Below are 116,062 nucleotides of genomic sequence, written 5' to 3' on the forward strand. Positions count from 1 at the left end.
CCGAGTACAGAGGCAGGATCACTTCCCTAGTCCTGCTCACCACACCATTCCTGATACAAGCCAGGATGCCATTGGCCTTCTTGGCCACCTGGGCACACTGCTGGCTCATATTCAGCCGACTGTCCATCAGTACACCAAGGTCCCTTTCCATCAAGCATATCTCCAGCCACATCTCCCCAAGCCTGTAGGGTTGCCTGGGGTTGTGACCAAAATGCAGGACTTGACACTTGGCCCTATTAAAACTCATGCCGTTAACCTTGGCCCACTGATCCAGTCTATCCAGGTCCCTCTGTAGCGCCCTTCTCCCCTCTGGCAGCTCAGCACTCACTCCCAACTTGGTATCTGCAAACTTACTGAGGGTACACTCAATCCCCTCATCAAAATCATCAATGAAGATTTTAAACAGAAGTGGCCTCAGCACCAAGCCCTGGTAGACACCGCTTGTGACCAGTCGCCAACTGGATTCAGCTCCGTTGACCACAACTCTTTAGGCCCAGCCATCCAGCCAGTGCTTCACCCAGCGGGGAATACGCCCATCCAGACCACGGGCAGCCAGCTTCTCCATGAGAACGCTGAGAGGGACAGTGTCAAAGGCCTTACTGAAGTCTGGGTAGATCACATCGACCTCCCTACCCTCATCTGCTAAGCGGGTCACCTTGTCATAGAATGAAATCAGGTCTGTCAGACAGAATCTATCATTCATAAACCCATGCTGACAGGGCCTGATCCCCTGGTTGACCTTTAATTGGTCCACGATGGCTCCTGAGATTATCCATTCCATAACCTTCCCGGGCACCAAGGTGAGACTGATAGGTCTGTAGCTACCAGGATCGTCTTTCCGGCCCATTTTGAAGATGGGCGTCACATTTGCCAGCCTCCAATCTGCCGGGACATCCCCGGTTAGCCAGGACTGTGGAGAGATGATGGAGAGTGGCTTGGCAACGTCTGCCAACTCCCTCAGCACGCTGGGGTGCAACTCATCTGGCCCCATGGACTTGTGAGCATCCAGCTTTCAGAGCAGGTCCAAAACTATCTCATCATGGATTGTGTAGGGCTTTTTCTGTTCCCCATCCCTATCTGCCAGCACAGGGGGCTCTGTTCCCACAGAGTAACAAGTTTTACTATTAAAGACTGAGGCAAAGAAAGCATTAAGTATCTCAACCTTATCCTGATCCTTGGTGGCCAAGTTGCCCTCAGCATCCAACAAGAGATGGAGATTCTCCCTAGCCTTCCTCTTGCTGTTGATGTATTTATAAAAACATTTATTGTTTTCCTTTACCTTAGTGGCCAAGTTCAGTTCTAGCTGTACTTTGGCTTTTCTAATTTTCTCCCTGCACAGCTTTATTACATACCTGTCATCATCATAAGTAGCTTGCCCACTCTTCTAGAGACCATAAACTCCTTTTGTTCTTGAGATCCAGCCAAAGGTCTCTTCAGCCAGCCCAGCCTCTTTGCCCATCTTTGCTCATCTTCCGTGACCTGGGAATGGTCAGCTCCTGCACCTTTAAAACAATTTCCTTCAAGTATTTCCAGCCTTCCTGGGCTCCCACGCTTTCCAAAACTGCCTCCCAAGGGACCCTCTCAACCATAGTCCTGAAGAGGTTAAAGTCCACCCTCCAGAAGTCCAAGGTGGCAGTTCTGCTGACTTCCCTCCGTGGTTCGACAAGGATTGAGAAATCTAGCATCTCGTGATCACTTTGATCCAGATGGCCTCCAGCTTTACATCCTCCACCAGACCTTCTCTGTTACTAAACAGCAGATCCAGGATTTTGCTTCCCCTTATCGGCTCTCTCACCAGCTCTGTCAGGAAGTTATCTCCCACACACTAGGAACCTCCAGGACTGTTCCGCTGTACTATAATTCCAGCAGATGTCTGGGAAGTAGAAGTCCCCCAAAAGAACAAGGGGGAGTGACTTTGAGACCTCACCCAACTGTTTATAAAGCATCTCGTCCACCTCTTCATCCTGGTTGGGTTGCCCGTAGCAGACTCCCACATTAACATCAGCCTTATTGACCTTCACTTTTATTCTGATCCATAAGCTCTCAACCCTATCATCACCGTCATTAATTTCCACACATTCACATTCTTTTTTAACATAGAGAGCTACACGTCCGCCTTTCCTACCTAGCTTGTCTTTTCTGTCAAGTTGGTAGCCATCGATCACAGCACTCCAGCTGTGCGAGTTGTTCTACCACGTCTCTGTGATGGCAACTATATCATAGCTTTCTGAACACACAGTGGTCTCCAGCTCCTCGTTGATTACCCATGCTGTGTGCATTAGTAGAAAGGCACCTGAGCTTGGCCTTCTTATGAGTGGCAGTAACCCTAATACCCTCGTGACCACACTCAGGTGTTTTCACAGCCACCAACCTCACACCAGCTCTTGTGCTCTTCTTACAAACGGGTGAGTTGTCCTCCTCCTTCACTAAGGCACAAGACCGTGGGGTCTTATAAGCATATCCCTCTCCTACAAGCACAGGGACGTAATGTACAGGCTCTGTATTGGTGCCCCTAGCTACACTCCCACCCCCTTTCAGACTTAGTTTAAAGCTCTCTGAATGAACCTACCCAACTCCCGTCTTAAGACCCCTTTCCACCGGTGGGAGAAACTACTCCTATCATTTGCTAGCTGGCCAGTTCTCATGCAAACAGAACAGAGGTCAAAAAACCCAAACTCCTGATAGGCACACCAAGCTTGGAGCCAGGTATTAATCCATTGGCCCATTAAGTCCCACATTATTCCCTCTAGCTGGAGGGATAGAGAACACAACTTATGCACCCAAACCCTTTACCTGTTGCCCCAAGGCTCTGAAATCCTTTTTCAGAGTCCTAAGGGAAGTACAGTCTATATCGTCACTACCAACCTGAAACAACAGGTGATAGTAATCAATGGGCCGCACGAGGGAAGGAAGTTTCATCTTCACATCCTTAACCTGCACTCCTGGGAGGCAGCAGACCTCCCTGTGTAGAGGATCTGGTCTACATATGGGCCCTTCTGCTTCCTTCAGCAGAGAGTCACCAATGACAATGAGCCATCATTTTTTCCTAGTTGATGAAGTTCTAATGCTAGGCAAAGACTGGTTAGACTTGGGGAGCACCACCAACTGGGGAGAACCATCATCACCACCACTGTCGAGTCGATCCTTAGGGAAGCTTGGAGGCAGTCCACCCACCTCATCCTCAGCCACCTTACTGCAGTTTAAAGGCCTCTGATCTATTGCATAGAGGCACCTGAGGAACTGAGGTAGGTCGGGATGGGGCTTGCCTGTGTCACTGAGCTTGGACCAGCTGCCATTGCTCCTCTCCTTTCAAGTTGGCTCTCTCAGCATGGCCATGGCAAGGGGGAGGGTCCACTACAGTTTGGGGAGTACAGTCTCTGTGCCTTTCTTCACAGAGAGTCACACCACCAGTCAACCTCACACTCACACTCTGATGGTTCTTAATCTCTGTACCTCCTCCCTAAGCTCCACCAGGCTGAGCAGCTCGTCCACCTGCTCACACCTCAGGCAGGTGGCATCCTTTCCATCCTCCCCTGGCAGCAACAGTCTCTGGCACTCCATGCAGCCAGAGACCTGAACTGCCACATTTCTGGGCATGCCTTCTGGGTTGCCAGTCTTCTTGAGGCCAGCTCACCCATGTTTGAACTGGTGGTCTCGGGGACTGTTGGTAGGAGAGCTGGGCTCCTGAACAAACACTGGAGTGTCCTGCAACAAGACCCACCTTCCACACCTACTGCTGCAGTGTTGTGGGCAGTGGTCACACTCAGACTACCCTCCCTGTTATCAGTAGATGGTCACACCCTTTCTTCACCTGACCTGTTATGGGGGCAGAAGCTTGCTTCCACCCTCCCAGGGGCAGCTTTAAGCCTTGCAGATAAGGGTCAAGGCCAAGCTCAAAAGATAAGAGGGGGCAGTGCCAGCTCCGAACTTCTTCACTTTCGTTCTTTATTGCTAGGTTGCAGCTCTTCCAAGTATGCTCCACCTTTCTGCATGATGACGCCAAAGAAAAACTCTGCTCCTGGACGTACAAAAGCGGATGCAAAGTGCAGTGACAAAACAAATATGACACTGGCACCTCTAGATGCCAGTACACCCCTCTCCAATGGCAAGTCGTACTTAAAGAGCCAGGCATTAGAGAAAGTTGGCATGCAGAGAGTTCCATGGAGAGGTTTGCCCTTTCCAGAAGCTGGAAGGACCTGAATCGCTTTTCCCAACATGTTCTTTACATGTACTACAGGGACCTTATCTCCCTCTACAGTAGGTAGAGAGCTGGATTCAGCAGGACCGTTGCGATTGATGGATCCTCGAGTGTTGACCAACCAGGTGCTTCTGCCAAATGCTTCTCCCAGTGCTTAAATGTTCCGCCACCCATCGCTTTCAACACTGTTTTTAACAACCCATTTCGTCTTTCAATTCTACCAGAAGCTGGTGCATGATAGGGGAAATGATAAATCCACTCGATGGAATCCTTGATCTTTGGCCCAAGTATTTACAAGAGAATTTTTGAAATGAGTCCCATTTGAAATGAGTCCATTATCTGACTCAATTCTTTCTGGAGTGCCATGCAGCCATAGAACCTGTTGGTCAAAACATAATATAAGAGAGGGCAGGGCCAGCTCCACCCCTGCTGGCTCAGCAGCCTGCCCACAAGCTGCCAGCCCCCCAGGACAGTGTTTTTCTAGCTTTGAAAAGCCCTAAAAAGAGCTTTTTGGTCGGTCTTTTTGCTCTAGGTCCCTTACCCAGTGCATCTTACCTGCCCTGAAGCTGGTCCCCACAGCAATGACCGTTTCACACAGTAGGAGCGTGTTTAAACTGGGTGTTATGTTCCCTGCCTGTATTTGTAGCTGCTCTGTAGTGAACAGTGAGCTTGGACAGAAGTGTGCGGTCTTTGGGGATTAGAGTGTTCAGCTGTCCTCTTTTACACAGCACCTTAGTCTAGTGTTGTATGGTTTGCCAAGTATTGTAGTCAGTGCCTGTGTCACATCGTGGATGTGACTGCCTTCCAGGTGCTGCCTGTGCCTCTTTCTGGAAGAAAACCATGGATAACTTCAACTTCTGTTGTCCTTTCCCGGATACATATTTTTTTCTACCGAAATCTCTGGCAATATACGTTGTCCAGCTTGGTCTGTGAGAGTTTTAAAACAAGACTGTGATACATGAAATCTAATTCCTTTAGAAAACTCAGTGTAGTTCAGAGATTTTCCTTTTGTTTCTTTGCCTGACAGCATATCCAGTGGCTTTCCTGGAATTAACAACCTAAAGAAAGGATGTGGGAGAAAATTGTTCCACAGAGATTTCTTTTTTTTTTTTTTTTTGCATGGTATATTTTCAACACTTAAAATCCCATCTTGAGGCAAAGCCAGATTTGCCATTGAGACACAAAGCTTGTTCTTGCTACCAACAGTGGCAGTCTTTATACTGGGAAATAGAATTTTAATATTTATTATTTTAATATAAATTGTTGGTTGCGTGGATGGTACCTTATAGTTGAATTAAATTTGTAAATAATTATCTTAGTAACCAAAAGAGAATTCTATTTGTCTGTATCTTAAAATAGATTTCAGTGAGAATAGATGTGTGCAATATCAGAACAGGACTCTGTTTTGGAGGTAGCTCCATGTTCAAACCAATAGAGAAAATGAACTGTTAATGTGACAGTTTTTAATATTAAGCCTAAGATGGGGGGAAGGTTTTCTTTTTCAAAAAGGAGTTCTGTTGTGCTGAAATATGCAGCAGGATCTGTTGCTGTTACGGCACTGAAACTTGACTGTGCAATTTGTTCTTGTTTCATTCTAGTGTGTTCCAACATTTCAATACTGTGTGGGTTTTTTTTTCTTTCATCTGTAATGTCTGGTTGAGAATTAATGGCAAACGAATGTCTGTTTGTTTGTTTCTGTTCATTAAAAGTCTTAAAGTCTTCAGCCTTGTACTGTTTTTTTTTAAAGAAGAGATTTACATGAGCAGCTTACCCTGCTCATGGCCTATTGCTTCTGTGTCAATGGCAAATGCGGGAGAAAGGGAAGCATATACTCCAAGTTTGTGTTTCAATGTGTATTACATTGGAAAGTGTACTTGTGGAATCGACTTTGCTTTTCCTAACTTGTTCTGCAACTCTCTTAGCAGCGTGGCATGAGGTTTGCTGGTCTTGTTCTCTGAGAGGCTTTGTTGGCAAAGTCTTCTTTCTGAGGTGCACGCTGGCACAATGCTCTTTTGTGCTTCCTGTGTTCTCCTCATCTCCGTACTGTCGTACACAGTCAGCTCTGTGTGGCAGCTCAGTGACTGGAAAGGAGGAACCAGGAGCGTTCCCCTCCCTCAGACGTGACTTGGGCCAACATCTATCTCCCTGTTCTTCATCTCACTAAGAAAGACAGCCTGTACCATTTTTAAAAAGTTAACCTGGAAATCCCACTGTTTCGTGAACTGCTCCACGTTACTGTTGGGAGTTTTCACAAGCCACGTTCTGCTTTTTCTCTCTCACTGTACTGTCCGAGCCAAAGCTGCAAACGGCGGCAGGAGGGAGAAATATGGGGGCTGCTCCCAAAGTCGTGCCTCGTGTTTTATAATGTTGGCCCATAGCGTCAGGTGGTTCAGCTGAACCTCCCCACCTCTATTCTACTGCCGTGTGGCAGATGGCAGCAGAGCGGAGCTCTGACAGAACGGTGTCTGACATGGCAGCGTGCACGAAGTAAAGGTGTGGAGTCGAGTTCCTCCACGTGGAGAAAATGGCACTCCCTGCCCCTCACTGACGCTTGCTGAACGTTTCTGGACAGCAGATGGACGTGGAAGCGGTGTGCGGTGAAAGTGAGAGACACCGGCACCGTGGGGGCGGCACGCGGCCCCTCGCTCATCCCTGGCAGAAGCGCACAGCCGGCGGCGGTGACTTCGCTGCGAAAGAGCGCGTCTCAGAGCGAATTCTCAGCTCCGTGGTATTGTGCGATCGCGAGCGACGCGGCCGCGACGGCTGAAGAGGCGCTGAAGGAAGAGGTCCAAGCCGCAGCTCTAGGCGCACAGCGGGGCCGCTAAGTCGGCGGGCACCGCCGCGGGCCCGGACCGGCCTCCGCCGGGTGTCCGCCGCTGACGGGCGGGGCGGCGAGCGGCTCCGCCCCCGCTCCCTGCGAGGGAGGTAGAGGCACGGCCGCCGCTGCCCGTCCTCCCCGCGCGGCCGCCCCGGGGCAGCGATCCCGGCGCCGGGAGGATGCGAGTGGGCGCCGCGGGCGGCGGCGAGGCGAGGGCCCGGGCGGCGTTGGGAGTTCCCGGCTCGGCCGCCGCCCCCCCGCCCCAAAAGAAGTGCAGTAGTTTGTGAGACGCAAGATGGCGGCGCGGCCGTGAGCGGAGGAGGCGGGCGGGCGGCGCGGGCTGAGGCGGTGCGGCGGCGGCAGGTACGGCCCGGCCGATCCCGGCGGCGGAGACGGGGCTCGGGGCGGCGGGAGGTGACCCGGGGGCGTGCCCGCCTGCTCTGGGGACGGGCACGGCGCTGCCCGGCGGGGCAGGGGCAGGAGTAGGAGCGGGGCAGGGCGGGCACATCCCCGGGGAAAGGGCGGCTCCAGCCCCGCGGGGGCGGGCAGGGGGAGCCGGGCCCGGCGGGGCCGCTGCCGCTCGCGGGGTGGGCGCGGTGTTCCGGCCCCGCCCGCCGCCTCCCCTTTGTCTGCCGGTGGAGCGCGCAGCCCGGAGCGTGCGGGGATGGAGCGGGCGTGTGCTGTGCGAGGAGCCCGCAGCGGGCTGCCCCTGCCCGGCCGCGAACTCGCGTGCCGCTGTCACTTTGCCTCGGGATGGAGGGGGATTCGTCGGAGTTGTCAGCTGGAAAGGAGAGCGGAGAACTTTTCATTTTCCAGCCCGAATCGGCCTGATGGGCTTCTGCTGGGTGTTTCGGGACTGCTCCTAGGATGCCCGCCCCGCTGCCCCGCTCTGCGCTGCATCTCAGCACCCGCTCCGGGAGCCGCACGTGGTGCCTGCAGCAGCCGGCGCTCGGGCAGGTGCCCGTGCTTCTGTTGTGAGCTTCGCCGTGGAGGAGTTTGCTTTGTAACTCGGGCTGAGGTTTGCTTTGTAACTGTGCGAGCTGCGGTCCAGGCCTCCCGTTGTGCGGTGGAGAACGGCGCAGCAGGGATGTCCAAGTGCACGCTTAAAGAAGCGGAGCTTGTAGTGAAAGTTGTTGGGTGAACGCAAAGATCCCGTGAAAGGCAGAAATGTGAGAGGGACTCTTGAGTACTGCGTGGTTGGCCTTTACCAGCAGCTGTGTTGTGTGTGCACACAGAGGGCTCTCGCGCACCAACACCTGTGGGTGCTGGCAGATGCCCATCTCCGCTCTGGGAAGGAGCTGCGTGCTGCACATGGTAGGGCTGCCCTCAGTGCTCAGCTCTGACCCAGCGCAAACACGTACAGAACCCATTTTTTCCTGCTGTTTGCTGTGCCAAGGTGATCTACCACTGACTTCAGGCAAGGGCTTCGTGTAACTTTGCTTGGTTGAGAAGCCCTGTGCTGTTGTCTTTTTGCAGCATCCCTGCATGAAGGGAAGGACTGTCCCTGATGCGTTTCGTTGACCTGGAGCTCTCCTATGAGAGGTGCTTCCCTGCTCTCAGTGCTTCTTAGGGCTCTCCGGGTCCTCTTCTCTGGCACCTCCCTGATGTTGTGGTGTCTGGCCGTAACTGGTGTCACTGAGCACTGGTGGCTGTTATGGGAACAGACAGTATCTATCCCCATGTGCCAGCGTATCACTGTAGAGTGCTGGAGCTGCTTGTTGAGCTGCTCTGCCTTCTGCAAACTTCCCCTGAATCTGCTGAAGGATTTCAGTAGTGCCAGCTTTGCTCTATGTTGGGATCCTTTTGTTCCTGATGTACCCAAAACGCTTTTCTTGTTTCTTTGTGTTACACTTGGGCTCCTTGCCATCCTTCAGCTTTCCCCTGTTTCCCCTTCTTGTTTCCTTATGGCCTGAGGGAGAGGATTAAAATTTGCTTCAAGTTTTCATCGTGTTATTGCAAACGAAGTTACTGCTTTTTGGTTGGATGTGACTTTTGGGTTTAGAAAAGTCTTACTTCAAAGGTACATGACTCTGTTAAATCAGATGCTTTCCCCAAGTGTAAGAATTTTTCCATCCTTATGCAACTGTAACTTCTGAACCCTAAATCAGTGTAAACTGGTTTTTGTTCTGTTTGCACGTAATAAACACAATCAGGGCGTAACTGCTTGCAGCTAAGCCGTGCATAACCTTTATTTCAGTCTTCAGTTTCCATTTCTCTGTCGTATCTGAGCTCTAGTTTAGAATTCCTCTGTGCCAAATGCAGCGTTTCTATATTACGGATTTGGTTTCTCTAGTTTTAGAGATCACGAGGCTGTTGCAAAGTTGACAGAATGATCGTTTCAGCATCTGTTTAATGAGTGTAGGTCACAAATGCTAACAGTCGAGGTCATCAAAGGAGAAGAGGCTCCAGGCGTTTTTGGTCGGGTGCTGAGGGCCCGGACGTGCTGTTCCCTGCTGCACGTTAATGGCCAGCGTGCCCTGTCCGGCTGTGCTCTGGGTGTGAGGTCACTGATCTGCAACTGCCAGGATGTTTTGCCTCAGAGTGGTCAGCAGCATGCAAGCAAGTGATGCCTTTGTCACTACAGTACCGTTTCCCCTTCTCTTTTGTGTTCAGCATCTCCTCGCCAGGCAGCAATGTTGGTTCCAGTGTTCAGGTGATGTATCTGTCCCTGGGCACGTCAGTGTCAGCACCTTTGCTGAACAGATGCTCATAAGAATCCATTGTTGTGTTTTTAATTAATCACAGAATTGTAGGGATTAGAAGGGACCTCTGGAGTTCATCAAGTCCAACCCCCCTGCCAGAGCAGCTCCCTAGCCCAGGTTGTACAGGTAGGCGTCCAGGCGGGTCTTGAACATCTCCAGAGAAGGAGACTTAACTTTCTCCTGTTGTCAGATGGAGCATTCAGGATGCTTCTTTCTTCAGTCTACACCAGTGACATCATTACTTACATTGTCGGTCTCTTTATTATTAATTCTAATCTTTTGTCTGTCTTCCAGCTCATCACGTAAGGCAGTTTTTGGAGTGGTTTGTGGTTGTTTTTGTGGTGTGGGGTTTTTTTTGTTTTTCTGCTAGTTGGGGACCTTCCCAAGCGTTCAAACCACTTTGCTGCATAAACAGTTGTTTCTTTCTCTGTGGAGATGGAAGCTGCCAAAGATGATGCCTTTCCTTACCCTATTGCCAGATGGCATTTTGTAGTCCTGCCCTACGCGTGGCTTTAACTGACGGTTCTTTTCCAGTTCTGCGTCTTTCTGGGAGGCACTTCACGATGCCCACTCACAGCTTTCTCATGTCCTTCAAGAGCACAGGGACGTGAAGCATACTGCGTAGAGCAGGATTTCTTCTAACCAGCCTTGGAAGCCTGTCTGAACGGAGCAAACATCTGCTGACATCACATGTGGGGAGATGAGATGTGTGGCACTCTTGTTATCCTTCAGTGCTTTGAGATTGCAGTAACTGTTGTAAAGTTCAGTAGAACTCACTGTGGAAGAATATGTTCTTAAGGAATGAGAATGGAGATGCAGGGTGGTGTTTTTATTTTGTTGTGTTCTGGAAGGGGCAGCGTCATTCTCGAGCACCAAAACAAGGAGAACCACTGACCAGTGAACGAGCAGCGGATGTGGCTGGGTGGGAAAACGCTGGAAGGAAAAAGCATAAAGAACTTTGAAGCTGCTGCTACTTCTTGAGTGATGCTGAAGATCACAGAGTACTTAACAGTGCAAAAAAAAAATCCTGTGGAACTTTGAGCTCTGCTGTGCCTCACATGCCTAAAAGAGTTCAGTGTGTTGTACTGCCAAAGAACAGGCTTCAAACTGTGTCTGGATCCATTCAGTAAAGTCAGTTGGTATTTTAGGTCCACGTTGTGCCACCTGGCCCTCCCCTGTGGCATTTCGGAATCTGCGTCTCACCTTCCTTGTCCACTGATCCCAGCAGGGGGTGAAGGGACTGAAGCTGGTTCCCAGCAGCCCTCAGGCTGACAGCTTTGTTTCAGCAGCCGCAGACGGAGCTGTGCGATGAGGCGTGCGTAACACCAGCCCTCGCTTTTTGGCAAAGCCAGCGATGTTCTGTGCGCGGCCTGAGCGCCAAATCCAACCCACGGGCAGAAGGACAGAGTGGAGCTGTTGAACTTTCCAGTGGTTGTGGTGAAAGCTCCACGTGTCCCACTCTGAATCTTTCAGGGCATCTTAAGAGCCATGTACGTTGGGCCAGAATGAGCTGCCAGCTCGTAATCAGTGCTGTGTGTTAGGCACGCGTGGGATAGGTTTTAGGGTGTGATTTTTTTTTATAGGTGTGGGGTGTTATTGCTCTGATGTTGGCTTACCTTACAAAGGTGCTAGGTACTAAAGAGGTAAATGTGTATTAGCGGTGTCCCAGGCTGTCTTGGTAGAGATGCCTAAGCTTGATTTTCCTATAAACTGAGGTACGTTAATGTAAGCAGGTCATGATATTGATGTGATGATTGTATTTCTCCCTGTGTCATAAAGACGTGCTTCGTGTGTCAATTTGCCATTGAATTTAAAACTCCTAATGGAGCTGTGCATGAGTGTTGGGCTCCGTTTTGCTCAGTGGGACAAAACGAGATGTAGGAATGTCACAGGTTATTAAAAAGGTAAAGAGAGACACTTGGAAGGAGTCAAGCAGGAACAGTTCTTAGTACGTGGGGAGTAGAGGGCTGAGGGTTAAACCTCTGTTACAGCTGTGTGTGTCTTCAAGCAGTTGTGGTTCCTAGTTATCTTCAGAGTACTTTCAGAGTAGGAAAATGCTGCTTTTTCATGTAAAGGTCAGCTTCCATCAGCAACATCTGCAGGAGCTGTGCCGGGTGTTGTGCAGATCAGAGTCGTACAGCAGTTCAGCTCTTGGCAGCAGTTGCAAAGTGAGCTTGGATGAAGCAAGCATGAAAATTCAGGGGTTTCTGTTTCTCAGGAGTCTCAGCAAGACGAAACACATTTGTAGCTTGGGTGGTGGAATTCTCAGAGCATTCAGCACCACGTGCATCCAGCCTCATTGTGTTGGAAACTTAGGGCTCTCTCCCACGAGGTTCTTAGTGGGGATGGGGACTGAGGAAGGCACGCTGCACAAGGTCAGTGCTTGTGGCACTGGGAGGACCTGGTGCCCATCCCAGGTACCTGCTGGCATTGTAGGTCTCTGTGTATGTACAATACAAACCCACACAACTTTACTCCTACCATCTAATGAATGTTTTGCAAATTTTACTTCTTAATGTGGTTTATTTAAATTTGTTGGAGGAGGCTGTGGGTGAGCAGAGAACTAATGCTTTTGATTTTATGATCAGAAATGATTTATAATGAAAGGAGGCTTTTTTTTAATGGTTAAAAGATGATTTCAACTTCGGGTGTTTGTGGATTGTGAAATCAAACAGGTGTTTTAACATTTTAGCTTTGATTTTTGTCAGAGGTTTTTTTTGTTTGTTTGTTTGTTTTAAATTCTCTAGTTCTTGAATTCTGCCAGGGGAAAAACAGGCCCTGCTAATATTAGTTGTTTGTTTCCTTCTGAGAGAAGGAGTGTAGAGGTGTGAGAAAAGAGTAATACTGAAGTAAAACAGATTTACTCCTTCCACACATGCTGAGGAAAGGTGTGTATGTACATCCTTAGAAAAACATATATAATTTTAAATATAGAGAGGGAGAAGGTTTCTCTTGTGGTACGCACTGAAATTTGCCTTGAGAATGCTCTAAAGCTTTCCAGGACGTTCGTATTTGTGTGGCTGATGACAGAGCAAGTGACCGTACGCTGTGACCACACGCGCTTACTGACCGAGAGCAGCCAGCTCTCCCATTGCGCTTTAGGCCATGCCCGTATGGGCACGAGCTAGTTGTGAGGGCAAGGTGTCAGGCTGCCCCTTATCTATAAGACTGAGTAACCCATGTCTGGGCCTGATCCTCGTGAAGTTGCTGTGAGCGGGCTGGGGCCTGGCAGGTCACTGAGGGAGCCTGGGCCTGGCGCCCGCTGACACCAGGGCAGCTCCTCTGTGCTGTTTGGCGTGGAAAGATTCGCTCATTTCCACCCAAAGCGTTGAAATAGAAGCGGTCAGCCATTTCATTTCGAAATACCCCGCCCTCCTAAACAAATATCAAAAAGAAAATGTAGGTTTTGGCCTGTGGGTATCCCAGTCATTTCCACTGATTAAGTTGACGCTTGTAATTGGGGTCTAGACAGGCCATGTTTTGCAAAACGTTAAGCATCTTTGTTTTGTGATTTCAGTAGAGGAAGTCATAAGATTTGTATAGTCCCTTTGATATTTTATTTAACCCGATAGCTGCTTGGGAAGGCAGGAAGGGCCTCTTTAGTTTACCTTTGTCCTAGATTCAGTTTTAATATCTGATGCATAAATGAAGGGGGTGATCTTTATTCCTAATGATTCATGCTGCCTCAGAGCACCGTGGTTTTGAGTTGTGCTGCCTTTCCCACTGGGGGATGCAAACAAAAGAACAATAATTTCAGACTCCTCCTTCAGTTTCCAAGAGAACCTTAGCTGCTCAGGGATAGCTCTGAATTTTAAAAGCATTTTTCTTCCAAATTATGTATTGATTGCACATAAAATAGCAGTGCTGTAATATGCAATTTAAAACAAATGCACGATGGCGCTCATTTGCTTTTAATGCTGCTTTTTTCCAGCAGAAAACAAAAAGGGGATTCTGTTCCCATAAACCAGTCTTGCAAAACCCTTACAAACATTTATTAGTCTAGACACAAAATATTCTCACCCATCCTCAGCCTGACGATGGCAAAAAGAAACCGACAAGCTAATATTGTACTTGGCCCTCCAGAAAAATAAAAAGGAAGGGGATGCTGGGGGGTAGGGGTGGGAATCTTGCCCCAGGCCACCAAACCAGTAACGTTTTGCTGGGGCTGCCTACAACAACAGATGCGTTTGATTCCCGTGGGTTTTCCAGGCCTGCCTATTCTCTTATGCTAAACTTGGACACTCTCATAAACATTCTCTCTGAGCACCACACCCTGGTCTTATCCTGGACTCTTTTGAGTTGGTTGATTTAATAATGACACCAGACATGTTTGCCCTGACTCTCTTTTACTGTCTTTCTTTTCCTCTTCTTACCCTGGAAATGATTTAACAAAATAATTAATTCAAAACCGTTTAAAATAAGTGGAATTGGAATAATTGGTAGAAGTCAAAATGGTTTAATGTGGGAGATTTGACCTCAGTTTAAACCTGGAAGTATGGAGCACTGATCTAAATGATTCATTCTTGTTTTAAACTGCATTTGTACTTTTGCTGTCTTTCATAAATAGCACGTGCTTCTCATTGTTTGGTTTCATGATAGTTTGCAGACGTTTGCTCAGAGGGATAAATTCTATAGATACGATGTTATTTCATCAGTCCTTTAGCTCAGCATTCAGTTACTCACGTTATTAATCTTTACATTTCATCATTTTCTTAAAAAACAGTGAGTTACACATATCTTGTTTTTGAGATAACTGTTAGTTCTTGTCACTCCTACTTTATGCCAGACTGCATTGGGTTGGAAATTAAAATTTAACTGAAAATTCACCTAAGCAGTATAACATGTCTCTGATTAATTAGTTGCTGTAAATATGGAGAATACATAGGGATGCATTTATTCAAGCTTTTTAAAACCCATAAAGGAGACAAAATAGAATACTTACTTACGTTTAGGAGATGACATTGATTGTTTCTGTGATGATGCATCCATGTCTGTTCAGGTTTTAGCCCCAGTGGAGCTCATGCTCAAACTCTACCTGGAGAGCTTGCAGAGAAAATAAAATGTCCTGCTTTTCTGTTTTGAGGGAGTGGAAACTTCTGTTTTCGTTCTGAAAGCAATTCCTATCTTCACTCAGTGCAACTGTCTCCAGAGTGGATGGCTTTCTCTATGTAGTTAGTCTTTGATTGCCACTAATTCATACACAAGTATTAACCAAATTGTTTTGTTGGTTTTTTTTTACATTTTTTAATTTATTCCGTTGATTAAAAATGGATTTGTTTATAGTTAGAACAGTACTTCAGCCAGTGATCAGCACACTGAAAGGCAGGTGACTGCTTTAATGTTGATAAACCAGGTGTTACTTATGAGGGAATGTGTTCAGTGTATTCATGAAACATTAGCATAAATTAACAGTGTTTCTAATTAACTGATTTTGATTTTCCTCCTCTAAATAATAGGATGCTTAAATGTAGTACTGATTGTTCTCTTCCTGCTTGGCCCCCAACGCTATCCTTCGTGGCATGCAATTCTTCTGAGGTTTTCTCTTGCTTCCTAAGTCTGTTTTTCTTAGCACATATGGTATTTTAAATAAAATTCTTCTGTCAATTCTCATTTAAATCAGTCGGAACATTATTTTGACCCTAGGATATCTGTGCAGCTTTAAACTGCCTATATATTTTAAAACAGAGCTAATCCAATTTTGTGTTTAAACTTAATGTCAAAACCCTGTAGCTATTCACTTTGCAGTTAAATAAAACACTGCTTATACTTTTCACTTAAGTCCCGTTGTCCTAATTTTCCATGATTATACCAGAAGTGGCAGACAGACAGTGAAATAAAGTAGCCTGTGTTCTGCAGTCTGCTTTCTCTCTTCCCTGCCAGGACACCTGGGTTCCTCCTGCCAGAGCAGCTCACACCACTGACAGGATAACACTCCAGGATAACAGGAAAAGGTGCAGCCCTGTGCTACCTGTGGCAGCGTCTCCCAGATTGGAGGTGGAGATCACCAACTCTAAGCAGTTAAGAGAGGGGAAATTAAGTAATGGAAGTGAAGTTTGTGGTCAGAATGTGGGGAGAGAGCCTGGAAGGGGTGTTGGCTCCTTAAGACCCTTTGTTTCTTCCTGGTAACTTGAGTACACCATTCTCTCTCTGATTTCCCCAGGTGACCAAACTTCCAGATTCAGCTTTTTATTCAGTTCATTATCCTTGGAAGGCTCTTCATTCCCATGTCTTTTACTCTTTTTGTCACTGGCCACATTGGCAGTAAACAGTGTTTATCCACTGTGTGAGTACACAGAGTAAGATGCTATCTCCCACAGAAATCAGCAGGAGCATCTTAGTAGTACAGAACAGTGCTCAGCAGGACGATGGAGTCGGGTCACTGTTACAAATAAAAATGCTTTGCTTTTTGCAAAGGTTAGCATGGAACCCAGTGGTGTTTTATTAGGTGGTTGAGGCAGGCAGAGAGTGTTTATGCAGGCAGCTCAGTCTGGCCTCCTTGCTTTTGGTTCTAAGGTGATACATCTCCAGATCCTAGGGGGATGTCTGAGTTTCAGCTGAGATGGAATTGTTATCTTCAGAGTGTCTGGTATGATGCTGAATTTGGGTTTTAGGAAAATCCTTTTCCTTTTCTCAATCTTAGTAAATAGTTTTAGCTCAGCCCATGGGTTCTACTTTGTTTTTCTCAATTCTTCCACTGAGAAGCTCTGGGGGGGGGAAGTGAGTGAATGACTGTGTGGTGCTCAGCCACCTGCTGGGTTAAGCCAGAAAAAGGCAGAACAGAAGGCACTTCTGGACATCATCTAATCCGACCTCCTGCACAAAACAAGGTTAACTTTGAAGTTAGGTAGGGTTTTTCTGGGTCTTGCCAAGTTTTAAAAACTTCCAAGAATTGAAATGCCTTTGGAGTTCCCAGTACATCTCCAAGACCTCTGCAGCAACTGCCTGCACTCCCTAGCCAGCACCAAGATGCTGGAACAGCCGTGGCTGTGCCCAGAAGTGCTGTTCTTCAGAAGCAGACCAGGGGATTGTTGGCAGTTCATTGTGATTTTTTTATATATATATATCAGCTCCAAAATCACGTTTTTGACTTCCAAGAGGAGAAGCAAAGCATGTGACAAAATGAATAAAGGAGCTTAACTGTATGCTGCACTCTTTGATCTTCTCATAAAGTGATGGCTGAGGTGAAGTAGGAGCCTTTGAGGATGGCATGGAGTAGGACATAGGTGGGGCCAGGGCATGCAGGAGGAATAGTGAGAATGGTGCATGAGCAAAAGCTCATGGGGTCACGTGGCTCTGAGGAGTTGTAGCAGCCTTAAAGTCTTTATCTCAGCGAGTCCTGAGCTAAGTTTGTTCAGTAGCATCTCTTTTTTCAAGTGACACCCTGAGTATGTGCTTATTCCCGTTCATAGAGTGCTGGCTCCTGCAAGCTCTGGGTTCATGCTTTTATATCAAATATTCTGGGATCTGTTACAAATTAGTTAAATCCAGGATCTGTATCCTGGTGTATTCAAGTCTGTGTGTATGTATGGAGTATGTGGCAGTGCATGTTGGCATCTCCTGGTGGGTCCATTCCAAGTCCTTGTTTTTGGTTTCTTAAAGTCTTTGACATGAGAATTTCTGGCTTGTTTCTGCTTTAAGGCTGCTTTTCTTCTTTATTGCTTTTGAATTTGGGGGAAACATTCAATAGGCTGAGGAGCAAAATGAGCAGAAAGTGAAGAGGGAAGCAAGAGAGGGAAGAGAGGCAGTCTGTGTACAAACGACACTATCTTATTCTGAACAGCTCTGTGCCTCAGGGATTTGACATAGGAACTCAAAATTTGGCAAGGTTCTGGCCCTGAGGTCTGAGAAACGTATTCTGCTGTTTTCAGAGAGCGAAGGGGAAGGAGGGAGAAAAAGAAAACTTGGGCGAATTATGAGTCATAGTGCATCACCCCTTTTTGTAACCAAGGTAAAATGTACAGAATATTTTGTCACCTGCCCTTCATAGTACTTTTGTGCCTGTCTTGAACGTTTGCAGGCTGCTTTAGACCACCCACATTAAGTGAGTTCCCCTGCTCTGTGTAGATTGGTACCTTGAGCTACTGCTGCATTTGTTTCCATCAGTGCTGCTGGCCTGGTGTCGGGTGGAGAAGCACTGGGCTCCAGTAAGCCCTGAGATCTGCTCCCACTTGTTTATAGGGATAGAGAGCTCCTGAGCCTGTTAACTGCCGTTGAGATTCCATTTCACTACAGCAAAGGGAAAATAATAGCGAAAGCAAATAGCAGCTGATCTGAAATCCGGTTTCCAGTGTGATGAGGGCATGCACAGTTAGTTCCAGTTGGTGGAGGAGGGGGGGGAGGAGAGGGAGACAATCTGTGCTTAGCTGTGTCACCTCTAACAGCGTGGGGGTTCCTGTATAGCAACGAGATGATGGGAGAATGAGTCGGGCTATCTGGCGAAGGAGACCATCTGTGGGGCTGCTGAGTTCCTCTGGAGCAAGCTGAAAGGTGCCTGGGGACACGAGCTCCAGGAAGAGAAAGCAAAGTCTCATACTTCCAGTGCTCGGCGAGGGCCTGGGAAAGCTGAGGTCTCTAGAAATTCTTCAGCTGAAAGAAAAAAAAACAAATGCACATTTGAGTTGAAAGGAACATTTTGTGAAATCGTGTCTGTGCCAGATTGCTTCGTTTTGAAGAAGGAGATCCCCAGAGAACAAAACCTTTTGTTTTGATGTTTTAAGGAGAAACTTTTATAAACAGTTTCTAAAGCGAATCAATTTCAACTGTTACAGTTTTTAAAAGCGAACCTGAAGCAAACGTTTTGGGGGTTGAATTAAACGTTTAATCAACCCAAAATGCATTCTGCAATCTTTTGAGGCCAGTAATGTTATTTCCTCTTTCTGTTTTCAGCGTAACAGCACGGCAAGCAAAACAAAACAGCCGTAACTACGCAGAAAAATCAGTCTCACTCTGCTCCCATTTTGTTGGATATGACAAACGTTTATGTCAGCACTCTCAGGTCTGATGCTTTAAAGAATGATCCTGCGGAGATGTTAAAAGCACTGAGTGCTCACAGTTTGAATTAAATACCGTAGGGGGGCTAAAAATCAAGACCTGCCTATGTGAAGTTGAGCTGCCACAATGAGTGAGTAACAGAAGGTACTTGCTTGTGTGCCTGAGGAGCAGAGGCACAAACCTTGTATGTTAAAGATGCTGCTTTACCAATACACCTGTGATTGTTGAGTACGTGTCAGATTTGATCTGTAGCTCTTAACATGATCAGTCCTAAAAACTGGCTCTGGATAGAGGTGTCATAGAGCAAATAGGGAACGTGACTTTTTGTGAAGTGTACAACCTGAACATGTGTACACAGCACTTCTGTAACCTCATTTATTTTGTGCTGTATCAGCTTCTCTTGTCCGGAGGTTGAAAGGAAGGGAAGGGTAATAATTTTGGCCTGGAAATGGGTTCTTTTTCTTCAGTTTTCTGTTGTTGTCCATGTCGTTTCTTTCTCAAACTCTTATCGAAGAGGCAACAGGTTTCTGCCTGCATTTAGAAAATGCTTCTGTAAATCTTTATCCAGATCTGCTACAGAGACAACGTCTTAAGTGTTGAATTTCACTCTGGAGAATAAGTCTGTCCTAATAAAATTCTTAATGAATTGGGGTTAGTAACTGCGTTCTATTTCTGAAGAGCTGTGTCCTGAGCAATTGCCAGATCAAAGATAAAATATAAGCTCCTGGACCTTCAAAAATGTGTGCCTGCACTCATTTTATATATATATGTATGTATATATATGTATGTATGTATTTATATCAGGGAAAGTACCTTTGATGGACTAGTTTTGCTAGGAATGTCAGTTATATGTAATTTTACTCCAGATTTTGAAAGCGATGTTGCAGCGGTGTTTTGTCTTGAGAGATAAAGTGCAACTAATTGAAAGTTTTCCTATAGCTTCTTCCACTGAAGAGTCATAGAATGGTTTGTATTGGAACGGGCATTCAAGATCATCTTGTTGTAACCCCTGGTGGGAATCCTCTGGTCAGGCTGCCCAGTTGCCTGTCCGACCTGGTCTGGAATGCCTCCAGGGATAGGGCACCCACAGCTTTTCTGGGCAGTGCCTTATCACCCTTTTAGTGAAGTGTTTCTTCTTTACATCTCATCTAAATCTACTCTCTTTTAGTTTCAACCATTACCTCTTGTTGTCACAAATGCCTTTGTAAAATGCCTTTCACCGCCTCTGGAGCACGACTGGCTTTCTGGGCTGCAAGCACACATTGTCAGCTCACGTCTGTGTTTTTTGTCTGCCAGAACACCAAAAGCTGCTGTCAATCCATTCATCCTGATGTGTGGGACTCTTCTAATTCAGGTATACTGCTTTGCTCTTGGCCTTGTTTAAACTTGGATTCACAAGAGCTCATCTTTCAAGCTTGTCCTGGTCCCTTGGGATGACAGCCCTTCCTTCTGTCCCATCAGCTACGCCACCTAGTTTGCTATCATCCGCAGACTTGCTGACAATGCACTTGATCCCACTGTCTGTGTCATTAATAAAGATGTTAAACAGTGCTGGTCCCGGTATGAACCCTTGAGGACCACCATTCATCAGAGATCTCCACTTGGATATTGGGCCATTGTCTGCAGCTCTGAGGATAAAGCCATCTGGCCAAAGATTTTGGCATGATGTGAACCCTGAACAAACCAAATTGCACAACGTACTTTCAGTATTGAGAAATAAAAATGCAGACCAAACAGGAATAGAATACCTTAAAAATATTCTCTCGTGTATTTGATCCTAAAGTATTTAAGGGTCAAGCCAGAGTATCCTCTGGACCATTAGCAATGGTCTTCAAGGACTTGTGAAAGCTGAGGGGTGGTCTGCATGGGCATGAGGCAAGCAAACATAATGGCCAATCTTAAATGAGCATGAGCGGAGGAGGAAGACATGAGGAGACATCAGTTAATGAAATTCTTGTTCCCGGAAATGTACAGGGTTAATATACTGAAAAAAAAAAGCTATCTGTAAGCACCTTGGGAGCAAGAGGTGTTTGGGTTTTTTGTATGAAAAAAGGTGCATTTCTCAAAAACAAGTTACACACACCAAGCCAATTAATTTACTTTCATTCCCTCTTAAGGGAATGGGAAGTCACAAACCCTGCCAAAGGCAAAATACGTGACAGGGTCACACAGTTCCTGTAAGCAGTACAGGAGGGATGTTTTAGAGGAACTTAAGCACAAAGGTGATGCATAATTGTTTTGAGTTTCTGAGCAAGCATGAGTGTTTGTAATTCCCTGATAAAGAGCGCATGGAGCCGTATGCTGCAGGTGGTGTAATCCAGTGCAAGGGAGCAGAGGTTTCTGTGCAGTTTGTAGAGGACCTGAAAGGTTGCAAACATCTGGCTTTGCTGAGATCTTCGCGAATGCTGTCGTGGCTCTTTGTAGCTCTTATTTATACAGGAATTTAAAATCACAATGTCCCGAGGAAAAAAATTAAAAAAAAGCGTAATGAGAATCACGGAACGGTTTGGGTCGGAAGGGGACTTTAAGATCTTCGAGTTCTGCCCCTCCTGTAGGCAGGGGCAGCTCTCTCTAGGCCAGGTTGTTCAGAGCTCCATCCAGCCTTGCTTTGAGTGCTTCCAAGGATGGGAGAAGAGTATAGGAGCAGTTTCCTGCTCAGTAAACAGCAGAGGAGTGGGATAACCTGTGCATGGTGAGAGAAACCAAACTGCAACAAAAGGGTTACATTACAGACATTAAGCTGCAAGGACACAGCTGATCCAATTGCATGCGGACTTGGAGGGAGCATGAATGTTGTTTGGTAAAGGAGGAGACGGGAGAAACACTTATTGATTTGTTGGATTGGGTTCGCTTTTATTTATTATCTCAGGCTTTATCACAGGCATGCTGCAACATTGTGTGTGAGGTCACGTTGCTTACGCTCATGCTCTGGGGCAGTCTGGCATGACCCTCAGCAAGCTCCTGTGCCTGTGCAGGCAGCCCCACATCAATGGATCCTGTGTTCTGCCTTCTGGATGGGTGCTGCAAGGCATCTTAGTCACCTTCCAGACTGCAACTTCAGCCAGCTTTACTGGCTGCTCTGAGTAGCTTTTGGAAATTGGTATTTCTGGTATTTCTGAAATTGTGCTTAAGATGGCAGAAGGATTAGGTAATTCCATGCAGCTCTTCTCCAAGAGAATTGCTCAGTGTTCACTTTTGTCCGTCGTCTGCCTTTTGAGAGGAGCCCTCTGGCCCCACACAGAAGCAGTGCAGTTAATGGTGCTCTACCTCTCATCCCTGAGGACGCAGACAAATGGATCCATTTGGCTATGCTTCCTGGTTTTCTCACCGCAGAGATAAATGAGGTGGCCTGCAATGCATACTTTGTATATACATTAAAATAAATACCTTCTGCACCTGTGCTGTTTTCCAGATTGCCAGCATTAGTTTGTGGCAGAAGAGCACTCTTCAAGTCCAGTGCTATGAAATAATTAACAGTCCTGGAATGATGATTAACTAAGATTTATCTGTCAGCACTGTCAGTGCCCTTAATGCTGTGTAACCATACCCTTGGCATAAGGAGCCCATTGTGCTAGGCTGTGCACAGAAGCAGTACAGATAGATGTGGAGAATCACTTACAAATACTAGGGGAGGATTTTTGCAGAAAAACATGGTGATGCACAGGCTCAAACAGAGCTTATAGAGCAGCACTGTGTCACACCTGTGGATGGACGCTTCTTTGGCCATAAGAAAAAAATATTAAGAATTATTTATCTTCCTTCCTGTCCACAGCCTCTGCTGTACCCATAATCAAAATAAAAGATGGCGTTTGGAGTGGAAATGGTGTTATTTTTCCGCTTCTCACTTCAGTCTTCCTTTTACTCTGCTCTTCTGTTAAGATTTTGTCACGAGCAAAGATGGCTTTCTGTTTTTAACCTGTTACATGCTGTTCCTTTTATAAACCTTCTGAAACAGCTCCTTGAATCTTCCTCTTGCACTTGAGCATTGCCAATGTTTGGGAAACAGGTGATGTTCCTGTATCTAAAAATTCATGGATCTATGGGATTTTTGGCATGAGAAACCAGTAATTTTATTTTAAGAAGAAAACTGTTACACAGTTTATAACCCTTTTCAGTAGTTGGTGCATCATTTCCAGCAGACTAGTTGTGGTCCCGGTGGGATAAAGCTCACTCCCCTCTGTGCTATTTAAGAACATATTGATTCTCTGAATTGATGTAGGCCTCAGATTTAGTTTGTACTTCTGTAGTTTTTTCTTAGAAATGAACTAGGAATTCTGAGTTGAAAATACATACTTTTCTTTGGCTTCTGCCTACTGTGTCACTCTTTAATGCCTTTTCTCTGGTGAAGTTTGCACGATCAGTTTTGTCCCCATTAATGCACAAAGCCATGAAAAGAATGGAGTTAATTGCCACGTGCTAACAATCAACTTTTATTGGTCTGGGATTGGCCTTCAATTGGAGAATGAAATCTGGGGATCTGGGAAGAAAGAACTGTCATCCTTGTCTGTTGGAGTGCCTTGAGAGGGCATTGTTTTGCCTGCTTTCAAATGTGGGAGAAAAGACCCAGAGCATGCATACATGTACATACATAATGCAGTAGAAAAATATGCTAAATGTGCCTTTTCTAGGAGCCTTCACACCCTCGGGCATAGCAGACAGGACCATCGCAGAGATGTCATGCTGGGGTTGAGTTTGTGACAGGAAGGACTTGAGCTTCCATTGCAGCTGAAACTGAATGTCGTAGCCTAGACAAAGCAGTGCAAGGTTAAGACTGCCAAAATGATGTAAGGAAACAGGAGATAACCTTTTCTATACTGTTCTTTGTCTTAACGCCTTTCATTAAGTTCATGGCATAACGTTCAGCCTGTACTAAGTGAGTTGGAATTTGTCTTTCTTACCTTAGCTTTGAGGATTGCTCCCTTCTTGGAATGGATCTGCTGATTTCAGAGGTGAACACTGATTGGCATATTGAACACAGAAGGGTTGAATTAAGGTTGTGCTTTTTATCAAAATATAAGATACTCTTTAAATTGAACTAATTCTACTGTCTCTTCTTTGCTGCAGGTGGTGGATGTGGACTTTAAAACAGTGTCTCAACATTTCATCCTCAACTGTCTCTTTTTAATCTGATTGCACTACAAAAGAAAAGCTGCTAATGGGATAAATGTTGAGATGTTACAGGAATTGACTTGAAGCACCAAAAGCCATTATTATTAATCAAGAAGAGCTTGAAGCTAAGTCTGTATCTGAGCAGTCAGTATCACTTTCACCTAACAGGCATGGCAAGTAAACGAAAATCAACAACACCGTGCATGGTCTTAGCCAATGAGCAAGATCCGGATCTGGAAATGGTATCAGACTTGGAGGAAGGACCACCTGTAGTCGCACCTGCAGATAATAATCCTACAGCAGAGAGCATAACAAGCGAAGAGGATGTCCATGAGAATGTGGATTCAGACAATCAGAAAAATACAAATAAAGTAGAAGGTGGTTATGAGTGTAAATACTGTAGTTTTCAGACTCCGGATCTCAATATGTTTACTTTCCATGTGGATTCAGAACATCCCAATGTAGTATTAAATTCATCCTATGTTTGTGTAGAATGTAATTTTCTTACCAAAAGATATGATGCTCTCTCAGAACATAATTTGAAGTACCACCCTGGAGAGGAGAATTTTAAATTGACCATGGTGAAACGTAATAATCAGACAATCTTTGAACAAACAGTGAACGATCTCACTTTTGATGGGAGTTTTGTTAGAGAAGAAAACGCCGAGCAGGCTGACCCTTCGGAGGCCCCCTCCTCGGGGATCTCCATTAGCAAAACTCCTATTATGAAAATGATGAAAAACAAAACCGAGACTAAACGCATTGCTGTTTTCCACAGTGTGGTCGATGACATTCCTGGAGAAGAGAAGGGAAAGGAAAATGAGCCAAACTCTGAAGAAGTAGTAGAAAACCCACCGCCGGCAGTTTCTGAGTCCAAAGTGAGCCGCTCGGTTGTTTGCAGCGCGGCCGATGTAGCTAGTACAGTTGTGACCCCAGTGATTCAGCCTGGGGTGGCACAGGTTATAACAGCTGTTACAGCTCCGCAGAACTCAAATCTGATCCCCAAAGTCCTGATACCTGTAAACAGCATTCCAACCTATAATACTGCATTGGACAACAATCCTCTTTTGCTCAACACCTATAACAAATTCCCGTATCCAACCATGTCGGAGATCACTGTTCTTTCCACTCAGGCTAAGTACACAGAGGAACAGATTAAAATCTGGTTTTCTGCCCAACGTCTGAAACATGGTGTGAGCTGGACGCCAGAGGAAGTGGAGGAAGCAAGGAGGAAACAATTTAATGGCACGGTGCATACCGTGCCGCAGACAATTACCGTTATTCCAGCTCACATTTCCGCTGCCAGCAATGGTTTACCTTCAATTTTACAGACGTGCCAAATAGTTGGTCAGCCGGGACTTGTTCTCACTCAAGTTGCAGGTGCAAATACGTTACCTGTCACAGCCCCCATAGCTTTGACTGTAGCAGGAGTCCCAAACCAAACCCAGTTACAGAAGAGTCAGATTCATGCTGCTCAGCCTATTGCAGAAACCAAACAAGTCGCTGCTGTTCCGGCCCCTCATCCTATCAAAAATGAAACTGCACTAATGAATCCCGAATCCTTTGGCATGCGAGCAAAAAAAACAAAGGAGCAGCTGGCAGAATTGAAGGTCAGCTACCTTAAAAACCAGTTTCCTCAGGATTCAGAAATTAGTAGACTTATGAAAATAACAGGCCTGACAAAGGGAGAGATCAAAAAGTGGTTCAGCGATACACGCTACAATCAGAGAAACTCAAAGAATAACCATGGGATTCATCTCAACAGTGACTCATGTGCCACCATTGTTATTGATTCAAGTGATGAAACGAATGAGTCCCCAACAGGAGTTGCTCCACAGAACAAGTCATCATGGAGCGCGTTTCCTGACTTCACCCCACAGAAATTCAAGGAGAAGACTGCTGAGCAGTTGCAAGTCCTCCAAGCAAGTTTTCTTAATAATCCCGTCCTTACTGATGAAGAGATGAATAGGTTAAGGGCCCAAACCAAACTTACCAGGAGAGAGATTGATGCCTGGTTTACAGAAAGAAGAAAATGTAATGTCTTAAAGGAGGAGGGAGCTGAGGTGAATGAGAGCAATGCCAGCAGCTCAAAAGAAGAGGCTGGAGAGACATCTGTGGGAGATGGAGCAGCAGGATCAAAATCCGGAGGCTCTGCTTCAAGCAAAATAGGCAAAAAGTCACCAGAGCAGTTGCACATACTTAAAAGTTCCTTTGTCCGTACTCAGTGGCCATCTCCACAAGAATATAACAAGCTGGCAGAAGAAACGGGGCTCCCAAGGTCAGAAATTGTGAGTTGGTTTGGAGATACTCGCTATGCCTGGAAAAATGGGGGGTTGAAGTGGTATTATTATTACCAGAGTGCCAGTGCGAGCAGTCTGAATGGCCAAGGCTTTGCAAGGAAGAGAGGGAGAGGAAGACCCAAGGGGAGGGGAAGAGGAAGGCCTCGAGGGAGGCCTCGGGGAAGCAAGAGGTTAAATTGCTGGGACCGAGGTGTGTCTGTCATAAAATTCAAAACTGGAACAGCAATCCTGAAGGACTACTATATGAAGCACAAATTCCTTAATGAGCAAGACCTTGATGAACTTGTAGCTAAATCTCACATGGGGTATGAGCAGGTCAGAGAGTGGTTTGCAGAAAGGCAAAGAAGATTAGAACTCGGAATAGAGCTGTTTGAGGAGAACGAGGAAGAAGATGAAACGCTGGAGGATCAGGAGGATGAAGAGGAAACAGATGATAGTGATACTTGGGAACCCCCACGACATGTTAAGCGTAAACTTTCAAAATCAGATTGACGTGCAGTTTGGAATCTGGGAACCAAAAACCCATGAATTCGGTTTGATGTTACGGTGAAGAGCCAAACGATTTTTCACGGCCTTCAGCTTCTGCAAGCACCTGCTTAGCATCTTCGTTGCACCTGAAGGAACATGGGCAAGATGCTGTCTGCGCAGGCAACAGATATTTGCTTCCTTGCTAGCAGAGATGGACGTCCTCGGGCCTAGCTGAGCACGTGGGGTTATGAATTAGCACCAGTTCAGCTCCTCCTCTTCCAAGTGACCAATGGGAAGGTTCATCATTCACATGACTGCTTCTCAGTATTTAATTGCCTTATGTTATTTAATTCCAAAAAACAAACAAACCACAGACACATTTTTTGATGTTGTAGGAGAACGTTACCTGCACGCAAAGGAGGAAAATGCAAAAACCTAAGATGTCTTTTTTGCAAACATCACTTCACCTGAAAGGTTTCAAGGCCTGGGTTTATTTCTTATGGAAAGAAATCAAATCAAAAGAGAAGGGGAAAAGTGTGACAAAGGAATCAATGAACATAGGGGTGAGGATTGCTTGGTTTAAGAAAATGAGGTGATATTGGCACCTTTTGTGTATCCTCAGAGTGTTTTGGGTTTACAGAACTTGTGTTGAAATGTTTCTTGCTGATAATTACGAGCTAACTGAATGAGTTTAATGCTAGAAGATGCTTTTCGTTAAATTTAATCAGTGTATCTCATATCAGTTTAATTTAAATGCCTGGCAGACTTGATGCAGTTGATAGTAACGTACATTTTTAGCTTGTGCATTCTTTACTTTCTTGGAAAATGGTTAGAAATGGTGCCTGTTTCTAACAAACACGAATAATTTCTTGAAATCTTACACTGTATTTTAAGGTAAACACGAGGTGGAAACTGCCTAAAAGTAATTCAGCATTGCTTAGGGTTCTGTTTGAATACACAGATACAGAGATGAAAAGTGTTTTCAGGTGCTAGTAAGACAGGTTTTCAAGTTCGCGGTGGCAATGGCCTGCTTTTTAATTTTCAAACAAGATGAAGTTATATGCCTTTTAGGTGCTTAAAAATGATAAACCAGTGTTTAGCTGTTGGTTAGCGATAGCTCAGTTGGATGTTTCGTGTGCAAGTTTAGCCTAAAATTCATCCTATTGAATTGAGCTCACCAGTATGCTAGCTGTTCTTCAGGCTGATGGGTGAACACTCATTTGTAGAAGTGGTTTCATCTACCTGAACTGAACTGCAGAAGTAGTCTAATCTGATAGGGAGCTCCCGCATCTCAAGTTTAAGTGTTTACGTGTGTGTACAGTATGGCTTTATATATATATATATGTATATAAAAAGCCATTTGATGTCAAGCAATGAAGCAGTAGCATAACCAACTTAAAAATAACGGACCAAATTCATGAAAGTCAGGTTGTGCAGGTATCTGACATCATAGAAAACTGGTATTCCAAGAAGGGTAGTTTGTGTTCTGGATGCTGTCTGTCTGTGTTTTTTAGTGGTAAGCTATATTTAGATGACAAAGATGGAAGATGAGTTGGAGCTGCTGTCACCAGCATTGTCTGCTTTACATGGGCACTAACAGGAACTGTCTTAGCAACCTCTCTTTACACCTCTGCCAACATCTTCTGTGCAGGCATTTGCATCTTTTGACCTACAAGAGACAGATTAGTGTGGAGAAAATGTGCCCTGATACTTCCACGTCTCCAGTAATTACTCTTTCTTCCTTACTGTGATAACTGACTGTCCAAAGACCAAGGAAATGCTTTCAGTGGATTTTCCAAAGCAGAGGAGTTAATGTTAGATCTGTTTCTCATGTCAGATCGTGAGTGAAACCTGGGTGAAAAAAAAGAAAGGGAATAATGTCTGACAGAAAAAAAAAAAAAGCATAGTTAACGTACATGATTCACCTTCCTCCCTGGACACTTGTAGCCGCCTTTCTGCTCTGTGATTGAACGGGCTGCCTGAATTGCAAGATGGTGTTCCGCTTGAAAACCTTTTTCTGACCTTCTGAGATGGCTAGAAATACTGATGTGTGTGACACAGCTTTTTGGTTATCAGACTGTTCCTTGGCATCCAAGACTCGGGTCAGTGAAACCAAGGCACAGAGCAGGCAGCGGCGTGATGCCTTTATCTCTTGATGCTCATCGCTGTGAGGACTAGCCTAGAATCCCTCAGCTCCACTGTAGGGTGGGAGAGAAGCAGAACTCTGTTGGCAGTGTTTCTCTGGAGTGCTGTGACTCCAGGTGCAAGGTCATGTAAGAGAGATCAGGATCTGGGCTGTCCAGCATGGGCTGCTACAAGGTGGTTGGGAAGCAGGGAAAGAGACGGTGGTGTTAAATGTATGAAAAACTTAAGGCAAATCCTTAAACTTCTTGGGAATGTGCTTTTAGCAAGCAAAATCTGGAGTTGCCTTAAATCTTAAGGACAAGCCAGAATTGATTTTCTTTCCCCCCCAAAACACCCGAGAAACCTGTCTAATCATCTCCAGTTTTGTCAGCAGAGACTTATGTAGGTTATCATTACATTGAACCTCCTTTAGAAGATGGGAAAAATAAGGATCTAAGTTAATGATGTGATTAAACTGGGAAATCTTCCATTTTGGCAGTATTCTGTTAATTACACTCAGCTATAATGGTAGGCCTCAGCACATCTGATCTGAAAAACGCAGGAAGAGGAAATGCGTTGTTTATCAGACTAAATATAGTTGGACTGGATGTCTTCTTTCCGTAAAATGGTCAGAGAGGATGGCTGATGTGTACTGATCTGGATTTTCAAATGCTGTAAACATTATAGTTCCTTGTATTCCAGTGGTTTTAACAGTATTTGCAGCCTATTGAGACCCCACTGCAGAATACAAATCTGAATTAAAGGAGCTTTGGGTTGGATAATGAGAAATGCGGGGTACCCATATTTTCTCTGGGCTAGATTCACATTGTAGACCTTTCGGTTGTGCCAAGGATGAGAAGAATCTGGGTGAGTTCAGACTTGAAAACATCAGTTGTATGCACTTACTATTGCTTATAATCTGTTTTGTTTGAAAAGAACAATCCATTAATTACCAGTTTATTTCATGTTTACAGCATGTATGTATTTGCACTGTGTACTGTGGGAGAGAGGGAAACACCTTCCAGAGGCCTCCTGCATCTGAAATGACGAGAAAAGCACTGGAAAGAGCTGTCAGCGAGCTGGTGGCTGGCAGGATGGACTGCTTTGTCTGTAACTTGTGGTCGTGACTGGTTGGAGCTCAAAACTGCTGGTAACTGTGGTCAGTCTGGATTCATCTCATCTCATCTTCGGCGGCTGTGCTCCTTACCGTGGTGCCCCAAGCGTACTGCATAGTCATAGAAATAGGAATTGTTGAGGGGATACAGCACATCCTCATTCTCTTCCTGAATTGACATGAGCATCATTTCTTCTGGGGATAAAGCTGAACTTTCATCTGCTGTCTCTGCCAAGAGTACCTGATGTTACAGAGTGATGCTAGACAGTTAGTGCTGTCCCTGGAATTCAGTTAACCGAGGATGAAGGTGATCCTTTGCTAGAATTGAGAGGGAGAAGGGCTGAAAGCAAGCAAGCAGTGTCACAACTGGTGAGCCATTCACTGTCCCTTATGGTGCTTCACAGCATGTTCTGCTCTTGCTTCTGAGTACAATGAAAAGCACAGTTCTGTCCAAGGAGTGCTGAGTTCCCAGTGTCAACCTCTTAATAACCCCAAGATTGGCGTGATTTGTAAAAAGCAAGTCAGAGTTACTCCCCCTCGCTATGAGTGAACTGAGGGAGTGCTTGTATGGCATGCAAAGGGAGAATGCAGAATCTTGAAGAGACTGCCCGTTGCGTGCCCTGCAGAAATGACCTCCCTAGGACTTGATGAGCAAAACAAATGTTACTCTTGCTGTTCTGACAGAACAAGTGTTGCAGCCTCTCCTGTTTAGCATGAAGAAATCTCTGCTTTGATTTGTAAGCGAAAGAAAGGCATCTAGCACCTCGTGATTAGGATTTACTGGATTATCTCTAATACACCTTAGTAAATTGGGCCATTCCATTTTTCAGCTTTGCCCAGTAGTGGTTTTAAAACTTCCTTCTTTCCCACACCGTTATATGCAGCATTGTTTCTATCTGTAACTTTGATCCACAGGAAGGAAACTCATGCAGAATCCACACACAGCATGAAATAATTTTTCTAATGCATGATTTGCTGACTTCAGGCAAAAGCCTGTTTTTCTTCCTGCTCACCAAGGAACTGAGGCAGGCAAATACACTCCCTTTTCTGCACAGCAGAGAAAGGATTTCTGAAGCCCATGCAAAGCAGTTCACAGCACTGTGCAGTCCCAAAGGCCAAAAAGCCCCAGCATGCAGACATTATCCTCCTCCTTCTCCATTTTCCTCTGAAATGAGAGCACAGCAGTAACTCTGACAACTGGTCTCTGGCTGCTGAGTACTAAGCTGTAGTTTAAGGTCAGGAGTATTTTCCCTTTTGCACTTAATGGAGTACTGTGTATTCAAATTGGATCTCAGTGTTTGCTTCTGTAGATATGATGGTCCCAATTTGCATCCTCGGCCACCTCCTCCTCTCTGTCTATATTCATATCTCCCAAGGAGAGAAGATCATTGTTAAGATTGTGTAGTATTAAATATCCCTGCCCTTACCTGAGTACACACAAATGTAGAGCGCAGTGAAATATAGTTGCTTTCTTTGATTTAATTTATTATTTATTGGAAGATAATTCCACCTGCATTTAGTAGTAATGAAAAGCTAGTATTGATGGGAGAACAGTAAAACTGTTGAGAGGTATTCACAGTGCCTGGGATGGTCATGTAAGTGAGTTACAGATGGGAAAGGCAAGCGCAGGGCTCAGCTCCCTACCTGAGCAGTGCTGCGTTGCGCTTGCGTTCTCCATCAGGCTTTTGATATCCTGGGGATGAGTAGGTTGGTACATGGCATGACACAAACTTGTTGGGTCAAGTGGCTTAAAGTTTGTGATGTATTAAAATGAGATAGGAAATGAAAGCTGTAGCGGAAGGTGAACATTTCAGTAACTACTTGTGCGTGCTCAATAGCTTGAATTTCTGTATTGTTATCTCTCTTTTGAAAAGGGAGATTTTGAAGCAGTGGCACAGGTTAGAGACAGTATTCTCAAGTTTTACAGTCTGAGCTTTAGGGTTTTTTTCCTTCTGCAGTGAAGAGCGTCTGCATTTTTTCAGTGGATACTCATTTTAAAAATGGCGTAACGCAGTGTTTTAAAATGCTGAGTGGTAACTGAGGATCCCATAGCACTTTTCACGAATTAAGCTGGGATTTGTCTGATTGTATGTCCACGTGTGCACTTGAGCAAGATGCCGCAGTCCCTAATCAGTATAGCTGAGGAGTGCACGTCAGCAGCTCCTCCTGACTGCCTGAGGGCATCGGATGAACTGCGCCCTCAACTCACGGAGTGTTCCACGTGGCTCACAGACGCTGGAGTCAGAGCCATCGGCAGTTGTGTGAGATGCATCCTCACCTCGGAGCATGGCTGGCGGCACTGGGCCTCGTGTCCTGTTAGGCTTTCCTTGTCCTCTGCTCCCCACCAGGTGCTCGTTGGGAGGTGTGAGGCCTTGGTTTGGTTTTGGTTGTTACTCTAGAGCAGGTGGCAGCGGTGGTGGATGAAGTAATTGAGCCTCGGTTATACAGCTGTGGCATAAATACGGTCCGGGGGTTTTCTGAAGTTTTTTAGAGAGAACGTTACTGCGTGAACATTGGATGATGTGTATCTTAAAATGTGTTACAACTCGTACGATTCGCGTGTCCACTGAGCAAAGCATTTCCTGACACTTACTCAGTGCTAGGTATCGATGATGAAACTCGCTGTAAAGAATGTGCCGGAATGATGGAAGATTCAAGTTGTCTTCATTTGTGATACCAACCAACCAACCACAGGAGCTCCGCTGCGGTTTTGAAATGTTCCCCATGCCTCCAGTTCCAGCTTGCAGAAGCATTTCCAGTTTGGTGTAGTTGGTTATCTGCATGTATGCTTACAGTTTGTACAGAAATGCACTAAAAATGAGTTGCCCGACCCGGGAAGGCTTTATATTGTATAGAAAATGTGGCACTAGGTACTGCTCTTCATGTGCACAGGAGAGTTAACAGGTGTCAATCTCGTTTACAGAAATGATGGAGCTTTGCAATTTTCTATGATACATTGCAATATATTTAAATGTCCTGTTTGACATGTGAAATGAAATTAAGTTAATGCATTGTTACGTATTTGAATATGAGGAAGACGATTCACTAACGACCAGCAAGGTTTTTAGAAGGTGTCCAGTATGTAGCAGTCTGTGTGATCTGTCTGGTGTACGTGATGTTGTTAAAGGAAGCAACACTATGATTATCGTTTAGAATTAAGAGTTTCTTACGAGTGATGCAATAGCTTACAGTGTCTTTCCTTTGTAGCTGCCCAGTGTGGTGAAGGGGAAGCAAATCTTGTTCAAGATAACTGGTTAACTGTGAATGGGCCTAATCTTTCGTGAAAACCAAGAAAATATTTGGACACACACAGGACTTGAATACTGAAAAGGATTGGAACTTAGTGTTGTGCCAAAGTTAAACTACTGCAGTTGGCAGAAGTTCTGCACTGTAAATAGAAGACTGATTGAAAGACAGCTTGTAAAAAAGAAAAAAAAACAACAAAAAAAGATCAAATTTTAATACATTTTTATTCTGATACATGACAGAAACATTCTGTTTTAGACCTTTTTGGAAGAGGCTTCAGTGACCACTAGATTTTGTCCTCTTATATTTTGTTTGGCTTAATACTATATGTTCTAGTAAGATGGGCTTTATCGCCTGTGTTCTTTGATACGTGATTAAGCTTATAGCTTTGAGTGACCAAACATTTTACAGAGTAAAAGTTCTTAGAAACAGTATAATGTAACTGATATTTCTGTGTCTTATTTATCAGGCTCTGCACAAACTTGGAAGGTTGTGCTGGACTTGTACAACTTACACATGGGAACGCAGCACACTGCTTGGTGTTACAAACCGAAGCCTCTGAGGCACTACGGATTGTGTCTTCGGGTTTATTTTTGTTATTTTTTTGAGGCAAAGAGATGAATGGATGCTGCTGTAAAATATTTGTAATATTACCATTATTGCTTTCTGTAGCAATTACTGCTTTCGTTTCATCAGATAAAGAAAATAAATCAGAGGTAGAAAAATCCCAAGCGGAGCTGGTAGAAGAAAGGATCACGTGGGAACTTCTGAAAATAAACTTTGTACCAAAAAATTTGAAAACAGAAATAATGGAATAAATGTCTCCTTACTGACTGTGTGCTTTCCTAAAAGGATGTGAGCAAACCAGCACAGCGGTGCTTGCGTGACAGTGTTGCGAACATCTGAAGCGTCATTCTTCCCTTTCCACAAACATGAATGTCACCGATGCCTCGGGTGCATTGGCTTTGGGGAGGTGGGCTGGCTGAGCTCAGGCCTCATGGCGGGCAGCATAGCAGCTCGGTGCTGACTGCTCTGCTGCGTCAGCATGGCTGCGCGCATCACTGGCTCATGAAGGAGGTCGCTCCTTATGGTCATGCTGCAAGCACTTGGTGTTGGAGGAGCAGGGGCAAGCAGGGACCACCTCCCTGCTGAAGGTTGGATGTCACGCTTGGTGACTTCAGAGCCAGTTTAAAAAAGTGCGTTTTCCCCCAAGGAGACCGGGTCTGTGAGCTCTGCACCCCGCTGGCTGCCTGCAGGGCGACTCACTGGCGGCACTCCCTTGGAGGCAGCAGTGCTGCCTTCCCTCTGCCGGCCCCGCTGTGCAGTGCCCTGCTCGAGGCCTGGCTCTCGCTGGAGGAGCTGGCACCGTGCCTCCAGCCCAATCCCTGCGTGAGAAAAAGGGGAAGTGGACAGAACCATTCCCATGTTGTAGAGTGGGTTGGCCCCAAAAATCCCAGCCCCAACCGAAGCAGTGAGCTGTGCACAGGGCTGGAGGCGAGCGCCTGCCGTTGGGACAGCTTGGTGCTGGGCCAAATGGTTTACTCAGTTCAGTGAAAAAATCAGGAGGGGAAATAAAGAATGTTTGTTCTAGATTCCATCAGCTAAAGAGAGAGCTATGAAAAAGCTTTGGGCTTTTTCAGTTTAAACAGTTACCTTTTTGTTTACGGTGTTGTCAGTGACTCCAAAACGCTGCGGCTCAGTCCATATTTTGACAGGAGAGCAGCTGGCCCCGTGGCTTGCTACTCCTCTCCCAGCCTTCTCTTCTCGGCCCCTTCCATCCTCCAGTTGTTCTCATAACAATGCTGTCAACTGCTATTTTTAATAATTTGAATAGCACTTTGTGCAATGCTTTGGTTTTCTCTCTGCACCAGAAAGTCCCTTTCTGGAGTGATGTTAAATTGCTCCCCGTGGAGTTCGCTTTGCTTTGAAACGCTGCTGCTGGTGGTCTTCGGGCTGTTCGACAGTGTTTGCCAATAGTTTTGGTTGTCAGATGTCTTGTTGCACATTGAATATACGTGTTTCTACTGCGACAGTGTTGAACTATCGGTGCTGTGGCTAATTCCTTCCCTGTCTGTGTTTCCTTTCAGCCTCAGATAAAATATCTGTTTGGTAGAAGGAAAAAAAAGATAGGAAAAGGGAGAGCAACTTGTTGTCTCATCTGGCCAATGTGGGTGAAGATCTTGCTTTGCCAAAATAAAACCAAACAGGAAGAAGTATAATTGCAGCAAAGTCCGTCTTAAGGGACTAACCTGAAAGAGGCCCTACAAAATAACCTCTGGCAGTGGCACGTTCTGAATCAAAAGAGGCAGTGCAGATATTAATGTTAACTGCTCTCAGACCTTCAGTTGCTCCCCAGCAGTGCCCAGTGCTTCCAGGTGAAGTCCGTGTGCAAGCATTTCTGCGCAGGCATTGCCCCCCGCACGCACGAAGCACAGGGATGGAGTCTCACTGATGCTGTGTGACAGAAACGCTTGGCCATTTTTCTTAGCAACGCCACAAAGGCAGAAACTGCAGCACCGGTGTATGTTGTGCAGTGTTATTTGCCCCAGATTCCTTTCACTTCCAGTAATTTGAGGAAGGATGTAATAGTGGGCAAAGTCCGTTCTCGATTTCTGTGTTCTGTTTGCATGTGCTCATTTAGCAGTGCTTTCCCTCTGCTTTGCCTTGTGCTTTCTGCAGGCATTGATACTTGGACAAGGCAGGCATGAAGCAACATGAGCTGAATTTAATAGCAGTTTCCACTTGGTGCTTTCCAGCTGTGCAGAAGCAGCATGGGAAACGAGGCACTGGAGAATCGAAGAAAGCCAGATGGGTTGTTTCCATGTGGAGGCAGTTACCCCTCCATATGGACAAGGAGACTGGGACTGGAGAAGCCCACAAGCCACTTGAGGGCAGTCCTGAAGTGCTGGATCTGTGTCTTTGATGTAGTATTTTTTTCTTCTTTTTTTCTTTCCCCTCCCCCCAGTTCTATAGATTGGTTTTTCAGTTCCTGCAGGATGGCAGTATTGTAGGATGTCAGTGTAGTTTAATGGATGCTGTACAGCAGAGGGGTGCAGCAGCCAGATACGGATGCTTCAGCGATGTCCTGCAGGAGGTGCTACCCAGCGCTGTTCAGTCCTGCCCAGCCTCAAGGACTTCGTAGCTGCAGTGTTTTAGCAGGGAGGTAACGCCTTGGTCTCCTCGGCCTGGTTTAATCATAAGTTGCAATTAAACAACAAGCATAACTGTCACTGGGGGAAGTTAATGAGTTTTCAGAGGCAAACTGATAAAACTGGAAAAAAAGAAAAGGCACAGAAGGAGGCGTACACATCCTTCTGCAAGTCCGGGGTTTGATGCAGTTAGAAGAGCAGGTCGGTGATGACCCGTGTGATGGCTTCTTTATTGCGTCTGTATCCACTGGCTGTCAGATCCTTAATGCAAAGTGATCCATCCATGTGACTCCTGCCAGCTCAGGCAGTGTGCAGGCCTGCAATGGAGGATCACTGCTCTAAGACTCTCTTAGGCATCTGATCACCTTTCTTTCCAAAAAGCCTTATTCCTGTTTTCAGCAACATTCTGGTCCAAACCAAGGGCGTGCTCGTTCTGCTCAGCATTTGTCTTGCAAGATACAAAATAGTTGCAAAGCCCATTAATAGCTGAACACATCTGTGCTTAGTGCACCCTTTTGGCAATAACAACTTTATTGGGTTTTGTGAGGCCTGAGGGGCAAGAATTACGACCTAGTTCATATGGCTTACCGGCAGTTTGGAAGGCTGTGCTGTTAGGATAGGAGGTAGATCAGGCAAATGAACTGGCTTTGGGGGTTGCATCCTCTCTTATCTGTCTCAAGGTAAGGGGAATCTTCTGCCGTCTGTTACCAAGCAGCTATTTTTTTTTTTGTTTCTGTGGTGTGCAGCTCTTCATTTCTACACTCATTCTGGTTCTGTGTTTGTAGAACTGTGAGCTGGCTCAATGACTTACACAGAAGAGCAGTGCCATGGACCGCTGGCTTCTGCACTCCTCCTCGTGCTGCTCCAGTTTTAATATTCCGTCCTCTTGCTGACAGTGAGGGTATAGAGTGTCAGGGCTCTTTTTAGGGTGAGGAACCATTTCACCTCCCTCGCTTGCCTTTACTCAGTGCTCGCTTTACCTTCTTCTAGGACAGGTCTAGATTTAGCAAATGAAGCGTTGCCACATTCAGCTGGTTTATCAGGCAGCTTGAGATAGGTGGAGGTTCATCCAGATTCAACCAGCACTTCTTTAAGAATATGCTGAGGTTGAGACAAGTATCGTTTTTCTCTGGGAAAACTTTTCACCCAAACTCACCGGGGCCTTAACCACAGTTCTGCTTGTTGAATCCCTTCTCCTTGTCTCTCTTCGTTTGCACCAGAGACAGCTTCAGTATGCCCTCAGCCATGACACATTATTTGTGTTACCCTCCTGTGCCAGTCACGGACAATATCCCCTTATGTTTGGCACCAGGCGAAGAGAATGAAAGATGGTTTCTGCTGTAGAGATCTTGCAATCTCAATAAAAGGCAAGAGACAATAAGTACAGGGAGAAAAGGACACACCAAGACAATGTCAGCAAATAAAGAGCTTCTCTTCATGAACGTGTTTAGAGAAGAGCCAATGTTATGACTGTCAAAAAAGAAAAGTAATCTTTCCCCCAAGGTATGAATATTTCACAATGTCTGGAAGAACCCACTTGATGACTCAGGAACCACCCATCTTTGAGGAACGCTGCCTGTGGGCCTGACTGCTCTCTTCACTGCAGGCAGCACGCTTGCTTTGAGGAGAGAATGAGTCTCTCTCACTTCCTTCCAAGGGCAGCTCCTTTCCAGTATGCTTTATTAAAGCTATAAACGATGTCAGAGCTGCATTATTCCTTAGCCGACGTGTGTGGGTAATGCCTACCAAAATAGGGCCCTCGTTACCAGCTGGGGTTTCTTGTTTCCACTGTGTGTGCTTGATGGTCTCTTGAAACCTCTGTGGTGCGTGTTCTCCTGGAACAAGAGTGTCCAGGCTGTGGTGAAGACCCAGAGAGCCTATCACAATACAAACAAGAACATCAGGAATTAAATAAGCACTGGGGAAGGGGGGAATTCTTTTGAATTAGTTTTGCCTCAGAGTAGATGCTGAGGGGCTGAAGAAAGTTTGTCAGGATTCAGACAAGCTCCGGCTGCCATGCTGTATTTTCCTGGCTGGAAGGCTCAGGAAGGCAGCAGAATGAATTCCTGCCTGTCCTTTGAGATGCCTTTACTGTTCAGGCTTCCTCTGGGCTCACCCTCATGGCAAGGTGAAGCACACGAGCTTGCCACCTTGGTTCCACTGGTCTGGTTTTCATACACGGAGCTGGTGCTTTAGGCTAGTAGAGCAGCATGACCTCAGCTGCCTTCAGAAGATTCATCTCTGGCTTCTTTCTATCCCTGAAGCTGCCTACACACAGCAGCTGCAGCAGCACAGGCTCCCATAGGGCTCGTGTATCTCTGAGCCCCCTCAAAGCTGCTTCTTCCAGAGCTGCTGTTTTCTTCTGCATGAAGCCAAGGCTAACAGCACCATGGCAAATCATGGCATGCAAGCTCAGGAAAACGGCTTTACTTAAGTAAAGTGGGAATTTGTATTCTGGCAGCTATACTGATGACTTGGGGCTTGCAGGAGAAATTGAGCAAATCTCCAGTGCTGACAAGGCAAAGGAATTTCTTACAGTTGCACTTTTTTATATCTGTAACTAATAGGCGAGGAGCCTTGTAAATGTCTGAGGGGAGCTGGGGGAAGGGGAGAGCCAGGGAAGGAAGAAAGAAGAAAAGCAGTGTTACGCTGTGACTTATGACTCAAACCGTGCAGTCAGCTGCTAGGCCCCCTGCGTGGTGCTCAGGAATTGCTTCTCTCCTATCACTGATTCACCAGACAAAGGCATTCTCTGCATTGCAACACAGAGCCTTTGTAGACCACGTTGGTATCCTCACAGGCAGCGATGGCTGAAACCCCAAGCCCCGGAGGACTCCACAATCCAAGCTGGCAGCTAACGGGCCGCTCTTGGATTTGCCCCTGGGAAAGCCTTGCAGTTTGTGTTCTGCTTTGTGCTGGGGCCACATTTCACTTTGATTACTCATGATTCTTTTTTTCCATTTCTCTTCTTTTCAATTTGTTCTTGGTCGTCGTGCTGGGTTTCAGTGCTGTACTCAGACTGGTGTGTTGCAGCACGACCGGCAGTCCTGGAGGAGCAGGAAAGGAATGTGCGTGTCCGGTTTATGTGAGGTGAAGAGCAGATGCTCAAAGTGTTCAGACACCAGAGCTAATAACTGCGGATCTGTTCCTGTGTGCTCTGCCTGTCCTGCAGGAGCTCAGCACACCAGTCCACATGCAGAGGGAAGGCAGATGGCTTTTGTGTGCACGTAACGAGAAGCCCCAGCTGTGCTTGCCTACGGTGACACTTTAACAAAGCAACCAAAAGCATCGTGGAGCAAACTCCCAGATCTCTCCAGACTCACCTGTTCAGCCAATGCTCCAAGAGGTTTTATTTGGCATATGTCAGTTTAAAAGCTGAAGAAACCTCAATCTGATCAAATCTACCTGCCAAAGTGGGATTTATGCCAGCTGATCGCAGATTCGTGGAATCATTCAGGTTGGATGAGACCAGTAAGATCATCCCATCCAACTGCTTGGCCCATTACCACTGTGCCCACTAAGCCATGTGCCTCACATCGTGACACTACATCCCATCTCTACTAGAAGGAGACCTTTCAAATGGTCCATATAAGCAGTATGGCCTTAAAAGATGTTGTGGTAGGCACAGGTTCATCAGTCCATTTTTCGGGTTAAGGAGATGCACGTATAACTTTTCAGCTCACCTTCTCCAAACCTGCACAGTGGTCAGATGGGAGGCACTGGGTCTTCCTTGGAGGCAGGAAATAGTACTGCAGTATGCCTGAAACAGAAAGCACCTTGTGTCTGGCAATGCCACGAGGTAGGGCAGACAGCTGGAATGGCATTCATCTGCAATGGTGTCTGAGCCTGTAAGTCTTGCTGAAGCCCCAGGGTGGGTCTTTGCCCTGTACCCTTTTTCCATAACACAGCAATGCTGGGAGATCTGGGAAATCCTGTCTTCAGAAAGCCTGAGATTTCACAAGTTTCCCATTCTGCTGTGGGGAAGAAATGAAATCAAATGGAAAAGTTACTGAAATACACTTCCATGTACACTGGCATGCACAATGGACCAAGATGCTAAAATAATGACACAGATAAAAAACTCCACAGATATGGAAATAATTTATATAAGCATGGGAAACTTAGGTTTCAGTGTTTGTTACAGGTCTTACAAAGTTTACATTAAGTTGCCTGGGGACCAGCATCTTCACCAGAACTGTGGAGAATGCAATGGTCCTGTTCCAAAGGGGAGTGCAAGCTTCGCTCTCTTATCTCCTCCATCCCAAAAACACTTTGCAAATGCCAGGAACCAGGTGCAATGAGCTGTCCTAAAACACAGGATCCTTTTGCTCTTGTTTTGGTCAGAAAAAATGAAAAGAAAGTTGGTTGGAGAATGGCTGGAGGGTTGCAGCCAGAGGGTTGTGGGGAATGGCTCTATGTCCAGGTGGAGGCCAGTGACAAGTGGCACTTGCCAGGGGTTTGTCTTGGTACCAGTGCTCTTTAACATCTTTATCAGAGACACAGGTGACAGGATTGAGTGCAAATGACACCAAGCTGAGTGTGCAGTTGGTACAACAGACGGAAGGGATGCCATCCAGGCTCGGAAAGTGGACCCATGTGAACGTACTGAGGTTTGACAAGGTCAAGCGCAAGGTGTGGCACTTGGGCTGGGGCAATCCCCGATATACATACAGACTAGGAGATGAACTTACTGAGAGCAGCTCTGCTTAGAAAGATTCGAGGGTTCTGGTGGATGGAAAGCCGAACAAGAGGCAGCAGTGTAAAGCTGAGAGCATCCTGGGCTGCAACAACAGAGGGGTGGCAGCAGGGAGAGGGAGGTGACTGTCTCCTACTTGGTCTTACGAGGCTCCATCTGGAGTGCTGCATCCTGGCCTGGGCCCCCAGCATAGGAGAGATGGAGAGCTGTTGGAACAGAGGAGGGCCATGAAGATCATCAGAGGGCTGGAGCACTTCCGCAAAGATAGCCCCTGGTGGGGGTCGTTGGGACTGGGTGACCTTTGCAGCCCCTTCCACACCGTTTTATGGCTCTACGTCGGTCAGACCCCCGATGGCTCTCGGTTTCCACGCGTTACGTAGCGCCCAGCAGCGCCTCTCCCGCCCGGCGCGCCTCAGCACGGCGCACCGCCATCCCAAAATGGCGCCCACCGCCCCACCAGCCCAGCGCGCCCCACCTCGCCGCCCGCCGCCATAGGGCCGCTCCCTCACGGCGCCACCATGGCCGGCAGGGGGCGCGCTGGCGGGAGCCGCTCTGGGAAGGGAATGGAGCCGCCGCTGGGATGGGAGTTCGAGGAGGCCGTGTTCACCCAGAGCAGGGAGCGGGCAACGCGCGGCAGCGCCGGGCCGCCCTACAGCGCCAAGCGCTGCGAGCCCCGGGTGAGGAGGCGGGGCGGGGCTGGGGGAGACCCCGGGAGCGGCTCGGCGTGCGGTGGCTGCGGGGTTATGGATGCTTTACACGGGTTTCTTTGTGCCTGCAGTGGTTCTGCGCCGAGACGAGCGGCGGGGAGGACGGCGAAGCATTGACGGCCCATAAGTTCCGGGCTGAGCTGGCCTACAGGGAACGGGAGTTTGAGGTATTGTCGGGGCTTTGCTCAGAGGCGGTGGTTGGAGCTGACCCTATCCCAGCACCACCACAGAGTGCTCCCTGTGGTGCAGCTCCTGTCCCTAACCCCCAGCTGCCCCTCCCCTGACACAGCTCCATGCCGTTCCCTCGGCCCTCTCGCTGTCACACAGAGCAGGGCTCAGCACTGCCCCTCTGCTCCCTGTGAGGAGCTGCAGCTGCTCCTCTCAGCTTCTCTGCTCTGTGCTGTGTGAACTCAGCTGCTGCCTCAGATGCCTTGAGCACTAGACTAGACCCTTGACCATCTTCACAGCCCTCCTGTGGATGCTCCGTGCCCTGAAGATGCAAGGTCCTGTGGTACAGAAGTCTAGCTTGATGGCACCTTGTTTGCATCAAAACCATCCCATCCACGTGGCTTTCACTCAGCATGATCTGAGCAGGAACCACCGAGCTAGTTAAAACGGTAACAGTTAACCTCATTTTGGCAAGCTTTCCCAGCCGGATGTCATCTCCTTTCCCCACTGTGAAGCCCACATAAACTGTGCAGCTCAGCAGAAACGGCGTTTTTCACCCGGAGCTGATTCATACCAAAGTTGTACATCCGAGTGGTTCAATAGTGGTCAGAGCTGCTGCTGGCGGGCATTGAAATCCTGGTCAGACAGAGTTCAGCGTGTGGATTTGTCTGCTCTTTGGGGTTAAGTGTCGAGTCCCACAAAGGCTGTCGCATCACGGGCTGCTCTTCGCCTTTCTCACAGCTCCCCCTGGCTGTCAGGTTACAGCTGCCTGCAAGAGTGTTGACTTGGTGTGTCCTTAGCTGTCCGGCCTCTCTGTTATCTCTGGATGGCTGGTTATACTTCTGAGATGCTTTTGTGTTCCCCATTTAAGTTCCTTCCTGCAGCGCTCCTTAATTTTGTTACTTATCAGTGGTGATCTCCTGCCTCTACCATCCTAGTTCCAAGACCCTGTCTTTTGTTCTTCCAGATTTGTTTCCTGGTGAAAATCAACTTCTGTCCATGTTTCTTCTCTCATAGCTTCTTGTTTCAGGCTATAGCTTGCATTGCAGGCTCCCTGGTTTCAAAGCCACAAGGCCAGCATCTGACTGAGCTCTTCTTGCCCCACCCATTGGATGAGTGGATCTGTTTTCGATTCTGCTTTTTAACCGTATTCCTGTGCCATCGTCACCTTGTCTGTTCCTGACAGACATTTTCTAGTGTCAAATGAAGGATACTCTGAAAGAACTCACAGAATTGTGCAGAGAGAGAACTGCTGCTGGTTGCTGTGGCTGCTGACCCTCCCGAAGGGAGGTTTGCTCCCTGCTGTGCACTCTGATTCCCTTCCCTGAGGAACCAACACAGATCTGCAGGGGAACAGAGCGTCCATTGCTTCCTGGCTGGCTTCTGACAGCTGATTCATTTTGGGTCATTATGCTAGGAGCTATTTAGGGTATATTTCCTAGAGGTTCTTTTTGTTAGAACTGATTGAATTTGCAAGGAATACCTAAATTTTTATTTTGAGAGAGCACTGCTCTTTGGTCCTTTGGTCTGAGCTCTAACACGGAGGGGAAGAAATGAAGATTCCAGTCTTAGAATCACTGAATACTTAATGTAATATAATTAAATGTTAATTGGAGTCTTGGTGAGTGCCCTGAGCATTAAGATACAGCATATTGCTCAGTCTTGTCTTTTTCCTGGGCCCAATTAATATTTAATTATTTCATGCAAATTCAAAAGACCTCATGAGGAATTTATATTCCAGGAACGATGGAGACTCGCTTTCCTTGCGGTCTGCCCCGACCAGCTGCTTATTCAAATGCTCTGAGGGACAGACTTCCTTGTTCACACCTCTTGTTCCTGTCACTGAGGGGTGCATGGGTTTGAAGTGAGGCCTTTCAAATTCAGGACGAGCGCTCTGATCCTTGAATTAGCTGGGATAAACTTATTTCATGTTTGGCCTAGGCATGTGAGTGAGCTCTTACAATCCCTTCTGTGTCTGGCCTCGTGTGGGGGAGAGGTGGAGAGATGCCATGGGAATCCTTGCAGGGCTGAAGCATTAATTAGGATTGGGGCTGCTCATCGCTGTGCGGGTTGGGGTAGCTTAGAGCTCAGCTCTTGGCCTGGCCATGCTTTTCTGTGCTGCTGGCAACAGGTGCTAGCTGAGTAGGGATAAATAAAAAGTGGTCTTGGGATTGCTTTTAAATGAAAATCTCTCAGTGCTTTGATTCTCTTTTCTTTTTTGTTGACACTACCAGAAAGCTCTGTGTGAATACTCAAACTGCTTACAGCTCTTGCCTCCCAGTAATGTTGCCATGAGGCGGGACGTCCAAGAGGGCCAGGCTCGCTGTTTGTCTCGACTAGGAAGGCACAAGGAAGCTCTGGACATTGCAGAAAGAATGGTAAATCATGTCCTTTGAACATAAAAATATTACCAGTTCTTCTTCTATATGGGCCATTTTCTGCAAAAATAATCTTTGTGTGCTTAATCCTTCAGGATGTTCAGTGCTCCGAGTATTTGGTAAACAGAGGGTAACTGTCACTGTGGATATAATCACTCTTTAGAAATCAGAACACCCTGTACCACAATGAGTTCCCTGTGCAGGGAGCTGGTAGTCCTGGAAGGGACTAAATATCATGCTCTGCCAGGCAGAATTAATGTAATGTAATAGGAATTATAAGAAAGGGGATAAATGAATGCTTAAATCTTTCCACTATAAAAATGACTGTTCAGTACTTCCTTTTATTTCCATGTACTTGCTGCCAAACTCCCACCAAGGAGAGTATCTAACCACAAATGGGGCTTTTCCCATAAAAGATTCTTTTCTTCTTTTGTCAGAGAAACGGTGCTACAAACACAGATCACTTAACGTCTGTCCTCAACCTGCAGTTTGCCATTTATCGGGATCTAGAAAACATAGAAAAACAGATCGTGTGTCTGCAGCAGCTGATCTGCTTACATCCCTTCAACCCTTGGTACTGGAAGTCACTTGCTGGAGCTTACGTGGACCTTTTGCAGAGCTTGTCTCCATTATGCATTCCAGAAATGAACCTAAATTGGTCCAAAGAGGTTAGCGATGGTAGGTTCAAAATATCAGCTGGCGGAGACATTGACCTCCAGCCTCACAGATCACACGGCCAAAGGGAAGGCCCTGGGCCCAGCCCTGCTGCAGAAACCAAGAGCGAGAGTGCAGCTACCTGCAGCAGCAGCCAAGCTGTAAAAGAAATCTGCACTTCAGACAACCCTGGAAGGAAGGCCGAAGGGAAACACACAACCCCTGAGTCCTGGGAGCAGGACGTGGCGAAGGACGTTGGCCTAAAGGCTTGTGCCTCACTTGTTAGAGCAAGGTAACAAAACGTATTCTTAGAATAATGGGAGCTTCCCCCAGTCCAGAGCAATTTTAAGCATGTTATTCCTCAGCTGATTTAAAGGTTTCTCCCAGCATTGATAACACCAGCCTTGAAGAGCCCTCTCTTACTCGAGATATAAAAATGAAGTTCACCAGCGTGGTAGCTGTGAGCAGCTGACACTTGGGTAGAAAAAGCCAGTGTCACGTGCTGTTGAGAAGTAAAGCATCTTCACAGTGCAGTGACGGAGCACTGGCACAGCTGCACAGAGAGGTGGTGGTGTCTCCTTCTCTGGAGACATTCAAGACCTGTCTGGATGCCTACCTGTGCAACCTGGGCTAGGGAGCTGCTTTGGCAGGGGGGTGGACTCGATGATCTCTAGAGGTCCCTTTCAACCCCTGCAGTTCTGTGATTGTGATTTCTTAGATAATCCCATTATGCAGTTCAAATAATTATATACCAAAGGGTTTATCCTCCTCCAAATGCTCCTGTTAGAGCGTGGCTGTTTCCTGCTTTGGTATTAAAGATGCAGCAGTTGAAGTCCCCCAAAGGGAAGGGAGCCCGTCTTCCTTCTGCGAGGGCCACCTGGCTTGTTTGCCTGAAGCCTCATGCTTGAGCGAAAATGTATCATTTTAATAATACACCAATTTGCATAATGGATGAGGTTGAAAAATGAACTGTGACAGCTGAGTGACAGGGCTGCATTAAAGGGCTCTTTCCCTTCATTCCCTCTCTTGCTGAAATTTCTTGCGCACCACAAAAATCCCCTAAATATAATATTTCAAAGAGATCATTAGGACGTGTTTTCATTTAAACAGTCTTGGCTTTTTTTTCCCCTGGCCTCTCAGTGATGTGTTAGTCACTGAAGGTGCTTAGTGCTGTTTTATGAACTTCTGAATGTGTTTACAGAGAACCCCTTATAACTGCCCTCTGCGGGCAACATTTGGGAAACATCAAGGCAGCTTTTATCTGTACTTTGAAAGCGTGTGGCTTTATTTGCTGCCTGGGAGAAGTTAACAGATTGAGTACTGTATCTAATACTGAGCTACATTCTTATTAAGATAGTTAGTGCTTCTCGCCTCAGTGCTGAACCGTACAGCCTGCAGAGGTGGGCACTGCTGTGTGCAGCAATGCACCGCTGTCTCCTAAGGCCTTCATAAGGATGTGAGATACTCGGTACACCACAGCTCATGCTGAACTGTGTGATGAGTGCCTGAGGGGAAAAATGGTTGTGTTGGGGCACCAGAGATACCTGGCATCATTTCCTTATTCAGAAGTTCTTCTCTGTGTTTCTTCAGTCATCATATGCACACAGCGTAACTGTAGTAGACTGGTACAAATGTATTCAGTTTTCTCAGCTGGCAGAAGTCAAGAAGAAGAGCTGTTTTAAAGTGTCGTAGTTGGTTTTAGATTTGCTGCCTTATTATTTTGCCAGTTGTACCCCTTTTAACTGCTTTTTTTCATTCCAGGCTTTTACTTCAGCTTACTCAGCTGCAACAGTCATCCTTTGCTCTCGAGAATAACATTAAATGTCAGAAAGAAATTGATGACAAGGTGGCACAGTTTGGTTTAAATGAAAACTCCTTGCTGCAGGTGACCAAGGTAAGGGGGCATTCTCTGCGTGTGTTCAGACCCAAGCAGGCAGCCCCACACCAGATCCTGGCAGGGGTACATGGCCCGACTCATGCTTGCAGGACTGGGTGCTTGACACTCCCCTGGGCTAGTTAACCATGCCAGGAAGCAAGGTACATTAGCCAGGGCGATGTCCTGGTACTGCATTATCCAGGGCTGACAGTGACAGCCGCGTCGCGCTGCTTTGTGTCATGCAGGTGTATCTGTTCTGCTGAAATTCTCCTTACAGGAATGCTCACGGTTGTTAGGGTTCTTGCTGGACTCGTATTTGCAGATGCATCATTGCTGTGCATTTCCCAGGAAGCAGGTTTTATCTCAGAGTGAATCACTAGTATGAAATGCAAGTGGAGATGGCACTGAGGGCCACTGGACAAGATTTCAGAAAAACATTGTTTCTTTGTTCTGCTTGATGTACTGGGTTCTCCTGAACCACAAAGGAGGAGAATAGTACTGTATTTTCAGTTAACAGAAGCTAAATCCTTGCCGAGTTGGCCGGCGATGCTGTGGGCTTTCATCCATGAGAGGGCAGCAGCCTGCAGACTATCCCAGGTTTCCAAAGGGCTGCTGATGGGGAGCTGCTTTCCTTGCTTGTCCTGACGCCCCTCACCTCGGTGGGAGATCACTGTTGGTGCTCTTGGAAGTTGGGTGCAGAATGCAGAGCTGGTGGTGGGGCTTGTGCTGCTATACAAAGAGCAAAACTCCCCGTGTTCAGTCGTACCAGAAGTTGGGAGGGGCTGTGCAGCTGTGAAGTTCGGGCTCTCAGTTTTCCGTATTCGTGACAGAGTGGGACAGGCAGATGATCACAACTTGGTTGTGATTTGGAAGTGCCTCCAAGGTGGCATATGGTTCTTGTGCCAACAGCTGTTCTGTTATTAACGCCGCATTATTCGTTCCCTGTTGTTGTTCTTACTCTGTTCGCAGGTGATGGGAGCAGATCTCGTACCAGAGAAACTAAAAGAGGAATTTCAGGGCGAGGTGAAATGCATGGGCCCTTCAGCACTGTCGTCACTGGTAACCTCATCGGCCTCAGAATTTGAAATCAAATGGTTTGATATTCTCCGACGTGATTTATGCCACTTGGACAGGCACTTCTCTTCAGATGTACACCTCCCACCTTCGGCAATGTAGGGCTGTTGTTCTTGTTGTCCTGGCTTCAGAGGATTATGGAATGATGCGTTCAGAAAGTTCATCATCTTGTCTTTTTTAGCTTTTCTTATAGTGTGTATTTCAAGAAAGTAAATCTCTGCATTGGAAGTCGTAGCGTCTGAGAGCCTTTTTTCGTTCACTGATTCATTTGTATTCAAAATGATAAGAGATCCAGTACAAAATGGAGTTTTCAAGGGTAGCTGTCCACCAGAAACCTGGCAGTGTTCTTGAAGCACAGTGATTTTTTGGGGTCTGTGATGCTGCAGGAATGCAGCTCTTCCTTCCTGATGTCCACTTTGAAAACGTCTTGGTTTCAACCTGTGTTGTTGCACACGGAGCCATGGAATTAGCCATACACTTCATGAAACTTCTCAGTATTTCTTGATCAATGGAGTGATTTACAGTGATTTACTTTTGAGAGCTGGATGGCTGCGTCTTAAACACATCCATGCCGTGAAGTTGTCCTGAAGAATCATTTCATGTTTTGGGGAAAATATCTGAATAGGAAATGTTTAATTCAGAGCTGGAAGGGGGTTTCCTCTAGGCTGAATGTTTGTGCAGGCGCTGAACTCGCTATAGCCCGCTCCTCAGCGTGCTTACACATGGAAAGCCAAAACTGTCAGGGCTGTTTATATGTAGCGAAGAGTGTTCAGTCAGAGCTTATCCTTTGTGATACCCTGCAAGGAAGGAAAAACTTCTGCTGTGGAAATTGGCAGCGTTGTTCCTGCATTGTACGGATCCTTGCCTGTGCTTTTGGTTTGCTTTGTGTTCTGAAGTACTGACTTTACGTGCTTAGGGCTTGCAGGAGGCAGCAAATGTCTGCTTCCTTTTGTTTGAAACAATGTACTTCTGATGCAGAAGTGTGTTCTTGCCCCATTTGATCCCATTAAACTGTGATTCTTAAATCCTTACTGGGTTTTGTAAAAATCTGCAGTGTAAAAGTAGGAATATCTCAGATGTAATTGACTTTTCTTTACGTGACCTTTCCTCATGTTCTCTTTGGGTTTCTTTCTGCTGTACTAAGGAGTATCTCACAATAGAAACGTAGTTCACCGTACATGGACAAACTTTCAGATGCAAATGCAACTTTGAGATGCATTTTAAAGCTTTAAGATGCTTCTTAGGAAATCTGTTGCTAACACTTGTGTGGTATGTCCTCCTGCTAAGCTGGCTGTGAAATCTCTCCAGCAAAATGGAATAATGCCTTCAGCCGTGTCAAATTATCTTTGATAGTTTGGTGACTTAATGTGATTAAAGCACATCCTGGTCAGCTTGTTACGAAAGGTGATGGCTTGGCAAAGATAACGTGGGTAAGCATTAATTCATCATGCGTTACAGAACATTTGTTTTAGTCATGCATGTGTTTGCTAGGTGGAAATTCGTGTGCATATGCGTGAGTGGAGCAGTGCTGGGATGGCAAAGAAGCCCACCTGGCGGGCTGGGATGCACACAGGGCTAACTGCTGTCATCAGGCAGCACGCCTGCTTGTTTTCAGTAGCAACCTACAGGCTGTATATTAATCATGATGTTGCCATCAATAGAATGCCATACAACAAAGGCAAAGCTGAATGCCAAACATGTCAGCAAAAGGAGCTGAGTTACTGGAACAGGGATTCTCCCAGTTTCTTGTTAAACTTACAGTTGTGAGCAGCCCCAAAGCACAGAATCTGCTTTCCCACAGCTCTTCATTGGGTTCTGTAGTTACAATGCTGGAACACAGCTTTTGTGGGCCCGGGTTTGTGGGGATATTTCATCACATGATTTGGCTCCACTGTTTCCAAGGTGGAAATAGCAGAATGTGAAATGCTTGCCAAGTGTTTTCATTCCGTGACTGAGCTGTCCAAAGCACACAGTGTCATGGCCAACGCCATTTGGAGACCTTAGTGTGTGTGGTTGGTGAACGTGTGGCTGTGTGGCACCGGCAGCACAGCAGTTAACTCCCGGCACCTGGCAGGGTACGTGCAAGCAGCACTCCTTAAGAACAGGCACTGCTTTCTCAAATACTTCAATGAAGCAAAAGTGTTTTTGACTACTGCAAAGAAAACAACATGAATGTTGCTCTGAATGCGTTGCATAGTTACTGTTCCCAGTCAGCTGGGCTATGGGACGTTCCTGGGTCCCATTTGTGCTGGCTTCCTCATCTCAGCTACTTCCACTCCTCCTTTTGTGGCCCACTTCTCACTTTGGGCATGCCACCACCAACCCCAGCGTTCTGCTTCTGAGCTCAGGGCATTGTGCTTCCATCTTGTGACTGAATGCCTCAGCATCACTGCAGTGCTCCACGTGATTCTACATCTGCCTGCAACAGCTTTCTTCGTGCTTTGGCTCTTAGGGTACTCACGCTATTGGTATTAATACGTGCACCAGTACTCCGCACTGAGTTACACAGCAAATGTAGTGTTGTCAGCTGCGAGTGGGAATCTGTTCATTGTTAGCAGGGCTGGGCTTTGTCATTCTGAAGCTCACTCCTGATGCAGGCATCTGGGGCAGGGCCCTCTGACCCCAGTTCTGATACCCCTGAAAGGATCAGCGTGTGCAAGCACCGGCTCGTGAAATGTTTTGCTGTTGAGCATTTGAATCCTGCTTCTTGCTTCTGAGGTGAAAGAATGCTGGAGCTAGCAAAGCTGAGCTGCTCCCAGCGCGTGGTAGCTGTGTTTGTACAAGCCCTTCCCTCGCAGCAGGCTGATGGGAGGTGTCAGCATCCAGCCCCGACCTTCCCGACGGGTACTTTCTGCAGCTGCCTGCAAGTGCACGTTCCCTTCATCACTGAGCAATCAAACCCGTGGGAGCCTGCGAGCGTTCCTGGCATAACTCCTCACTGACATGGTAAAGTCCTGATGGTTTCCAGCAAAACTGAAACTCCATTCGTTTGACATTCGGGTTCAGCTGTCTAAATTTAAATGCAAGCTGCGTCCCCGATCTGCAGCTGAAATTGGTTCTTAACACACAACACTGCTTCGGTGCTACTTGCACATCCCTCACCTACAGACAGTGCGATTCAGCTGTGCTCTGGCTTTACAGGAACGGTTTGGGGAACAAAGCAGCTAAGGTGCACACGCGAAGAGAAGGTGAAGCAACAAAACAATTCTCAAAGGGATTTTAATGAAAGTCTTCTCTTTTATTTACCATATTTTGTTGTCATATTTTGACAATTCAATGGAATTCTCATAGGAATGAAAACTTCCCTTCTTCCCTAGGAATCACAAAATGTTATGTACACAGATTTACAACGATGCGCAAAGAGTTGAGTGTTATTTTGGTCTCCAAAACCTGATACCACGGCTCAGGATGTTCATGCCCCTCGTGCAGCTGCATCTGCCTTCCCCCTTTATAGCATAAACATTACCAGTATATTCTGACAGCTGTAGCAGCTCTTCCAAGGGTGAGAAACGTCTCACTTGCAGTTTTGCTGCTACATGTAATTTTCATAACCCACAGAAAAAGAATGCAGTTTAATTCCTTAGGCTTGCTGACCTGGGGACAAGTCAGCGCGGTGGGTCAGATGAGCAAATGTGTTTGGGTTTCTGGTTTTAGTTGGAGTCAGATGGAAGATGGAGTAAAGCAGGTTTACGCATAAATCGTACGTGCCAAGGTGACTCTGGGACACGGATGAAACCTGTTGTATTTCATGAGTTTTCTCACTGTTTTTTGCCTTTTGCTTACAGGAGCTCCCCTCCTTGTCGTGGGTTAGGTGACACAATGCTTCTCAGGCTTGCAGGCATTCTGCTTGAAGCTGCTGAGCCCCTGTAAGGCCCCTTGATTCCAGGTGCTCTGTTTCAGCACTGTTATCTCTAACTTAATGTTCTGTCAAATGACAGCTGAGAGGATTTCCAAGATCCGTGGACCTTTAAATGAATTGGAGCTTAGTTCTGGAAAGATGTGTTGCTAGCAGGACTTTGCTTCCTTCCTTGGCTTCATTTTCCAGCCTGAATCTACACAGCTGCTCTGCAATGAGGAACATTGCTCTGAGCTGGTGGGACTGGAGCTTTTGAACAAAGCGTGCTGGAACGACTCGTGTTGCTAATGAGTGAAACTGAGCATAGGACGGCTGCAGGACCTCTTCTGTGCCCTGAGCTCTTGGTCTCAGTCCCTTTCACGGCCAGCAGGCCTGTTCAGAGAGACCCTGCAAACAGGCAGCCTTGCTGTACAGCTCAAGCAGCCTGCATTTGAAGGTGGGAACTGTGCTCCCCTGTCAGCCCTGAAGGAGTCCTCCTACAGCAAGACTAAGCTGCGATGATGGAGTGAAGGTATAGTGCAGCATGTCAATCTGGCACTTAAATAGCAGCCTTCTCCCTCCTGAATGAGCTCCTTATGCAAGTGTGGAATAAGAAACTGACTTAGCCTCCTTTCAGGTGCCTGACCACATGAAAAAACACCTCAATCTATTGATACATTAAAATGGTACCATGGGCAGGTGTGTGGCAGCAACAGCACTGCACTGTGAGCAGCAGTTAGGTTTGTTCTTACTGGGATTGTGAGGCAGCCAACATTTACATGATAGCAGGTGGCTTTTCAATTAGGGAAACAAAGCATCCATAAGCACCGAAACAAAACAGGAGACTTGAAATCATCCTTATTTTGTATTATGCACAATTTCTGTATCCGTCAGTGTACAGGTGATTGCTAAACAGGCCCTCACTACGTTAACTTGCGACTCAAAGCAAGGTGGTGATTATGCAAACAGGTTACCTTTATGGAGGCATCTCCAGGGTGAGCTTAAGCCTGTCCTGTTGGGTTCCTCTTGTCTAACTCTGACAGGTCGGTAAATGTTCATGTTGTTATAAAGCGCTGTGGAGCTATCGGCCACGAAGTGCGGCTGATAGAAGTTAGCCTGGATGGTCTGCTGCGCTGGGGGGGGGGTGAAGGAGGCAAAGCTGTGGAAGGAATTAACTCGATGGAGAGGCGACTGGGGGGTGAAATTGCTGCTGAATATGAGGGTTCTTGGGGTCTGCTTGGTCTGATGGTTGCTTCCAGTTGAGAGGCTGCTCAAGGGGTCGGACAGAGTGTTGGCACTCGCCTCGTCACTGTCGGGGAGGCTGCGTGGCAGGGCCCAGCTGTGGCTGAAAAGGAAGGGCATGGTGCGTGGCGGAGACTTCGGTCCCCTCACTGGCTTGGACAGTGCGTAAAGGTGGCGGAACTCCTCGTCAAACAGCTCCACGACTTGACCAGTGAACTTGGAGAGGAGGTTGCGGTGAACCTGGCCGCATAACCACGTGAAGCTGGAAGGAGAGACATATGGTAAGGGTTAGCCATTGGGAATGGGAGGTCCACACCGGGGCGGTGCTGAGGCTCGTTGTCCAAACACAGGATGGGGACAGCGTCCTGGCAGAATTTCAGGTCAGTCCACATCACTGCTCTCCTCTCTGGCTTTTGGATCAAGCCTTGTTATTGCAGCTGCCACTAAAACCTTCGAGAAACCCACTGTAAAATTTCACAGCCTCCTGAAGGGAGTGGTGGAAACCAGGACCCGCATCCACGTCAGCACTAAATGTCAGATGCCTGGTGTTTGGGTGCCTGTTCCACAGACCGAGTTTAGACCCCTATCCTAAGTAGGAACCACTCTTCCTCATGCAGTGCTTCAATTAAGGTCTTATCACATCTTGTCTGCAAGAATGTAAACCATATCTTCCCTGCAGAACAACATGCCCATTTGTCAATCTCACCCACTCAGAACTGACACGAGGAAAACTAGTAACAACCATCCTTTGTTTGCACTGTGCGGTGCCTTTGTCTGCCCTGGTCAGGAGAAGCACCCAGAAACCCAACCTTCCTGTGGCATCCCACCCCCACAGCACAAACCGCCACGCCTGCACTGACAAGTTGGACAAGTGCTCATTTCCTTCACTATAGGTACAATGAAATGAAAAATATTTCTACAGCCTTTGCAAAAATACTAATAAAAAAAACCACCTACTTTGCTGTAAAGGATAAAGACCACAGCAGTTTTTATTCTGGTATCCAGAGACACACCTTACAACACTCCATGGCCTGTACATGATTTTTTACACGCTACCTCAATCCACTCAGCAAACATCCATTTGTGCTCTTTGACCAAACCACAGGCTGGTCTGATGGAGCTGTGCAGATGCCTTGTGCCACAGCATCACCATCAATAAAACAAAACTTAATTACTCCCTGAGCTGAGCGGGGCTTGAGCTGCACAGCAGAGGCTGTAGAGCACTGGATTTGAACCCAGGGTTACTACTCAGTGTCGACAAAACTGTGTCCCAGTTGTTCCTGTGGGACTTTATTAGCTATGCTGGATTTGCAGAAGCGTGGCCAAGAGCCAGATTTGGCTATAGGTGTGTGCACTTCACATCCTGTTGTCATGTTTTGACTAAACTCCTGTGAAACTTAGCAGATCTGACAGCCTCAGCTGACACTTGGACACAGTGTGCAGCTGCTGGTTAGGGGCACTCTTACAGAGGTTTAGGTTTGGGACGTAAAAAGTTATATTAAGTTGTGACATACAGACTATAAGTTTTCTGTCTGAGCATGACAATACACAGTAAGCTAATAAAATGCAAGTACTTATCCTCTTCATGCAAATCATCCTAAATACCTAAAGCCTTGAGAGCTGAGGTAAGCTGCCCAGCCAGGCAGCTCCCTGCTGTCTGCTAACAACTGCTGCGTTACTGCAGCATTGCCTTTACTCACAAAGAAGCACTCTCTGAATCTTTCTCTGTCCTCCATCAGACTGTTGAGACTCCAAACGAGGCAAGAATACAGTAAATGCACATGGTGAGACCTACGTGATATTAAGCAAATGCTCGTGGATGTGTGCTGCTTCCAGCTCTGCTGCTTTCTGCCTGAGGAGAGAGGGCCAGCTTCTGGCATTCTCATTTTGCCTGCGTTGGGAGCACTGAGTTCATACATTACTTAGCTTCAAATTTCATTAAAATAAAAAATAAGGAAGAACGTAGCTTTAATAGGATGGGGTAGAAAAAGAAATACTTCAAGCTAACAGTGGAGGCACAGTCAGAAAAAAAAAAAAAAAAAAAAAGAACCGAGAGAAAAACTACACCTTAAAACATTTAGTGATGCATGCACTCCTGAAAACTGGAGCTGCTGCTTATTCAGGAGCTTCTTCTTGGTTCTTGGCAGAACCAAACGTACTCACATGACAGAAGCAATGGTTTTTTAATGTGCTTTTAAAAGCTGCTCGGGAGCAGGACATCTCATAGGCTCAGTGGTGGCCCCTTTTCCTCTGATGGCCAGTTGCAGCCCTCTTGTTGTCTATTAGGCCATTTCATTTTGTTCCCAGACCCTCTGGATGTGGGCGGTGAGCCCTGGTCCGTTGCAGAGCACTGGGTACCTAAGGGCTATTTTATTCCCTCAGCCTGCTGTCACAAAGTCCTGCACAGCACAGCACTATGGTGGAATACACTGTTCTATGAGTTTTAAGGTATTCTGTATTAGTTTTGAGACCTATTCAATTTTCCTTTCTAACAAATACATTGCAGAAGAGTCTGTTTTACTCTCTTTAAGATCCATACTGCTCACACCTGCAGAAGTTGGTGGGTAAGATTTAGTGATAGCAAAACTTGCAGATGAACAGAGTGAGAGCATGAAGCCAACAGAAATGCCATGTACTGATAGCTGCTTATAAGCCGTATGAATCCACAAACTGAGCACGATGAAGTCAAATAGCATTTACATTTGTTCCTCACCACCCTCTCTGCTTGCTTGCTGCATAGGAGATAATGTAGTTCGACAAAGCTCTTGAGTTTAGAAGATAATGGAATAGCAGTAAAGAATGAGAGGTTCATAGGTACATTAGGTTGGAAAGGACCTACAAGATTATCTAGAGGAGTGACTCTGCACTGTGTTGGACTTGGAATAAATCAAATGAAAAAGCATCAGCATGTTTTGTTCACTCCTTCCTGTCTGACAGTTCAGTTGAAAAGTGAATGAAAGAATGGGTGCCCACCTCTGGAGGCAGCTGAGTTCTTACAGCCTTTGCTGTCCCCACACATTCACATTTACCTTTGCATTTATAGTTACCTAATCTTCCTGCCAGCACCATTTTATCGAAGCAATTGAGTCTCCAGATCACAAACCTGGCTTAAGGAAAACCATCACATCCTTTTAATTCACATTTGTATTTTTTTTCTCTTGTCTTTTCTCTATCTGAGTTTCTAGGATACACCTCAGTTTTTTTGTGACTCATCTACGTGGCCATGAGGAACTTTACTTATTTGATGCAAACTCGGAGTCTCATGAAATTCCCTGACCTGAGGATTGTGGATGTTAATTAAAAGCCCAGTCATTGAGATGCTACATCCTGTGCCTGAAATAATCACAACAACTTGCAAAACAGAAAAAAAAAAAATAAAAAAACCTGTCTGCAATGCTGTATCTCACCTGTAGGATCCGGAGAGAACGTATCTCCAGTCAGAGATTAGAAACTTTTCTTGTATTTGTCCTGAAAATTTCCTGCCTGATTTGGCACAGTACACCTCTCCAGTAACACTGCGGACTGAGATATTCTAGAAAAGAAAAAAAAATCTTTGAACAGAGTGAACTACATATTGGTTTGTTTGTTTTAACTAAAAATCAGAAGGAAAAGGCCTCTCTTCCCTCTTGCCTTTACACTTCACTTATCCCATTTCTTCATAGACTGATTTGAAGACTTGGGCATGATGGAAGACCAGCCAAGTTTTCAGTGCTAATTTTTCAATGGGCAAATATAAACCTACATGAAAATTTGCACAGAGGACCTGCAACGAGTAACAGTATGACTGCTCCTCCTAACGAAATGAGTTCTAGAGGTGTGTCCATAGCCAAGAGCAGTCTGTCACCTCCACTGACAGCCCTATGTGTGACCCCTCTTGTTTTACACTGATACATCAGTGGCACAATACAGCAGGGCAAAACCTTTCCTCATCTCATCAGCAGGGGCAACTGAGTGGCCGGTGACACCCAGACAAGCCATCAATGTCATATCAAATGTAAGTACGTGTGAGTGGAGCTGAAGGTGTGTTTGGCCCATGATACAGAATCATAGAATCATTAAGGTTGGAAAGACCACTAAGATCTCCTAGTCCAACCATCAGCCCATCCCCACCATGCCCACCAACCACGGCCCGCAGTGACACATCTCCACGGCTCTTGAACACCTCCAGGGATGGTTAATTTTAAGGTCAGTTTCCTCTGTCTGAGATGAAGTTGGAATATGGGTTTTAGGGTAATGGACATCTAATGGACATCTTCTGGAAATGCCTTAACTTCCTCAAAAATGCATGGAAAAGTGTAGGCATTTTTAGAGGACAATTAGGCATGACTACACTACCTCTGCAAGTCTCTGTTTTAATTACACTTTAGCTTAACCATGCTCCTAACCCAAAGTGCCTACAGAATCTGAGAGCTGCGGTACCTTGAAGAGATCCTCAGCAATCTGCAGCTTGTCACACATCTCCGAGAAGAGATTTATATTGCCATGGTCCAGCAGCAGGTAGACAAACACCATGCGCTTGTTGGCTGCCTCCAGGAGGTCACAAAGGATCTCAGTGTCTGTGAATACATCCATCACGATAGCCAGCACCTAAAGGAAAAAGCAGAAGCATTAACTGACATAAGTCAAGGCTGCTGAAATGCAGTGGGTATTTATTTCAGTGGTTTGTTTTTTTTTTTTTTTTTTTTAAATTCCAACAAATGCAAACTTTGGAAGATACATGTGGATACTCATTCTGTTCCCCCCCTGCATCACTGAATCGATGAGATGCGTTGCTTCATTGTTCTACTGTTCACATAAACCCAACATAACGTGCAACGTATGCACTTCAGTTAAGTTCTTTTAATCACCAAACATAGCGCGAACCAGGAAACTGTAGGTGAGATTTCAGCACTAGGAAGGATATTAAAGCACTAATCAGACAATAATAAGGATGTAGCTAAAATAAGAGACAGTAGCTCTTGCCAAATGGCTTTCGTAAGTCACATGCATTTAGAAAGTGTCGAATGACGCTTTCTCTGTTACAGCTTACGTCTGGAGCAGTCCTGTTTTTAAATCTGCTCCCTGCAGTTGGTAGTGGGCTGACAGACTGCAACAGCTCCGTGTTTATTTCTTTTCACATCCAACTTTCACAATAATTTATGAGCTAATTGTTTCAGTTGAAACATACATTCATTTCCTATGTCACAAACAGCAGGAGCATGTGTAAAAGCCTCAGAGTGGCGTGGACTGGCTGTGCCCATGCTTATCAGCAAGCTTATTCCCCTCCCATCCCTATATATAAATCCCTCAGGACCAACCAAGCCACATTATTTGGGGAGCAGTGAGGATCCCACAGATCCATCCTGCTGCCAGAGCACAGTGCTTCAGAAAGGGCCCTGCCAGTAATTGCCCAGTGCTGTCCAACACCCTGAGCTCACACTTTGGACTGAGCTTGCCTTTGTACACAGCACAGAACTTCTGGCTCACACTCAGCCTCACCGTAGCTCCAGACCTCTCTCACACCCTGCTTCTTCACCAGTTGTTCTCGATTTGTGTTTCTGCACTTGATTCTTCTCTCTTCCCCTCAGAGACAAACTAGTCCAAATGTTTGTAGACCAACTGATTGCAGTACTCTGTTAGGATGATAGTACTCTCAGCTCTCCAGTCCTCCGCAGTTTGATGTCATCCACAGATGTATTCCTTATTCTATTATTTATGCTGTTAATGGATACTTTAAATACTATCATATCTGGCACGTTCCCTTGTCTCACACTAAATGAGAACTAACTCCCATCGTTGAAAAACTCTACTCAAAAAGCAGTTGCCAAATGTATACTGTCATCAAGCATCCCCTTGTAATGTAAATAAGATGGTTGAGCAGCTTGTGTGAACCATGGATGTATTTTCCCATTTCCCTTTTTTTCCCCTGGAGTTTTTCTCCTCTTGAGATAAGGCATTCTTCTCTGTTAGGACCTTCAGCATCACCAGTCCCAGCTCCTGCCCTTGAGGGAGAGCAATCCAGCAGTGGCTCTGACTCTAGAGGGCTCCACAGCTGTGCTGGAGAGCGGGACCCACAAAGCTCCCTTTCCACCTGGCTGTGTATTTCACAGCACTTTCTCCAGCCAGCAGAAATTTGAGACTCATGTTTTTGGAAAGGAAGAATACGATGACATTTTGTTTACCTAAAAGCAACGGGTGTGTGATCACAAGCCCTAGAAGCACGGTTTTCAAGAAGTCAGCAAAGAGCACCGTTTCCCTGGGACTGCAGCTGTGCTCCCAGCTCTCTGGCACGGCCTCTCCTTCCTCACCTAAGGCTCAGCACTTTGCCATACAGAATTCCAAGAAAATCACTCCCTGCATGCAATGTGCCCCACTGCTCTGACCCTTATGTGGACCTTGGGGATTTCTTTGCTGCTGCTGAAGGCTCAGGAAGCCCTACATTTCCCTTCTAATACAACAATCACAAGAGTTTGTTTCTGATCGTTCATCTGCAAGGCTGCCAACGAGTTTGCATGGGCAAAATCCCTTGACAGTGATAAGCAGAGATCTGAAGTGCCAAATATTTTCCCCTGAAAACTGAGCTGAGCTGTCACAATACCATCCGAACACACCACCAAAGGTTTCTGCCCGTTTTCTGTATCAGACTTCCCCTGCACATCTCCCACACTCCGACTGAGGCTCTGGGGCACTATACAGAGCCTGTGTGATGTTTTAGTGGCACTGACAATGTATTGGGGATGGGATGCCTTCTAAATGGTTCCATTCCCTGCGGAACACCTCGTGGCACACACATGCCCTTCTCCAGGAGCTCTGTTCACCCACACCTCCTATCCATCTCCTCCAAAGACAACTGTTTATACAGAGCTTGCTTCAGCTTTGTTCTCATTCCTGGCAGCACCGTGCAGTGCAGGGCTCCTGCAGCCTGGCAGTGGGGTGCTACAGGTCCCCCATCACGACCATGGCTGGACACAGTGAGGCAGCGACAGCGGTGCATTTGTTCAGCAATAGGCTCTTTGTAGCATAAAGCTACACAGTGATGCACGAGGCTGGCTCTAATCACACACCACCTTTACCCACTCTTTCTAAGGGCAGGAATACAAACACATGCAGAGGAACGTGAGCTCTCTCCCCTTACCCGCGTGGTCTTGTTGATGTACCGGCGTATGATGTCTCTGATGTTGCTGTTTTTCTCTGTCTGGAAGTACACGGTGGCCGTGGACTTTTCCTTTAAGTAGGGCTTCTCCGCCGTAATCCATGTGTGCAGGAGAGCGGGCTCGCTGCTGTCAGAAATGGTGGGGAAGTACGTCCCTGAAGGCAGGGAGCCGCCATCGTTCTGCCTCTGCGCGGCCGCCCCATCTGTGGGGGATTCCTGTGAGTAATAGGACTCCCGGGCATTCTCCTTGATGTACTGAGCTTCCACCGAGGAGAGGAAATCCACCTCTCCCTCTTTGCTCAAAGTCTGGAGATACGAGTCTGTCCCACCATCCAGGAAAGCGTCCGTGGCCAACCGGATGCTTTCGTTGTGGCTGAAATCTGCTTTTGTCGACTTCAGGGACTGGTTCTTGATGTCCTCCAGCCGCTTTTTTATCTTGCCCGTGTGTCTGGGGTGGCTCATGGCTCTGTGTCTCAGCAGCAGATCTGCAGAGTAGGCACTGTGCATATGCGTGGCGCAGGCGACGCAATCGCCCGTCGTGTTGGGAGTCTGCATCCTGGCGTAAAATCACCCTGACTGAACGAATTATCTATGAATAAAATAAAGAGATCTTATTACCTCCGGCGAATTCACACTCCCTGATTCTGTCGGTACAATTATCTTCAGAAAACAACCCAAGCTTACTGCTCAGGTGGTGGTGTGCTCCATCCAGCAACAATCTGTTTCCAGATAGGACACAAGCTGATTAGATTGCTTATCTGCGAGGCACCCACCTCACCCCAAGGGAATCCGAAGGACTCGCGTCCAATTACCAGGGCTGTTTGATTTGGCTGTATTTCCCTTCTCGGAGCATCCTGTGAAATGAGAGCGAGGAAAGTATTCAAGCAAAGGCAGGTAGGCTCCCAAGCATCGTTGCACAATCTTCAAAACAGCTTGAGGCTTCTCTGCCCTCCCATAGCATTTGCTACGGAGCAAAAACTTTAACTGGGACAAAGACATCAGCAATGTCCATAGCTTCAGAATGGCAGAAGGGGTTACGGACTCCTGTCTGCACCTACATGCTGCCAGGCAAGCTTAAAAATAAACCTGAAATTCGTCACTGTGCCCCATTCACAGTATGTTGCTATTACCATAGACGATTCACTCATTTATTTCTTTAAAGCTTTGTGACTATGCTGTCCTATTAAAAGAAAAACACCCCTTCCCAAACATCCTGAGCATTATGTGGAGGGAGGGTTGTGAGCTGGCCTCAAAACATCAGAAATACAAACACTCATCATTTGATTGTGCACCTTTAGTGCTGTTTGTTTGGTTTCCTACTATTTTTTTTCTTTAAGGTTGCAGCTCCAGAGTCACGTTGTCACCGTGGCAGCCCGGCTGCTGTCATTAGCAGGACAGGGGTTAGCAGTGGGGTGAGAGGCAGTGCCTGTGGGAGCCAGGCGGACTGGTATGACTGCGCGGGGCGAGGCGAGGCAGGGTGTGCATGCACCGTGCCCCAGGTGTTCCATAAATACTTGTGTGCATGCTTTTAAGCAGAGGCACGTGTGACACACTTTTATCACGCAGGTTGGGTTTGCCATCGCTCTTGCTCCACGCTGCTTCCAGGTGCTGTGTCTCTGGAGGGGACCATAGGTAGAGCAGGATGGAGCAGACACAGCCTGGCCTCGTACAGGGGAAGGGCTGCTCTGAGCACTGCTGGGATGGAAGGAGTCCTGTCCCTCTTACCGGTGTGCTCGGGAGTCCTCAGGGCTTGTTGGAGGCCTGTTTTTCCAGGGTAGCTTCCCAGATTCCGTGTCTTTGTCCCCACAGTCTACTCTCAGATTCCTTATGGAAAAAAAAATAAAATAATTATATGCCAGCGTGACACAAGCATCCATATAAAAACAGAGAGGAGCGCTGAAGCGGTTCCCATTCCACACGCACATCTCTGGGGGGGGAGGGAACACCCACCTTGGGGTCGGAGAGGTGGTGTCCAGGTGGCACAGCTCGCGATGTGACTTTAGAAACTGTCCCCTGCCCTCCCCCCACCCTGACATCCGCCCACAGCTGTCAGACGCGGCAAAAAGTCATTAATTATCTAGTGACCTGCTCTGCGCAATTATGCCGAAAAGGATGCCGCCTAATTAACGTGACGTGACAGATCGCGCCCTGTCAACACCAATCAGGGCCTCCCCGGGCCCTGCAGGGCCACCACCCGCCCTGCCTGCCGTCCAGCCCCAGCCTGACACCAAGGGCTCCTCACGGCCACCATGGGATCCCATGTGGTCACCAGAGGGTCCCTCGTGGTCACCGTGAGGTCCAGTATGGTCACCACAGAGCCCAGCAGTGTCACCAAAGGGTCTTTCATGGTCACCTTGGGGTCCCACGTGGTCCTGAGGTCCTGGCACGGCCACCTCAAGGCCCACACTGCCCCTACGTGGGGTCCATCCTGATCACCTCGAGGACCACCCAGACAACCCAGTGTCCCCACAGAGACCCTGGGGAAGGCCCCGGTGTCAGGCTGATGCCCTGTGCAGTCACCTCACGGCCATGCTGTCACACTGACGACATGCACGGCCACCACAGGCTCCCGTGCTGTCACCTCGGTGCCCCACAAGGTTGCCAAGAAGCTCCATGCTGCTCCACAGCCCCAGCTCAGTCAAGGCGGGGTCCTGCACGGTCACCACACAGTCCCACACTGCGGCACAGAGCCCGCTCCTGCAGCCGCGGGGAGGGCCGAGCTGTTCCTCCCTCCTTTTTTATCCGTATTGAGGGTAGAAGCGGTCGCCATGCCTTTGTCAACAGAAACAAAAACGCGGGAACGTGGGGACACCCCTCAGCACTACGGGATCAGACCGAGCTGCAGAGCGAGCAGGGGAAACCCGCTACCAGCCGCCTCGTTAGCGCAGTAGGTAGCGCGTCAGTCTCATAATCTGAAGGTCGTGAGTTCGAACCTCACACGGGGCAAAGGCGGAGAATGTTTTTCTCACCACTCTTTCGGTTTCCCGGCCGTGCCACGGCTGGGAACGAACTTCGGCTAGGATGATTTTTTTCGGAATCGAAGCATTTTGGAGTAGAGAAAGTAAAGGTTATCACCGGGAGCTGAGAGGAGTTTCCTGCAGCAGGGCCCCGGCCCACGTTTGCCGGGCACCACCAACTGCACCCAAGCACGACCCATAGCTCCTGACTGCTGAGCTCTGTATCACAGCATGTCTCCAGCAGCACACATTCTACACCGTCTCTGTACACTGCTGTTTGCATTCGACTCCCACTGTAAAGGCCTTTTTTCTCTAAGTAACTGCACGTACCCTGCTGCAGCTTGTGGAATCCACTCACATGTCACTCACCAAAGCCCTGTTTTCACTGTGGTTTCACTTCATCAAGTCAGGGCTCAGACTGGAACAAACAAAGTATACAAATACTCTATGTTTGTGCAATAACAGCATGGTAAAAAGTTTATTTTATAAGTAAAAATAGTATTACAATTATGGAGAAAACAACGAGGCTACAGACACTGCGCACATCTCTATTTTTATATAAAAATATTTCCAAAAGCCTTTCTCATAAGCACTCTAGGATCAGTCCTTAATCACATTACTCACAGACAGGGTCTCGCTGATTGATGATCTGAGAGTGCAGCTCGGATCCAGAGCAAACCACCTCAGGTTGTCCACCTGGTGGGTGAGATGCGGGTGGGAGGAGGCCTGGCTCGAGCCCGTGCAGTGAGCTTCTGCCTCAGCTGCCTCACTTCTGCCATCAGTTCCCTCTCTTGCTGTGCCAGTTCTCCTCTTCTGTCTAAAGATGCTGAAATGCAAGAAACTCAGACTAAAGGTTGCAGCTGTTTCCTGTAAATACCACAAGTGTTATCGGAACCCCCCCGTCAGTAATGCTCTGTTTTATTACAGCCCCATAGCCACTCAGGGGTGGCAGTGTTACATTCGGTTACAGAAAGGCCAGACGCTGCTGGGGTTCCCTGGCAGCTCCAAAGGTGTTTCCTGGTGCAAGCACAGTGTTCTGTGTAAGATGCAAGTGATTTTAAAACATACTTTCATTACTGCCTAGGACAACCCTGACTACATTACTGAAGACTTCTTGACCATAACTCTGAGCAGGATTCTCATGAAAGATGGTTCTGCATACGCTCAACAGCCCCAAATCACATGTGATTATGAAGGCCGAGCAAATAGAGGCGAAACGATCAGGTCAGAATGGGACTAAACTAGGTTGAGGTTTAAAATGACCAGCCTCACAATGCAACGCACTTCAGGCATTTCCTACCCACGCTATTCCTGGTAGTGATTCATTTTTTATGTTTCTCAGGTGCAGAATACAGCAGTAATCTGCTTTACTATCCGCTGAATGCCCACACGAGGAATGAAGGCTCAATCACCCATCCAGGCGTTCCAGTAACGCACTGAGAAAAAAGGAGGGCCCTAACTTAGAACCTCACTGTGTGATGATGACTGTGCTGCAGATAAATCATTCAGGCAGATGTTTCCAGGCTTTGGCACCTGCTGGAGTTGTGCCCCTCCCTCTGCACACCTGGCTTTTAAATCATGCTGTCTCTCTGTCAGAAAATGCAGAGAAAGCATTGTTGTCATCACAGAACTGTAGGGGTTGGAAGGGATCTCCAGAGATCGAGTCCACCCCCCTACCAAAGCAGCTCCCTAGCCCAGGTTGCACAGGTAGGTGTCTGGGCGGGTCCTGAACATCTCCAGAGAAGGAGACCCCATCACCTCTCTGTGCAGCTGTGCCAGCGCTCCCTCACCCTTAAATTGTAAATGATTAAATTTCTAGTGAATTCTTCTCACTTGAGGCAAAAGAGTTTTTCTCCAGGGAGCAAAACTGGAACAATTATTCAGTCCAGTTAATGGCAAGCAACATTTGCGCAGAGTTTGAAGACAATTTTTGGTCTACAGGGCAAAGCCATGCTTTTCATTTTAACAAATTACAGTTCTATATGTGGTGTTTCTCCCCCTATAATTAATCTTCTGACAAATGGGCCACTAAATTCACGTGGAATATGGCTACTCATACTTGCTGTTCTAGGAGACACTCATTTTAACAACTTGCAGTTGCAAATTACTCCTTATTAAAACCATGAGGGCAAGGTCTGAAAAAGTTTGCTGAAAGCAACTTCAATTAATCTTCATACTAGTTGCTAATCTTGAGAATCCTTAGAGCTGGAAGAGACCTCTGAGGGCCATCTAATCCAACTCCCCTGCAATGAACAGGGTGATCAGGTTGCCCACGGCCTGATCCAGCCTCGCCTTGAAAGCCTCCAGGGATGGTGCATCCACCACAACACCAGGTAAACTGCTCCAGTGCCTCACCACTGCCTGTGGAGTCTCCTTCTCTGGAGATATTCAAAACTCACCTGAATGCTTTGCCATATAACCCACTGTAGAGAGCCTGCTTTAGCAGGGGATTGGATTAGATGTTCCCTAGAGGTCCCTTCCACCCCTTACAATTCTGTGATTCTGTAACGGGTAGCCAACAAAGCTTAGAATCCCATCCACACAACAGGAGTGAAGTGATCTTACAGATCATTTATAATGCTGCATCTGATGGATATCAGTTAAGGTTCCTATCCGAGTATGGATTTATATATTGGTTTCAGGAAAGAATACTGCCAAAAAGCACACATGTAAAAGAGTTTAACCTACATTTAGCTTTAATATTAGATAGTTCATTTGTTTGCTGCTGATCAATCCAGACCTTCACGCCAATATCCAGTGCGCTGATCCACAAGAAAACTGCCCCTTCTACATACTCACCAAAACAGCCATTCTCTCTCTGCAGCTTTTCAGCCAATTCTAATGCATCATTCATTTCATCTTCTAAAAACTGCCTCCTGTGTTCATCTGCAGCAGCAGCTGCCTTCTGCTCTTCCTCCAGTTGCGCTTTTCTCCATGTAACTTCTTCCCACTGTGCAACAGAGATACTGAGTACATCCTCAACAGATGCATTACAAGAAAAAAACAAGGAAGGAAAACCATCTGCATTGTTACAGACTACACTTCACCTTTAAATCAAAAGGTGTATTATTACACTGAGTGAATGTTTATTTTTGAAACATTTCTCCTTCGAACACCTGCAGTAAGGTAAAAGTCTTCATTTAGAGAATAAAAAATGACAGAAACTTACTCAGTTAGGAATATGCCTCCTAAAATATCTTGAACCTAAAACATCCTTACAAATTTGCTCTAGAGCTTCCAGAAATTTGTGGTTGAAACAGGAAAGGAGTTGCTCCACAAACTATTTCTTCTACATCTTTCAGTTTTATGCTATTCTATGTTATAGGCAGTGATGGTGACACTTCTGCCAGTCCTACTTAGGAAAAAGAAGAATGCAGGTACCTTTTTTTCTTCTGCCTCTCTCATGGCTTTCAGCAGTTCAGCTTCTTTTACCCTGTTGTCATGCAGGAGCTTGGCTATCTCTTCATAACGCTTCTCACGGTCCTGACCATCCCGCCTTTGTTTGTGCAATGCTTGCAGCCTCCATTCACTGTCAATGCACTTCTGCTCTGCTTTGGCTAAGTTTTCTTTGGCCACCTAACAAAATATTTTTCTTAACAGGAATCCATTTACTTTATTTCAAGTACAGCCTTACGTACAGATAAGGGAAGATCTTTTTTCTGTCAAACTAACGCGCCCTATGGTATCACTGTTTGATGTCCTTAGCAGGAGATTGCACCTGCTGTGCCACCCCTCCATTCATTACAGCAGGCTGTCCCTTCTGTGAGGAATGTCTTCTGCTCCTTTTTCATCCTTGTTATTCTTTCCCTCACTGAGGGCCTTTTAAATGAGACATACACCCCCTCCAAGATTTAGAGAATTTTGCTTTCTTAGCATGGATTTCATACGACTTACAGGTGCACTTAACATGAGATTGATACCTGAATGCCAATACTTCTACCCACATCCATCTGCTTCCAAGAATTGAAGGTTGTTTACAAAAAATTGGGCCCATATGCTTATTTCTAGACAAAATATAAATGCAGATGCCAAGCATACGGGTAGTGGGTTAGCTGCAACTATTTTTCCAACTGTGCGGTTACAAGTTCTGAGCTTGAAAATCTGAACGATTCCTAATGTCAACCTATACACATTCATTACTGTGATCCAAAAGACAGCTTCTGCAACTGAATTTCACGCCAAGTATTACCAACTGAAAGTTCCTCTGCACATTCCTTTTGTTTTATTATGATTACAAACAAAACATGTTTCTTAATAGGAGAATAACTTGTTCCCAAGAGCACTTTTGAGTTTTAACAGTCTTTTAAGTTTGGGAAAGTAAAAAAAAAAAAAAATTAATATTCATGATGGTCCCAGTGTCACATAGCTGCTTGGATGCTTCAGTCAGACTATTGAAACCCTCAGAACTTTAAACAAGCCTCCTCTATCTATTAATATGGATATCTAGAAACTAGATTTCTTTAAAAATATATTCATGTTAACTTGTATTAACTAACTGCAACAAAACTACTATTAAATAGTATACCAGTTAACATAACTGTCTCCCCAAGATACATATGAAAATCCAAGCACCTTACCATCTGAGCTTTCTGTCTTTCTTCTCGATCTGTTTCTATCCATCTCTGAACAATGTGGTCTTCAAGATCTGCTTTTCTTTGGCTGTCATCTATCTCTTCTCTCATTTCCTGTGTAATTGTCTCTTGATCTTTGATAAGACGCTGCCAAACACACAAGCATAAATTACTGTTGCTAAGCTACTCATCATAATTTTGACTCTCTCTGTAACACTTATTAAAACTTAATTAAAGTAGTATTAGAATACATCCACACGTCACCCCACTGCCTAGCATAACCTACCATAAGTGTCCAAGAAAGTGATATTCCCTGCTGCTTTACCCACTCAGATCTGTGCTAAGCCTGAGTCATCAGAGTGATCTCTCAGCTTTACACCAATGTAATTCCATCCCATGGATTACAATGGAGCATAGAAACATAATTCCAACTGAAATTAATTAGATCCATCATGAAAATATTCTCCAGTTTTATGGCATACATTAGCCAAGACCTCAAAATGTTTCACAAATATAAATCAAGTTTCATGGTACTGAGACTTACAATAAACACAACTGCAGTCTGAATGCACAGATGATTTGTCAAAGCAGTACAAATCCACACTGGAAATTGAAATGTTAATTCTCATTTTTTCCTCATATTCATCAGGGCATATCTATACTGCTTCTTGAAGAAGGCATAATTCTCTCCCAGCCCTGCTGGAATCTGTTGGGCCTATACAGGCCTTTGTGGGCACACATATAGCTTTGGTTAGTTAAATAATTGCACAGTCTTTCTAGCCTAAAGAGGATGGTCACTGTAGAAACAGTTCCTTTAAACTGATGACTTTAATGGAACACAAGTGATCTTAGCTTGGTTTGTGTTATGTAGCCACAGGACAGCTGTATTTAATAAATAAATGCTCAAAGAGATTTAGCCCAGTTATGCTCAGTGTGAATGACAAAAAGTCTATCGTCAAAAGCTTTGAGAAGTAAAACACATGGAGACACATGCTCCAAAATAAGGTTTAGCTGTTTTGGATGGCTGTTTCTGCTTGCTTTCCATCCAGATGTGCATGCATGCAAGATGGGCACAAGCAGCTTTGACTTCTAAACACTTAACGTACCATTTCTAATCAAAATGGACATGACTAACGTCTTGGATTGGCCGTCTGGCTTTTCAATCATTTTTAATAGCTAAGTCATATTTAACTTTGCATTTAAACAATATCTATTGATATAAAACCTTTTAACACTGAATGATGATCTTTCAGGACTGTATGTAAGGCATTTGAGAAGAGGTGCACCCTCCCCATCCATTCCTTTTGCTCAATGATGCTGCTGTCAATGAGACATTCTATCAGCTACATCAATCTTATTAACTGAGGGTTTATTCTAGAAAAGATATCAGAGAGGAAACTTAAAACACCTTCCTTTTCCCTCACGTAGTCTGGTAGAACGAATACAACCAAACTGAGAACTGCGTAGGAAGAACCATTAAATATAAACATCTGTATAGTTCCCTAACAATTACCTGCTCAAAAAGCTGTCTTTGTGATTCAAGTTCCATCTGTTGTACTTCTATATCTTGAACAGCAGCAGCTGTTTCTTTCTCTCTCATGGATGCCTTGAGGAGAAAAGAAACACATGAAAATGGAGCAAGGGAGAAATTCTTCTCCCTTAAAAAAAAACAACAACAAAAAAAAAAAGCAAGAAAGTCCAAAAACATAAGTGACATCCTACTTCTAAGTTGTAGTTAACTTCCTGTCATATGATGAACAGTGGAAAATCCTGAACATCGAAAGTACAGGAGAAGCTGAAAGCAAGAGGCACAAGAATAACTGAATTCTGAATCCAGCTACGCGTTAGGGAAATGTCAGGGTATTTGCAAAATACAACTCCAAATTAAATACTCTCTGAACCCAAACTGCTATGGAGGACAGCAGAGATATGCAAGTGGCCACCTGGGATGAGCTGCAAAAAGAAGAATCTGACAACGTCCCAACTCAGCAAAGTGTGCTGCTCAAATGCACCAAATAGCTCTTCAGAGACAGGATTTGTGCCCACGAGGTTCAAAAGCTCATGCTCCACTCTCTCTCAGCATGGTGCTTGAGCTACTAAGCCTGCAGGAGCAGATGCAGACCTGGCCAAAGGCTGCTCCAGAGTTAATTTGCAGTCTGGGTACACAGCCCACAGACAACTGATAATTGACTAGTCCTTTAAAGGAGCTAATTACATTTTTCAATGCTGTTAATATAGAGATATATTTGGCTTATCCCAGGAATTCTGCCAGTTAAAACAAGACATGGGAACATAGGAAGTGCCAAATAAAACTGCTAAATTATGCATTTACACTTTAATTCATCTGCCTCGTGCTAAATACACCCCTGGGCTCACAAATCACAGTACATTTTAGTTAGCATTTTTTTCTTGGTTATTGTTCCCAATAAACCTTCAAGAAAAGAACTGCTGGAGCAATACTCAGCCTTTCTTGCAATTTCATCATCAAGACGTTTCAGCTCCATCTCTTGCTGATCTTGCTGGTATTTGAGAAAACGCCTTCTCGAAGCATCTAGAAATTGTAGCTCCTTTACTTTCAGTTCTCTTTTCACAGCAGCCAGTCTTCAAAGCCAAAATAAAGAAAAGCAAGGGAATTCGGATGGATAAGAGGTCAATAAAAAGGGGCACAAGCTCACACCACAGTTACTCACCAGTCTCTGTGAGCTAAACTCTAAGATATGAAGTGTAGGGCCATTGCTTTCATTCTTGTCAACTACCTGGATTTCATTTACAAGTCAAAATTAAATTCAGAGACACACAGACATCCTCTAATAGCAATCTCTCCCAATTAAACTTTGAAGCCCTGTGTTCTGTTTCTGTTGTACTTTAATAACCACTAGTTTAGTACTGTAATGATCCAGACCTGGAAACTATTCCTTAGAATAATTGTCAGTGCCCTGGTACCCATTTCAGCACAAAATTAGTCCTAAATTTATTTGCAAAGCATCAAATCCTTTCAAGGAACAAAACCACAAACTTAATAATTTGTTTTCAAAGAAAATTCTACTGCTCATTTCTTAGATTAAGAACCTAAGGTTGCAAAAGTTTCAGGAAAGTATTACTTCTGGTTGATCTAATATACTGTGGGGATGTTACAATTCTCTAAAGCCTTCACAACTGCAAAATACAGGAACTATCTGATTAACTTTGGTACTATTACAGCTCTTTACTCAGTAACTTATATACAAAGCACTTTTTTCTAACTCCACTAGAAATATAAGAATCTGTACAGTATATCACGAGTACTCTTGATACTGTAACTTACTCTTGTATTTGTAGTTTAAGTCTGTTCACAGTACAAGTATGACAATTAGATGTTCAAAAGCATTCACAATCTGAAGAGACCAGACAGAATGCTGAGAGCTGAGACAAAAACATGAAGTATCTTGGCCTTTAATATGTTGTTATCCCTTGGGCAAGGCAGTAATACAGCCCAGATCACTTCATTCCCACACCAAAATCTGACCGACCAGACCACACTGCTCTCCCACATTACAATTTATACAAATGAGTGGCCATTTACCCTTTACTCGTGGTTACAAATGTAATAGCAGGATACCGTAGCCAGGTCCCTAATGTTTTTCATACTGTAATACCTCCTCCTCCGTTCTGCCAGCTTTTCTTCTTCTTCCAGTACCATTTTTCGCCTTTGCTCTTCAGCTTCTCGGAGTAATTCCTGCTTTCGGTAGAAGGCTTCATCTTCTGCTTTCTGTTCCTGTGCTTTAGCTTCTAATTCATGCACTAATTGCCTAAACGGAATGAGATCATGTGTTCATATGTCAAGAAATCACTTGATCAATTTGAAATCTGTACTAGAGAAGAACTAACTGAAATGCAATGCCAAGAGAGCATGGCACCCCTCCTTATGTACTGATAAAATACATGGGAAGAGTTACAGTGCTGACTTGCACAAACAGCAGGGCACTTCAAACAAATGCAAGCATTTTCTTCCTCATTTCTTAACAAAAATCAGTTTCTGAAGCTGTAATCTTGTAATCACGGCTCCTGCTCATTTTGATCGTGAGCTAGGAACTCCTGGCACTACACAAAGTTGGACATGAATGGCTGAGAGAGATTTAGGTTCTGACTTCTAAACTTTCAAACTTTTGAAGACTGTCAGCCCAGTAATTTCTGTGAATTAACAAACATATTTGTTTTAAGGCCCCACGTTTTGTTTAAATTATTGCCTCTATTCTCAAACATACACATTATAAAAGAAAAATTGAACTGTGTCCACTTGTTCCTCCCAGTCTGACACTGCCTTCAGTTTCCCCATCGATACCTCTCTCTTAAGTATTCGATTTCATCTTGTCTGATCCTCTCCCGTTCCCGAGTTTGATAATCCACAACAAATTTGGGATATTTATTAAATACAGGGTACTGTCCTTTTGTAAGTGGCATGAAGTCATCGAGCACACGTTGTGGATGGATATCTGGTGGTGTAGTCTCCATAAGATGATAAGCTTGTTTAATCACACTGTTAATGTCCAGGTTGTTACGATGATGAAAGAAATACTGTAAGAGACAGGCTGCCATTTACATTCTACAAAAGATTAAGCAAGCTTTTAATACACCTTTGTAGGAATAATTAAGCAAATTAGCAAGTTCTATACTCCAGATGTTGGGGAAAAAAAAAAGGGGGGGGATTTTTTTAGTCTGCCCTATCAGTTAGTAAAATGTCATGGGCTTAAGTGACTTGACCCAAACTTGATCCAAGTTCTAGAAGTGTACATGGGTTCTTTTCCTTCTGTTCCAGCAACAGTTGTGTAAGACATCTGGGAACTTAGGTGTGATGAAGAGTGTCGTACTGCCCACCAGACATTCATTCTGCTGGACAAACCTCACTCAACGTTTAGAGTTTAAACATGAAACATGGAAGTTCCTCTTCTGGTAGGACTATTCTTCCTGTCAAAGATCTTCACCAAGAAAATTTTTCAATTAGCTACTGAAAAATTTGATGTCTGTCAAAATGCTCACAAGAGCATTTTGAAGGTGGAACCATTGTCTGCAGAGATATTTTCCTAAGAAAAAATGTTTTCATAAGAAAAATCCTCCTCCTTCCTTCTAAAGCTAAACATGAGAAAGCATTTTAATGTAGCTTCAGAGAAGGTCAAATAATACTGCCTAATTTTGCAATCTGAAAGCAAAATAATGAAACATCACAGAATCACTGCCTTTTTTCTCCTCATGCAGAAGTCAATATTAGAACCTCAAATAAAAGGCAGAATTATTTTGTGGTCGATAAACCACTGACATTTAGTAAATAACTTTTAGTGGCATTAGAAAGCCTACAAAAGCTGTTAGAATTCTTATTGCATGAAACTGCAGGAAACTGCTCAACTTTGTATTCATTTATTGTACGTTTGTCAGCTGTTAGATGGCTGCTCAGTAACATGTAATAATATATTAATATGGCACTGAAGCACCTTAAAAACTCGACAACAGCAGATATGGTGTTTTACAGTTCCCTGTAGCTACACCTTCAGACAACCAACTTAAAAAAAATAATCAAATGTTTACCTCAAAATCCTGGCTTTGCTTACAGAGAAGCAAGGGAGCTCTGGAACATATAACATAGGCAACGACAATCATTAGGAAGTATGAGGGGTGGTTAGAGAAGATATTATCGAAGACTTTGAGCCATTCCTCTCTTGTTAGAACCTCAGAGAACAGGGTTTCTAGAAGAGGCCAGGCATAAACCTGCATCGTTTGGGAAATGTGACAAAGCAATCCATTACTAGAATTCTACCATTCAGTTTACAGAAAAAATATTTGAAATATTCTTGCTTTATACCAAAAATCCATTTATTTATGAAATAAACTGAAACCACACTGGAATATAAGCTTTATTACCCACCATAAACATTCAAAAGTAATATGAGAGAAATGTACAAAATTTTCTTATTTAATTGGATGTACAAATATTCTGTTCAGCTTTGTGAAGCTAAAATTAAAATCATCGTTAATGTTACACATGTATAACTATGGTTTAAACTTACTTACAGAATTCACCACACTTACGTCCAATTAAAAAAAAAAAAAAGTAAACATGCATTTATAATTTGACCAGTAGATTTTCAAGCAACATGAACTTGAAAGGGAAGGATATTTAAGAACTACAATAGCACATACAAGAGATTTATGACCATGCAAAAAGAAAAGCTTCAGGAAAAGAATGGTAAGTTCTTTACGCTTCTATATCATCCGATATTATTTACTGAAAATTCCTTTAAAGGATTTATGTCAAAATAAAACACTAAAGTACTATCAATCTATGCACTGATACTTCATATACAAACATCAGCTAGAATGTTACCTGTGAAGTCACACTGTATTTTATTAAATGCTGAAGGAGTTCTTGGTCATGATGTGCTAAAATATTTTCCATCATACTAAGGATATTAACCGGAGGATTGGGGAAATATTCAAACCAGTGCTGACAAAAATTAACTAAAAAGAAAAACAAAACACAACCCAATGTAATCCAGAGTGATAGATTCCTGGCAATCTCATGGTTTCATTATGAAGACTACAAATGTAATAGGAAATTTTAAGCAGCAAAGCCCACTTAAGATATTCTTCTCTCTCTTCTTCCCGACCATTTATTCCAAAACCATTCCCACAACTCACTGCTCCTCCAAATGCAAGCACTCATGTCAGTGCAGAAGTACACAGTGAACCAGAATGGGGAACTAACCTGTCTGAAAGGTACAATTTAAAAAAGCCACCATGCTGTGGGAATAAGTGGTTGGAGGCAGGTGGGAATACTTCAACCACTATTTCCGTCTCAGATCTGCAGCCCGGATCAAGTAATTTTTAACATGCTAAGAAAAATTTCCGTGAGCTTGGCTACTTATTCACTAACAGCATGTGTTTGCAAAGTGGATATGTATGGTTGGCAGCACAAAACTTCTGCAGACTTAGCAACAGCTGCAACAAATAAATGAAGTGTAGTGCACTTTAATTTAGTATGTTTCTTCAGAAAACAGCCATAGTGAGCTTTCAGCCAAAAGTCCAATTTTGAGTTACCACGTGTTTAAGGCAGCTAAATACAGTAAAACTTTATGAGAGATCGTTCCCTTTTGACTGGAGTTGAGGTGGGTTTGAGTACTTTTCCCATGCCTGAGATACAGATTTTAGCTATTCAGTACAATACCATTACACTAGATATCCTTGTTCTGACTGAGACTTTGCAAGTACTACAAAACTGCTCACTTTTGCTATAAAGGGGAGTCTAGTAGCTTGTTCTGATTTAAAAACAAATTTTGGTTTTAAACATACAGTTGCTACATATTAATTTCTGGCAATAAGTTTAAAAGCGAAACAAGGGAGCTCTTAGGAAACCACTTCATTCATTTCATCAGGAAAAGGTTTTTTTTTGTGTAGGAAAGCTTAAATATGTTGCTGCATATTTGACATTTGAAAATCATTGCTTACCTACTACCGTAGCAACAACTTCAAAGCAGATCAGCTGGTTGTTCTGGAATAATTTTACAAATGGGAATGCGAGCAAAGGAATATAAGGTGTCTCGCCAAAGATAGCAGACCAGTGAGCTAGAGCTGATAAGGTCCTATATTTAAAGGCAAGCAAAGGTGTAGAAAACATGGGTACAAAATCAAACAAAAAGTATAACGTGCATTTTAAAACTATCATTTAGAAAGACTGCAAACTTCAAAACAGATGCAGACTTATACCAGTTACAAAAACAAAACTGTGTTTGGGCACTACTATTTCATTTTAGCTGATTTTACTATGTGACTCATTTGAGATCAATACATGAAAATATAAATCCATAATATCTTAATGAACATAAATACACATTTTACCTCTGTAAAACTCTCAGCAGTTTCCTGCTTTTGATGGGATACTCATTCTGAATATTCACAAAGGCGCAGTGGGTGCCCTTATCTATCAGGCTACTGAATGCTAAGTGGTTTTCAGGAAGTTGTAATAAGGAACGCCATACAAACATCCTGTAATTAAAATGCAGACTTAGTCGAGCAACTTCTCTTTCACAGGCCATTAAACACAAGCAAACTGCTTCTGAGCAAGCATGAACATGCATACCTGTATTTTGCTGGATACTCGCCATATCCTTTCAATAAGGCCTGCAGTCGTTTCTTGTTTAATCCACCTGGCAATTCATTCTACAAAACAGGGAATCAACAGCAAATGTGAGGATTTCTCATTCTTTAGCCTGTGCTCCATTCAATGGCAGGAGCTAAATACTGAAATTCCTAGCATACTTTAAAAATAGATACAATGTGTACAGCTTTATTATCCTAAGTGTTTCAACGATGACAAACATCACTCATCTTCTGCTAAAGTATGGAACAGCTGCTACTGTCTTCAGATCAGACCCTGTCTGACTAAACTATACATAATTAAATGATAGATATAGTCAAACATAAAGTATACTGACATAAGTAATGGTTTACGTTGTGATGTTACAGGAGAAAACAATGTATGTATATATATATGCATATATGAGAATACATATATATATACATGATACTTAAAGACATAAAGAGAAGGCAGCACAGCAATAAGGAAAATATAAATAACAGTGATGAATCTTCTAAATAATTAAGAAAAATGGAGTAGCTTCTAGGCAGACATTTTAGAAGAGCTGTTTGTTAGCAGGGAAGCAGATTGGATCTAGCAAATATCCACGTGTCACAAGCTGAACAACTTCAGAGGTGCCCAAACCTGACTGCAGCAATGGCAGTCCTGGTTGCATCACATAATGCAGGAAGTACGGACAGAACCGAAAGAGGAAACGGTGCTAAAATTCCTTTAACTCTGCTCAAATATCCAAACGAATCGGTGCCTGAACTTACTCTTCAAAGCAAATGGTTGTGTTTTTTTTCCCCCAAGGAACCTTAAATGTAGGCTGGAGAACAAAATGTTCACAACTTCTTCCTACCTCTTTATCTTCAAGTGGTGTATTCATTTGCACTTTCAGCAGTCTGGTTTGAATTCTGCTTCCTTTGGATTTCCAAGGCTGCTCTGACCTTCCTGAAGTCACTCTCATTGTCAGCGTGTTTGCTTCTGACTTATTCTTGGGCCAATCTTCTACTACTTTGAACAGCGGAGGTGGAGGCTAATATTAAGTGAAAATGACTCAGTTAACATCTTGTAAGACAGAATAAATAACACTATAATGTGATGTCTATTTTATACGCAATATCATTGAGCTTGAAGGCCATAGTACAAAGAGCAGAGCCGTATTTATCACAGAAACAAATACACCTGAATATATATGGCAGTGAATTAAACTACTGTAATAAACATAAGGACTGTGAGAAGGCATACACAGCTTCCAAATGTCTTCTCAGACATCGTGTTATTTCCTTGTTTAGCAAACACTGAAATGTAATTGAGATAGTATAAATGTTTACCATGTAGTGTTCAGGTTATTTATCTTAGCATGTTTCTCAATGTTAATAAAAGACTTTGCATTTCTATAGCACCTATTAGAAAGAACACAGAAGACTTTTGCAAACTTTAATTAAGCTTCAGTGTTAGGTAGGTATTAATTCAATTTTAGAGATTGGAAAAGCAAGGAACAAAGTGGATATCCTAGTTCATGTCAACCTGGCAGCAAAAGTGCAAATGGAATGCATATGTGACTTCTTTACACATCCTTCCTCAGCTCCAACTCCATCATTATCTGACGCTGGTTACTGTTTACTTCACTGACATAGTGATTAAAGATAAGTGCCATTTCTGGATTTAGAAACCTGACTCCCATTAATAAATTACTTTAATAAAATAAGAACTGGTATTTACAATGTTTGTTATTTAGGAAGTATTACAGTATGATTGTGCCATAATGATGGATGCTAGGATCGAGTAACACGGCAAGAACCATTCATGCCTGCAGTTTAAGAGATTATTAGTTGCAAAACATTTCTTGGTAGGAAACAGAACAGAAGCAGCACAAAATTATGCTGTTTCCATCTCTCCCAAAATGCCATTACAAAATAAAATCAGTCCACATTAATCACTGCAGAAAGAAATAACATCTTCCTTTCCTTCCAGAAGCAAAACCAGAGTGATCCACTTCAAAAATATTGCATTACCAGATAGGCTGGATTAGAAATTAAGGGAACTCAGCAAACGACTTTTTCTGCTTTTGTAGTGTTAAGTATGGCACTCAAACACTTGTAAGCCAATGACATGTCAGCAAACTACCGCTGATACAAGAGTTATGTGGACAAGTGTCATCTTTAATGGGATTTACTGCAATTATAAGAAATATAAAACACTGTACCTTATTCACCTCCTGACTCAAAGCTTGGACACTGTATAAATTAAGGCTGCCATTTTCCATCACTGATGCAATATACTGTCCATTGGGGCTAATTGCTGCTGTACTAATTCCTTCTTCATGACTCCCAATGACAAAAAGAAGTTTGTATGTTTCTATACTGATAAATCTCATAATATTATCTTGACTTAACACTCCAAGGACCTGTAAGTCAAAAGGATTCATCAATAATGCTGTCAATGTCGAGCAAAGAGGAATACCAAATTAAGAAATGACATTCCATTAAGCTAGAGCAATAGAACAAATATTTAGCAGAGTATCTTTCCTTTGGCATGGCAGGGGCCCACATCCCCACTGTCTTCAAAAAGCCCCCCAAATACATGTGTTCAATCAAGTAATCAAGTACCCACTCTTAGGTTTGTACATAACTGACCTGATTGGAGCCCCCATCAAAACTGTCAGGGAGGAATTCCAGGTGACGGACAGCTCGTACTTCCGTAGGCATCTGGATTATTCTTACCAACTGCTTTGATTCTAAACACCATAAGTGAAGATGATTTGATTTTCCACCAGCTACAAAAATCCGGCCATCTCTGGGTCACAGATGAAGCAAAGTTTCCATGAAAATATTATAGTTTAAGCTAGTATTAGCTACAAAGACAGAGATCGTACATTTTCTTCTATGCCCTCAGATCACTTTGGAATCTGTCATTACTCCTGTCACACTCTCCTGAAAGCACAGAACAGTTTCTAAATAATAAAATTTCTTCTGTAATGAATAGCTTAAATGATTTTTTACTGCTCATTAAAGGAACTTTATTTCAACTGCTATGAGACTGTAATAAGAACTGCTATCGAAGCCTTGTTGCAAGAATCAGTCATAGCAGATTTCAAATGCTTATCACTGCATATAGTTCAATACTTCCATAGAACATTACATATAAGAAGCAAACCTATTTTAAAATTACAGGTTTTGTAGTCTGCCTTTAGAATGTTTCAAATAGCAACTTACCTGGTAACTGCAAAGACCTTGTAATGTAATGCAGAACCTTCTACTGGAGTTGGCAACTGGTATTTACAGTGAAGGGTATCAAATTCCCATGCAAAAACAGAATTATCTTTGAAACAGCTGAGGATGATGTTACTCAGTGGAAGAAAAAAAACCTGAAAGAACATGAAAAAAGAAAAAAATGAAATGATGTCACCAAGTGAATGGCAGAATAAAATACACCAAGAAACCATTACAGAATGACTATTACTGTAACTGTGTGATGAAGCTGCAATGCAAAGCTTCCATTGTGGTGGTGGAGTTGTGGTGGTGAACAGAGGTAAATCCAGCTGATGAATGGTCATGAATTATGCTTCCCAGGAGTCAGTACTGGGGCCAGCCCTGTTTAATATCACCTGGATGAGGGGACTGGGAGCACCCACGGTTTACCATCTGCAAGCTGGTAGGAAGTTGATCTGCTTGAGCACAGGAAGGCCCTACAGAGGGATCTGAACAGGTTGGATCAATGAGCTGAGGCCAATTCTATGAGCTTCAAGAAGACCAAGTGCTGGGTCCTACATTTTGGTCACAGCAACCCCACTGAATGCTACAGGCTTGGGGCAGAGTGGCTGAAAAGCTGCACGGTAGAAAAAGTTCTTGGGGTGTAAGCTGACAGCCAGCTGAATGTGAGCCCACACTGTGCCCAGGTGGCCAAGAAGGCCAACAGCATCCTGGCTCAAATCAGTACTCATCACTTGTGAAGCTACACTCTGAATGTGTGCTCAGTTTCAGGGGCCTCTCACTACAGACAATTTATCTCACTGAAATGACACACAACTTTATCTGGGTTATTTCTAAGACTGTTCCTCCCTCTTCTGGAGGGTTCTTACGACTGTCAGAGAGGGCATAATAGAGATGCTGGGAAAACACACCCAGCTGGGGGAAAGCATGGGAGCCAGGACATGGGGGAAAGCATGGGAGCCTACAAACTCACCTCAGCTTTCAAGAACCTGTAAATGCACTCTATGAAGCACTTACCCTTAGGCTTAAACTCCTCAGTTTTACACAGAACTACTGAAAGAAAGTAATACTTGTACATAGTTTAGCAGTGTATTCTGCAGCTATGAAATGCAGTTAGTCACCAAAGAAAATAAAACCAAGCTTGCATTTTTATCCAATAATTCCAAATACGTTTACTGTTTATATGTAATTCCTTTTAATAAAGAACTATAAAAACGAACTTTTTATATATGGCTGTTATTGGATGCATTTTTGCTTAGTGACAAGTCACTGATCTAGATCACAGGTTCTGCTCTGGTAGCAGCATGCAGCTTCAGCCAGTTGCCTGTAAGCGTAATTTTGAAGGTTAAATTCAAAACATTTTCTGGTATTTGAGCACTGAAAGACTGACTACCTGAAGAACTCACTGGCTGAGATTTGCAGTCAGTACCAAAAAGTTCAGAGTTCTGCTCTGAATGATTTATTTGGACCTTGAAATCTGGATACACGGCACGGGATTCATCGTGCTGAATGTCAGTGACTGAAAGTTAGATGTCCAGCCCAAATTAGTCACTTGACAGCAAACAAAACTTACCTGTGGGGAAAAAATCACCTTACCTACCACAGTCATTCATGTTTAGACAGACTGAGCTGCACGTCCTACCTTAGAGACTCTGAAGAAGCCTAGACAAAAACCTGAGGACATATATACACCTGTCATGCAGATGGATCAAGTTAAGCAATGTGATTTCCACCTCACCTTTTCTTACTTCCAATTACCTAAAAAGTCTGTGGGTCCTCCCAACAACAAATGCAGCCCTAGAAGAGCTCAAAGTTTCAATTTAAGTTTTGGCAAAATGGATCAGTTCCTCATTTTCTGCTTTGTCCTAAAAAAAAACACCACAAGCTGGTCACAAGGAACTGCTGAATAAGCAGCAGTGCTTTGAAAATTGTCATTATAGGTGTCTTTTCTTTAGCTCTTCTTTCTTATTTGTCTTTTTTTCAACAGTATGCAACTCATCCTCTGTCATTTTAAATAAGCTCTGTCTCATACCAAGTGAGCAGAGGGGTGTGTTTTGGAGTGCAAACTGGGCTTAAATTAAAGAGACTCCACAGAGTACACCGCAGATCAGTGTGAAACTAATACAGACTCAAACAGCAAGCAGGAATCCAGTGTTGGACAGCATGTGTCACAGTTGTATCTAGTAACAAATCTGATCTTTAATAAAGCACTTATCTGTATGTTTTGAATTGTGGCATGGGAGTAAACATCATTATCACTGTTCTAAACACTGCAAAATGAAATTCAGATAAAATGGATTATTTGCATAAAGTCCTATTAGAAATGGTAGACACAAACCAAATTCTTCATTTATTCCCTCAACAGTATTCACTAATACTGGACTTAAAAGTTTATTTCCATACTGTAACGAAATTCCATGAGTCATTCATGAACAAGACTTCTTTACACTCTACACTCAAGAAAGATATTGAGCAGCAAAAAAATCATAGGGAGCTTTAAGACCATCTATTTCCAGCCTCCCTGCCACGGGACACCTTCCACTAGAGAAGGCTAATGAAAGTCCTATTCAATTCCTTCCAGTGCCTCACCAGCCTCATAGTGAAGAATTTCTTCCTTATATCTAAACTAACTCTATCAGTTTAAAACCATTACCTCTCATTCTATCAGTACAGATCCTTTTTAAAAGTCTCTCCATCTTTCTTATAAGCATCCTTTAAGTGCTGAAAAGCCTTTCAATAACAAAATCATATAAACTAAAGAAATCTCTCCTTTGAACAGAAGACATGATAATTATTTTAGTGATGTATACAACACAACAGTTTTAATAAAGCAAAAAAGAAAAAAAGTGTACATAAACTCCCACAGTAATTGCTAGGTGGCACTGCAGGTTGACAAAGTTTCTGCCTGACTAAGAACACAGTGAAAGTACTCAAAAGAATATGCTTGTCCTCTGCAAAATCAGCACAGTTTTTAGTGACCAACTTGATGAGAAATTTGGTTTGAAGTGGTATTTGTAAGACTATGCTGTAGAGCAGCACGTATGTAGGCAATGAAGCAACAATCCAGGATGCCAAAAAGGCCAACGGCATCCTGGCTTGTACCAGCAGGAGCAGGGAAGTAATTGTCCCCCTGTACTCAACACTGGTGAGGCTGCACCTCGAATACTGTGTTCAGTTTTGGACCCCTCACTGCAACAAAGACATCAAGGACCTGGAGGGCATCCAGAGAAGGACAACGAACCTATGAGGTGTCTGGAGCAAAGGATTTATGAGGAACAGCTGAGGGAGCTGGGATTGTTCAGTCCAGAGGAGTTTTAAGGGAAACCTTACTGCTCTTTGTAACTACCTGCAGGGAGGTTGTAGTGAGCTGGGGGTCAGCCTCTTCACTCATGTAACTACTGATAGGATGAGAGGGAATGGCTTCAAGTTGTGTCAGGGGAAATTCAGACTGGATGTTAGGAAATACTTCTTCTATGAAAGAGTGGTCAGGCACTGGAGTGGGCTGCCCAGGGAGGTGGTGGACTCACCGACCCTGGAGGTATTCAAGGAACATTTGGACACTGTGTTGAGGGACATGGTTTAGAAAGAACTATTAGTGATGGGTAGATAGTTAGACTGGATGACCTTGTAGGTAATTTCCAACCTTAGTGATTCTATGATTTTATTATATTCTATGATCTGGTACTGCAGTGGTACTTCCTGTAGTATTTATGCTTAAGTAACATTTGGTGGTGTAAGTGCACATACTTAAAGCAGCATAATGCTATAGTAGACCTATTAATATCACACCCTGATACAAAGGTACTCTTTCTCATCCCCTAAGCTCTTCCAGTGTAAGTGTCTGCACAGCAAACCAAAACAAAGAAACCACTGAGCTAAAAGGCAGCATTTTCTTTCTGCTGCATTACTTCTCAGCTTTGTTTGCACCCACATTCATTGTTTTGTGTGTATAGGAAGAGAAGCTTTGGAATAAGTAGATGGCTAAGTGGTTGTGACTGTTCAAGTTAGAATTCCCACCACAAACCTGTTTTTTGAACAATACTCTTAGAATCAGAAATTTGTTCAGGTTGGTAATTAACTCTGGAGGTCCTCTGAGACCATCCTCAAGTCAAAGAAAGGCACACTTTCAGGTTAGACTGGGTTGATCAATGTCAAATCCAATCAAGTATGTAAAAGTAAAGTTTCCTTACACGTTTCCAGCAGATCTTTGTAACTACTGACTGCCTAGTGGTCTGACTGACATGACAGGAGAACAGTTAAGGAAGTTAGCCCAAAGAACACAGAAAAGATTTAGCTGCATTTTTAAAAATGTCATAGAATCACATAATACCTTGAGTTGGAGGGGACCCATAAGGACCATCGAGCCCAACTCCTGGCTCCACACAAAACCATCCAAAATACAAACCCTGTGGCTGAGAGCATTGTCTTATCACTTCTTCAACTGCAGCTTGGAGCTGTGATCACTGCTATGGGGAGGCTGTTCTGTGCTTGATCATTCTCTGATGAAGAACCTTTTCCTAACATCCAGCCTGATCCTCCCCTGACTCTCCATGCCACTCCCTCGGGCCCTGTTGCTGTTGCCAGAGAGCAGAGCTCAGCGCTGTCCCCACATTCACCTCATGAGGAGCTGCAGGCTGCCACGAGGCCTCCCCTTAACCTGGTCTGCTCTGGGCTGAACAAACTCAGCTGCTCCTCATACACCTTCCCTCTGTCTTCAAGTACTGATTTTAGCACGTGGTGTTACTCCTCCTGAGGTATGCTTTTTTACCCTTTAGCAATTACTCTTTACTCACCTGCTGTATACCCACAGACTGACGAACATTGAGCTTTCTTTTTCTTTGAAAGGTGTCCAAGTCCCACAGCTGAGCTGTATCAGTGGATGTGGTGATGGCATATCTCCCTGAGCCATGGACAGAGATGGAAGACACGGAAGAATTGTGGCCTCTCATCCAACTAACTAGTTCCTTAGTTTCTGCAGGATGAAAATAAAAAGTAAAGAATATGAAAGTCATTCAAAAGGCAATGACTACTACTTTATTTTTCATACCACTTTATGCTTCATGGCGAGCACTGTGCTGTAAATGCAACTTTTAAGCATACTTGATATATGACCATTTACCATTGCAATCCAACAAACAAAAACCAAACTCTTCATTTATTGTATCATAAAGAAACAACCTTCTCATCTCTAAGTGACAGGTTTTATTCTCTGCTCTACACAGAAAACTAACTCGCACAGACTCGTTTAATTTAGCCCAAGATTAGAAGTCATGAACACTGCAATCAGGTAAAGTAAGCATGCCTCGTGGGCTGATTATTTGATGTGAACATCAGAAGAAATATCAAGTAGTTGAGACTGAATGTTCTACTTAGAGTTCTTCACTTGTTTTAACTTGTGGACAATTTGTATGAATGATTAGGCAGCTGTTTACAGGTGCAAGGAAGAAAGGTTTAATGACAATGGGCTATGACTACAGGAAAGCACAGTCAGAAAGCAACACCTCATTAACTGTTTTAGAGTCAAAAGCATTTTTATGCTGTGTAATACATAGTTAGGAAATAGAACCTCTGACTACATTGTTTCTCACTTGTGACTGCATGACCACTAATCTTTCCTCAGCAACTAAACTGTATTTGTGGCAAGACTATTTACATCAGCTATTTTGTCTGACTGTCCGTGGGGTTATTCCAGCTGACAGATTACAGAGAGTGGCTTCTAGAGTAGGGGATGGAGCTGATTATTATCTAATATTTTGTTAAGGATAGTCCATCCAATACTGACTTATGTGAAGTACATTTATACACTAAGACATCCTCCAGTATGATTTGGTATCTGAAAACAGCACTATCTCAAAATGCAGGACTGTGGGATAATTAGTAAAACTTCTCAAAGTGCACCCAAAAACTAAGCCTGGCCTTATTGTGATTAAAAGAAAAGCAGAGAGGATTTCAGACTTTATTTTCCTCTTTTCCCTTTATTTTGGGATATGTTACTTTAAAAACTGCACTAATAATACCACACTCAAACCTTCTAATTGCAAGTGTGTGACTCCCATGGCTTTTTAAAAAGGTTTAAGCCCAGATGATACAAGATAATACAGCTGGAACTTTTGATACATTAACTAACAAATAATTAATTGTCAATGCCCCTCCCCACGTAAGCAAGCCAGAGGCACACAGCTATCTGTGAGATTAATTTAGATACTGTTTCCGAATAAGGATGCAGATCTACTGGAATTCTCAAAACAACTGACAATTATTTAAGTGTGTACTGTCAATTTGTTGACATACATTACTCCAAAAATAGTTTACAACTGGTCCAGTTGCAAACTTGACAAATTAAAATAAAAATGAAAATGATACAGTTAAAATCCACATAATAAGGCTCTCAATTTCTCCTTACCTGTATCAAAGCACTTTACAGAATAATCAGCCAAAGCCACGAGGAATTCTGTCTTTCTGCGAAGATTAAATGCCAAAGCAGTGCAAGCTTGCATTGTTCGCTGAACAAGCCTGAACCTATTTAAAAATACATGTTCTCATTGTGTGAGGAAACTTTGATTCAGAATGTCAAGTGAGGTATTAACTTAATCAGTTTCAATATATTTCACTAAAAGAAAAATGAACTCAAAAGAAAGAAATTATATCTTCTTACACTACACGTAAGTATCAGTGTTAACTTGAAAGCATAAAGTTGAGAAGATATAAATGTATTTGCATACAAAACAGTACTAGGTTGTTGTAATTCCTGGCTTGTATTAATTGATCAGCACAACTCCTTTGGTAGTCTTCCATCACTGAAGTTCTGTGAAATTGCTGTTCATTCAGTTTAGTTATAAAATTTTTTATCTTGTGCAGCAGCTGAACTAATGCAATAGTACACAGGGATCCAACATGAGACACTGGTTTGGAGCTTTAGCTCTGAGCAAACCACCATCATCTGCACAGTCATGGAAAGCTAAAGGTTAAAAACCTGTGGCACGGTGACAGGCAACTTTTACACCCTTCAATATTAAAGGCAATTAAAATGGCATTATATAAATATTCTCACCTGTTTCCATTCAGGTCAAAAACATATATATTCCCTTGATGATCTCCAGCAAGTAGAGAATCTCCAGAACTGTTAAAAGCCACATTCAGAAAACGTATTGCCTTGGAATGATATCCTGTGGTACCATGAATTATGTTTACTATAACTCTGTGGAGAAAGCACACAAAAATGATTGTTTTCAATTGTTTTATAACCAGGTATAAAAGATTAAAATGTCCCTAGATTACTTTTTTACAATTTTAATCATTCATACTGTTCTAGGAGAAATCTGCCATGAAAAACATGTCTTTGAATATAAAAAAAAAATACACTGAACAAAGGAAATGATTCACTATGTTGGAAGGAAGTTAGAGAGTAAAGCAGGTAGGAGGAAATTCACTGTTCATGGTCCTGCTACATGTGGCTGCTAGCTACTTGATTTTCATTTATATTACTGTACGATACTAACTTGTATGCTTGCTTATCGTGAACCAAGCTATCTGAAAACCTAGCTCGGCACTTGGCAAGGGACTTGGCTCTTCATTGTCACAAGACAGAAAACTGAGAAGTGACAAATTATCATAAACTGCTTCGGTTAGACACTGGGAGGCTGGGAGGTAGGGGAATCCATGTTAACCTTGCTTCTTTCCAGCCTTCAAAAGCATTAAACAATCCATTTTATCATTGTTCACGTGAGATATTATGGAACAAAAGTTTCTGCTTTTTCACATTCTAACCTTGCATCATGCTATTGGCACAAAATAAAGCCATATGAAAAACTGAAGCTCATGTGCAGTGAAAGCTGTAAGAGGAAGCAGCACACTAAGGTTTGTGTGCTGCTCCTAGATTTCTTGGATATTGCTGGGCAAACAAGTTATTTTCTGTAATCAAGTCGATGTAAATTCAGAGTCAAATTAAGTAACTAAAACTGTCCAGAATACTGCATACTGTGACCACGATAATGTACGACAGGGATACCTCCCTGAGCCACCAACAAACAGGAGAGCACAGTATGTAACTGCTACCTGCATGCAACTACTGGTGTGTATACCAAGGGTGAATGCACATCAGAATGGCCATGCAGCTATTGCTGCAGAGTAGATATAAAACTGATAGCACTTCATCCCACTACACCCATTCCTTTCTGGGATAAGAGTGAAGAGCCGTAAAAATGAAATTAGAAAGCAAATCAGCTTATCATTACAAGTTTGTGATGTTAGTATCATTAACATCAATAAAACATAACATGCAACTTGTGATTCTAAAAGCAACTTGAAGTGGGAGTGTAGTGCCAGCATCTCCCAGGACTTCCTCAACACTGCTCCCTGTATTGTTAGAGTCCCTCCGGCACTGAACTAATTCAGTAGACCGAAGTGGAGCTGCACCCAGATTTCCCGTGGCAAATACCACGTAGGCTCTCAAAAGCAGCATTCTTACTGCTCTTCCCCTTGGGCAAGACAGCGTTCTTCTTGTATTTCATAAGCAAGAACTGTAATTAAACTCTTGTGAGGATTTGTCCGTGGTATTTTCTTAATGGAGAAAAGAAAAAAGGAAAACTAGATCAACACACTTTTGACATCCACAAGCTTAGAGCTGCTACAACACTGGAGATCATAGTGTTCTCATGGTTGGGAAGGACCACTACGATCATCTAGTCCAATTGTGCACCTATCACCTACACTGCTCACTGAACCACGTCTGTCAGTGCCATACCTCCATGCTTATGGACCACCTCCAGGGATGGTGACTACACCACTCCCTGGGCAGCCTGTGCCAGTGTGTCACACTGCTCTTCTGGGAAAATTTTTTCCTAACATCCAAGATGAACCTCCCCTGGCACAACCTGAGGCCATTCCCTCTCACCCTATTGATGTCACCTGGGAGGTGAAGAGGCCGACCCCCACCTCAACACAACCTCCTTTCAGGCAGTTGTAGACAGCAATAAGGTCTCCCCTGATCCTCCTCTCCTCCAGACTGAACAATCCCAGCTCCCTCAGCTGTTCCTCATAAATCCTGTGCTCCAGAAACCTCATAGGTTCGCTGTCCTTCTCTGGACACACTCCACGCCCTCAGTGTCTTTCTTGTAGTGAGGGGCCCAACCCTGAACACAGCACTCGAGGTGCAGCTTTACCAATGCTGAGCACAGAGGGACGATCACGTCCCCTCTCCCGCTGGCCGCATTACAGCTGATACACGCCAGGATGCCACCTGGGCACGCTGCTGGCTCATGTTCAGCTAAACGCCGACCGACAAACACCCTCTGATCCTTTTCCCCCGTGCCCTCGGTCTCTCCCTGCCCCGCCGTTACCCGCCCCGTGCCGCCGGGCTGGGTTTGCGGTGCCAGATGGGGCCCTGCTCGCGGTGGCCCAGATCACAGCTCGGCATCCTCAACCGCCGCTCCCGCGCTTGCCGCTTCCCCTCAGAGTTCCCTCGACGGGGGGCGCCGCACGCGTGGTACAGCCCTCTCCCCCTGTGCCGACGGGGAGCGGCGGGAGGAAGGCGGGAAGTGCCTCCCTCCAGCGTGGACTAGACCCCGAGCGCGGGGCACGCCGGGAGCTGTAGTTTCTCGCGGAAGCCGGGAGGGGCGGGGCCGGAAGTGCGCGACTCGGCCGAACTCTGCGGCGCCACGTCTGGCTCGGGGCTGTGCCCTTCCGTCCCTGCTCGTCCTCCCGCCGCTTTCGCCTCTGTCCCTCGGCCGTCGGTTCGTGTGAGTCCTCGGCGGCGGCGGCGACATGTCGGACCTGGGGGACTGGTTCCGGAGCATTCCGCTCATCACGCGCTACTGGTTCGCCGGTTCCATCGCGGTGCCACTCATCGGCAAGCTGGGCCTCGTCAGCCCCGTCTACCTCTTCCTTTGGCCCGACGCGTTCATCAACCGCTTCCAGGTACGGGCCGCACTACCAGTCCCGGCATGCCCCGCGGCGCCATTGCTGCGGAGAGCCCGGGCCGGGCGCGCGGGGCATGCTGGGAGCTGTAGTGCGGGCGGAGCTGCTCCCTGCGGGAAGGCGGCCGTGCCCGGGATGGGCAGTGCGGCCAGCAAGGTGACACGGGGCCCGCTGGCACCCTGTGAGGGCAGGAAGGCTGCGGCGTTTGGAGTTGGCATGACTCTGGGGTGTCATCTTCGAGGTTTCGGTTGAGGAGGTGCTTTTGGGCTTCTATTATGAGGCTGGTGAAAGACAAAACTAAAACAGCCATCTCTGTTCGCTTCATTGCTGCCCGCCTATGTTAATACCTCGAATGGCTGTTTTCTGCGTTTCTGTGATGGAAACGTAATACTCAGCGTTCTGATGTGCAATCTGGAAACGTTGCCCGTTGAAGATGGACAGACACCTTTTGTCCTGGCGGCCAGCTGCCTTGCGGTCAGCTGTGCCTGATACTGATGGTTGAGAGACTCTGTGGAACCTCACAGATGCTCCAAGCACCCTGTACCGTCTGCAGATGCTGTGAGAGGTCCTGCCTCTGTGCAGCAGATCACACTGGATTCTGTACCCCCTTTTAAAATGGGGTCTCATCCCTGCAGGCAGATCCCTTGTGTGCCACAGCAAAGAATCAGTGCTGCGTAGGTGTGATAGAAGTGCTGGGAAAGTCGTGTGTGATTTCTGTTGTAATCTTAATAGATTTGCTTATCAAATTAAGAAGCAACTGTTGAGGCTGCTGAAGCAGCACTGATTCTTGGGCTATTTTTAATTATTTCATAATCTTCCAGTTGATTCTTAGCAAGTGAAGGGCCTTGTGTATGATCTCATTCTGCAGTGTATAAATATGTCATTTTCTTTGCTCTGTACAGATCTGGCGGCCGATAACTGCAACTTTCTTCTTCCCAGTGGGACCTGGAACAGGTTTTCTCTACTTGGTGAATTTGTATTTCTTGTATCAGTATTCATCGCGATTAGAAACAGGTATGTTATCCATTAAGTTGTACACAATGGTAAACTGTCTGGAGTTAATGGAGACCTAGCATTGTCCGACTGAGCTCCTGCTGGGACTGTCTCTGGGGGCAATGGAACTTTGGCTGTTTCAGAAATAGTTTGGATTATGGTGCATCTCTGTGCTCTCTTATGTCAGTCAAAGGGGAAACTGCTCAGAAAACTTTGTGTGTGACTGCCTCTTTGTCTGGGGCAGGCAGCCTGTTCAGTTAGGATCCTTCTTTCTGCGGGAGGACTTGGTGCTTCTAGTAGTCAGATATGAGGAAGTGAAAAAAATAAACTAAAAGATAGTTTTACTTCTGTTTCTTTGCATCTGATGCCTTTTAATTTGAAACTGTGATACAGAGTATGTGAAATAACAGGTATGTCCTTCTTGAGAAAATGATTGTTTTTTTTCTCTTTTTTAAATGCTGAGATTCTTACTTGTATTCCTCTGCATGATATTTTGAATTGAGAGAGATCTTCTACAAATGAGGTGTGCTCTTCTGTTGAATGGAAATGTGAAAAATAGAGGAACTAGTTGGATTTTGAGAGTAGAAGCCAGGAGATCAGACAGTGGAAAAAAAAAAGAATCAATTTTCCTAAGGGGGGAAAAAAAAGTTAGCTTCAAATGGGTTTTCTTTAAAACTAGACAATAATTGTTTCAATTAAATGATGATGAAGCACTTAAAAAACCAAAATCCTCCAAAAAGTCTTTATGAGCAGAAATTTTAATGTAGTGCTAATGGAATCTCAGAGCTGATGGTCTAAGTAGAAATGCATTGCAAGATGGGGGGAGTTAGGGAGGACTTGCTGTAGAGAACTCTCCTGTCAACCTGTCTTCTAGAGAATCTTGTGTACCTTTAAAGTCATAAGAAGAGTAACAGGGAAATAAAGGAGTATGGCCATGGTACCATATTGTATTTGGTTGTTTTCTTAAGTAAAGTAAGCAGTAGTAGTTCAGTAAATAGAAACATTTCCTTGTCTGTTGGTGGAAGGTTATAAACACATGCTTGTGAGTGAGTAAGGACAGTTATGACATTCTACTGTGCAAAGCTATATGGAATAAGAATTTGTGATGAGTATAAGGGAATTATAAGACGTCACGGCTTGGGCATATTCTAAAAAGAAATATGCTAGTTGTCTGTGCAGTGGCAGAAGTCTCCTGGAATAGAATCAGGTGTTTCAACGGTAAATGTACATTCCTGAACTACATACCTGTATTTTGAAACTGGGAAGTCAGCTGTGGTGCTGTGTGAAACAATGCATTTTGCCTTTAATAGTAAATTTTTTGGTCTGAAGTTATTGATTATGTCAGTCCTTCCTTTCTACAAAACATTCATGGCTCCTTCTGCACTCCTGGAAGTGGAAAATGTGTAAGCTCCTGGTAATATGTTTACAGGCTGAAATTAGCATAGAACTATTTCCTTCCTCAGTGAAACTGAGGAATGAAAATGACTTTCAGGGTTGTATGTAAGCTTTGAGCATACACTGGTGTTACATAGTAACTTCTAAGTTACAGGGGAGGAGATTTAACTGGCAGAGAAGAGTCCACATGGTTTTGTATTGTAGCTATCTTCCTAACAAGCTGATGTTCAGCATCCTGAGGGAAATGAGATTGATGTGTTTTTTTGTTTTGTTTCCATTGGTGAAGAACATAACAAAAATAATCAGAGAAACTGTAATTGGGAATATGCTGAGTTCACTGAAGTATGAATGATGAGACTATGAATCTGCAGCAATTCACTGGGTTGTGGTGTTGCAACAATAAGAGGAAAATGCAATTTTATGTTGTTCTCCAAATTTAAAAGTTACCCAAATATTTTTTTCGAAGATTTCTCTCTTCTTTCCCACCTGTCATGTAATGTGCGTGGCTAAACTTGAATAATGGGAAACAGATGTAGGAAGCCACACATTGCTAAGATTAAGAAGTGTCACTCTTTCTGTCCCTTTTGATGTTTTAGCATGTGATGAATTGTTTGTTACTGGTTTGTTTGTCTGTGTCAGCAGTATTGCCAGGCTTTCTTTGCCTGCATGAATTTATATGAAAGTTATTAGGAGTCTAGTGCAGATGCTGAGGTCTCTGCCAGCATCCTAGTGGAGCTGGGTTTTTTTGTTTTTTTTTTAGCTCTCCTCTCTGCCAGGTTATAAGCTCAGCTGGGAATCTAAAGGTAAAATTTTATTTTACATGAAGTGCAGGGAATGTTGCTGTTTTTTGTTGTTGTTTTTTTTCTCCTGGAAAACATTGACACCCATTTGAGATAGGAAACGTGGCAAGCAGTTCTGCTTGGAAGAAGGAACAGAATGCACGTGTAATGTGTGTCATAGTGTATTAAATTTTCTGTAGTGTAAAATGTGTCTTGAGTTTGACTAGATGATACAAAGAGGACACTATTTGCTTAAGTAAGGACTAGTTTTCACATGACTCAGTTGTTGAACTTTGCATTTCTGCTTTTGCTGTGTAAGTACATCTTATTGTTGTTCTCCTTCCTGTTGTTGTAAGGCTTTTAAAAATTAAAAAACTAAAAGTCATAAGACATTGGCAGTATGCAGAGTAACTCTTCTAATTGAAGATTTCTTAAGTCTTTAAAAGGTAGGGTTGTAATTTCTTAGCTTGATTTCATGCTGTCCCTAACAAGTCTTTCTTTTTGCAGGGGCTTTTGATGGAAGACCAGCAGATTACATGTTCATGCTTCTGTTTAACTGGATCTGCATTGTTGTATCCTTCTGCTCATCATCAAATTTTTAGAATATTTTGGTTCTCTGATTTCTGTTGGAAGTATGTTCAAAGACCAGCTCTCAGTTGCTAAGTTCTAAAATTTAGAAATGTTTTCAGATGAACTTCTGTCTCCTTGGGAAAGTAACGAGTGGCTTGCAGGGAGAATGCTAATGTGTACACTGACACATGGTTGTAATGTGCTGAGAGACCTAGACTGTCCAGCTTGGAGGAGAGAAACTACCAGGTCTACCTGTTTCTGATGGAATTTAGGGGTACCTTGCAAAAAGAGCCCTTACCTGCTGAGAACAAGGCAGCTAAGGCTGTGAAAGCAATGTTGCAATGGCTTCTCTGGCAAACTTCGTGAAGAAGCTGGATTTGTTGGTCTGGGAACACTGGAAGCAGCCCTGAACTGTGCTGTTCTACCTGAATCTTCATTAGGTCTCAGATGTAAAACTGAGAGTTGTTACGCCAGATGGTTGTGCTGCCATTCACAGGTATCTTGATGGGCTGGATAAATGAAACTCAGTTTCATTTATGAACAATGAAATGAAACAAGGAAAACAACCTGTGTTGCTAAAAAGCCATCTGCTGCATTGTGGTTGTTGGCTGCTGACTGTGAACTACGAACTGAATCTGGCTGGGACATGACTTTCAGACTGTTCATTTTGAAAGATTCCAACTGCTTGTTCCACAGATGATGTAAAGGGGGCAAGCTGCATGTATGGTCTAGACAGGAGCTTGGTGCCATTTTCTGTGTTCACAAACTATCAAATGCATTGTCCAGTACTTGTTTCTACCCAGCAGCTACTATGGTAAGTAAGTCTTATGAATTACGGGATAGGGAAAAAAGCCTGCATTGATAGACTTCAAGAAGTTTTATTTTCTTTCTGTCATTCATATATATACATATATATATTCACACATACATTTATATGTATGTTATCATCAACAAGAACTTCAAAATCTTAAAAAGCAACACCAAATACAAAAGAACAAATGAATCAACTGTTACACCTGTAATGTGTGCTTTAATGCAAGAGCTGATTTTTCATTGTGGAGGAAAGGCCAGTGCATCAGCCAGCTCTCAGGGTAATGACTTCATGATAGGTTAAAAAGCTGCTTAGAAATTGATTAATATACATAAAGTAAGCCTGCCAGTCTGTAGGTTATTGGAGATTTTTTGTTGTTCCAATGAACAATGTACTTTGCAAGAACTTTGTTTTCATTTTAAGTGTAAAAACTACAGGCCTTTCCATTGTATGTAGCTTCTTTTTGTCGTTCTAGTCTATGTGATTTCTCTGCTCTTTCCTTAATGGTAAAATGGCAGATAACTGGCTTGGTAATGGACATGCAGGTAAGTGCAGCACAGCTTTTGTAGGTAATAATCTTCAAATTTCTTGCTATTTAATGGCCTTATGGGCCATGTTATCTGTATAACTATAGAACATATATAAACTAAAACAATCCAGTTTTAACTCAGAATAGATTGGTTTTGCGTGTATTGTTAGTTTTTCCAGTTTGAGTGCTTTGGGATAGCTTCAGCTAACATTGCAAGCTTCAGTGTGACTCTGGAGTCAGGGAGTGAGAATCAGCTCTGGCAGCCAGGAATCACCCTCCTTCCTACTAAAGGAGTCCCAAGATTTTGTACATATACAGTTTCCTCTAATGAATGGGTTTCTGTATTCTGACTCTTTTAGCAAAACATAGTTCCTAGGTTAATTGGTCTTCTCAAATTCATCCCTTTTATTTGCTGACTGAAGACTTTAGTGTGCAAAATGCAGTTCAGATTAATATCAGAACTGTGAAGTGTAAAATGTTCACAGGAATGATTAATAGCAGTCTGAAGAGCCAGTTTCAGTGAGGGAATACTTTCCTGCTCAGATGTTATGATGGGAGGAATAAGGGAAACATTTCTTGAAAGCAGCTGTGTCAGGTAACTGCACGTCTTCGGTGTCTCTGCTGTTATCTTATTTCTGTTCCCATCACCCAAAGCTCGCACTAAAATTCCCCATTCTGTACAAGATTACCTTGGCATTGAGTAGATTGTTCCTTAGGCTCTTCTCATAGATAGAAATAGTGATCATGCATCTGCAGACTTCCATTAAGAGCTGTTAATAATTTTACATTTAATTTGTATAATTTGGAAGGCTCCAATTTTTTTTGTTTCAAAAGAATGCTGAAATCACATTGTACAAGTTTTAGACTGATTGCGTTGATCTGTATCCTTTTGATTAAAAGGAAAGGTAAAATGTTTCTACATCTGTGCACAAAATATTGCTCAGAAGAGGATTGTTTGAGGGTATAAATATGCTTTTGTTCTTTGGAATGGAGTTCTTTGTGTTGAGTGTCTTGCTTGAAAAGAATATGACAGAGAGTAGGACAGCTGGGTCTCCCATGCCAGATACTTTCAGATACTGTTTTTTCAGTGAAGTAAAAATTATTTTAACAGAGAACTTAAGGTGCTGGTGTAATTTAGGGAAGGCTGGTTTCAGTGGAACCTGCTAAATAGTACCACCCTTGAAGGAGCGTGTTTTATCTCTTCCAATCACTCAAGCTGTCCTATAACGTTGACAGTGCATTCCCCAGTTTAGAAGTCAGCAGACAGCTGAAATATAAATTTCTATTTGTTCCACCAAAAATAATCCAGTCAGCTAGCACACCAGTGTTGGAAGTGTTTGAAATACTCTCCTTGTGCTGAGTAGGGGTTGACTCAAAGCTCTATCAAGGTAACTTTGCCATGTCTGGCTGTTGCTGGCACACCTCCCCTCAGTGGTGGTTTGAGAGACACAGGGCTGGAAATTAGATGCAGCAAGACTTCATCTGGTGTGTTAGTGTAGTCTTAGATGAGTACATGTTTGGGTAGTGCCTCGAATAGTACACGGAAATGATGGCGGCACAAACGTTGCTGATTGCTGTAGGTGTGGTACCAGGAAGCTGGGAGCAGTGGAATTGGTTGTGGTTATTGTTTCACTTTGTTGCTTTGGAGCCCTTTAACTTGGTTTTGTGATGTTGTTGCTACCCTGCTTCAAAACCTGAGGTACCTTTGGTACATCTCTGCAGCTCTGTGCTGAAGCATGGACTGCATGTGTTAGAAGTGACAAGAAGTAATCATGTTTGGTCAGATACTCAGGATATAACTACTTCTAATATGTGACTTGGTAGTTTCGTACCTTACTGGGAATTGCACCACCTGGTTGAGCTTACATGGTCACCAAAGCTGTCATATACTGTAACCTAATAGGGCCTTGTCTTCATTAAGAAAATATTTTCCAGCACAGCAAAAGAGAGTGACTAAGTAGATTCTCTTGCTTAGCTTTCTGAGCAGATGCATGGCATGTAGTGGCAAAAATTCTGGGGCAACCTTTAAAGATTTTGCTGGTGTATCATGCTTTTAAACCTTAGAGCTTCTGCTGCTTGTTGGAGTTTCTCAGACTTCTGTGAAAGTGATGGTAACTTTTTGTCTCTTTCATTCTAACGTTGCAGTTGCTGATGATTCCGCTCATCATGTCAGTACTTTATGTGTGGGCCCAGCTGAACAGAGACATGATTGTATCATTTTGGTTTGGAACAAGATTCAAGGTAAATCCGATTATTGGAAAGATTTCTGCCTGGAATATGCTTACAAAGGGAACAAAGGATAAAACAGAAGTATTTTCTCCAGTTAAAGATGTCCTATGGTTTCATGAAGGTGTATACTCCTTGAGGTGTGACAAAGCCAGTTCTCTTCGTGGTCTTCTGTATGATGTCAGGACATCTCTTCAGTAAAGACACATTGTGTGACAACTGAAATTCATTGGTCTGAACAAAGGAGGGGAGAGAAAAAAAGAAATCATTAACTTGACTAAAAGCTGAACAGTAGTGAGAAAATGGTGATGTTTAGAAATTGCTGTTTCCTGTAGCGAGGTCTGTTTCTGCCAGGTCTTGTGATGAAAGCTGTTTTGATTGTTGTTTCCAGACCTTAGATTCAGAAATGTTAGGACTTTGTTTCAGATTGGCATGGAACATAATCAGGCATATCTTGTGCCACCTAAAATATTTGAACTAGTATGATTTGTCCACATGTTAGTGGTTGCTCAGCTTATAGTAACCAGCTTTTTGGTTATAAGCCTCTTAAGCTAATACAACAAGATCTGTGCAGTGCTAAAACACTGGGAGTCTAATCATGCTTAGTGCAGTGGATCTTGAACAGGTTCAAGTTCCACACTTGTACGTACACTTTCTGTATCTCCATTCTTTTTCAGGCCTGTTACCTTCCGTGGGTTATTCTGGGATTCAACTACATCATTGGTGGATCGTATGTATTTACAAATAAGACCTATTTGAAGTTATGAAGTCTTTTACAGTTATTTCTTACCACTCTCTTCAGCAGCATTACTAAAATAAGAGGCTTAAAGCAGTATAATTGGTCCAATTCTGGTCACTGTTGTGTGGTCATTGTTTAATGCGAAGAGATGTGAATGTGGGAACTAGAGGATGTAGATGAGGAGGAAGTAATAATGATTAGATTGTTCTGGTAGATCCATGCATTAGGTCATTTCCTTACTGAAGGCAAAATGCCTGATAAAGAAAGGTTTAATCCCGTAAGACCAGCAGATATTCAGAGAGAAACTTAATTTGAATCACGGTGTTTCTTCTTTCCATCAGAATCTCATCCAACATGCTGCTTTTATCAGCATGTGAAACACAGAGAAATTGCAATTACAAGCCTATGGAGTGCCATATTAGCACTTTTTGTGCCTGTTGCCTTTTCTGTGACCAAATAGAGCCTTGCAGACATCTCTTTTTGCTGTCTTTCCTATTAGTGCCCTCTATTGGCTGTGGCCACTTGGCGCCGCTGTAACACAGTGACAACAGCAGGTTGCATGGTTGATTTATACAAGGAGGAGACAGGAACACAGCAAAACCCAATTCCCTTTTCTGGCTGTGCCTCCTACTGACTCATCCGTTACTTGAGAAGACTGCTTGCTGTTAGATACCTGCTGTTTCTATGCATGACAGAAAATACTCAAGGGCCTCCACTGAGCAGTGTTCCTACAAAATTAGGAACAAAACAGTACAACAGGAGACAGGTTGTCCAGCAAAAACAGCAATAACTTCTCAAGCTCCACCAACTATTATTTTAGACACTAATGGCTATACGGTCTAATTCTCTGAAGTAAACAAGCATTTAATTGCATTTTCAGTACAGTCTGTGAGAAGGCTTGGAAGGGAGGGTGGAACAGCCTGTTGATGTGCTGGCACTGAATAGCTGGCCCTTCTGAAGAAGTGGCTGCAAAATACTGAGGGAAGGGAAATTTCTGTGGTTCACGGTGCTGGCAGTGCCTGTGGCAGGTGAACAATAGTAGCTGGCAGAAGATGAGTACTCATTTATTATTATTTATATTTAATATTCCTGGGGAAAACAGCCTGCAAAACTGTTCTTGTTCTCTTTCGTTGCAGAGTCATCAATGAGCTCATAGGAAATCTGGTTGGACACCTGTATTTCTTCCTAATGTTTAAATATCCAATGGATCTGGGAGGAAGGAATTTTCTGTCCACACCTCAGTTCTTGTAAGCTGTCTTTATACTTTAGTTCACTGTTTATTGGGACCAATTTTTTTATTGTTTATAAGGAGATATATCTTCTGGATTTGCAAAATGTAAAATAATTTAAATCAATATGCTTCAGTACATAGTGGCTGTACTGTTGTGTATAGATTAAACTGACTCATCAGAAATGTCTCATTTCTTGTAGATGGCCAGCCATTCTTTGTTACCCCCGTGGATGGCTTGTGTTCTTCACCCACTCTTAAATGTTAGAGGAAGAGCTATGCTTCTGCTCTGCTAATGATTAAACTGTAGTAAAGAAACCTCCCTGCTAATTATCAAACAGTATCCATCAGATCCTGTTTAGATTTTTCTCCTGTAAATGACCTTTTTCTGTATTTCCATGTACCATTACATTAACTACCAGATAAGCAGTGGCAGAAATCTTTTGCAGATTTGTTAGGCACCATTATATGCATCTACTCTGCAGTTGGTGTCAGTCACCGTGGCTGAAAATTCAAGTATTGGATTCTAAAGTGCTCTTCTTGTAACTTATTGTTTTGGCACAGAAGCCAAAGGCTGCAGTTTCAGTTCCCCTTGTCCACATTCAAATTGTAAATATTCTTTCTCTACCAAACTTCAGTGAGCAATGGAGATAGTTAAGGGTTTGTCTTGTAAGAAGGTTAAAAGCTGCTAAGCTGAATTAGAGTTATACTTGTGCAATTTTTTTTTAAAGAGTAGTGAAGTTTTGTATTTGCAAGCTCTCCTGCTAAACCTACTTTACTGTGAAGATTAGAAGACTAAACATTGCTTTAAAATGTCTTTCAAGGCAGTAACAGCTCCGAAAATATTGTTGATCTTGTTGATTCTCCATGTGTGTATCTAATTTTTTTTCTATATATGAGAAGCACAAATAGAAGTGCTACAGATGATTTTGAAGAGGGATAAATGTTGCCTCTGCACTGTAATGTTCTGCAAAAAAGGAGGAAAAAAGATTCTCTGATGAACTACAGATACATTTAGCATTATAATGAAGTTTATGCAGAATCACTTTTTAAATATAAAGGAATCTGTTTTTATCTTTGGGCTTTGGATTTTCTTGGTCATTCAGGAAGAGATTTACGGGAGCTCAGTTTAACAATGATTTACAGAGCTGAAGCAACTTTGCATTGATAGCATCCTAGATATCCCACTGACATCTGCAGGAAAGCTGTATTTTAGGTGATTATATTTAAATGGTAGTCTGAGGTGGATGATGTGGTCTTACAGCCAAATTTGACCTGCACAGGTCACTTAAACTTCAGTCAGACTGGGTGCTTAGTCTCTTAGGTCCATAGTTCCTCAAGAAGGGTTATTTAGAGAGCAGTGAAATAACTGTAGCTTTGTTACAGTTGGAGAGAGAGTTGCTCTGAATTAATTTGGATTTTTTTATTACTTCTCCAGGGGAAAAAGAAGGGAAAGGAGTTTGGGGGAATCAAGTTTATATCATAGTGTTTATTCTCAACAATGAAATAACTTGTATTATGCATCTTTTCCCTTTGTTCGGATTATTATATATGCGCATATCCCAAAGACGAAAGTTCCCCAGAGTTCCTGTTTCCAATTTTAAGCTCTCAGTACAATAAAAGAATCCTGTGAGATACTGCTCTCAGAAGCTAGTTTTACTGCAAAGCCTAACAGCTAAATTGAGTGCATAGGGAAGTATTCTGGTGATTACTCCCAGGATACAGCTCTTTCTCAAACACTCTCTCTTTTGGCTTGTTGTAGGTACCGCTGGCTGCCAAACAGGAGAGGAGGAGTGTCAGGGTTTGGTATCCCACCTGCTAGCATGAGAAGAGCTGCAGAAGATCAGCAGGGTGGAGGAAGACACAACTGGGGTCAAGGTTTCCGGCTAGGTGACCAGTGAAAAAACTCTTGCCCTTGGAAAACAGCAACTCTTTGGTTTTATTTGCTTGTAGGATCGAGCCTTTCTGGTGCAGAGCTGGCTAAAGAACTGAGCTCTCTGTAGTGCTGTTGGATTTTACTGTTTTGGAACAATTTTTCTGGTGCAAGAGAAAATACAAAAAATGTTCAGAAGGGAAAACATAGATCTTACTCCAGGCTAGCCAGTAGTGTCAAACTTGATTCTGCCATTAAGAATAAGCTGCCTTTGTACAGTGTTGTCTGTCTGTCACAACAGGCTTCCATTTTGCCATCTTATTCTGTGCTGTGATGGAAAAATCTACTGTTGTTTTATCTCGCCTGGTAGAAGCTTTGTTGGTCAAGAATCCAGTATGTGGCAGATGGATCGAACTAACCTTAGTGTTTGGGAAGCTCGTTTTTTTTCCATAGCTGTGCTTAAGTCCTGGGGTCTTTGGAAACATTGTTTAAGTGATGTTTTTGTGCAGCGTTCATAAAGTAAAGTGCAAATGTTTTATTTCCATAATCAAGCTGTATTTTTGAGAGCAGTTTTTTTCTTACCATGCAGCATATGTCCAACCTGATACAGCATGAGATGTGCAAGACTAAGGATAAGAGGGCTTTCAATTCAAATGGCAATAACAGATACTCACACAATTGAAATTTCTAATTTTCATGGCGTGTACAAGACTTGTTCTATTTTAATTGAAGCTATTTGAGTTGGTTTTTTTGGTTTTTTTTTCCTGAGATCTTTAAATTCTTGGCTTCAGGGTTTCTGTTTTGATCATAAAATTGGGTATTACAAACAGTAACTTACAACTAGAAAATGTAATGTACTGTGGATAATATAAAGGGTAGTGACTGCAGCATTATGTTTATAATAACTGAATCTACAGCTTTCTCTTAAAAGCTTTAAGGCATCAAAGAATCAAAGCTGGAAATAAACTTTTCCAGGTTAAAGATATAATAGATTTTTCTTCTTATTATTATTTTTTCTACAGAATTCTTTCATTGTTGAATGAGAAACTATGTATGCTGTTTATTAGTATGTGTATTTTTCTGGTAAATTTTTTTGACACAGAGAGGGAATGATTCTGTACAGTAGTTTTCCTGGTACTGGATCCTGTGGGCAGAGCACAGGGCTAAGATCCAGGAAACTGTAATGCTGATGAGCTACTTTATCACCTTATGAACTTGAGCAAATGTTACTTATCTCAGTTTTTCCAGTGGTGAAGAGGACTTGTGCATCTCTCATAGGATCCTTAAAAAAGTAGGCACTCCACAACTTTCCTGGGTGGTAGCTGCTAGTGGAAAAAAGATAATGTTTAAGGCCTTGTGAGTAACACTTAAGGTAGCAATGGAATTGTGCTAAATTTAACCAAGACTCATAAGTTGTCTTTTTATATATATAGTGGAGAAAAAAGAGCACTGTTACTCTTTTAGGATGAGATTCAAGTCTTTGAATTTCCATTTAATGTTTTTCATTATGCTAGGTAGGTAGGTAGGGCACAGAAGGCTGTTCTGCTCCAACTTACGTATCTCAGGTATCTACAAGTAGGTGATGTGAATTTGGGCCAAAACATTGTTATTACTTTTTGTTTGTTTGTTTTTTTCCTCCTTTACTAAACCTGGTTTATGAAGGTTGATAAACTTGTAAATACTGCTTGATATGAAACTGGTTGGAAGATTTCAGCCGGCTTGCCTGAAAAACATGCATGCTCCATTTCTTTATTGCGACTCCCTTTTGTTGATGAGGCATGTGGGCAAATGTAGAAAACTGCTAAGAGTCACAGTGTGTGCTTAGATTTTACAGGAACTTGGGAGTTCGGAAGTCACTTGCCATTTTTGCCTATTCAATTGTAAGTTTTAATGATGCTGTTGTCTGTCTTTCTTTATATACAGTGGTGGGCAGAAAAGAGTACTGTAGTGTTGTAAATATTAATCTATTGTTGACCAACACCTGTTATTTGATGCTAACTTAAATTTTCAGAACCATCAGTTTTATAGGAGTCACGATGCAGCTGATGTTCTTAGTTGTAATAATCACATCACTGTCTCAAGCTGATATTGTCTTTTTGAGTCAGGAGCTAACTGCTAAGTGAAGATGCAGTAGTTTGTGACTCAGCTTAAATTCTGGTACACTCAGATTGCACATCTTTCTACAGAAGGCCATAAAGGGGGCACAAGTAGGAGGAAACATGGCAAAAATCATTGTCCTGGCCCTGTGCATTGCACTGTGTCTTCAGTTGTATTAAATCCTCCTAGAAATTAATAGGAAAGGGATTTGCAAAGAAAATAGATTTCTGATAAGTCCTGGTTTCTTCTGAGCTGCTTCAAGTCAATTTACATTGCTGGTTCACTTCAGAATTCCATATTGTAAATTCACTTTGTTTATTTCTCGCTTGTCACTTGACCTGAAGCACTGTTTGTCCTCTAGTGTACACTGACAATGGCAGTCTCTTGCTAAATGAGTACCTCCTTTCTTATTTTGTACAGATAATTTCCCTTTTTGTAATCACGTTTTGTTGGCGAAGTTTTAAATTAAAGTTTTAATCTGTTATTGTCTCTGTTTTGCTAAATCATAATTCTACCTAAGGCAAGTCTTCTGGTGAACGTGTCTCTGGAGAATGTCTGACAGCTGCATTGTGCCACAGTGGGAGGAATCTTGTTTTCTGTGATCATTCTTTATTTGTAATTATTACTTTGTTTATCACCATGAGTTTTGACAATTTGTGTCCTTGTTACTGTCCTTTTACAGTTTTTTGGGGACAAGTGTGTACTTAACTGTTCATTTCTTTATTGCCCTCTGGGAAAGAAATACCCTTCTACTAACTCAAGTTTTGTGAGACTGGTAGAGGTCCAGCTGGATACACCCAAATGCCAGATTTTTTTGACTGTCTGTTATCTCAGGTGATTTGGAGACAGACAAGTATCCTCCAAATTCCTCTTCTCAGTCTCATCATTCGAGCTCACTTTTTCTGTTTGTTATGGAAGTGCCAGAGAAAGTCACTGACTTGGTTCATAACATGCTGCATGCATTTGTTGAGCTCTTTCAACTGCAGCATCTTGGTCTATGCTCAATAGATCAGACACAACATAAGTGTGTGTTTATTACTTTGTTCAAGTTGCATGGTCAGTGGGAGAGCCAAGAATATGAAACCAGGCGTCTTCTTCATCTTCCATTCCTCTCACTTTGTGTTGGTGGCAGCTATTCTCTGGTAGCTTGGTGATTTTCTATGTGCAAGAAAGGGACATTGAGGCCCTGGAGCGTGTCCAAAGAATGAGAAATAAGTTGCTTTGACCCGTTTTGTCACCTGATTGCCATGTGAGGAAAACAGAGAGGCTTTACCTTGCACGTTAGCACATCATTCGCAGTATAGTAAAAGATCTGTATTACTGTATACAGTATACAGGAAGGTAGACTACTTTGCCCTGACAAGATAATGAGCTCAAGAGAAACACGCTGTAGCCTCAAGCTTCTACAACAACCAGTCACCTAATACCTTTACTTCTGTTCCTCATATATAACATTGATCATTTTCATATTCTTTTCAGCCCTGTGCTAGGATTAGGATGATAGATCAACTTGTACTTGCCACAGTATGGCAGGGCACTAAATTTGGTGAAGATCTTAGTGTTGTCATTGCATTCAGTAGGAAATAGCTTTTCTTGGTTTTGCGCATTCCTAAATTCTTCTTACTTTGCCATGGATGATAGTAACAGTGTGACATGAAATTCAGAGTTGAGTGTATTATCTTGGTTTTATTAATGAAGTTAATTATGTGCAACGTGCATATTGAGCAGAAGTATTTCTATCTAAAAGATGTCAATGTGCTGTTTTTTAGGATTGAAAAGATAGAAGGACTTCAGTTCGCGTTTTTGAAGCCCACATTTTTGGTGATGAAAGGGATTTGATTTGCAGCAGTGGCTCATCCTTTTATAGTTTAGAACAGGATCTAGGAGGAATGATTGTAACAGGAGCAGAAGTGCTTAAAAGGAACTGTAACTGTGGGATGCTGGGAAGACTTGTGCAGAATCTTGATGATGTTGGGAAGGGAAAAAGTGATGATGAAACCTTAGTTCTGGTGCTTCATATTTTTATTTTTGGCATCTCATGTGACCAAAAGAATATCCCTGCAAAATGCCATTAAAGCTCAAATTCCCTCATGAGGCCGTGTTTCTCTAGACCGCTAGCTGTCAGCTGTGGGTCACTCATGATAAAGATTGTGGCAACTGGAGGTAGCATTTAGAAACACAAGCACCACATAAGTTCTTGTATCTGAATGTTTTCATAGAATTCTGTGAAGAAGTGTGTGTGTTTAGTCTTGAACTGACTGAACGGACAATGGGTAGATCCCAGTATTAATGATTTCCTTGTCATTGCATCCAGGGGTGTAAGGGTACTGTCTGCACCCACACATGGGCTTGTCAGGCTGTCCGTTAGCACTTAACACTATGAGGTTCACATCATCTTACACAGCTTGTTGTGTTGAAAGCTACTTTGTCGTGGTGCTTCACTCTGGTTTTAAGTTATGTTGGTTAACTCTAGCATACCCCTCAGCTTAATTCCAATTAAAATTACAAAAAAAAAGGCAACAGTTAGGTCAAAGGTGCATTTCACAGCCATGAGAGATAAGAGGGTTTCTTGTGCTCATCCATCCCTCCACAAAGGGTGATGTTATTTTCCTGTTTGGATGAGGCTATAGGGTCACAGACACAACATTGTGGGCATTTAATAAATGAAGATCTTGTATGTATGACAGTGGATACATAAAGTAGAGAAATATACCAAATTTTGGGAGTAAAAATATCTTACTTCAAAGATCTGAAGGGGTTCTGGTCCCTAAAATATTTCCTGAATGAAAGGTTCAGGATTCAGGAAGGGGATCTGGAGGTGCTGGGAAGATTTTTGACTGGGCTTGTAGATGGTCTGGCCAAAAATATTTTTCTAAGTGCGTTTTTCACAATACAGGCTGAGAAGTGACAGCCTCTGGTTGCAGAGAAGAGCAGCACTTGCCTCTGTTTTTGTCTACTGAATCCTTAACTCCACAGTGGGGGAAGATGAAGCACTTTGAAATATCTGTACTTGTAACTGGGATAAGCGGATAAGCCTTTCAGGATGAGGAAGCATTGAGCTTGTGCCTATATCGTGACCACCTGTCTCTCTAAGCAGTTACTTGTTCACTCTGAACTGTCTGTTACTGCTGCTACTTCAGGAGTAAGGGAAACGACAATGTGTGTGTCTTAGGCTGCTGGCTACTTTTGTTTTGGGGGCTCAGTCTAAAGAGTTAACTGACTGCTGTCACTGTTTCACTATTTTCACTAAGTAGCTTCTAAGTACAGATTACATTTTCTTACACTGAATGCTAGAAGTTTTGGGTTTTCTAAAGTATGCATAATCGGGTAGGAAGGTTATTCTTGCCATGTTTTCTGATCTGTCTCACCTTTCTTTCCCAAGATACACGAGGTAAGATAAAAATTCAATTAGTGTTAAAATCAAGAGTATGGCAAAGATACTGGGGCTGCATTGAGAAGATTCAACAGGTTGCTTTATGCAGCTGATGGCTTTTAAAGTTCTTATTCTTCCAGCACTTTGTTGTGTAAATCCAGAAAACAGATCAAATCTTGCAGGGGCTGATACTCCTGGAAGATCCTGGACATTCCCATGCAAGGGAGAAGGATATTGCAAGCACCCAAACTGTTGCTGAAACTAGAAGTGCTCTGGATCATGCAATGCAACAATTTTTTTTTTCTGCATCTGTCATAGCAAAACCCAAACTCAAGTGTAGTCTTCACTTGTTTGTAGGAACAGATGCACACCTTTCCAACTGTTTTGGTGCCTATTTTGGCTGTAGTAGTCCTAAGTGCATGTAGCCAAGGGTGGTGGCTCCCAGTGGGAACCAGCACACCCAAATGCAAAACGTGGGAAATGAGAGGAAGAAGTGTCAAGCATGACAGGACAATCAGCTTTTTTTATCTGACTGTTAGTTTGCTTTGTACAACCCAGAAAGAAGTAGTACAGACAAGGATGAAGTGACTGAAACATTTTGGGAGGTCCTGGTTTGTCATATCTGGAATACAACCTTTCCCAGCAGGATTCAGAGTGGCCTCTTGGGATGTCAGTTGCTGTTTCTGAAGGCTACAGAAGGGGAATTGCTTCCTAGTAGGAAAATAAAGGGGCAAAAAGCAGTTTGGTACGCAGGAAAAGCTCATAGCTGAAGAGCTTGCACTGAGTTGATTTCACTTGAATAGTGTCAGGCATCTGTGTGTATCTGAGGATGCAGTGCTTCAGGCTTTTATTTCTAAAATGACTTTTCAAGTAGGTTAGAGCATACAGTGATTTTTTTGTTTGCATTTAGAGCTCAAGTCAACCCTTAAAGTTGCTGTCAGTGCATACTGCTTTGTTTTGGGCAAAACAGTTGTGCAGCCTTCATTTTCAGAAATACTTTGGTAGTGGCTTTTAATTTCAATAAGCAAAAACTTGAGAGCTTTTAGAAAAATACCAAGCTGGGGTCACTGTTCCTCTTGCTCTTTGTATAGAAGGCACTTAGAGATGCTTAAGAACTTACAGCTTCTAGACAGTTTCTGCATTTCTGGAGAGTTTTTCTAATGCATCTGCTGCTCTTGTTGGGTAGTTGCAATCTGATTTTTAGTTTTCTTGCATGCTTTAGTGAGAACAGGGTCATCTCACTGAAATCTTCCTTCCCTTTTTTTTTGATCTGAAATTATACTTGAAGAATTTTGTCCAAATCGAATATTTCAGCGTAGGACTGGAGTACGGACAGGGTATTCTCTCCTCAGCCCTCCTGCTCCAAACCTACACCTGATCCCTGTGCTTTCTGAGCCTGTGTTCTGAAGAGGGGAAGGCTTCTCACAGGAATCACCAGATCCATCTGCAAAACGGAAATACTCTGTTTACTTGAGCAGGTTTTACCAGAGACTCTGCATCCTTTGCCTACTGTGACAGACATCATATATATGGAAGATCTTCGCATCGTTTATAGAAGTGTAATCTTGATACTTAGAATCATGGTCTCAGTAGGAATATTGGTTTTATAACAAGTCTTTTCTTGCCTCTTCTGTTGGCTGCTGTGGCAGTAAGTAATCAATCTCTCCCCTCCTTGCTCCTAGAGAGGAACTTGTTATAATACCTCTTCCCTTGCTTACATCCATCTCATTCTCTCAGGTGATCTGATGGTAAAGTATAACTCTGCTCTCAAATCCTATATATGCATTTGGAGCTTGCTGCTACTGCTGCTATTCCAGAACATCTTTTGTGCTTATTTTACAGCTTTGTTAATCAGATGTCTAACAAATCCTCCAAATCTCCTCATTCCTGAGGGCCAGCCCTTGGAGTCTGTCTAGGCTGGGATGCAGGAGGAGCAGACAGGAGTGTGGAGGCCTGTGGCAAACTGAGCTGTGCCCCATGTCTTAGCTGGACTGTCTGCTACAACCTTGTGTCTGGCACTGGGAGTTTTCAGTAGCATACAGCGTCCTTGAACACAGCATTGATTTGATGAGAGGTGGATTTTTGTGGTTCAGCAAGACATCCATCAAGAAAAAGTTTTCATTCCTAACAGTGCATTTCCCCACTTTTGCTCTCCTTAATTTGTCCTTTTCAAATAATTTGTTCTTCTGTGTCATGTGCTTGGCAGGGGATTGGAAGGCAAAGAGAGATTGATGCAAATTGGTGCCATTCAACTTTCCTGGGCAGTGAGATAGTAGATCCGAAGGAGAAATATCCTCTATCAGTGGTGTATGTGGTATAGTGATGTGGTGCTTTGAAGGTCTAGTAAATCTGTAAGAACTGTGTCAGCCTGATTCCTTAAGGGCAGACAGATACAACAGGCCCTTCAGCTGTTATCTGGTTGGGTAACTAAATGGATGGGGGACATTTAGCTGGCTGCAGCTGCAGGATTTTAGCTCTGTAGCTGCTATTAGAGCACAGCTCACTGAGGCCAAATAATTACAGTATAATTTAATGTCAGTGCAAGCAACATAAGCTAATGCATTTGCTCCCCTATAGATATGCTTTGTCCTCTAAATCTGCTCCTGCACGTTCCTCAAAGTCATCCTGCAGCTTTCATGTCCCCTTGTGCATCTTAAATTAGATCAATAACTTCCTAGTCTGGCTTGGGTGGAGTGGCTTGCTCCACAGAGCTGCTTTCTGAAGCTGAAAGCAATGCAATCCCGAGGAAATCCTGCTGAGTAAGGAGTGCTTTAGTTAATGTGTAATCGAGTTGTGATAAGACCAGCTAATAAAGATAAGGTTCTTAACAAGCGGCACAGGACAATGAGCAGGGAAATGGAGAATGGAAAACAATGTGATTACTAATGACCCCTAGCTTCACAGCTCCCCCAAAAAAACAATCCCACAAGCCACCAACCCTGTAAAAGCAAAGGTAATGCCTCTGGCTGCTGGAAGGCTGTCTTAGGCATAGCTGTAGGGAATTCAACTCCGTGCTCATGAGTTTATTGTTTGGGTTTTTTTAAATATATTTTGAAAAGTGGAAATTTAGTTATTCTCTCTAACTCATTAGGGGAGCCTCTGTGGAACAGGAGTGAGGAGGCACACAGACTCAGGAGGAGCACCTTGCCATGGAAATGCCCTGGGCACGGAGCAGCAGTCACTGGGCAGAATAGCCTTTGCATCTGATGATCTTTAACTCAGTGCCGTTGCCACCACTGAGATCACTCATGTTGAATCTGTACCTTATTGTATTGCTGCTATTATTTTGACTCAAGCTAAATTTGCCAGTGAGCCAAATCCGTAGGACAGGCACTCCCAGTTCACTACCTGTCTTGTCTAGAAAGATGCACTCTTTTCCCTCTAAGTAAACATGAAAATGTAAGCTTGCTTGCTGTGAGAGGCTCCTCACTAGGCATGAAAACTGCATGCTGCCCAGATGAGGGCAATTCTGTGGACATGCATTTATTTCTGAATATGCCACTGTGTGTCAGACTTCAGCTTTGCTACCTGCTTGCTAACAAACAGCCACTGACTGATACTGCAACCCAGACAGAGAGCTGGTGAACACAGGTGAAATGGGAAAAGGTTGGAAGGAAGAAGCAGGTTGCTCTAATCTCTCTTTTGGAATAGCAGCAGCGAAAAAGTTCAGGGCACAAATCATGCCCACGTCATCTGTTTTGTAACCTGAGTGGTGATGGTTTTAAGAAGTTGGTAGTTTGGACCATATTGAAACATTAATCTAGTGTTGAGCGAGCACAGTTGTCAATCAAGAAATTGCTACTTGCATGTGGTGATTCAGGAAGAGCATCACCCCAGGAAAGTGCTGATCTTTCTTGTCCAAGGGTTTGTTCCTTGGCTTGTTCAGGCTCTGATGGCTGTTGTTCAGGAGCAGCAAATTACCAGCAGTTATGCAAGGCATAGAAGTAGGGCAGTTCTAGCTTGCATTGAGAATAAATGGTGAAAGCCTGATAAGCTCCGAATAGCTTTTGTATTTAATCTTATGCTTGTAGCAGCTTTAGTAACTTGTTTAAAAAAGTGAAGGTGAACTCGTAACGTGAGCGTGCAGGTTGCTGGGGAGACACCAGCTTTGGCTCTGCCGTGTTTGTGGAACCAGGAGGAGGCTCCCCAAGTACTGCTGCAAGTCTGGGGATGTGTCAGCAGGAGCTGTTGATGTTAAAAATCATCCCGCGTTGGTATCCTTCAGCTCCTTTGCAACAGTTTAGGTAAGTTGGCAGCTTTTGTCAAAAAACTGAGAGGAAGAGAGCGAGAAGTTTCAGTTCTGGCACACGGTGGCTGCAGATGGCCATAAGCAGTGGCTTGGGGAGAGGTGGGAATCCCTCTTTTTCAAAGGGGTGTCAATATCACTGTGAAAATTTAAACGTGCTGTGATTTTGCTTGCTGAAGGTCAGCACGGCAGCATCTGCAGTTATCCTGAATCAGTGGGTGGTGCTTCTGCTGAATGAGACCATTTCTCTCCTGCCAAGGGACACCTGGAAGTTATTTGTGAGCAGAGGGGAGAAAACTTCAGCAACTTGTATGAACTCAGTTCCCAAACCACTAGTATAAAAAAAAAAAATCTCCTAACCAAGTCAGGGGAGCAGGAGTATTGAGAAAACAATTCAACCCCCTGAAAGGCCAGGCACATTCAGTAAGCCCATTCTGCAATGTGACTTGCTGCTGTGCAGCTGAGCACAAAGCGTTGGAGCCATCCTTCAGTGCCGCTGCCCCACTGCCCGCCTGCTTCAAGAGAGACGTGCCTCGGCTTTGTTTGGATGCTGAAATGCCCTTGAAAGCAAAATCCACAGAGACTCAGCTGGAGATAAATCTGCGTTCGTCACAACCTTGTCTGTGATGAGATGCTGTCATCTGCCATCTCAATGGCAGTCAGCACTGTGGGCGCTTCCCAGCAAATGGAGGTGCTTGGCCCAATTCTTCTTCCCTTAGACAACACAAAATTCATCTCTGTGCATCTGGGAAAGAGAGCGTGCTCCCCAGGTTCACGCTTAGGCCAAGTACAAAGAAAACAAAGCAAGAACTCAGCAGCCTGCTGCCATTTAGACAGGCAAAGCTCACACTGGAGAAAAAAATCCCTGTGCTCTCTGGGTGAGCGCTTATCATTCCTGGAGTTGGCACAGCAGAGCAGAGCTGCACATGCTTCAGAAAGCAAAGTAATTAATTCTCCTTGCTCCCAGCCACAGCAGTCTCTGTTGTGCAATGTTGCAATACAGCCGGCCATGGAGAAACTTTCTTTCCAATCAAAAGAAGTGTTCATTTTTTAGTTTCTTGATTTTTTTTGCTCTTGACACAGCAGGATTGGCCTTCCTCTTAGTGTTAGTGAAGACAATGTCTGCCTTGCCTTTCTGTGACCTTCAGTGTGTGGCTTCATGTTAAAATTTCCATCCTCCTCATTCAAACGCTGGCATTCAAACAAAAAAAGATTAAAATTCCTTTTGTTTAAATCCCTAAGAGGGAGCCTTGGAGCATGCTATTGGTGAGATGCTGGGGTACAGACTGGTTTGTGCTCCTGGCTCTGCTCTGGTCACCTGGGTTCTGGCACCAGGGAGGATCTCAAATCCATGGGCCCTCAATCTGGGTGTCTGTTTCTGGCTGTTAGCCTAGCTATGGTTCAAGTCTGTTCGTATCTTGGCTAGAGAACAGGCTTGGAGCTTTGTTTCCTCCAGCCTGGTGTGTATCTCTTCTCCATCATGGCTCCAGTACCATCCGTGCCTTCCTTCTTCAGGGCAATTTCAGGGAAATTCTTCCATTTAGAGGGTGGTGAAGCACTGATACAAGCTGCCAAGAAAGATTGTGGATGCCCCATTCCTGGAGGTGCTCAAGGCCGGGCTGGATGGGGCCCTGGGCAGCCTGGTGTGGTGGGGTGCAGCCCTGCCCGTGGCAGGGAGTTGGTAGCAGGTGGTCTTTAATGTCCTTTCCAACCTAAGCCATTCTATGGTTTTGTTGCAGCTTCTTCAGGTGTGCTCCATGATCCACCTTACCAAACACCTCTGCCCACTTTAGCTCTGCATGTGTCATGGTATTGTTTCAATTTAGTGGTAATTCCAGGTTGTGCCAGAGCTCCTTAGCTTTTCAGAGCCAGCTTCCTCATCAGTATCCTCTTTTTACCTTAAGGTAGAGTTGGGAGAGCTCGGCCTGGACCCTTGAAGGACCAACATGACCCCTAAGGTGAGGCAGTAGCTGGTGTGGATCATGAATTTAAGCTGCAGCCAACCCAAATAGAGGTAGATGTTCTTGGGAGCAGAGCTGAATTTGTGTAAAAACTTGGCTGTGACATCCCTTGTGTCATTGCTTCTTGGAAAAGACTTTGTGAGAGAGAGTAAGGAATGCAGGATAGCAAGAACTGGATACAAATATAAGATGGCTTCTACAAAATAACAGTAATTAAAAAAAAAAAAAAAGAGAACCAAGAGGAAGATTTTGGGTATAAAGAAATTTCATGGGTATCCTGTTTACTTCGCCCAAGCCAATTTGCTGGCAGTGAGTATTTACAGATTTATTTTCAAGACCCATAGACTCCATTTGTAGATTTCCTGTTAGTTACTATCAGATGACTAGAGAAGTCCTTCATTTCACTGACCCCAGTGGTCTATCTCTTTCTGTTTTGGAGAACAAAAGGCTTCCTTTCCATCACTGGCATATACTTCCTTTGCTGTGTTGATACCATACTGACTTCTGCTATGATACTGTGTGTGCCTTTATAGTTAGTTCTCTTCCTCCCATTTGAGAATGTCTTTTTGCTACTGAACATTATCCAGGGCTACTGGAAGATGACGGACAAAACTGAAGTGTAAATCCTGAATGCTGCTTAAAGCAAATGCAATGCATAAATTTTATTTAACTAAGTTGCTGTTTTACCTAAGTATTTCTCTAAATTCTGAATTCCTGTGTGTAATTACTGTTATGGTCATAATTTCCTGCAGAACCTAGCACTATACCTTGGTTTGCAGTGGTCCAGGAGATGCTGAGCTCCTGTGCTGGGGGTGCTCTCTGCATCTGCAGTGCTGCTGCTGAACGTGGCCTCCTTGCCTCCCTTGCCATTTGGATTAAGTGTCACTTCCATAGGTTCACATTAGGGATTTGAGGTTAGAAACAGTGCCCCTGCAACAGCTTGGTTGAAAAATGGAATTCTATTTAAATGCTCGATTTCTGTCCTGAAACTTTCCTCCCTCTGAAGTTCACAACTCCAGGGATAGCAGATGGGACTGTATTTCCTGAGCACTCCTGCGTGACGTGTGCGAATAAAATGTGTCACAAGTAATTGCTGGGACAGAGATGCTTGGTGGCACATTGCAGCCTTACTGAGGTTGGAAAAATCAATGCACGGCAGCTGAGTGTTGGTGACCAGCCAAGAGCAGGCCTTGGCTGATGGCAAGCAAGGGGTGCAAGCATCATCCCTTCTGGACAGAACTTCAAAAGCCACACAATCCAAACTATCAGCATTTAGAATCAGATTGGTGCCACAATTCAGGGCAAAGGTGAAAACTGGCATTTTCATGGTTGGGTGAATTCACAATGTATTTAGCAAATGTATGCACACAATCTGCATAAAGAAAAAAAAAAACAAAACAATTCCTGAGGAAGTAGGATGAGCCATGGGCTGTGCTGGGTGGGTTTTTTTTTGCATCGTTGTGGAGGGGATACTCACAACACGTGACCTCTGGCAGGAAACCTCCTGCTTGTGACTCTAAGATCAGAATTTTCCTGCCTGATGCCCAGATCAGGTGTTTGTTTTGTTTTCTTTAAGCATAGGGAAACCTTCAGCCCCCAAAAAACTCTCTCAAGCACTTCCATAAAATCAGGCCAAGCACTTTGAAGTTCCTGGTCGCATTCGTTTTGGAAAGCTCCAGTGACTTGCAGGAGAATTACTACATAAGGCAAATGGCTGTGCCAGTGCTGCTTTTCATCACCCCTAGAAAAACACATCAAAATTTGGTCAAATTATAAGCCACTGGTAGTAACAGCATGTTCCTCTATATGACGAGGCTGAATACGTAGTGAATTACCAGGGATTCCATAGTGTTTATTGATTGGGGAGTTGTCAAATCCTGGTGGGCTCTTCAACCAGCCTGGTCACCCCTGTTCTATGGTCTCTGGTCAACATTTCCCAAATGCTCAAATTCAGCTTCTGGCTTCCTCACGCAGAGCTGTCAGATGCCCACCTTGCTGAGAACTGGTGCAGGAGGTGAAATTTACAGGTGTTGGTCTTCCTGGGCCCAGACAGAACAGGAGCGTTATTGTTGAAGAAGTGCTGAGAGGAAGAGGAATGTTGGTCTTTGTGCCCTTCCACTGGCAATGGTGGCAGTTTGGCATCAAACACAAAGCAGTTTATCCTTTGGTGAGATGTTCCTCATGCTGAGTGTGACCATCTGGGATTTGTTCTGCAGGCGAGGTGAGAGCATAAGCTGCAGTCAAGTCAGTGGCGATCCCATAACCATGCAATAAAAATGCTAGAAAAGGCCAAGCAGAGCAAAAAACCCTGAGGTTGGTAGCTGTTTTCAATCTTATTCTTGCACTAGGAAGACCTGGAGGTGTCTTTGCTTCAGCTTTCCCTCTGTGAGAGGGATCAGTGCCCTCTCACTCTACTGCATGCCATACTGGAAGCTCTTCAGCCATGGTGGAGTCTTGTGCTGCAGTGACATCAGCTATAGAAAAACCTGGAAAAAAAGAAAACTATTTTCAAAGCAAGGCCTGAATAATGGCAGTAGGAAGCAAATGATGGCTCATTCCTGATCGCCATAGAATCTTACAATTGTTTGAGTTGGAAGAGCCCTTAAAGGTCATGCAGACCAACTTCCCTGCACAGAACAGGGACACCTACAGCTCAAAAAGGTAACTCAGAGCCCTGCCCAGCCTGACCTTGAGTGTCTCCAAGGATGGGGCATCCACACTCTCCAAGTTCCAAGTGTCTTATGAAGCAGGCAATAGAAGTTGTGTATGCATTTAAAGAAAAACAAGCCTCGTGTCAGTGTACAAGGAGACTGCATTAAGGAAAGCACGAATTACTTCATTCAAGTCATCCCTGTCTTTTGTTTTGAGTTTTTTACAAGCAACATTAAAAATAAAACAGCATCGCACAAGTGTCTGCCCTAGACAAGGTCATGTAGAGGGGAGGCAGAGCTGAGCACAGGGAAAACCAGCATCAGCAGCCTGTTTCCATCCATGTGCAATGAAATTCTGTACCCAAGGAATCCCCGGTCACCACAGAGCACAAACAACGCCCTGAGTGTGCCTTGCCCCCTCCTGGAGATGCCGTCACTGTGGTGTTCCTAATTGTAACGAAGGCTGAATGCACTGCCCATTTTGCAAACTTGCTCAGGCATCCACTTGAAATCAATCCTTGTGTGGCACTGGGATGTCTCAGCTAAAGAGGAAATGGGATCAGTTTTCTGCGATGAACTCCTGCATTTCTTCATCCCATCCATGACCTGATCATACAAACTCATCTCTTCCAAATGAGGCTGGCAAAGCTGTACAGTTTTGCAAGCAAAGTTTGCTTGCTCCAGGAGAGCTCTGACTTTGTTATCTCTGCAATAACAATTTCCAGGGCTGCCACTTTTGTTCTGGCTGAATCGCCGCAATCTTCCAGAGCCACAGACACGGCCCCAACCCCACTGTGGCTGCTGCTGTGTGAACACAGAAAGCCCAGGTGGGTCTTGTTCTGCCGAGAGCTCCTTAGATCCACGGAGCACTGCTGGTTAAACAAAGTAGGTCAGCACTCCAGACACACATCCTTACATGCACATTAGCCAGGAGAGACGTAAACTGGAATATTAAGCTGCCAAGTGGCTGTTCAAAACTGTGCACAAGGGCAATTAAAATATTAGCATCCTTTCATGTAAGCAAAGCAAGCAGAAGTGGCAATTAGTTTCTGTTAACAACTCGCAGCCCCAGAGAAAAGGCATCAGAGGCATTTTCTCCTTTGTCACCTGAAACTCCCATCCATTCACCTGACAGCCCACGCAGGGGACATGTAAGGCTGTGGGGGAAATCCAGCTCCACACAGGCAGCGTTGCCCTGGGCTCCCTTGTATGCTGCTGTGGTCAATGGCACAGCCCAGGTATGTGCTTACCAACTGGAGCAGTGAGGTTCTTTCCTTACCTTAAATTTCAGCCCAGCTCTTGCTGCTACAGTGCTCTCAGGGGTAAGGGACACCCCAGCACAGACCTGTACCTTGGCATGGCACCTCCAGCTGCTGGCATCACAGACCCCAGCAAACACCCCAAGCACATGGCAGAGGCTTGGTCCCCCAATCCCAGGCACTTTCATGTCAGAAACAACCATCTGACACCAGGAAAACAACTATCTGCAGTGAGTCGAGCTGTTTGTTTTCATCGGGTTTGCTGATTACTGCAAACCTAAACTGCAGCTCTGAGGCCACTGAACTCCCATGCACGGTGCAGAGCAGGCAGAGTCCAACACTTATTCTCAATTAAGAAAAAAAGAGACCAGAAAAAAGTTACCAAAATGTCTAGCCTTCGTTTTATTGAGTTACAACAAATGAGCAACAAGTTAGAAAAGTAGGATTTATTCAAAGTCCCTAGCATTGTACTTGAGCAGTGTACTGAAACAGGGGTAGGGTTGGCAACACAGCCAGCTTGTGCTCCTGCACCCACACTCCTCCTCCTCGTACCCGCACGCACAGACACCTGCACAAAGGAAAACTA

At 44.1% G+C, this 116,062-nt stretch overlaps 5 protein-coding genes and 1 non-coding gene across 10 annotated transcripts; 4 read left to right on the forward strand and 2 right to left on the reverse strand.

The window, feature by feature from the left end:
- The first annotated feature begins 7,294 nt into the window (after window positions 1-7,294).
- Window positions 7,295-33,918, forward strand: ZHX1 (zinc fingers and homeoboxes 1). 5 transcript variants are annotated; one of them, XM_065752788.1, is made up of 4 exons: window positions 7,295-7,379; window positions 23,774-26,106; window positions 29,685-29,869; window positions 33,032-33,918. In XM_065752788.1, exons 2-3 carry the CDS (start codon window positions 23,989-23,991, stop codon window positions 29,835-29,837), a joined length of 2,271 nt encoding a protein of 756 aa, XP_065608860.1. In that variant the 5' UTR covers window positions 7,295-7,379; window positions 23,774-23,988; the 3' UTR covers window positions 29,838-29,869; window positions 33,032-33,918. The 5 variants fall into 5 exon arrangements, with proteins under 5 accessions (XP_065608860.1, XP_065608859.1, XP_065608861.1 ...); XM_065752787.1 differs by lacking the exon at window positions 29,685-29,869 and having other exon boundaries at window positions 23,774-27,149; XM_065752789.1 differs by lacking the exon at window positions 29,685-29,869.
- Window positions 33,919-41,418: 7,500 nt separating this feature from the next.
- CUNH8orf76 (chromosome unknown C8orf76 homolog) lies at window positions 41,419-47,887 on the forward strand. The gene is made up of 6 exons (XM_065752790.1): window positions 41,419-41,592; window positions 41,694-41,789; window positions 44,025-44,168; window positions 44,606-45,114; window positions 46,584-46,716; window positions 47,668-47,887. The coding sequence occupies exons 1-6, from the start codon at window positions 41,434-41,436 to the stop codon at window positions 47,872-47,874; spliced, it is 1,248 nt and encodes a 415-aa protein (XP_065608862.1). The 5' UTR covers window positions 41,419-41,433; the 3' UTR covers window positions 47,875-47,887.
- A 4,461-nt stretch (window positions 47,888-52,348) lies between these two features.
- Window positions 52,349-60,548, reverse strand: FAM83A (family with sequence similarity 83 member A). Its single transcript, XM_065752823.1, has 4 exons — window positions 59,964-60,548; window positions 57,269-57,436; window positions 56,257-56,381; window positions 52,349-53,111 (listed from the first exon to the last, which is right to left on the reverse strand). Exons 1-4 carry the CDS (start codon window positions 60,534-60,536, stop codon window positions 52,565-52,567), a joined length of 1,413 nt encoding a protein of 470 aa, XP_065608895.1. The 5' UTR covers window positions 60,537-60,548; the 3' UTR covers window positions 52,349-52,564.
- A 2,306-nt stretch (window positions 60,549-62,854) lies between these two features.
- Window positions 62,855-62,927, forward strand: TRNAM-CAU (transfer RNA methionine (anticodon CAU)). The gene has a single exon. It is a non-coding gene; the product is annotated as a tRNA-Met (tRNA).
- A 463-nt stretch (window positions 62,928-63,390) lies between these two features.
- Window positions 63,391-88,267, reverse strand: TBC1D31 (TBC1 domain family member 31). The gene is made up of 22 exons (XM_065752946.1): window positions 88,170-88,267; window positions 85,883-86,029; window positions 85,235-85,350; window positions 83,625-83,803; window positions 78,835-78,986; window positions 78,256-78,415; window positions 77,826-78,026; window positions 76,476-76,652; window positions 75,617-75,696; window positions 75,376-75,522; window positions 74,986-75,119; window positions 73,865-73,998; window positions 73,069-73,248; window positions 71,831-72,063; window positions 71,145-71,297; window positions 69,975-70,110; window positions 69,023-69,115; window positions 67,516-67,656; window positions 66,320-66,514; window positions 65,738-65,888; window positions 64,399-64,527; window positions 63,391-63,764 (listed from the first exon to the last, which is right to left on the reverse strand). The coding sequence occupies exons 1-22, from the start codon at window positions 88,244-88,246 to the stop codon at window positions 63,622-63,624; spliced, it is 3,258 nt and encodes a 1,085-aa protein (XP_065609018.1). The 5' UTR covers window positions 88,247-88,267; the 3' UTR covers window positions 63,391-63,621.
- A 225-nt stretch (window positions 88,268-88,492) lies between these two features.
- On the forward strand, window positions 88,493-102,475 carry DERL1 (derlin 1). Its single transcript, XM_065752945.1, has 8 exons — window positions 88,493-88,746; window positions 89,649-89,760; window positions 92,421-92,485; window positions 93,813-93,839; window positions 95,969-96,064; window positions 96,727-96,779; window positions 97,925-98,035; window positions 99,779-102,475. Exons 1-8 carry the CDS (start codon window positions 88,594-88,596, stop codon window positions 99,915-99,917), a joined length of 756 nt encoding a protein of 251 aa, XP_065609017.1. The 5' UTR covers window positions 88,493-88,593; the 3' UTR covers window positions 99,918-102,475.
- The last annotated feature ends 13,587 nt before the right edge of the window (window positions 102,476-116,062 follow it).

The sequence above is a fragment of the Cyrtonyx montezumae genome, unplaced genomic scaffold (genome assembly GCF_038088225.1).
Source record: "Cyrtonyx montezumae isolate F1298 unplaced genomic scaffold, pur_monq_1.0 scaffold_8, whole genome shotgun sequence".
NCBI lineage: Eukaryota > Metazoa > Chordata > Aves > Galliformes > Odontophoridae > Cyrtonyx > Cyrtonyx montezumae.

Bases quoted from the DNA above. Each gene is read 5' to 3' on its own strand.
- ZHX1 (XM_065752787.1), top strand. From the start codon at position 23,989: ATGGCAAGTAAACGAAAATCAACAACACCGTGCATGGTCTTAGCCAAT.
- CUNH8orf76 (XM_065752790.1), top strand. From the start codon at position 41,434: ATGGCCGGCAGGGGGCGCGCTGGCGGGAGCCGCTCTGGGAAGGGAATG. The intron at 45,115-46,583 runs GTAACAAAACGT...TTTTCATTCCAG, and splicing joins GCCTCACTTGTTAGAGCAAG to GCTTTTACTTCAGCTTACTC. The intron at 46,717-47,667 runs GTAAGGGGGCAT...CTCTGTTCGCAG, and splicing joins CCTTGCTGCAGGTGACCAAG to GTGATGGGAGCAGATCTCGT.
- FAM83A (XM_065752823.1), bottom strand. From the start codon at position 60,536: ATGCAGACTCCCAACACGACGGGCGATTGCGTCGCCTGCGCCACGCAT. The intron at 57,437-59,963 runs GTAAGGGGAGAG...TTTTTCCTTTAG, and splicing joins ACATCAACAAGACCACGCGG to GTGCTGGCTATCGTGATGGA. The intron at 56,382-57,268 runs GTACCGCAGCTC...TTTCTTTTCTAG, and splicing joins TTGCTGAGGATCTCTTCAAG to AATATCTCAGTCCGCAGTGT.
- TBC1D31 (XM_065752946.1), bottom strand. From the start codon at position 88,246: ATGCCGAGCTGTGATCTGGGCCACCGCGAGCAGGGCCCCATCTGGCAC. The intron at 75,523-75,616 runs GTATGCATGTTC...TTTTAATTACAG, and splicing joins GAGTATCCAGCAAAATACAG to GATGTTTGTATGGCGTTCCT. The intron at 73,249-73,864 runs GTAACATTCTAG...CAAACGATGCAG, and splicing joins AATACAGTGTGACTTCACAG to GTTTATGCCTGGCCTCTTCT.
- DERL1 (XM_065752945.1), top strand. From the start codon at position 88,594: ATGTCGGACCTGGGGGACTGGTTCCGGAGCATTCCGCTCATCACGCGC. The intron at 88,747-89,648 runs GTACGGGCCGCA...TGCTCTGTACAG, and splicing joins CGTTCATCAACCGCTTCCAG to ATCTGGCGGCCGATAACTGC. The intron at 96,065-96,726 runs GTAAATCCGATT...ATTCTTTTTCAG, and splicing joins GGTTTGGAACAAGATTCAAG to GCCTGTTACCTTCCGTGGGT.